Raw genomic sequence first — 144,179 nt, 5'->3', positions numbered from 1 at the left:
TCTAGGATCAATATTAACAGACGAAAATCATATTTACGAAGAAAATAAATGCCGACTAAAAACAGGGAATTCGTGTTATTATTCAGTTCAAAACCTCTTGTCGTAGCGAATTCTGTCGAGGGATTTTAAGCTTAAAATGTATAAAACGATAATCATACCTGTTGTTCTGTATGGTTTCGAAACATGGTCGCTTACTTAGTGCAGAGCATAGACTGAAAGTATTTGATAACAAGATCCCGAGAGAAATATTCGGACCAAGAGGAACGGGAATGGGGAATGGTGGAAACTTCATAACGACGAACTACGTAAATTATACGGCTAACCAAACATTGTTAAGGTCATCAAGTCTAGGAGGCTTAAGTGGGCAGGACATGTAGCCAGGATGGAAGAAAGTAGGAACGCTTTCAAAGTGTTAGCGGTAAGACCAATCGGAAAACGACTATTAAGAAGACCTAGGCGCAGATGGGAAGACAATATTAAGATGGATCTCGGAGAGATAGGAATACAAAGTAGAAACTGGATTCAGTTCGCTAAGAATAGAAGTCAGTGGAGAGCTTTTGTGAACGCGGCATTGAACCTCCGGGTTCCATAGGCTGTAGAGTTAGTTAGCTTACGAAGCATGAGTAGATGTCTAGGCTGATACTACAAATAGATTAAATGCGCATTTACTGAAATGATGGGTTCTACTGACATTGGATAGTCTATATACTCTTCGTGTGCTAGGGCCTAGGGGAGAGGAGGAGATAAGATTTCATATCAGGTTACGTCACGCACAGTCGCACACCTTCATTTTCATTAAAAATGGAAAAGCCAAGAGAAACAAATTTCATCTCACTTTCCTTTGTGGCAGTCGGACACAACTCATCACAGTTATCTGCAAAAAGCACTTTTCAAATCGGATTATTGGGAGAGCCTCCAATTCCAATGTTGGGGGGGACATGTCTCCCCATTTCCCCGGAATTTGTGCCCGTACCTACAGCTGAGACAACTTTCCAGCATGAGGAGAGGGGCATATCCTCCTCTGGCATTTATTGCAATTTGTGCCCAAATAGCGGAAGTGGAATTAATACATATTGATGAGACTACTAAACTCACTACAGCACGAAGTTCAGTTTGAAATACTACAGAATACGATTCTTTTTTTAAAAAAAAAATGGAAAAGCCAAGAGAAATCAATTTCATCTTACATTCCTTTGGGGCAGTCGGACACAAATCATGACACTTATCCGAAAAAGCACTTTTTAAATCAGATTATTGGGGGGACAGTCCCCCTCAGGTCCAAGATTGGGGGGACATGTCCCCCTCATCCCCCCCGGGATTTGCGCCAGTGACGAGGAACTACATAATTTATACCGTTTATCCAACATTGTTAGGGTCATCAAATCTAGAAGGTTCACGTGGACAGGTCATGTAGCCAGGATGGAAGAAAGAATGAACTCTTTCAAAATCTTAACTGGGAGACCAGCCGGAAAAAGACATTAGGAAGACCTTGGCGCAGATGGGAGAACAATATTAAGATGGATTTTGCACAAATAAGAATACAAAGTAGAAACTGGATATAATTGGCTAAGGATAGAAGTCAGTGGAGAGCTTTTGTGGATGCGGCATTGAACCTCCGGAATCCATAGACCATAGAGTTAGTTAGTTTATGTATTTGCTTATTACATACTGTATGCAAGAAGAAAAAAAACACTGATCATACATGAATTAAAAACTCCAACGGGAGTAGGCTCAAATCTTGCAAACGGTGCGAGATATTGAAAAACTAATGGAAAAAAGTCTCCCCTTTGCGGTATCTCTTGGCTATTATTATCAAGACGTCTTTCGCTTGTGTCTGCAAAGGGACATGTGCAGATGTGAGAAATAACAAGGAGATACATGCTCATATGTGAATGATGCGCTGTGTAGAGAGCACAGGTTCAGCTAGTTCTATTTAAAAAGTTTCAAAAGTTTCATAGTTGTAACTTACGAGCAATGGCACAATTTGTAACAAAACTTAAAACCGTATATTTCCATACATAAAAAATAATAATTACAAAAATACAAAAAACACCTTTATTTTTTAACCATACCATGTATACCCAGGCACAAAAGTAATTTCCCCTAAGCGCTCTAAATCCATTACTTGAGATCCAGGTCATTTGCGGTTGTGAGAACGCGTAGACAGATGCAACCCAACTTACACGTAACTTTTCTCGTCATTGACAGAAGTTGATAGCCCTGATCCAGGTGTTTATGCGGGTAAAATTGTAAAGTAGGTGACTAAGCAAACTGTTCTCCATTCTAAGACAAATCTCTCTGGTTTAGAGCGTGTTGTCCAATGAACATCATATGTTAATCTCAATATTGCTGTGTATGTAATGAATGTTTTCATTATGTGCTGTATAATCAAAGATATAAAAACACTGATCACATATGAATCAGAAAATGCTTGAAAGTAGCTGAAAATATCAAATCTAGAACAACTGCTGGAAATAACTTTGTAAATGATTGCCTCCATTGAGAGACCTTCTCCAATTCTCCTCAGTCCAACATCTTCTTCTTTCTGGAGGAGAGAATATCTTGCTTATCACACTGAGTATGCATTGAAATTGAAATTGAAACAAAAAAACCTTGAAAAAGCTTCAGTCTGCTCGGGACTCGAATCCGGATCCACCAAATAGAAGTTCAATGAGCTAACCACTCACTCACCGCGCCATTTAAACTTCCACCCAAACTAATACCTAGTTAAAATCGTTTCATGGAAAAATGTAAACAAGATACTCAAATATAACAAAAATAAACAAATATAAACAAAATATAAATAAAAATATAAATAAGAAAACATAAGCAACTTGTGTGAGTGTCCTAATGACTTACTCGAGATTTCCTTGTTTAACTCAAAAACAAGTTATATACAAGTTGCTCAATGAAGAAAGTATCACGAAGTGTTCTTTAAGGTGAGGCTACCCCTTTGGCAGAGCCATATCTTGTGGGGGCAAAGGGCAACTGCCCCTCTCCAGAGAAGCTCCCCGCCGTTCGAGGGGGCCCATTTTCAGACAAAATTTTCTTGCTCCATATACGATATGAACTTGAAATTAGAAATGAAGCATCAAAAAGGGTCGCTACATTACCTAAACAAAACAGCACATAAAAGGTAAATAGAACAAAAATGAGTCCTGGACCAATTTGAATAATTTATATTTGTACGGCTTTGAGATTTATCAATATTGTCCCCTTAATAATTTTGCCGTGTATAGAATGGGCCCAGGGAGTAACTAACGGAACCGCAGACCTTGCCGTGCGGAAGGGCCCACAGGCTCCGGTGGCCCATAAAGATTAAGAGAAAGTTGGAGTGAGGGGACCCAATAAGTAGAAATCAACTTTTTCTAGGGGCCCAAATAAGCTTATTAATGCTTCTCCCCCCAGAAAAGAGTTGAGCTGATTTTGAGTTTAACAACCCGTTCACCAGCGAGGCTATATGATACGTGGACCTACTGATTAACGTGGAATCCTAACCACATGACCTCCCGCCGGAAATTGAACCCATGCTCCACGCCAAAGGCCCCCCAGAAAAGATCCTAAATTACGGCGTTGGTCATCAGTTGCAGGGATGGTCCCAATTTACATTACATTTCGTCTTTAATATAACTTCTAATTTCCAAAGAAGAAAAGACGACAGAAATTATTTTCACATTCTTTAAGTTATATCAACACGTGTAGAAATGTTCCATAACTACTAGTTTATTTTCTTATATTCATATGAGGAGTTTGTGGCAAATTCAGGCCGCATAATCACGAGGCGCAATCCACTAGGGGTTGGAATTCCTCTGAAGAGCAAGGTAGGAATTTTAAATGTCCTCAGTATTTCTGTGTTCGTGTTCCTCTAGTGTTCGAACGGATTCTCCTGCAAGCGTCTGTTGCGTTGGTTGCTTGCGATTTCTGTGTGTAGCCAACAAAAAGTTGTGTTACACGGAGAACCGTATTTAAACAACTTTCTCAGTTGGTTATTCAGCCAAATCGCAAGCAACGAACGCAACGGATTCCTGCATGAAAATCTACCTTTTTGGATTAAGTTGAAAAAAATGTGAAAGCAGGAAACTCTCATTGCAGCTACTTGGGTTCAAATCCCGTCGTGGTAATTAGTATTTTTCTGAATGGGAAGATAATGTTTATGTAATTGGTATTGTAATTATGTTATCCCTTTATTATTATTATTATTATTATTATTATTATTATTATTATTATTATTATTATTATTATTATTATTATTATTATTATTATTATTATTATTACCGCAATTGAAAGAAAGAGTAACATAGTCGAAGGTATTCATAGGAACAGAAAAGATATAGAGTATGTCAAATGTTTCTTAGGTTTACACATGAACGCAATAAAATTATTAGGTTTACGGATTTACAGATATAATTATTATTTTATGACAAGAAATGGAATATAAAGATTTGTTAGCTGATAACAGTAATGCATTTTGATTCGCCCTTCTTCTAAGTAGAAAGGTGAGGTGACATCTTAAATAGGATCATTCTCGTGACTAGCGATCCCTATTGTAAGTTCGATCACTATTAGCAATTTGTGCACAGCTACGAACAATTCCTTGGAACGCATTTTTGGCCTATACTACAGCAGTAAGGACGTGTTTAGCCCTTATGTGTTCGTCAATTCTTGTGCAAACACGTTACTTGCCGAACAGTTACGAAGGTTGATACAGATGACGTAAATTTGTGTTATTGGCGTTTCACCTGTAAAGGAAGTTGTCTCAACTCTTAGACCCAGAGAAATTGAATATTTTTCATGTTACCATACATCAGAAGTATCAGTTATTTAGATTGTAAAAATTTACTGAATTGCCACACCCGGAATTTCACTCGCGTCCGCAACATTACGAAACTAACGCTTAAGCCACTACTCGAAGACATCACTATTCTGGGAGAAGGAAAAAATGGAGCTGTAGTGAATTCAGTAATTACATACTTTTACGATTCCAGTGTAAAAATGTTGAAACTTTCTGATTTCAGTCATGATAAAATAGTAAAGTTTTATGCAGAAAGAATAGTCCAGAGAAGTTAACCTTAAATTGACAACTCATATGTACGGATGCGCTGCCATATGCTCTCGCCTCGGGCCCTGATTTTTCACGGCACGGCATTGGACAGATACTTATATTGATTGGAATCTTGTGTTTCAGGGCACTGGATTATTTTCTTTAAAGTTAATTAATTTAACGAACCTTCGTCAGTACCTTGTTTCCTATTTTTACGCGTTTTACTCACTTTTACAGTTTTTCCACTAACTCTTTAAAAAGACACAAACACAGAAACAATGAGGAGAGTAAAAATCACAAACACTTTTTCCGCGTTCTTCCCTTGCCTGAAGTAAAACAATAAAATATGATGAACATTCAAATATTGGTCTTCCATTTTAAATGTGTTGTGAAATCCAGAGTTGGAGTGGGTCAGTGGGTCGTGGGTCAACAGCATGCGACCCACTGAGACCCATCATCCACAGTGACCCACTGCGACGCACCATCCACCGTGATCCACCATTCACTATGACGCACTCTGACCCACCGACACTCTCTGCTCACTGCATTGTAGACAGCATCTTCTGACGCTACAAAACGCCAATGAACCACAAAATTACTCCCCCAAGATATGTTAAATCGCCTATATGTGTGATATGATTACATTAAGATGAGTCTAAAAAGCACTAAAAAATTACCAGAAAAGTACCCCGGAGGATGCTCGAACCACCAACCTTATGATTACTGGGTGGGTGTTCTTCCGACTTCGCCACGGAGGCGATGAATGAGGCGTCGCTTGTAAAGAGATAAATCGTTAAGATCGTTTTAATTTGGTCAATCAGAGTGCTCTTTAACCATATATATGAGACGATAACAGTTTGGGATAAGATAAAATGCGATCGCCATGTAATTTTATAACAAAATGACGCGTTGAAAGAAAACGTAAAAAAAAGTAGTAGTAAACGAAGAAAAAATATGTAAAGTGCAATGTACTGGAGAGGAGTCGCTAAAATTAATTCTCTTTAACGAGGACGATTACGAAACATCACCTACTGATTGAAATCCTGATTATTTTCCAATAAAGTAAATTCCAATAAACTTTCTTGTTATTGTTCGTCCCTCAATGCATACTCATCTCATTGTTAATTATCCCATATCGGACTCCCGAAGAAAACTCATCGAAACAACTTATTGACCGTGCCAATAGCGACTACTCTCAGTCATGCCTCCGTTTTCTTTCATTCAGAAATAGAAAAGAAAAAGAAGAAAGTAGAAGGGTAAAAGGAGGAGGTAGAAAAAGAAGAAAGAAAAAGAAATAGGGTATTTTAATAAGAAACAGATTACTGGATAATTCCGGAAATATAGTAAAAGGTCGGAAAAGTCGTTGAGAGATGAATCATTCTAAATGTTATTAACGACTAATCAATTTTGGAATGCTTCGGAATAGACACATGTTCCCTCATACCACCCAGACCTAGCTCCAGGCACCACGACCGTGGGATTGCCCAGACCTAGACCTGGAAACGAGAAAGGTGAAATCATGCTTTGTACTGTTATTCCAACCGGTGATTGATAACCATCCAGCATCTGAACTCGGTTCTCTAGGATCGACCACACATATGAATTAGCCAAGAAAGAAAGAAAAAAAAATCAAACTTATAAACTCAATATAAATTTATGTATCGTATCAATAAGAATTTCAACTTCCTGGAAGAAAGATGTCGTATTTAGGCTCATCCTGCTATTTTTGTTTCACTCCTAGAGCCGATTTAAACCATTAGTAGCGGTCCTTCATGACCTAGGTTATTTACCTTAACACATCTATTAAAACATGTCACATATATTACAGATGTTAATATGACAAAGGATATCACTAAAATGACTTAAATTAAATCTATCATGCATTCACACGCTCACTCACTCAGGACAGTGTATATATGTTTAAAGGAAAATCAACTAGCTACACGGGTACAAATAGTTTATTACATTCATAGTGAAAAGAAAAGACAAAACAAATAATTATGAAGAAAATATTAAAAGCACAAGTTCTTGGTTATATATTAATAGAGTACATAGTGTTATATTTTAGTAAAATTTTATATATTCAATCATATTGACAAATGGAAAGAAAAAGAAAAAATAATTACATGTATCATATCTTAGGCATGCTAAAGCAAAATTATGATTTGCGACATACGCAAAGAAGACACTTATTTCACTTTAAAAAAATTTGGACAAAGAGGAAAGAAAAAAAACTTTTTAGGTGTATTAGAACTTATATGAGTCTCTACCTCACATTGATCAATAAAATATTAATAATTTTGAGCGTTCAAATCACAAATCACGCACTAGTCGTAGTGTCCAAAACGTTTCGCTCCATTTAACTTAGTTTGTGTTCATATATATATCTATATATATATAACTAGTGGTTTACAAAAACCATTTATCGACTATATTTGGTTTGTAACTCTTAACAGTTTATATCTGCAATCGCACACTGCTACGTTTATACCCATCTAGGGATTTCGAGAAAATCACTTACACCAGAGGATGTTTCTCCTCTTAGACGGTCTATTTCCAAACTTATTAATTGAATAATTTCAAGTTATTTATCCAACACTGGGACACGTCACGAGACCTTTCCTTTAGATCACTTTTATATATCTGTATACATGGTTCGGATTAAAAAAAAAAAAGAAAACAATCTTCCACAGGTGTACGGAGTATGATGGTTCAAATTGAGGATAGAAAAAAAACTGGTCAAGTCATAGGATACACATGCAGGTGAGAAGGATTCAAGGTGCACTTTCCACAATGATTTTAGGTTAGTTGTTCAGGGATAATATTCGTTATGATGTGGGTTACGTTTAGACCTGCCGTTACTTTTCAATACATGCCATTACATAATTACAGAGGTTATCATTTACATTGATTCAGAAGAAAAGGAAAATTACTTGAGTGCACGGCGGTATTCTTGACAAAATCTACATTCTTAAATTCGTCGGAAAACTCACTGGTAAACTATAGCAACCAATACACGTTTAGGGGGACAGACACGAGCGCTCTTACATATATTCATATAATACATTTAATATCATACTTTTACTATAAAATCATATTCACATACTAAATACATATACATTTCGACGTATTCATTTCTATATATATATATATATATATATATATATATATATATATATATATATATATATATATATATATATATATATATTTTTAATAAATGCGCACACATTTAAATTAATCACCCCAACAATAAATTTTTTGAAAAGGTTGCAACATTGTCCAAGAAAACAAATGACTTCCAACATTACATTTGAAAAGAATTGAATTTTTTATCTGATACCGCGCGTCTATAAATTTTAGCTTTTATATAATCAATTCGTGCTTAAATAATGAAAAAAAAACTTTGTGAGCCAGGCACGTAACACAGAACATTCCTAAAGATATAAATAGATAAATCAAAATACAATTTCTGGGCCCAGATCAACTACAAGGTAATCGAAAACCAAAACAGAAAGGAAAGTGACCAACGGATTAAAAAATAACTTAAGAGGACGACGGTGACAGAACGTAATGAAGTGTCGTCAAATATGGAGTCTTATTCATTTCGGCGATAGGTCAAAATGTGATGGAGGACCCAATCATTATCTACTTTATCCATGAATCGTGTCTTGCAACGTCTCAGCTGGTAATTTCAAATCAGAGTTGTACGTTAAATAAATCGTAAGCGACAAGTTCAAAATCGGGGGAGGGGGGAAGGTTGAAAATAAAAAAAAAATTCTAGAGAAGAAGTAGAAGTATAGGTAAAAGAGAAGAGACAGAATACTACAACTACGAAAGATAAGTGGTCGAATTTACGTATACAACATACTATAACCAAATATTCTCTTTTATGCCAAAAAGGGTTCGGCTTACCAAATAAATAGCCGAAAAAACTGTCTGCGAAGATGAGACAAGTCTATGTCCACGATGGGATTTTCGGAAAGACAAAGGCTTTAGGGAAATCCCACCACTCACCGTATCCGGTCAACACCCTTGTAGACCCCGAAATCCTCCGGAAGGTTAGAGACGGCGTTAATTTAGGATTTCAAAAGAAAAAAAAATATTCCGACCTCTTGGAAACTAGAAGATTCCAGAATAGTAATGAGATTAGAGTAATAACTAAGATATCCCTAATTGTGATTTGCCAAAATAAAAAAAAATTAAATAAACTGAATTTTGGATCGGTGATTTCTATTGCCAAACTTCACCGATAGCTCCCCTTCGCAGAATGCGCTAAATTCTGAGGCATCGATTAATTTCCATCACTATCTAGTTTGGAAACTAAGAAAAGAAAACGAAAATATTCAAGGGGGGAGAGGTCGATGCCCGGGTACGGTAAAATAAATTTCAATAACTAATTGTTTTGATTCTGTAACCCTGTCAGAGCTGTCGCCTCCATGAACATTGTAAGCTAGCCCGAGTAGGTGACGTGAAGAAAAAAAAATCTCACGGAGCAGGATATTCTATTTTTAAAACCGACCAGAAAATATAATTCACTACAGCCCTGTTGTATAACTACTACTGTCTTTTCATAATTTATTATTCGATATGTCTAGTCAGCGATTATATGATGCTACCCATTCTATCAGATGGTATTACTATGGTTGATTATTACTATAACCCATTAAACTACAAAGCATTACCATAGTCCGACTATATATCGCCCTCCGGTCCGCGTGATATTATGGTGCAGGGGTCAGAACCCGAGATGTTTGTAGCTACACGTATCTATTCAATATCTATATATCAACACGCGGCGAAGTATTCACTGGGCTACTATATATTTAACTATATGGGTGTCCTATCTTCTATATTCATTTACTACAATATTCATATACTTTCATATTCATATTCGTATTAATATTCATATTATATTCATATCATCATTCTTTTCATTCACTACGACGCTATATTTTACAAACACCCTGTCTCCTCTATCTACGCCCAGCCTATATACACATTTCATCATAACACTTTAAAATCTATAGTCACTACAAACATTTCCCATTCCGATAACCGCACGACAACCTCACTCGAACTCAAGACTCTTTCACCACACACACAATACTATGTAATACCTGGTAGCTTTATTAAGAACGAAAAAAAAAAACCCTACGTATGTTCACTGAAAATAGAATTATCTGCGATAATCTATATATATAAAAGAGAACGTACAAATCCTTTGTCCGCTCATCACGCTAATACGGCTGAACCAATTTCTTTTATTTTTGGGGGGTTATTAGGATTTGGACCCTAGATGGTTTTTATCATATCACTTTAATGTTCAATTACCAGTGTCTTGAGATAATTGACCATTCAGGTGTCCATTACGTACAAATCCTTTGTTAGTTCATCATAGGTATAAAAATAAACGTATGTATATGCAACCCGCATGACCGTGTCACTCGGCGGGTTAACATAAATGACAGGCGTTATAATGGTTTTTATCATATCACTTGAAAGCGAAAAAGTAAAAATTATCTAAGTAACAAAGTTTATTGCGTTCGGGGGTGACCGCAGCGAAGCGGGGCGGGTTAACATAAATGACAGGCGATATAATGTTAACATTTACTGCAATCTTCTATGGTTTTTATCATATCACTTGAAAGCGAAAAAGTAAAAATTATCTAAGTAACAAAGTTTATTGCGTTCCGGGGTGACCGCAGCGAAGCGGGGTGAACGCTGCTAGTATTTAATGTTTATGAAATTCTGCAGCAACAATGAAATTATTCTGCAGCCACAAAGAAAAATGAACATTCAATATAATTTCAAAGCGAAGAGCTAGCATCATATCGCCCGACTTCTGTTAAAAAATTACGTATAGTTTATTTACTTAAATATTTCGATTTCTAGACTAAGCAGAATGTTGAAATTTTCAGGATATATTAATTTTGGGTCACTTGACCTAACTGTACATCCATATAGGCTGTGAATTATACCTTCTAGGTTTTATTTCGAAAAGAAAGGTCAATTTCACGGAAACTAAATCACTAAGAATATCAACATGCGAATGGCGGTTAGTACTGACTTTTGACACTAGGGGCTAGCGACGATATAATCAACCCTTGAACAACTGAATGTGACCTTGTACGCGGAATTACTGTACTATATTACGTTCACTTTTAAATATTGTATATGAGTTCACTTAATGACGGAATAATAAACAATTTATCGCATAGTAAATACTACACTGTCCATATTTAATTATCTCACACACTCTTTCATCGCTTAACTACCACTACCACTGATACTACATTACAAATATACACATACTACTCAAACTACAAGACACATCATGCCAATACACACCAATCATCACTATCATTAATACATGTTATACTAATAAATATACACAGAAAACATTCATATTTTACCATTTTAAATCGGCTCGAAAGGAAAAGGAAAGAAAGGGACAGGGCCAACTGGCCCTTGTATTCACTGAATCACATTCTTAAGAGTTTAATCAATGCCCCCGAGGGGACGTATCGAAGTATTAGCTAACAATAGGACCCCTGCCCTGAAGGGGCAGGAACCCGGAACAAACTACATGTTCAACTCATCCCGCTGGAAGCCGTACTCCCAATTTGGGAGTCAGATAGGAGCCCTTACTGTAAATTTACACGTGCATTGTGATTACTATACTAACTACAACAAAATTAAATGCCGCCATGTATGTTAAAAAAAAGAATCACTCGCTACCTACATAAACAAATCTATAATGGACAGGTCTTGTAACCCTCAATTAGCAGAAAAATTGGAAGGTGAAAAATATCAGAGGAAAACACTGATCTTCAGAACCGGTTTTAGGAAAAGGAAAAACAGAAATCACACTACTTCGGAATCCTGTCCATAGCGATCGGTGGATGCAATCATGGCGTCACTATATTGCACTTACTATTTCAGCTTTTTAGTCCAGTTTTACTATGAAATTTAATAGTTCATGACTCCTCAAGACTTCCAGTGATTTTAGATGTTAATAAAATCCCAAATATTACCTTGTTTGCAGCTTTTTTAGCTCCTTTTCGACTTTTTTTAAGCTAGACGATCAGAATCTAGTGTCTTCAGTAACACTTCCCGGCATGGAATGGAAATAATTGCGCCCTAATACCATAGCGTGGGTTTATCATCCAATCAAAACAAAGCATTTTTGGCGGTGGGGCTTTGAAACGAATAAAATTTGGTAAAATCTGGATTAAACTAGTTTTTAGAAGGACCTAAGTATCTAAAAGAGAGGTGAAGGGTGGTCCTGAAAATTCTGTCGAATTTTAGATTGGTTATTTAATCTGAAAGTTCCGTCCAATAGTGGACCTATGTTTTCAAATAGCACTGACACCGTAAGAATTGTAATAATCCATTTACACATCCATATACAAGACTTATAACTGATTTAGATATAAATAAAGATATTGATTCCCAAAACTATAATTCCTAATGAAATTTTTTACAGTTTTTCCATGTTAATTTGAAATAGAATAACGAACAATATTACGAATTATATGAACAGCCAGAAGTTTTTTATTGAACGTCAAGTACAGTCGGTACAAAAAATTTCGGGCACCCTCCTATTAAAAACATAATCTCATTAGACTGTAATGGCATATTACAGCGTGTCTATTTACTTTATTTCATAGTTCTCCCATACTCACTTTCTAATGATCGACGACAATTGCCATCTAAATTCATACAATTATCGCACTCAAGATTTTTCACTTCATGATGTTGAGGCAGAGGTTATTCTTGACTCACTTTAGGAACAATTCGTCAGAAAAAAATAATATATAATAATAAACGCATGTACATGACTGGCGATAGTTCGTGTTGGTCCCTTCGCGATTCTCCGCGACGAATCGAAGGAGCGCGGACCAAAACGAAGTCTTCGCTGTGACGCGGTGGTAACTTCAACACCCCGACGCGAGATATCTGTTTCGACTCGACGAAACTCTGCCGGTAGTGGGACACTGGCGGTAATCCTTCGACTCGTCTCTATATTGACGATCGACGTTTACCCGCAAGTGGGTCACTAGGTGTTGGCGACGTTTACGGCATGGGGTAGGTCCATTTTTATATAGCCTCGCTGCTGAAAGGGACGTTAAACTCAAAATCAACTCAACAAAAAATACAGTACTTCGCATCATATATCCATATATGCTTACCATGCGCTTTATAATAATTGCTAAAACCTTGTTTATTATATGGAGCGCTTAGAGCGCAAGGCAATCAACCCATAAAGTTGTGAGAAAAATAGAGAAAAAATTTGTAATGTAAGCTACTGTATGTTGGTCTACGTGCCTCGATTTGGGAGTTTCAAATTTCATCCGCTTTTCCACTGAGAAGTATCGATAATTCAACAAGGAAATAATTAAACTATGATAATTGAATTGAAATTCAACATAAGTTTCCCATGACAAACACTTTACCATTTTATATCATAAAGGTCAGATCCATCATTATTGTACCAGAGCGGTGCTTGAGGGATTGACCGTAGAAATTCAAACTCCGATTAGTTACAGTTTGACAACCTGGTTTTATTACAAGTATAAACTCTTTAGTAGGTAGAAAAGAGAACGTCGATCATGTGTCAGAGTTGAGGACGATGTTTTTTGGTGGATCAGTGGTTCATGGTAGGTGGTGGGTCGGAGTGGGTCAGAGTGGGCAAGGTGGGTAGTGGATCATGGGTCCGAGTGGGTCGCGGACGGTGGTGGGTCAAGTTTTCATTGACCCACGCCATCTCTGATCAGGTGCAATGGGGCACATATGTATTCGAATTGCCCGCTTCGAGTTCCTAGTGATTCTAACAGTTATGCTAGAAAAGTAGCTCCTACAATTAGACATAGTGACCCTTCAGCATCTCTTATGCCTAAATTTGATAGCATGCCCGTTATCTCTTGCAACAGGAATAAAACATTAAATACAGTTTCGTGCCCATCTAATCCTAGTATGCCTACTTTTGACGGAAAAAATTTTCCGCAACTTTCAAATAATACAAATTTGTGTGTGATCTGAACAGTGTCAATTCTCGTTCTTCAGTAGTTCAAATAAATACATCTAGTGGTACTATTACTGAGAAGTCAGATAACTGTGATCATGATTCTCAGTTGCCGTTGTCTCCAGTACAACAGACACACATATCAGCTGATGTCCCTCCATCTCATTCTGCCAATGAAATGAAGAATGTACCTGATGAGCGAGAAATTTCTTCTGATAAGTTGAATTTTACAGAGAGTACCGGTAGTGGTCAGGTTTGAAACTTGCCTGGTTCCCAAGAGCAAGATAGCTTGTCTGATAAAATATAACTGATCACAGTATATATTCTCATTCTAGTGACATACACGTTGACTCTCCTATTACAGACTTAAATGAAATTGCCGAAGAAACTTGTACTCGTCGAAAACGTACCAAACGAAACGAAATAAGTCAAAAACTGTTCAAAAATCTGAAACTGACATAAATATGTCTAGTATGCCTACAAGAAGTGCTGTTAAGATGTGATTATTTATCTTGTACATTAATAAGAGAAATAAGTTAAGCTATAGTAGGTTTTAACTAGATTAGTTCCTGTTTTATTAATTAGGTCAGGTTTACTTTATGATACTTCTATGTTCTAAGTTTTCTCAAATTCATTTTTACGTTAACTACTAGGCTGTTTCTGCTATTTTCTTTGAAGAACTGTATTCCTCCTCAGTGGTTACTGTGTTTCCTTGTCAATGTGATGTTGCTTAAAATAGCTACAATTAACATTAACAATATACAAAGCCCCCTCAAGCAATTCGCACTCTGTGATTTTCTACGAAATAAAGGGATTGATGTTGCTCTTTTACAGGAAGTTGGTATCGCGGAACTAAATTTAAGTCCATCATACATAGTTGAAAATAATTTTGACTAGTGACACAGGTACAGCAATTGCTTTCAGGCCTTCAACACGTTTTTCTTCTCCTGTGTATCATCCGTCTGCTCGCATTTTAAGAGGCAAACTGGGGGATATCAATGTTGTCAACCTTTATGCACCGAATGCCTCGTAAGCTAGAATCCAACGAAATTCCTTTTTTTCACAGGATGCAGCTCTCACACTAGGACCCAATGTTGACAAATTAATTATGGCAGGTGATTATAATTGTGTTTTAAGACCTGAAGATCAAACTCCCGGCTTTAATTTCAGTCATGCTCTCCAGGAATTAGTAACTGAACTTCATTTACAAGATACATGGATATGTCTGAGGCCGCAGGCACGTGGTTATACTTACAGATCATATCAAAGTGCATCACGCCTTGATCATATATATGTCTCCCCACCATTGGTGCCTTATATTAAACAAGTTGAAATAGTTCCTACTTCCTTTTCTGATCACTCTGCTTATATTATAACTAGAGACCGGATGTTTAGGCATTAAAAACGTAGAAAATAGGCAGGCAAATAGGCACTTAAAATTTAAAAAATAGGCAGTAAAATAGGCACTAAAGTGTATCTCGAAATAACGAAATACTCAATACAATTAAAAAAATAAATTCAAGTCATAGATATTGTTCAAAGAATATAGAAACATACGTGTTTTTTAATATTTTTAATGTATATATAAAAACGAAGGTTGACATGTATTCCATGTGTATTTTATAAATACATTCTGTACAGCAGTTTATCACTACAATAACAGTCCAAATTCTATACATTTTAATCAGTACACACAGCAGTCCAAAGTTTTACAGCACTTTATTAGTACACATAGCAGTCCAAAGTTTTATTGCATCTTATTACTACAAACAGCACTTATTTCTCGAAGAAGCAGAATCCTTTCTTCAGATACTAAATTATATATTTTTACCAATAAAGCCTTATTTCGAAGAAAATGCATAGAATAAGCAACATTAGGCACTAAAGCAATTATTTAGGCAGGAAGGGGCCAAATAGGCAAAATAGGCAAAATAAAATTGGCTTAAATTGAAACTATAACAACCTATAAAAACTTTAAAACGTTATTTTTGACCATATCTTTAATATTAAAGAATAGGCATTTTGCCTAACATCCGGTCTCTAATTATAACTTTTTCTTTAACTTATCTGAATGTTGAACGAGGTAGGGGTTACTGGCAATTAAATACTTCGTTATTGGAAGATGAACATTTTTGTGGTGAGTTTCAATCGAAGTGGCAATACTGGATTAGGCAAAGGAAATATTTTCCTACTCTTAGTGAGTGGTGGCATAGTTACTTCAAACAACGGTTTACTAGTTTCTGCCGCTGGTACTCCTCTGAAAAATCCAGAGATCTTCGGAATTTGCTTTACTTTTATAACAGATGCTTAAGAGAGGCTCGATGTGCTGCTGTTTCTGACTTGTCCATGTTAACTCAGATCAAACGTTATCAAGCATTGCTTCTAAATTTGAATCGTCGACGTATAGCTGGAATCAAGATTAGAAGCAAGGCCCCTTTAGTAGATGCTGATGAAGAACCATCATTATATTATGTACTTCGTGAGAAGAAACGAGGCCAAGGCAAGTGAATCCATCACATCCGTGATGAAGAAGGACAACTTCATGAAGATATTGCATCCATTAAAAATGTATTTCTGTCGTATTACCACAACATGTATAGTTTTTCTAAAGTTCACAACATACTTGAGGAATCTTTTGCACCACCCTCTTGTGTTCTTGAAAATACAGCAAAACAATTTCTTGTGCGCCCATTCACTATTGATGTACGACAGGCAGTAATGACAGCACCTAAAAGAAAATCTCCAGGACTAGATGGAATACCTGGAGAATGATATGTTAATTTTTTTCCTCTCATCGGTGAAACACTAACACTTGCTTGCTCGTTGTTTGAACAATAGACTCCTACCATATATTGATATTCTTGCTGGACCATTTCAGTATGCACGAGGAGGTGAAAACAAAATTTACCATGTGCTACAAACTGTACGTGATGTTATTGCAAATTACCAGTCCCAAACTACTAGTCATGCTTTGCTAGCCTTAGATTTCAACCAGGCATTTGATCGTGTAAGTCACAGTTATTTGTTGCAACACATGGGAGTCGAAGATTTATTTATTCGTTGGATTCGAGTTTTGTATGATACAGCACAGTCGAAACTAAAAGTCAACGGGTTTCTGACAACTCCTCTTGCTGCAAAACGTAGTGTCAGGCAAGGCTGTCCATTAAGTATGACTCTATTTATAATTTCTATATGCCCTTTACTATACAACATCAATCAACGTATACAAGGTCTTCGTATCTGTACTGTTCCTATCAAAGTGCGTAGTTTTGCTGATGACGCAAATGTGTTTTTGAGAGGCTCACAGGATTTAGAACTTGTTGTAGACTGTGTTCAAAAATATTCTGAATATTCAGGTGCACTTCTTAATCGAGTAAAGACTAAACTCATGCCCTTAGGAAATGGTTCTACAAATTCATATGACCATTTTCAGAAAGTAGTGTCGGTTATGAAAATATTGGTCATTTATTTTTCCCGCAACTTGCATGACAGCATATCAAAACAATTTTGAAGATGTTTTTCTGTACTGCTAAAACTATAAAGTACTGCTAAAACTATAAAACCGAGTAAAACAATCACGAATAAAATATTCAGTTACTGAGGAACGTTCGGTAAGTCAGTTTTGTTTTAATATCTAATGCCTAGCGCGTTCGTTATTGGGTCTTATATTCGCGGGTTCAATTCCCGTTAAGGGCCCATTAAAATTTTACTTGAACTAGAATTTATTTGCATGAATTACCCGTCTTCTTTAGCCTAAAGGACTTAAACTTTGAGAAAAGTATATGGTAAAAATGAAATAAATAATAAGACAGTAATAATGCTATAAATGAAAAAAAAAGTCGTCTATCAGAACAAAAAGTGGCTTAACCGTTTGAAATGATTTATATTAGTTAACACTTTCACCTACCTCTGACTCATGGGCACCCGAAGGGGGCAGGGTGAGTCGCCCTCTGACTCACGCAATGTATACAAACAGAAATACCAAACATAATATATAGCAACCATGAAGATAGCCCCTCCTAGAACATTTTAGGTTGTCATGCGCGGACTGGCTTGTTGTCACGCCATTTTTATTAAGATGCGTACCATAACAGAGGACGGGAGTTAATATTTATGCCAAAAATAGAATATGTCACATTTGTGAGATGAAACTTGACCCCATGCCGTTAACGTCGCCAGTTGGTCTATTCATCGACTTATCCAAAGCTTTTGATACAATTGATCATGCTATTCTTTTAAGCAAGTTGTATGCTTATGGTATTAGAGGAGTAGCTCACAACTGGTTTCTCTCTTATTTATCCAGTAGGCAACAAGCGGTACAAATATCAAAATTAGCTGCAGATGGGTTTCAAACAACTTGTTCGTCTTTATCAGCTGTAATTAGAGGTGTTCCTCAAGGTTCCATTTTGGGTCCTATTCTCTTCCTGATATATATAAATGACTTGTTAGAATTTATGCACCCAGCAAAATGTATTCTATATGCTGATGACATCAGTATTATAATATCAGGAAGATCAATAGAAGAAGTTGAGAGGAAATCTGACATTTTTACGGACAAATTAGTAAAATGGTTAACAGCGAATAGGTTAATTATAAATCATGATAAGTCGATTCTCTTACATTTTCATTTTCCAGGAAAACCGCGTATATCACCTAGAATAAAAATATCTTCTAACTTACTCCAATATTCTTGCATAACAAAGCTTTTAGGTGTAATCATAAGTGATGATCTTTCATGGTCTGCTCATATCTCCACTTTAAACAAGAAACTAAGTAGCGTGTGTTTTGCCTTATACAAACTTCAAGGTACTGTATCGAGAGAAGCACTTCTCAGCTTTTACTACGCCAAGTTTAATTCATTAATTAACTTCGGCATAATACACTGGGGATCTGCTGAAAATAGTTTAAGCACTTTCCGATTGCAAAAGAAAGCGATTAGAATAATTTTTGGGTTAACCACAAAATCGACATGTAAAAAGGTTTTCAGAGAAGCAAAAATTTTAACACTCCCCAGCTTATACATCTATAAATCTATTCTTTTTACTGTGAAAAACAAGCATCTTTTTATCTTTAACAAAAATGTTCATAGCCATAATACAAGACAAGGTAGTGACATATTTGTGATGCATCAAAAATATGCTAATATAAGCAAAACCGTGTACATGAATTGTGTCAGATTGTATAATAAACTTCCTCTGTACTTGAAAAATATGACCAATGTTTCCATTCTTGGTAAGATTTTATATAATCTACTCACTGAAAAGTGCTATTATACAGTTAAAGAATATTTAAATGACTCATTAACTGAAGAGTTGGTAACAGATACTTACCCGTGAGTACATGCCTGGTGTGGTCCAAACATTTACCTAATTAGATGTAAATTGTCATGTTTTATACTTAGTGTATCCTATTTATGTGGTTTTATATTTTAGAAAGATGTATGATGTATACCTCTGGTACTTAACAATATTGTATGTTTTTTTTCTTTCTTTCTGACAACTGTAATGCTTACATGAGAATTTCTCATGCTTTGTAAGCTAATGAAACAGGCAAATAAATGAATGAATATCCAGTGGCCCACTTGCCGGTAAATGTCGATCGTCCATATAGCGACGCATCGAAAGGTTGCCGCTAGTGTCTACCTGGCGACAGGGTTTCATCGAGTCGAAACAGACATCTAGAGTAGGGGTGTTGCAGTTACCACCACGTAGTAGCGATGACTACTTTTCGGTCCGTCTTTCGACTCGACGCGGAGAATCGGCGAAGGTACCAAAACGACTTATCGCCAGTCATGTGCATGCGTTTATTATTATATATTTATTTTCCCTATGTAAATGAATCATGCATATATGCTATTTAACATATTTTGGTGGAGTAATTTTGTAATTCATTGGCATTTCGTCGCGCCTCTGCCACCGGCGGCCTAATGGTATAATTTCCAAAACGGAAGTGGGGCCACCGCGGATCTTTGCAGTGGGGCCATTAATTTTTGGCGAGGGGTCGCTAGTTACCCATCGATGGTCCACCGACGCTTACGGCACGGGGTAACTCTAAATTAAATTTAATTAGGAAATCACTATAGTTGCTATAAGAACTAGTCCTTGAACTTGAACTTTGTAATATTGGTCTTTTGAGGCAAACATGTCCTAAGTTCAACTTCGGGTATCTTCGGGAAACAGTAAACCAAAGATGATAGGTTCGAACCCACAATCCAACGTTCACAATCGAAAACATTCTGTAAATCTGTATTTTTCTCTTTTAAGTTTAATAAGATATGTTGATCCGTTATTAACTCTACTGTAGAAACAATTCATCATTGTAATACTTAAGGATAAAGTATTTCGAAATTATGTATACATGGGAGCACATGGTAGTTGCCTCAATCCAGCTATAATCAATGCCCTCAATTTCCTTCGTGCAGTTCAAACCGATTTTCCTGCAAGCTATTACACAACAATTAGTCTAATTGTCTACGAGTCGAACCGCTGAGACAAAAGACGAATCTCGGAGATGGACATGTAAATTTTTATTACTTGGAGAATTATACATTTCACCCATAATAAAATGAGCATTAAAACAGTTTGTGTTTCCGTGGAAAAGTAAGAATTTATTTCAAGTTAAACTTGTGAGCAGTGAAGCAAAACGAATTGGGCTCATGGTTGTCCGAATACCTGACGATTTGAATAAATCATACGACACGCCTTTAGTATGGAGTTAAAGAGGTTTGTGATACGTATAAAGAAATACCACTGACCTAAAATCCATTACGAAATAGGACCTACCAGAAGCTTCAACACCACGTCTGCGTCACTTCGGTGAACGCTGCATTGAAACTTCTTACATAAATTTCACTCACTTGACATCTAGTCAGTCGACCGTACTTGGTTTGTTAGCTAACTATATTGACGGGGTATAGACGAATATGTAAATTCCATTTTTCAGTTTTGTCAGGAAACGAAGAAAATGTGATGCCCTTATGTTTCAGAATTGTTGAACTTTTTGGAGGGGATATACTTCACTCATCCGCTGTAAATAGTGACTACTGATGTTAACCCTTCCTTTCTTTCATTTTTCAATTACACATCCTATCCTCTTTCAAGTTCGATTCCACATGCCATTCCATTTAGTTTCATATATTCTGTTCGATTAAATACGCATTCCTCAATCTCTTATATGTCCAAATTAACAACACGGTTCTCATGCTTTCTTTCTAATAATGATAATTTAGATTTCAAGAGAATTAATTTTAAATAAACTAACTAACTAACTAATTCTATGGCCTATGGAACCCGGAGGTTCAATGCCGCGTTCACAAAAGCTCTCCACTGATTTCTATTCTTGGCTAACTGCATCCAGTTTCTACTTTGTATTCCAATCTCCGCGAGATCCATCTTAACATTGTCTTCCCATCTGCGCCTAGGTCTCCCTAATGGTCGTTTTCCGATTGGTCTTCCAGTCAAGACTTTGAAAGCGTTTCTATTTTCTTCCATTCTAGCTACATGACCCGCCCACCTAAGCCTCCTAGACTTGACAACCCTAACAATGTTGGGTAGACCATATAAATTATATAGTTCCTCGTTATGAAGTTTCCGCCATTCCCCATTCCCGTTCCTCTTGGGTCCGAATATTCGTCTCAGGATCTTGTTCTCAAATAGTTTCAGTCTATGTCCTTCCCTCAGAGTAAGCGACCATGTTTCGCAACCATACAGAACAACAGGCATGACTATCGTTTTGTATATTTTAAGCTTCAGATTCCTCGATAGAATTCGCGACGACAAGAGATTTTGAACTGAATAATAACACGAATTCCCTGCTTTTAGTCGGCATTTAATTTCTTCGTGAATATGATTTTTTTCTGTTAATATTGATCCTAGATATTTGAAACTATCCACTTTATCAAAAGTATTATTTAATATTTTAACGCATCCATAATTTGCCGTATTCCGGTCCCGACGCACTTCCATGTATTTAATTTTTTCTGCATTTACTTCTAAACCCATGTCCCTGCAAGCGTTTAATAAGATCTCTGCATTTCTTTCTATTGTTCTCCTATCATCCCCTATTAAATTTACATCATCAGCATATGCCATAACCTGGTGAATACCGTTTAACTGTAGGCCCTGGTTGCTATCTGTGATTTTCCTTATAGCGTATTCCTGAACGAAGTTAAATAATAATGGCAACAACGCATCTCCTTGTTGTCGCCATTTTAAATAAACTTGCAACCAATTTGTTAATTACTACGAGCATTGAGTTCTTCCTCATTGCGTGTTAATATATATTCTTCAGTGTTTACATTCTAGTAACAATAAATATTGATGCCACAATTTGATATGATTGCAGTATACGAAGGTTAAGTGGGTAATAAAGCAGTTCAAGCCAATATCTTACTTCGATCTGTATCGTAGATTACAATTATCGTTAAAAGAAATTGAATATTCGCATCCAAAATTGATTTTATCTAAGTAGGATGGATAGGGATGCGCATGAGACAAGATTTGAGGCCGTCTCGTCTCGACAATATGCTGTAAAAGTGATGTCCCGACTCGACAAATGTATATTTTTCTATTGAAACAGCTGTGTCTCGACTCGAATTTTGTCAGGAAAATTCTGTCTCGACTCGACTCTGCGCATCCCTAAGGATGGACAGTTTGAAGAGCCCAGTATTCCAAAGCTGGCGGAGTAACCAATTACACCATTACGCAACATCTATTTCAGATAAAACCATTATTACACGCTTCATTTTCACAAGCCTCCTCTTATAATAACTATATCGATTTCCTACTTAAATTCAATTATAGATAACTGTTTCTTATGTAACAGCAATTATTCATGCTATACAGTACACAGTACTCATGCTACAAGTACACATTCAATGTAAATAAATACAAATGTAAGATATTACAGATTACTGGCATTGCGATTTAATCCTATTTTAAGCAGTACATATTTTCTAAATAATTGTTCAAATTGCTTTATAAGAATCCAGATTATGAGGTACCATAAGTTTTTGTAATGCAAAAAACTATATATATATATATATATATATATATATATATATATAGGTGTATTTTAGGGGACTTCCGGGCTTGATCCCCCGAAATTTTATGTTTATTCAATTAAAATATTGTAAAGTGAATGCAATATCTTGTAGAATGTTCACATTTCCAGGAATGAAGTTAGAAAAGCATCCCGAAATATATATATGAATAATTTTCATGTTGGACGTGTGGTTTCAGGTATTCAGCTATCTTCACATTTCTCATTTTAGCGTTTTTGTATATGAATTATGGACATGGCGGGCTAGTAAATGTGACAGGAATTTGAAAAGTGACAGTTCGTCGGATAATGTGTTTCCAATCACTTCACAGTAGAAATTTATATTTATAAAAAAGTTATCATATATTTTTAAAAAGGAATATAAACTTTAACTTTCCGCACGGAGGCTGGAACCGTCGCCCTTCATTTCAGAAATGTCAGTAGCAGTACTAAACCCGCTTGACCAGAGACACAACTTACAAGAGATTGTTATAATATTGATAATAGAATCGCTCCAAGCACAGGTTCTCCTTGGAGGTTTAAATATCCATTTTCTGTCCTTTTCAGCAATTTCTATTTAAGATAAATATTGATTTTGCATATTGGAACTATACATGAGGTGTGCAATCAATATTAATCTCAGAAATAAGTAGTTTGATTTTTACATTTTTACATCGCTCGGATGACAGTACGGCTTGCAGCTAGTGTCTATATAAAGAACGGCGGAAACATGCAATTCCCTGTGTATAAATCGGCGGGAATTGTGACGGATCTAGGTTCACTTTTTCGGACTAGTTTCTGAACGAGGTTCCAGCTTTTTGTGAACAGGTGTGTACATGGGGTCAGCGCACTGATATGTCACATAATGTAATCGTTAGTGATGAAGTAACGTTTCTTAGGTATTTAACAACGGCACGGTATGAAATTCAAACTGTAGTCCCAATTAATGATGCTCATTTAATAATCACTTACAGAGACATTGAAACTGAAAACGTGCCGCTAGCGATATCCAAAGTGATACTAGCCCCATTTATTACTTCGTGGGTTAAACTTAAACTGTACGAACTACTGACGGTTCTAGGACCAGACAGAGCAATTTGCAGTGACACCGGCAGTATCATGTTTTTACAGAAATAAGATGACAAACCTTTGTTACCGCTTGGAAACTATTTGGGTGATCTAACAGATCAAATTCCAGAAGGTTGGAATTTTACATTTGTGGGATTAGGGGCCAAGAACTACGCAATGAGGCTAATTAATGCCAAAGGGGATGTTCGGCATATACTCAAAATTACACTGGCTTACGCGGGCTTACACTGAATGATAAGACCTCTCAAAAATTAACTTTGAGAATTTCTATAAATTAGTGCCTGGACAATTAATGTCCACAATAATAGAAAATCTAAATAGTATCGTGCGTAGACCAGAGTTCGGCATTTTTAGCTGTACAGAGACAAAGACACATCTTGAGGTCAACAGAAAACGTAAACGTATTTACGAACATGACGTGACTGACGATAAACCCATACGGAAACGTGCAAGTGTACCTGACGAACGAGGCCAACGAACGAGTGAATATGAGTCATATGAATGTCTCTTTTCGTGCTGTGACCCATTTAGTTTATTTTTTATTTTTCCTAATTTATTCCTTACTTATTCTTAATTTATTTTTTATTATCTGCTTCTTGTAGAACCTTATAAGTACACTCTATGAGTGTGTGATTTTCTTAACTCGAAAGCTTTAATATTCTTATATCCCAGTGTTTTCATTTTTCTTTCTTCCTGTGTGTGGATGTGTGTATATAAAGAAAAAGCTCCATTGTATGCATTCATTTGAGTAGAAGATGTTAAAGTTTCAACATTCCTCTACTATTTTAATCGCCGGTCCGTCAAGGGCTGGGAAAACTTTTGTAAATCGATTACTTAATGAACGTGATCAAATGTTTAGCATAAAATTTAATGATATTGTATGGTATTATGAAGCAGTAATACCAAAATTAGATGCAAATGCAAAAATACGTTTTGTAAAATGAATACCGGATAAGGGTAATTTTGAAATTAAAGAAAATTCATTATTAATACTTGATAATTTAATGTCAGAAACCAACGGTGATGTTGCTAATTTATTTACAAAGTATGCACATCATAAGTAGTTAACTGTAATATTTATTATTCAAAATTTATTTCAAAAGGAAAACATAAACGTGACATTAGTTTAAATGCACATTATATTAGAGTATTTAAAAATCCTCGTAATAAATTACAAATATTTAGCTAGGCAAATAATGTCTCGATATACTAAGGAAATCGTGAATGTGTTCGAAGAAGTAACACGTGGGCCTCACACTTATTTATTATTTGACTTAACACAGAAAACAAACGCTGTATTGCGAATGCGTACAAATATTTTTCCTAATGAAATCATGCACGTGTACGGTAACGTAAAAGACATGCATACAGAAATTTTTGTTTAGTCTGAGTCAAGATTTTGAAGGTGGGATTTAGTAAGAACAATTTCCCAAGTATCTAAAAATACAATAAAAGGAAACATTCCTTTAAATTCTCGTCAGAAGCAACGTTTACGTAGACATAGAAAGATCTTACGTGTTTTATCTCAGCAGCGTACTGCATTAAAGAAGAAGAAACATACCATTAGTCTTGGGACCACTTCTTGCAACAGTAGACAGTAGTATTTTTGTCGGTAACCATGTCAGAATTACGTAAAATGATTTTAATTCCTGAAAATACTGTACATGAAATTCGATCTAATCTTAAATCCATAGATTAACATCAGTCACGTTTAGATGAAGAAATGAATATTTCAAAACGTCGTGATCTTTGTACAACAAAAGTGGAAATTATATCAACAAGCTTTCCATCGTTATTTACAGTATACTTCAACTTCACCACGGTTCGTATATATACTTCAACTTCACATAAACCTATTACATTACCTGTTATTCAGGAAGAAGAAGAAGAAAAGAAAAATCATCACCAACTTTCCAAGGCAACAATACTTTTATTTTACCATTTGTATCAGACATTTTACAATCAGTACCGAGAACACTATGTAGGAAAACAAATCTATTATTAAAACAGTTGACAAGTTTTGATAAAATTCAGTGGGATAAGTCTGGTATAGTACGTATCCGAGGAGAAACAATACCAGGTTCAAATATAGATTTAGTAAGTGATGTTCGTACAAGAAAATCAAGAAATCCTATAGGTATTCATGAATTTAAAAATTTATTAATCTTAATATTTCTAAAGATTATATTGACACACCTACTAGCGCACCAGCATGAAAAGTGAATTTTTTAAACGATCTTTCACTTTCTAATAATTTGTTTAGAACGGAAAATTTTCCGCAAAAATATAGAAGAAATCGGAGAATCGGAAAATTTCCATCACTGATCCTACCTAACAAGCACAACCAACAGTATCATCAAAACTGCGTATTAATTCTTCCTATAACTAAAAGAACCATATATTGGAATAGGCCTATAATCAACCTTAGGCTATTCTTTTCACAATCAAAACAGAACAAGACACAAAATATTTTACCAATAGCTAACCTAGATCTAGTAGCTATTTCACAACTAACTAGTAAGTAGGCCTGGCTACACCAAGTCACAAAACGTTACATACAAGTATATGTGATTTTCATTCAGACATATCGTCCATTGAATCACAATTATGGCACAAATAGAATTGGCTTCTGTCAATACATGCCTCGCGAGCTAAGTTCTTGCAACGTGAGCATTGATTCCATGATTGTTTGGTTTATTATTGGTAAAAATAACAGTTTGCAATCTGTACTGTTTGTAGTAGCATATTATAGGTTTAATAACGTAAACTAAAGAAAAATTGTTGTTTAAATATATTTACTTTCCCCCTACTCTTCATTGAGAATTTTTCACAAACAACAATACCTCCGCCTTCTATATTACAATGGAAAAATCATTTTATCGATCCTGGTTCCATCTTACCTTAAAAAAATACTCTTCCGGTTGGTATTTATTTCTTTCAAACTCTTCAGCTGATTTAGGAATGTAAGAAACATTGTCCTTCGTCTCAACGCTCAGAAATGCAAGACAAATATGCAGCAAACATCACTTTGAAGTTCCTCCAGCCCATTTGCTATCATAACGTGTTTAGCCAATGAAATAAAGTGGAGAAATTAATGCTCTCTTAGACAACAAGAGACCTGCTAAATCATAAGTATCAAGTTGGCCCCACCACTTTTGGACGGAGAAAATTAAATAATGCTATTCGTTTGTGCTACGCTAGTGCTGGTTAGTGCCCAAATATCAGCGTTTGTGCAATCAAAAGAACAAAGTTATGAACAATTTAAATTTCGGGGCCAACTTGATGTCAACTTGGCCCCACTTTTTTCCCTAATTGAGATAGAATGGATTTTCTAACGTCAAACGTTTGTGCTACATTAGTGCTGGTAAGTATCCAAATTTCGCCCTTAATACTGTTCAAATAACACCGTTATAACGAAATTAATAAGCGTCAAGTTGGCCCCGCCTTTTTCCCTAATTAAGATAGAATTGATTTTCTAATGTCAAACGTTAGTGGTGGTTAGTGCCCAAATTTCACCGTTAGTGCTCTTGAAATAACGCCGTTATAACGAAATTAATTAACGTTAAGTTGGCCCGTTATTTTCCTTATTTGAGGTGGAATTTTTATAATGCAAAGCGTTTGTGCTACGTTAGAACTTGGTCGTGCCTCCATTTGTTCTATAGTTGTGTTGAAATTTCACGTCAGTGAACATGGCCCCCACTTGCGGCATTAACAGTAAAATTAGTGTCATTCGTTGGTTCATCTTGTGCACAACCCCTAACGTTAGTTCTTCATTAGTGTACATGCTACAAGTAAAAGGAAACCTTCATGGCTCCAACTTCACGCTGGCCTCCACTTCAAGCACTAACTGAATAATTAGTCATTCGTTAGTGCGTCAGTGCTTGTAGAAAATACTAATCGTTTCGTTAATGTTTCAATATTAGTGTAGTTATGGGAATCACATTTCAGGAAACTTCCCTAAAGAAATGCATGAGTACTGTTTCATTGCGTCAAATTCCCGGTAAATTCAAAAGTACTTATGAACTATTCTAGTGCAATCGTTAGTACTTCTTAAGTGTACCAACCTCTAATGTTAGTTGTTCATTAGTGTAGGTTGTACAAGTAAAGCGCCTTTTGAGGGCTAGCGTGAACTTGACCCCATTTTAGGAACTAACGTAGAAATTAATGACATTCGTTAGTGCATCGTTAGTGCTTCTAGAAAACTGTGATATTTTCGTTAGTGCTCACTATTAGTGAGGATATGGCTAATTACATGTCACGAAACTTTCATAAGAAATACATGGGTACTTTCTGATTGTGTCAAACACCCGCCAAATTCGAGAGCACTAATTCTCTGTTCTAGTGCGATCATTAGTACATCATTGGTGCGTTCTGGTGCATAAACACCTAACGAAAATTGTTCATTAGTGTAGGTGCCCCAAGTAAAACATATTTGGGGGGCCAGTGTGAACTTAGCCCCCCATTTAAGCACTAACGAATAAATTATTGTCATTCGTTAGTGCATCGTTAGTGTTTCTTGAAATCTCTGATAGTTTCGTTAGTACTGCATTATTAGTGTAGTTATGGATAATTTCTGATTGCGACAAATTCCCGCCAAATTCAAGAGCGCTAATGATCTCTTTTTGTGCAATCGTTAGTGCTTCTTTATACAGCAACCTCTAACGTTAGTGCTTGTTAGTGTATGTATGTGCTACAAGTAAAAACCCTTTGGGGACCAAGTTGACACTGCCTCCACTTCAAGCACTAACGAAAAAATACTGCCGTTTTGTAGTGCATCGTTAGTGCTTATTAATGCACCAACCACTAAGGTAAGTGCTTATAAATGTAAGCTCTAGAGCCAAAACAACAGTAGGGATTAGTGGGGCCAAAACATTCTACCCTCACTTCTAGCACTAACAAAAAGGTAGTGCCACTCATTAGTGGATTGTTTCTGCTTTTTAGTGCACAAACTCCTAACGTTAGTGCTTCATTAGTAGAGGCTCTAAAGCCAAAACATGATAGTATATAATTGCACTCTGGTCGCCAGTTCAAATACTAACGAAAAAATTAGCGCCATTCGTTATTGCATCGTTGGTGCTTCTAGGAAACACTAATAGTTTCTCTAATACTTCACTAGTATGGCCAATTACATGTCACGAAACTCCCATAAGAAATACATTGGGAATTTTTCAGTGGCTCAAATTTTTGTCAAATTCAAAAGCACTGATGATCTCTTTTAGTGCAATTGTTATTGCTTCGTTAGTGCTTTTTAGAGCATCAACTCCCAACATTAGTGCTTCAATAGGTTCGACGCTAAAAGCAAAAAACCATAGCCCTTAACGATGAAACCTAGTGAAATCGATAGTGCATCGTTAGTATTTCTAGAAAAGTCTAATAGTTTCATTAGTGCTTCGCTATTACTGTAGATATGGTCAATTTTATGTCATGAAGCTCCCATAAGAAATACATGAGCAATTTTTCATTGTCTCAAACTTCCACCAAATGCACTCAAATGTACTAAAAATCTCTTCTAGTAAAATCGTTAGTGCTTCTTGGAGTATTAACTCACAACATTAATGGTTCAATAGTTTGAATGCCAGAAGGAAAAAAACTGCATGTTAGTTTCCGGAGAAAGCACTAACGATGAAACCCAGTGCATCGGTCGTGCTTCTAGAAAACATTAATAGTTTCGTTAGTACTTCACTAGTAGCTAGTGTAGATATGGAAAATTATATCATGAAACTCCCATAAAAAATACATCGGGAATTTTTCATTAAGTCAAATTATCACCAAATTCAAAAGTAGTAATGATCTCTTCTAGTGTAATCGTTTGTTTCCTAGTGCACCAATTCCGAACTCTAGTGGTTCTTGTCGTGAATGTTTTTGTGCGGAGGGGCTAGCCCTGGCGTGTAGTTAGCTTCCCCTAAGTTTCACCTTTTAGCATCCATATAATTGGAGCACTAATATTAGGAGTTCTGCAATAAAACCTCCAAATGTAATAGTTACCATTATACTATATATGTTCATTAGTGCTTTTAAATTTGGCGGGAATTTTACAAAATGGAAAATGCCACTTGTCTAAATTTAGATTCGCACGCATCTGAATTACTACCACAAAAGTTCACATGGTTAGTGCTTCGTTCACTAAACACTAACATTAGCGCTATGAGAGTTTAGGAGTTATTAGTGAATACCTCTCGTGGGACTAAATTGAAATTTATTGAATTCTACAATAATTGTCCTACAAAGGTGGGATAAACCAAAAGTTAGTGCATCGTTATTGCTTGCCGAAACATCAAGCACTAACGTTAGTGCTCTCATAGTTTAGGAGTTATAAGTGAATAACTCACTCGGGGCTAATTTAGTTTTATCGAATTTTACAATAATCGTCCCAAACAGGTGCAGTAAACGTCAAAGGTTAGTGCATCGTTAGTGCTCCATAAACATTACCGTTACTGACTGCTATCGTAGTTTCAAGTTATTACTGAATAACTCGGGCGGGGTTAACTTTAAATCTTTCAATTTTCATACAATTTTACGCTAATTGTAAGACAGAAATGAGACAAAACCCTAAACACTAACGTTAGTGCTATCTCAATTTAGGAGTTATTAATAAATAACTCGCGCGAGGCTAAATTTAAATTTATCGAATTTTACAATAATTTGTCAATCAAAAGGTAGTGTAATCGCTAAATATTAGTATTTTGTTAGTGCTCTAAAACATAGTAAGCACTGACGATAATGATGTCATAGTTTAGGAGTTATTAGTGAATAACTCGAACGAAACTAAATTAAAATTTATTGAAGTTTACACTAATTGTGTAAAAGTTGAAAAACCTGATTTTATCCCCGCCGAGTTATTTATTAATAGCTCTTAAACTGTGGTGACACTGATGTTAGTGATTAGTGTATTATGGAGCACCAACAGTGCACTAAGCTTCGGTGGTTACCCACCTTTGTGGAACAATTAGAGTAAAATTCAATGAATTTAAATTCAATCCTGCCTGAAGTATTCATGAAAATACAACGACAGTGCTTAGTGTTTTATAGAGCTCTAGCAATGCACTAAACGCTGGTATTAGTCCCACTTTTGTGGGACAATTAGTGTAAAATTTGTAAGTGAAAAATCTAATTTGAATCTAAATTAGTGTAAAATGAAAAGCTTCGCTTGAGTTCTTCATTAACAATCACTAAAATGAGATAATACAACGTTAGTACCTAGATTTTTGTTATTCTTTTTTGACTGCTAAGAATGCGCTAACCTTTAGTTTTTGTCCTACCTTTGTGAAACAATTAGAATAAAATTTGATAATTTTAAATTTTGTTATTCATTGGTAACTCCTAAACTATGATAACACTACCGTTAGTGCTTTGAGTTTTATGTAGCACTAACAATACACTAATGTTTAGAGTTTGTGCTATCTTTATGGGGAAATTAGTGTAAAATTCAGTAAGTTTCAATATTGTACCGTCCGTGTAATTTAATAATAACTCATAAATTATGACAACACTAACGTTAGTGCTTACTGTTTAACGGAGGTCCAACAATACACTGATTAATGGTGTTTATCTTGTTTCTATCTGACAATAAGTGTAAAATTCTACAAAAACTGAAAGATCTAAAGTTAGCCCCGCACGAGTTATTCATTAGTAACTCCCAAACTATGATAGCACTAACTTTAGAGCTTAAATAGCATTACCGTTAGAACTTTTTGGAATACTAACGATGCACAAAAATTTGACGTTTATTCTACCTTTGCGAGACAATTATTGTAAAATTCGATGAATTTAAATTTTATCCTGAGTGAGTCCTGAGTTATGCCCTTATAACTCCTAAATTATGCTAGCACTAACCTTAGGGCTTACTGTTTCATAGAGCTCTAACAATACAATAACCGCTGGTATTAGTTCCACTTTTGTGGCACAATTACTATAAAATTGTGCGAAAGTTGAAAAATCTAAACTTAGAACTGGCTGAGTTATTCATTAATAACTTTTAAAGTACCATGGTACTAAGATAAGTGTTCAGTGCACTAATGTGCACTAAAGAAGCTGTAAATATGTAAAAGATTTTAGTAGCATTTGAGAACCCTGCGGGGCTAACTTTACGGACCTAGCATTTTTTATTTTGTAAAATTAAGGCCAAATTTAAAAGCACTAATGGCCATGTGTATTGTAATGGTTACTACTTCGTTAATAGGTCTTATTGCAGAACTCCCAACATTAAAGCTTCAACACTATGGAAGCTATAAAATAAGATTTAGGGGATGCTAACTATATGCTAGCTCTTCCCTACAAAAACATTCACGATGAGAAGTTCTAATGTTCGGACTTGGTGCACTAGCAACCACTAACGATGCACTAACGATTGCACTGAAGAGATCATTACTGCTTTTGAACTTGGCGAGAATTTGAGCAGTAGAAAAATTAACTTGTTTTTCTTTTGGGAGATTCGTGACATAAATGGCAATATCTACAACAATAACGAAGTAGTAACGAAACTACTAGCGCTTTAAAAGCACTAACGATGCACTAAGAAATCCCACTATTTTTGTCGTTAGTGCTTAAAGTGGGGCTTATAGAGTAATTGCTCCCTATCATTGGTTTGGTTCTGGAGAATACACTAATGAAGCACTAACGTCATTGGTTCGCGCACTAAGAAGCAATAACGATGAACAAACGAAGGCACTGATTTTTAGTTACTGCTTGGAGTGGAGGCAGCATGAACTTAGCTCCCCAAAAGTTTTTTAGTTGTAGCATCTACATTGAAAAAGCACTAACGTTATTGGTTAGTTCACTAAGAAGCACTAACGATGCACTAACGATTACAATAAAAGATATCATTACTGCTTTTGAATTTGGCGGGAATTTGACGCAATGAGAAAATTCTCCATGCATTTTACATGGGAGTTCTGGAACTTATAATTTGCTATATCTACACTAATAGTGAAGCATTTACAAAACAATCAGTGTTTTCCAGAAGCACTAACGATGCACTGACGAAAAGCACTAATTTCTTCGTTAGTGCTTAAAGTAGAGATCAAGATCACGCTGACCACAAAGGTTTTTCACTTGTTCCATCAACACTGATGAAGAACAAACGTTAGGGGATGGTGCACTAAGAAGCACTAACGATTGCACTAGAAGTCATTAGTGCTTTTGAATTTGCCGGGAATTTCACGCAATAAAATATTTCCCATGTATTTCTTAAGGGAGTTTCGTGACATGTAATTGGCTATATCTACACAAATAGTAAAGCATTTACGAAACTATTAGTATTTTCTAAAAGCACTAACGATGAAAAACAAGTGGCACGATTTTTTCATTAGTGCGTAGAGTGGAGAGATCAGCGAGGATAATTGCTTTGGCTCGAAAACCTAGACTAATGAAACACTTACGTTAGTGATTACTACAGTAAGAAGCACTGAGGATGCAATAACGAATGGCACTATTATTTCGTTAGTCCTTAAAGTGGGGTCCAGCGCTACTTTGAAACCCTAAAGGTTTTTTTTTACTTGTAGCATATACACTAACGAAACACTAACGTTAGAGGTTGCTGCACTAAGCAGCACTAACGATGCAATAATAATTGACACTAATTTTGTCGTTAATGCGTTAAGTGGCGACGCAAACTTCATGGATTTCAACACCACTAACGTACAAATTGAACCACGACCAAGCAGCAACGATCAAGCACAAACTAATAGCATTAAATATAAAATTCTGCCTTAATTAAGAAAAATGCAGGGCCAACATGATACTAATTAATTTCGTTATAACGGCGTTATTTGAACAGCACTAACGCTCAAATTTGGGCACTATCCAGCACTAACGTAGCACAAACGTTTGGCTTTAGAAAATACATTCTATCTCAATTAGTGAAAAAGAGCAGGGCCAACTTGACGCTAATTAATTTCGTTCTAACGGTGTTATTTGAAGAGCACTAACAGCGAAATTTAGGCACTAACCAGCACTAACGTAGCACAAACGTTTAGCTTTAGAAAACCCATTCTATCTCAATTAGTGAAAAAAGCGGGATCAACTTGGCGCTAATTACATTCGTTATAACGGCGTTATTTGAAGAGCACTAACGGTGAAATTTAAGCACTAACAAGCACTAACGTAGCACTAACATTTGGTATTAGAAAATCTATTCTATCTTAAGAGAAAAAAGCAGGGCCAACTGGACGTTAATTAATTCGGTATAACGACGTAATTTGAACAGCACTAACGGTGAAATTTGGGCACTAACCAGCACTAACATTGCACTAACGTTTGGCAGTAGAAAAGCCATTCTATCTCAATTAGGGAAATAAGGTGGGGCCAACTTGACGCTAATTAATTCGTTATAACAGTGTTTTTTCAACAGCAATAACGGTGAAATTTGGGCACCAACCAGCACTAACGTTTGGGATTAGAAAGTCCATTCTATCTTAATTGGGAAAAAAGGGAGAGGCCAACTTGACGCTAATTAATTCGGTATAACGGTGTAATTTGAACAGCACTAACGGTGAAATTTGTGCATTAACCAGCACTAATGTACCACTAACGTTTGGGATTAGAAAATCCATTCTATCTCAATTAGGGGGGAAAAGCGGGGCCAACTTGACGCTAATTAATTTGTTATAACAGCGTTATTTGAAGAGCAGTAACACTCAAATGTAGGCACTAACGTTTGACGTTAGAAAATCCATTCTATTTCAATTAGGGAAAAAGACGTGGCCAACTTGACGCTAATTACTTTCGTTATAACGGCGTTGTTTGAAGAGCACTAACCGTGAAATTAGGGCACTAACCAGCACTAACGAAGCACTAACGTTTGGCATTAGAAAATCCATTCTATCTCAATTAGGGAAAAAAGGCGGGGTTAACTTGACGCTAATTAATTTGTTATAACGCCGTTAATTGAATAGCACTAACGCTCAAATTTGGGCACTAACCAGCACTAACGTTTGGCACTAGAAAATCAATACTATCTCAATTAAGGAAAAAAGGCGGGGCCAACTTGAGGCTCATTAATTTTAATATATCAGCGTTATTTGAATATCATTAACGGCGAAATTTGGGCACTAACCAGCACTAACGTAGCACAAACGTTTAGCTTTAGAAAATCCATTCTATCTCAATCAGGGAAAAAAGACGGGGTCAACTTAACGCTAATTAATTCGGTATAACGGCGTTATTTGAAGAGCAGTAACATTCAAATTTGGGCAGTAACTAGCACTAACGTAGCACAAATTTTTGACGTTAGAAAATCCATTCTATGTCAATTATGGAAAGAAGCGGGGCCAACTTGACGTACAGTTGGCCCCGAAATTTAAATTGTTCATAACTTTGTTGTTTTGATTGCAGAAGCGCTGAACTTTGGTCACTAACCAGCACTAGCGCAGCACAAACGAAAAGCATTATTTTTTTCCGTCGAAAAGTGCTGGGGCCAACTTGATACTAATTGCTAAATCGGAAGCGTTTGGGAAGGGGGTGAGTTTGGGTAGAGCGTAGGGAAGTGCTGGATGACTTAAAGTGAAGTTTCGATCAACAAACAACAGTACCAAACTGAAAGAAGGAAAGTTAAACTTTTGAAAATGAAACAATACCGATCATCATAAGAATTAACAAAATACAAAGTGCGGCACGTAAAACCGGCCCGTCGTAATATTCTGGTATATTGTGTTTTTGGCAACACTTAAATAATCTACCTTCCTACCAAGAGATGGCGTGTCGAGGTCGGGTCGACTTACGTGACCTGCAGCAGTCACGTGCAGCCGCAGCCATTGAAACTTGTCGAAACCAGTTGAGAAAAAGGCCTCGTTGTGTTAAGCCGGGTGAGTGTCAGTGTGTGATAATGCCGTATTCGATACCCGAGCGTGTTGCCATTGTTGAAGGGTTCATTCTCACTGGATCTTTTGTGAAAACAAAGAATTTGTTTCGGGAGAAATTTCCAGGACGTTCTGTGCCAGCAAAAAGCACCATTCAGGAATTGATTGAAAAATGGCGGCGTACAGGATCGGTTCAAAATGCTCCCAGGAACAGACGACCATCTGTCTGCACACCTGAATTAAAGATGCAGGTGGAGGAGATAATGACAAGAAGTCCTCGAAAGTCAACCAGGAGATTGAGTCAACAGGTTCATGCGAGTGAGAGAAGTTGCAGACGTGTTTTAAGGGGACTGAAGTTAAAACCGTACCGGATAAGTGTTGTGCAAGAACTGAAGGAGCCTGACCTGCAGAAGAGAGTGCATTTCTGTTCATGGCTGTTGAGCAATGTTGCCAGTGGTTTCTTGGATCCACTAATGCTCATCATGAGTGAAGAGGCGTGGTTCCACCTGTCTGGGTACGTAAATTCCCAAAACAACCGGTATTGGTCGACAGAAAATCCACACGCAATCCACCAGGTACCCTTGCATGATGAGAAGATTGGTGTTTGGTGTGCCATTTCCGCCACACGCGTTATTGGGCCCATATTCTTTGAGACGACAGTGAACAGTATATGGGAATCCTGGAGGAGTTTTATACACACTTGACCGAAAAGGAGCGTCAGTTATGTTACTTTCAGCAGAACGGTGCAACATGCCACACATCAGCTGCATCATTGTCCCTTGTGCATGAGATGTTTACACCAGAGAGGACAATCAGCAAAGGCTTGTGGCCTCCTCGGTCACCAGACTTGTCCACGTGTGACTTTTACTTATGGGGACTGTTAAAGGGAAGAGTATACGAAACAAATCCACACACAATTGAAGAACTCAAGACCAGGATCCAGGATGTTACCAATAGCATTACAACACAAGAACTGACAAGGGTATATATGAATCTCCTCAATCGTGCTCACATGTGTGTTGAAGTGGGCGGAGGACACTTTCAGCACCTGTTGTGAAGGTGAGTAGTCATATTCAATACATTACATTTCATTTATGTGTTGTAGTTAATCATATTCAATACATTACATTTCATTTTATGTGTTCACTTTACGGGCCGGTTTTACGTGCCGCACCCTGTACAATCAAAATATATTTCATCACCACACGGGGTTGGTTGACGTACGTGTCAATCTACTCCAAGCTTTTGTTTCGACCAGCCCCATTGCGCCATACCAGTTTATTTGTTTCCGCCAACAATGACTATGAATCATACGATGTTTACCTCAATGCCTATTGCAGGCGAAATAGTAATCTTCGAAATATGTCGTTCGTTGTTTCTTTACTAATAAATTAGTACCTCAAATCACATAAAAACTAATTTATAAAAATTTGCTTGCCCTCTCTAAAATACATTTGTTTCTTCTTAACTCTTGAAACGCTCTTCTATATCCATGAAACTGATGGCTGGTGATCCATGATGGATATGATCCATGAAACTTCTATATTAACTGACGGCTGGCATGGGGAATAATCAAAAAGAGCCCAAGCTCGTACTCCCAACCCTTGGTCTGCGTACCAAAGGGTGGGGGGAATAGGATTCTGTCTGGGTGGAAAAATAAATCAAGTTAAAACCTCAGAGCCAGATCGACCAATTCCATCTCAATCAGTGTTGGAAGATCTGAGTGACAAAGCATATATTTCCTTTATGGACTGCGTAGAACCCTTTCAAGTAAAAATAAGGAAACGTGATCAAAAGTATTTCGGATTCTTGCACCAAGGCATACCTTATGCTTTTGTTACACTCCCATTTGATACAAAACAAAGTCTCGTCTCATGCGTCCATGAACTTGACTCCATACCGGAATCGGAAATGTGTGAATTTTGTGGATGCTATGTCGATGATATAGTTTTAGGAAGTAAAACCTTTGAAGAACATTTAAAACAGATTGATAAAGTGCTAAAATTATCGCGGCTGGTGGTCTAACATTAAGACTAAAGAAGTGTAAGATTGCTAGACCGAAAGTAAATATCTTAAGATACGAACTTTCTAAAAATGGAATCGGGAAAGATGCAAAGAAGGTGGAAAAGGTAATGGAATTCAGAATTCCTAAAAACGTTAGAGTTAATTTCCTTTATTGGGTACTGTGAATATTACAGATGCAGTTTAATTTCGTATATATATTTATTTCGTATGTTTTCTTAATAATCAGAAATAAATGTGCATGTTTAACACTCGCCCAGCGAATATACTAGAAATAACGTATCCGACGAACAAAGGGTCATTTTTGACCCACGAATATTTTAATTGCTTTTTTAAGAAGAAGTAGTACTATTACTAGATTTCCAATTAATTTAAAGTTTGTTATTGGTGATGAGCATATTGGTCTTCAGTGGCGGATCTAGAAGGTAAAAAAGCCAGAACCCAGACTATGATAGCTTTAGCACTTTCTTTTTGCTGGGTCAATCCATTTGAAGTGATCCAGAGATGATTGCTCGACCATTTTTGAAAATTATGAAACCTACACAGTTGTTTGCTTCATGTTTTAAGACTTTAAAACTGTATTTACAATATGCCTATCTGAAGTGGTTTGCCAGTGGCGGCTATATTTGTTTCGTGGCGTGCGCCTACTTTCACGATTGTAAGGGTTCACAAAAACGTTCATTACGAAAACAGTACTTGGTCTAGAAGGATAAAACATAAATCATTTGATTGGTAATGGATTGAAGTAAAAACTAGGCCTATAGGTATTTACTTATGTTTCTCCTTTCTATGAGAAACTTACTAGTAAATGTAAACATCAATATCGGTGAACTTTCACTTTTTGGAATGTTTTTAAGTAGGAAGGAGCGGTATACACAGTTTGGTTTTGTTTGTGATATGAAGGGATATGTCAAGTTTTACCAGAAAAAAATATTGATTATGATATATTTACCCTTAAGTTTATATGGTTGTGTTAAAATCGCGGTTTTGTCGAAAAACCCGAAGTTTCTGTTCAAATAACTCTGATGGGGCTAGTGATAAAAAATCTCAAATTAGCATAGGATGTGGTGCTGTTGTATATGTTTATGGCAAATAAAGAACATTTTTGTGTATTTTGCTACTACAAAAGTTATAGCCTCTCTAAAATGAAACATACTTCGTTGTAGAGATACCGTTTTGGCACACTAAAGAAGGGCTATATAGGGGCTTACTTGTTTTCAGAGCACGTTGATAGCTTCACACGTATCAAACTACAGTTGCAATAAATTATACTTGAACATTTTCACGGCTAGACTACGTTATGACAGGCTTGGGGGCATTTACAGCTACAAGTGTTGATGCAACACATACAGTGTAGCTATGCTGTATGTGACCGATCAGTCTAACAGTAGTGAGTTATCTATTCACATCCATCTGTAGCAAATGGCACAGGTTTATGAAGGATTTCATAGTGTCATGCGAATTTATATTTTTAAAATCTGAATGTTTATGTTCTAGGTACTGTTTAATCAGGTAGGTAAACAGGCATTGTTGGACATGTTTAATATTTCCAACGAAACTGATGAGTTGCCCGATACAAGAACGTACAGAAAGCGGATAACAGCAGATAGGGCAGAAATGAACACAGATCTCAAGAGCAAAGTGGAGTTTTTTGAATCGTTAGCGGACAAATTGGAACGCTTGAAACCACATAATCTTGTGTCAAAGTCTCAAGCTCAGTTTCTCAAGAAGAAAAAAGCTGAACTTACTGCAGAAGAATGTTTTGTGTTAACAGATTTTGCAGAAAATTATTTATTCATAGTTCAGATTGAGATACAGAGTTTTCACTGGATCAATATCCAAGCCACGGTTCACTCTTTCGTGTTCTGTTTTAAGGAAAATGATAAACTAGAACACAAGACATTTTATTGCTTTCAAAAGATTTTCACAGAGTATATTAAAGAAGTACATCCGAACATTAAAAACCTTATTTATTTTACTGATGGAGCTTCAAGTCAATATAAAAACAAAAAGAACTTTGCTAATTAATGCTGTCACATACACGACTTCGATCTTGATGCTGAATGGCACTTTTTCGGATCATCCTATGGGAAAAACGCCTGCGATGGTGTGGGTGGAACTACAAAACGATAAGTAGCAATAACAAGTTTGCAAAGGCCAATAAATTATCAGATATTCAACGTAAATGACATGATTTGATTTTGTAATGAAAAGTTACAAAACATAAAATATTTTCTGGTCAAGTCAGATGAAGTAGCTAAGACCTCTGAAACTCTACAAAAACGTTTTGACCGCTGTACTAGATTTCTTGATACTAGAAGGTACCACAAATATGTTCCTATCTCAGAAGGCATTGTAAGATGTTACGTCACTTCAGAGTCAGAGGACTACGACGACCATCCTGTGTTAAGTATTCTATCATTTGCAGCAAATTACTTTGTTAGAATCAAACATAATGGAATGGATATTTTGCTAATACGCAGTTATGTTTTGTGTCTTTACAACAACAATACAATTTTGTTTTCAAAATAGTTTCTTTTTATTGCAATCTCAGTTACGCTAAACGCTTTGGTTAAGGTATACTCTCTCAAACAGTAATATGATATTAGTATTGTTTAATATCCGTATATTTAACTGCTGGGAATAGAAAAATATACAAAACATAATAATTGTTCCAATATTGAAACAATACACAACATATAGGACAAGTATACAGCATATGAACGTGTTCTGAAGACAAGTAACACCCTATATAGCCCTTCTTTAGTATGCCAAAACAGTATCTCTACAACGGAGTATGTTTCATTTTTGAGAGGCTATAACTTTTGTAATAGTAAAATACACAAAAATGTTTTTTATTTGCCATAAACACATACAACAGCACCACATCCTGTGCTAATTTGAGATTTTTATCACTAGCCTCATCAGGGTTATTTGAACCCAAACTTCGGGTTTTTCGACAAAACCGTGATTTTAACACAACCATATAAACATAAGGGTAAGTATATCACAATCAATATTTTTTCTGGTAAAACTATTGACATATCTCTTCATATCACAAACCAAATCAAACTGTGTATACCGCTCCTTCCTACTTACAAAACATTCCAAAAAGTGAAAGTCCACCGATATTGATGTTTACATTTACTAGTAAGTTTCTCATAGAAAGGAGAAACATAAGTAAATATCTATAGGCCTAGTTTTTACTTCAATCTATTACCAATCAAATGATTTTTGTTTTATCCTTCTAGACCAAGTACTGTTTTCGTAATGAACGTTTTTGTTAACCCTTATAATCGTGAAAGTAGGCGCACGCCACGAAACAAATATGGCCGCCACTGGCAAACCGCTTTAGATAGGCATATTATAAACACAGTTTTTAAAGTCTTAAAACATGAAGCAAACATCTATGTAGGCTTCATAATTTTCAAAAATGGTCGAGCAACCAATTTATTTATTTATTTATTTACTTTTTTTTGGATCATTTTAGATGGATTGACTCTGCTGTCTAATCAGTTCACGAAATATCTCATCTGAAGTATTCAAAAACTTTTACTCGGACATTATTACCGCACACAGAACAGACGCGTACAGTTTATTTACATTCTTCGTCTGTATGAGTGAAATTGGTCTAACATGTTTGGTATTTACTCTTACAGGCTGTGTTACTAGTTCATGAAGGGAAATTTTCCGTCTGTAGACATGAAATTTTCCAATAGGATTTAGTGTTTCCCGCAAATATATAACGCACACGAACACACTCAGATATGTATATTACCATGCGTTTTCATTGGTACATATTTTGAAGAAAATTATTTCATATCCTACATATTTGGAAGAAAATATACCGCATTCTAGCCATTGATATCAATTTTCCCTTTTGTGGGAATTTTTGCCACCTGGCAACACTCTTGACATGCTGAAGCATGCTAAGGGAATGAGGAAAGAGCAGGTGATCATGCAGAGTGAGTAAACTGGCAACAAATAGGACGGTGTGAGGTAGACAAGACAAATAAAATAGAATCACGTAAACAGCGAAGACCGGGTCATTCAAGACCCAGACAAAGATTTGTTTATTTGTGGTTGATAAATAAAGAATCCTAGAATGAAGAATGAAGAATGCTACTGCATGGTACGTAGGTTAAAAGAAACACACCTAGGCCGATGGCAGGAGAAAGGAAGAGGAAAAAAGTTAAAATAAAACATTTATGGGTCAAAACTGACCCGATCTACGTTGGGTGAGTGTTCACTGAATGCTTTTAGAAGAAGAATACTACCCACTAGGTAAAAAGTTCCTTGTGAAGATAAAAAATTTGGAAGATAATATATTTGCGTTATTGAAAAGACATTTCAATATTTTCAGGTTTCTCACAGCAGCAAGTCATATTATAGACCATGACAACATAAAACTACATGGGACAGGTACGTATGAAAATGCTCAAGTAGTCACTAACATCACTCTTTACCCGCAAAACCGTATATAGTACAGAAAGAAAACAAATTAGCTCATGAAAATGTTTATTTTTTACGGAAGGCTGAAGACGAGCGGAACGATTATTTTCGTATCCTAAAAGATAAAAAAAAATCTTGAATGGTACATAACAAGCAAGCACCAGCCATACTCTAACGAAGTCAAGTAAACAGCAGAGCACATGTCTCTTTTATGAATTCATTTTGGACAGATGGGAGAAAGTTTTTAGATGAACACATTATGAAATGATACATGAAGAATATACAGTCATTACAACTGCGTTTAGAAGAGAGAGCGGTAATGAGAACGTCGGTACTAACAATGAAATAAATATATCTGCATTAATCCTTGAGGAGATAGTATTTAGAATAATCGTTGTGAATTTTTTTCTGGAAGCAAACAATGGGCTATATCTTTACGATACACATATTTGCGAATTGGAAATAGATTTGCCAATTCAATTTTTTACAAAAAATAATCTAATTTTTATTACTGTTTATCATCCTGAATTTTTGTGATGGACAAATTATTTTGAATTCACTATAAACAGACCGCGCACAACAAGGTTTTGCATAACGTAATACTAATTCATGCGTTATGTAAGGTGTTCCTGTACTTCTGATTAAGTGATTCATTTTCTCTAACACAGTATTTTCAACCTTTCCCTTATGTTAACATTTATTTACTGGTTTTCGTCTACATATTAAACACTCCGGTATAAGAGACACCCTTCTCTATAGCACGTGAAATCCATTTTTAGGTACTCCTCATCACGCAGTTTCGTGTTCTTACAGCACTAAGAACGGAGACAGCTTGCTATCATAGAATATTATTTAAACAAAATTGTATAAATTAATTTCCTGATCATGCAGTTAATACACTGAACGAAAACAAGAATATTTTTTCATTTATTTAAAATTCTGAATTAATAACAAAAATCTCGAAACACTATGCCATCCAAGTTGGTACGCTCTGTTCTAATATTTAAAATTTATTTAGGATGGGTTTTGTATCTCTAAGCGGAAGAGATTTAAAAAGGGCGCTTTCTTACGAGAATCCTGTTAAAAAGTATGATCTTAAGAACATTTTAAAGTAACAAGATGCGAACTCTTAATATTAAGTCATCAAGCTTATGTTACAAGGAACAGTGAATTACCTGTTGATGCCCGTACTTTTAATAACATCAATTAAACTATATATGAATATGGCAGTCTCATTATTACATTTACTATTTACATGGCAGTACATTGCTAAGCATAATACTGACAACTTATAAAAAGAACTTCATTCTTTAAATTATGAACACATGGACACTCGGCAGGAACGACAGTAATAAGCCTGTGATGTTATCTGAATGCATCATGAATAATAACGTTCTTTTCCCCACGCTCTTCGAAGCACAGTTCAACAGTTGCAAACACTATGTATAGGCGACGGTCTAAGGCTTTTAAATGAGGCTTAGTTAATACTGGTGCTATGTGGCTGTAGCTCATTATCTTCTCCATGGATTCACTTAATACATCACCGGAAAATAACTGCAACCTTTTCCATGTAGAATCCCTTAATCTAAAATGAAAACAAAGAAAAAAACTTACTAAAAACTATAGCTATTGAATGAACAAATTAATTATAAGTGATTCCATAGGTTTGAATTATTAACAATGCTGATCAACGAACTGTAATTTGTACCTACAAACCTCGTCTTTGTATGGTATTATTATTAACAGTAGTAGTATCAGTAAGATATATTTAGAATACATTATAAGTTGATTACTACAGATAATGTCATTTACGTATTGCAGAAAAGTGATATTTTTATATTTGTTATTGGTATGCTGAAATACTTTGCCTAATTGTAACTGTACGTTTCATAAATGTGAAAGTTTATCGTTAACCTGCATTAGGGTATATCAGTCAGGAGTGGATCCAGGGGGGGGGGGTAATTGCCCCCCCTCCAGAAGAGGAAACTTCCTTATTTTATATACGTATAAATAAAGCCCATCTCAGAGTCTGGAGCTCTTAAAACTAGCTCTAAGTAGCAGTATTACAACCCTCCCCCCCAGAAATCCGTCCTGAATCCGCCCCTGATATCAGTAAGAACATCAGAAGTTTTGGAATTGTGTTTTGACTATACTGAATGGTTGGCAAAGATTAAACTCTGTGTGCAGCAAATTAGCACGGAGAGAGATATAATATAATAAACCATATGCAAATTTACCATCAAGACAAGTGTTCACGTCAACAGACGTTGTGCATTGCGAAGAATGCATGGTCAATATAATTGATCAACAGAACATTCGGTTTATTGTCTCGTTGAGAAATTTGAAAGAACAGGTTGTAACAAGCGAGTCAACATCTGTTACCGTCAAATCGTCGTTCAGCTCAGAATTCGGTTTCAGTAAGATTTTTGAGGACATGCATGGCAATCACATTACTATTAATGGCGAACGATACAGGCATATGGTAATGCACTCTGCCTGGCCTCATCTGGCAAATCATTACATAAACGTTTTTAACAAAGACGGTGCAACATACTTCACAGCTCTCCATACTCTGGACTTGTATTGCACGAGAATTACCTCGGACACGTTCTATCGAAAAATGATTACGTGAACTGACCACCCAGGTTATGTGATCTCTCCCTCTAGATAACATCTTATAAAGTTGCCTCAGGTGTAAGAGAAAAAGCCTCGAACAATACGTGATCTAAAAGAGAACACTGAACGTATTCCTGGCAATTTACGATGCAATATGTGAATGCAGTGGTGCTCACCCACCGAAGCAGAGGACATTAGAATAACATTATCTTCAAAACACAACGCCATTGCTTGCTTTTCACAATAATATATACATATATATCAGCGTTTTATTTAAGTGGTATCGCATGGCAGTTTGCGACACAGAATTTTATAAATGCGATGCAAACGAAATATTGTATCATAAACTGCGATGCAACTGTGACTTTTTTTTTTAACAGAAAACAGTATATCATTGTCTTTCCTTTACAACAGTGTAATGTACCATTACAGTCGTGTAATGAATTTTTTGTTTGGAGGAGCCCTATATTTTTTGAACCTACTGTACTGTGAGATTTTTCACAATATACTTTTCGGTCTATGTAGTATATTCATTAGTTCTTTATTTAAACCAAAATCGATAGGGAAGCTTTGGAATAACCCAGTAGGAATTATATTTCGGGGTATATTTTTATTCATACATAATGTTAATGTAAATCTTATACAGTATATGGGCATTTCAAATGGATAAGTATTGAAATTATACACCTTAATGCTATACGAAGACATAGGCCCGCAATTGGACAGAAATTCTTGAAATTATCCACCAATCTATTTGGCAGAATAATTTAGACCCCATTCGTCCCTCTGATGTGCCCATATCCTCCCAAAATCCGGTTTCATCCAGTTTTTACCTTTTTCTATTCGCTTTATATTCTCCGCCGCCAAAACCCCTTGTTCTGATTGGAACTATTTTCCGACGCTCTCGTATCAAGGCGCGATTCTTGTCATTCTCTACTTAGGACGAGCTTTAAGTCAGACCACGTTAATTCCACTCTCAAAATTTTTGGGTTTTGACAGGAAAACTAACCCGAAATCAGGTAAAATTAGTTTCATATAATGACTAAATAGCCAGTAAGCAGTTGAAAGTCCTAAAAATAGTGATTTTTCATTTTAAACCAGTCAACAAACAGTTAGATGTGGATTTCAAGTATCAGAAACGCCATGTTGGTAACCATTGACAATTGTGGACAGGAGTAGCATCAAAGTGCTTTGATTTTAGTGTTGTGCATCCTCAAGATTTAAGAATCAGTGATATAAAACGTTTACAATATTTCCTTTCGCCCCTTCCAAAGTTTAGTTTAGGGTTGCGGATGCCTGTCCGCTTATAGTTCTGTGTACGTAGCTTATGTGACTTTTTTTAAATGGCGGTATATGATTTTACTGTGGTTAGGATGATTCTTATTATGTCAATGTAAACGCTAACAGGGACTCTCATTTATTCCTGAGTTGATCACAGCTTCCAACAGAGATGAGTTGAACGATTTTTTGTTAGGGTTCTTTTCCCTCCTGGAAAGGGACCCTTACCTTAGTAGTTTTAATATATCCTTCCTGGGGCATTAAAAGTATTTGGAAAACCATGATCTAATTAGCAGTAGGGCCATTGTGCCCTAATTATTCCGTTTCTTTTTCCCAGTTTATAGAGCCGGTTTAGGATGGTGAAATTCAGTGACTGTTTGGTTTACGTATAGTTGAGTTGTGTGGTAATATGATTTAATATGTTTAGTGATATGTGTTAGCATGTGTAACTTCCTTAGTTGACGTTTGATATGTGTAATTTAGTACGCATTTACGTGTGTATGTGTGCATGTAAACTTAATCTATTTAAAGGCAGTGTATTGTTGCTTATTGATTATTCATCTCCTTTGTTCCCTTGTAGTAAGCACATTGATTCATAATGACCAGTCACAGTAATTCCGTACCTAACTACATAGTATATTGCTTATGGCTAACGATAACACAGTACAAAAGTGTATTTAACAGTTTTCATACTACCAACACCATCTCTCGCTCGGTTAGAAACTTTCGCTGCTAGTGTTTTGTCCCTCAGTAACATAAGGATCTGATCAACACGAAAATGACCCTTCTTTTGCGATTAATTATGAGTAAATATTAGTTCTGGCCAATACAAATAGGTACTTAGACGATTTACATTGTAAAATGAACGTTACTGAAAAGCACAATCATTTATATAGTCTAGTAATCAAATTATTAAGAATATTAAACTTCGCGTTTCCACTTAACTCAAAATTTGTCTATGTGGCATTATTTTTGTTGCCAGGCTGCAGTTACGAATTCTCTTTCCTTGCTTTCTGTGAACGATTTCATTGTTGACATTTTCAGAAATATAATTGCATGTAGTCAATAATATTGAATTCTCGTTGTATACAGAATAAATTCGAAGCCGTGAAGTTAAATATACAATAGCTTGTGAAAAAAAATTCATATTCAGTTCATATAAAATCGCGCGTGTTAGTTAATGTGCTATAATAATTTGTTATGTTAATATACAGGGTGTCTCAAAAGTCTGTTACCACCCCTATTAAAATCCAAATGGATATACTTTCAGCGAATTTGATGTGGTAGGTGAACTTGAGTTAGGGGGACACTTTCTGGCGTAGGTTACGCAGACGACCGCCATCTTGGTGCCGCCATCTTGAATTTAACTTTTTTATTACAAACGCTACGTGGGTGATGTGATACATGATCATAGGCTAGAATTTCACCAGAAAACCGAATCTGAAGTCAAAATGCATTTATCTTTATGTGGTAAGCAGTTATCTGCAAACGCAGGTGTGACTTTCGTATTACATAATGTGCTCAACATGTTGTCCGTGCTGCGCAATGCACGTGTTCAGACGCTTCGTCCAATTGCTATGGACACGTATTAAGGTTTCTGGGGATATTTGTTCACAGGCAGCCATGATACGTTCTTCCAGATGGCGAACATCACGAATTTTCACAGCATACACCATAGCCTTTACATGTCCCCACAGGTAGAAGTCAAGAGGAGTTAAGTCTGGTGATCGGAAGGCCATTCCACTGGTCCACGTCGACCAATCCACGTCCCAGGAAATTGTTCATCCAGGAACTGACGCATCTGGATGCCATAATGGGGAGGTGCACCATCTTGCTTGAAGAGCCTGGGGAAGATACCATCCTCGGACATCAGAGCCGGCATTATGTTTTCCTGCAACAACGCGAGGTATCGGTCTGCATTTAACGTTCCTGGAATGAAAAACGGACCGACGATCTTTGTTCCCCATATGCCTGCCCATACCATAGTTTTCCATGCACCGGTCATTTTCGAGGGATCTGTCCAAGCGGGGTTGTCGCGGGACCATTAGCGCATGTTTTGCCTATTGACCTCACCATTTACGTAGAAATAGGCTTTATTCAAAAAAAAAGTATCTGCATAGCGAACTGCGGATTTACCCTCAATTGCTCAATAGCCCACCCGCAAAACTGGACGCGACGATCGGGATCGTCCTCCGATAAATGTTGCTGCAATTGCATCTTATATGGATGCCACTTATACCTTTGGAGCACCCTGTGCACTGAACTGTGACTCACAGCACACTGCATTACTAAACGACGTGTGCTTCGCTGCAGCGACTTCGAGAAGGAGGCCAGCACGGCAGTAGCTGTTTCTTCGTCCGTGGCTGTCCTTGGCCGTCCACTACGGAGTCTATCCACAACTGTTCCCGTTTCCTCGAATTTGGTCAATAACCGTGCCACTGCAACATGCGATACAGGTGCTCGCTGTGGATGGCGCGCATTGAAATCGGCAGCCACTGCGCGGGCACTCCTCCCGCCCCATATTTTGATGATCTGGATGCGTTCGTCCCTCATTAACGGCATGATTCACAACCTGCAACACAAAAGAAACGCAATCAAATTCACAACTTCAATTGTGGATAACTGTTTACCACATAAAGATAAGTGCATTTTGACTTCAGATTCGGTTTTCTGGTGAAATTCTAGCTTATGATCATGTATCACATGACCCACGTAGCGTTTGTAATAAAAAAGTTAAATTCAAGATGGCGGCACCAAGATGGCGGTCATCTGCGTAACCTACGCCAGAAAGTGTCCCCCTAACCCTCAAGTTCACCTACCACATCAAATTCGCTGAAAGTATATCCATTTGGATTTTAATAGGTGTGGTAACAGACTTTTGAGACACCTTGTAGATAATAACACTGCTGTGAACAGTTTTGGGCGTATTGATATAGTATAGTGTCTAAAAATAAATCGACGTTATAGAGGAAAAAATAAAAATATAAATGAATAAGTGGGTAATGATAATATTAATTATATATATATATATATATATATATGGTAGAGTATGAATAAATAGGACACCCATGTATATATGTGCACAGTGGTAAAGTTTGCTACAAGGTATTGATTGTATGTATATAACGATAAATATATTAGCACATTATTACGTTAGAATTTTGTTTGAGACTAGTGTGTTACGTAAAATGATGGTTGGTATTTTCACTTCGTGGGTTGACATTCTATAGTAAACAAACCAGTTAACTGATCAACCGGCTTGACAATGCGAATAATAGTCATATAGCAAATGGTTCAGAATATTTTCCAGTTAATCGAAGAACAGAATAACCGTTTACCGAATTGATACAGTTTAAAATTACTCGTTCAGTTTACTTTTGTGATACTACTCTCCAACTTTGAAATTTCTTTTTTTTCTTTCCACGTCACCTGATTAAGCTAAGTTCATTACTGTCCGTAGAGGTGACGAAGTGGAAAGGATCGAATAATATAGAAAAGTTATTACAGTAGACTCACGTATTGCCGTACCAGGTCGTCGAAAATCCCCAATGTCCATGAATCCTCACTTCTTCTACTTCTAGTAGTGTTTTGAAATTAATTGACGCCTCAAGGTTAGCGCCCTTGAGGACTGGTAGCGACTAGCAAGATTTGGCAAACAACTTACTAGCACAAAATTTATTTTATTTATTTTTTTTAATTTGGCAAATCCCTGTTAGGATTTTTTTTCTAGTTATTGACTTTAGTCTAGTTTTCCATACTTTACTCGTAACTCTTCTCAGTTTCTGAGGGGTCGGATATTTTTTTTCAGAAATCCTAAATTAAGATATCACACTGACTTCCCGGTAGTGCCGGAGTCTCCAAGGTCTCAGGTGGACATAGCGCGAAGTGAGATTTCCATAAAGCCATTGTCTTGCTGGAAATCTCGCTCAGGACACGGACTAGCTGTGGGTTTGGAGATATTTATCTTAGGCCATGTATTTAGTAGGCCAAACCTTTTTCGGCATATTAAAGTATATTTGGCTGTGGATTGTTGTGTCTAAATAAGACCACTTATCTTTGTAGTTTTAGTGTCCTAGCTTATTTCTTTGGCGCCGCTTTTTCTTTCTGTTCTCTGCTGTTTTCATTTTTTAACCTTCCTCCCCAGTATTCCTGACGTATATCAACCTCTTAACATATCATTTGAATTTGACTCACCAGCTGAGATGTCGCGAGACACGATTTGTAGAGATATTCGTTGATGTGGAAGGTTAAGGGAACGTTTTCCATCAAATTTTCGACCCATTGCGGTAGTGGGCGGTGGTTCAGTACATGATACAATTTTTTTTCATTATTCGTTCAGAATTCCTTCGGATTATTAGTTATTTTTCTACTTTTGTTTCCATTAGCAACCGTAAACTTGAATGTTGTTATTGTAGTTGTTCTAGGCCCAAATATAGTGTTAACATTATAGAATCATATACTTATACATATTATATGCTTACATGGCTGCCATGATAAGTTAGATGTCCCCCACTTTAAATAAAATATTTGAGAATACTAATTTTATCATTATGCGCGTGTAATTAGTCGAATTGGTATATGTGCGATATGTCGGATTTCCTTATGTAAAGTGTTGCAACCTACGAATTCAATTTGTCGGGGTTATTATTGTGAAAAATTAAATAATTATTATATATATATATATATATATATATATATATATATATATATATATATATATATATATATATATATATATGTTGAGATATGAATGTGTGGAATATGAATATAATATTGAAGTAAAATGTATAATATTGAATTGAGTAGATAAATATGTGTGAAGGTCTTAGTACCTTACCCCGAACGGTTCCTGGTTGCCATAGTTACGAAATATCCGATAAATGTACAATGTAAATGTTAGAAAATACCGCCGCATGTTAGATATTCTCTTCGAACCGTGTAATGTTATTAAGTAATATACGTATCAACTAACATTGTATAATACTAACTGCATGTAGCATGGGATTTAGGCAGATCATCGTAACCCTAATGTGTGCTTCAATCAACCCTCAAATTAGTAAACTAAAATCCTTCTGTAGAAATACATTTCGATTTCCATCCCTCCCATACGAATCCTCAAACTTCACCAGTGTTTCCACCTTAGTAGCTGTGTTTACAATAAAAACGAAAGTCCTTCTGAACTTGGAAAATTCTCTTGCATACATATACTGTACATAGTACAAATCTAACGAAAAATGTGTGTAACTAGTAATACCAAGAGATATTTTTTTTTGAAAGATAGTGAGTATGACAGTAAGCAAATGACAGAATACGTAACATAGTCATCGTGATACGAGTGACGAGACTTTGATCTCTTAACCCCCGAAATGGGAGAAGTGTATTGATGAATACTTTTATAAACCGAATATATGTGGATTATGATTAACGTATATAATCCTCATGTGCGAATATAAGAAATGCAAAAAGTGAAACGTGTGGACACCAGAAAGGGTGCTTCGACAATATGCATATTATTATAGCTACTCTGAAAGTAGGAGAAAGGACTCGTTTTAATTACTTTCAAAATGCTCATAAATGAGATAAAGACTCATTACTAACCCTCATTTTAAGATTTTTTTTTTCTCTTTCCATTCATCATTTCGTATATTAAACTTATTCACGAATCTATATCATTTTTACCAAAAGTTAAATAAAATATTTTTTTCTTTTAAGCTATCTATTAAAATATATATATATATATATATATATATATATATATATATATATATATATATATATATATATATATATATATATATTGTGATGTGCCCTATATAACACGTATATAATATAGTATGTTCCTTCTACTATCTTATACTACGCTTTAACACCTGAAACTTAATTCGTGAGACACACACATAATATAAATAAATTTGCTTACTAATCGTCTAGGTAACTAGTAAACAATAAACTTAATATCAATACCCAAGGTTCAGGGAATTTTATATCAATCAGACTTTTCCAAGTAGACTAGTTTATTCAAAATTTCAAAAACAGAACAAAACAAAAAGAAGTTCTCTGTGATTAATATTCCTTAATGTAAATGATTTCTCTAATCAAAAAAAAAAATTTCATTCAGGTACACCTCTAGACCCAGAGGTCCCCACCTATTTAAAACCTTAAATAACAGTTCGCTCCAAACATGAAGCTTCCTTTAAAATTTGTCTAAAATTCCTTAAGAGAGGTTCTGAACATGCGTCCTCGTACAAGCCATCATGAACCTCACATACTCTAAAGACAGACCCAACATTCTGAGTACAGTCTGGCCTAAATCCCTAATTCAGGAATCGCCCTTTATTGGACAACCCTTAAGGAAATCAGCTAGCTAACAGACTTTAAAGGATAAAGGGAAATGGAAAATTCCTTCATTTAGGAATAAAGCACCTTCTCTCAGGCTCGGTAGTAGGAATAAAATTCAAAACAAACAACAGCCTACCATCCCCTTATGTGAGGAATCAGCTGTGAAAAATCTAATCGGCTAATCGGAAACAACTAGCCGAGGAAAAAAAAAGTATATATTACTCATCCAACTCGGTTGCCATAGCAACAGCCTTCCCTAAAATCAAGATAAAGAAAATTTCTGAAAACATACAGCGCTCGGAAGGAGCGATGTCACAATAAATCTAAAAATCCCTACTAAATTTCATTTCTTAAATATTCCTAACCGGGAATCGAACCTATCCTTAGACCTTACCCTTGGACATACAACCAGAACTCAAATATTCTGAATTGTATTCCGCTTAACAAGTCTAAAGGTTGACCTTATACACAGCCATCTCTATCGGCTGTACCCCTGCTCTGACTTAAAAAGAAAAGTCGCGAAGAAAAAAGAGACCCAAGGAGCACGAAAGCTCCTCCCGCTAAAAATTCCGTCTCGATTCTCTCAAAAGAATCCAAAATCTGCCTCCTCGCTGCCATTCCCTTCTTACTTATATACGATTTAACAGCTTTCCCCCTCTCCGCTACGACGAGAAGAAACTGTCACTGAGCTTAACAGTGTTTCCAAATGAGCTAGCTAGCTACTAAACTTTTGCCTTACTTGGAATTATTTTTTTTAAAAAAAAAACTGAAAGGATAACTTTTAAAGATTAACATATACATATATATACATACATTAAACAATACATAAATGCACACATGAATATATAAATTTATATAAGATTAATAGACAAAACAATTATTTACAACACACACACGCACAAAAAAAATCAGAATTGATAATTTGTCTCGAGGACTTATGGACGCCTCGAAAGTCTAAAGTCTCGTACAGTTCACGAATCTATTTGAACCAAATAACACTTTCCTGAAAAAAAAAAAAAAAAAAAAAAAAGAGAATTATTGACTTACAATCAATCCTTAAAGATCCAGCTTCCTCCTGATTTGGGATGCTTCTTCTTTTCTCTCCGGAAACCTGATGTTTTTCCCTGGAGTCCTTGGAATTCCCAGTCCTTCTCCATCCGTAAAAAGGTCTATGAAATCCTCGTCCTCGTGTTGCGTTCTTGAGGGACCCGGAGGATGCTCAAAAGAATGGTGCCCCTCCTCTTTTTTCGGCTCGCACTGCATGTTACGAATATCATTCAGTGTCATTTCGGCCACTTCCACTCGGCTTCTTTTTGAACTTGAAGTTTCATCTTGAGCAAACCTTGCTCTTCTTTTATTGTTTTTCGGTGCATCAACGTGACATAATAACTGAAGCTTTAACGGGTCTTCAGGGTTAGGTCTAGCACCTACGTATACTGACCTAGTCTGGCGAGACATGCTGTCTGAATGTACTTTAGAGAAACTAAGAATCTGAACTTTACGGTCTCGTCTCGTGACGTGAACTGCCCTCGAAGCGAACTCAGATTGAACTAGCTAAAATAAAAACATCTCTAAGGAAATTTGTTGTTTACAAAATCCAACTTCAAGAAAAAAATCAAACTACAGGGTCGGTGGGTAGTTTTACTCTCCCCCCATCTTTCCTCTTTATTTCGTTCGGGCTGATTTCCTTCGCGTACTCTGCTTGTAATTCGACGACGTGTTTAGCAAAGTCGGGAGCTTTAAAAACAGGTTTCATCATATCTGCATTGGTTTTTACTGTCCTCCCGGACCACTTGTTCCTTACCAAAAATGTGTTTGTGGCTACCTGACTCAGTATACACCATGGACCAGAATATCGATTCGCCAACGATGCGCTAATATTCTGAGTAGGCGAGGAAATCCTAATGACTCTCAGCCATATATCTTGTCCTACTTTAAAAGGGCTCGGTCGTCTTCCCTTATTATAAATCTTCCCATATGCTCTATGCTTTTCTTCTTGAATTTTGTTCGCCCGTTGGTAAGCTTTCTCCAACCTGTTCCTCAACTCGGCCACATATTTCGGGTGATCGACATTCAAATTTGTTTCCTTCTCTTTCTTGGTTTTTAAATCTAACCAAGGATGTCGAAGCTCCCTGCCAAAATGTAAATAAAAAGCAGAGTACCCAGTGCTCGAACATTTCTTTGAATTTAGAGCGAATTCAATTAATTTCAAATCCTGATTCCAGTTCTCGTGCTTTGCATTATATATGCCTAAAAGACATTTAACGTCCTTTATTGCCTTTTCAGCCTTGTTAGCACGCGCCCTATATGAACTGATAAAACTGTATCTAGCCCCTAAGCTCTCCATGGCCCTTTTCCAAATTTCACTATTGAAAATACTGTGATTATCCGTCACTAATCTTTTGTATGTTCCAAATTCTGAGAAAAAAGTCAGAATACATTCAACCATAATCTTAGCTGTAAGCTTTCGAAGAGGGAAAAGTTTCACTAACCTTGTGAAAGCATCTACTAATACTAAACAATATCGATACCCTCCTACTTTAGTTTTTGTGATAGGACCTAGATTGTCCGCATACAGGACTTCTCCGGGTGCTCTTACTAAGGAACTCTCCATATATCCGAACTTCGTATTTATATTTTCCTTAAAAATGCTACACGGAACGCAAGCCTTCGTGAAATCTTTAACATTCTTCTTCATTTCCTTCCAGAAAAAACGACTTCTGATTCTATCTAAAGTTTCTATGAAAGACGGATGCCCTGACTCTTTCTCAATATGGGCTGCTTTACAAACTGTGGCCCGCAGTTTATCTGGTACCCATATTACATCCCTTTCTTCCCCCTTAATTTTGACAGTCCTCATCAAAATATTCTCTTCATTAAAGAAGGTAACTCTATCGAGCTGTCGCAAAGTCTGTTTAAGTCGCCTGGAAAAATTTCTTTTCTCTCCGCATTTATAATCAATCAATTTACCAAGAAGCGTGTCAGCCCTTTGTAGTTGTCGCCATTTTTCGAAATCTTGTAAATCATAAGAATTTGGAAATTCCTCAACTTGTTCGTCCTTACTTACAGCCAAAATATTAAAAGGTAACTCAGACATGAACTCTAACTTCTCCCTGTCTGAAATGTAGCACGACCTATCACTCAGAGGAAATTCATCGTTTCGCTTCCTCTTAAGTTCCTTCTTCAGAGTTTTTATCTCCTTAGTCCTCTGAACATCTATGAAAAATAAATCATTTGAAGGAAGATCCTGAATATCTATCAACTTCTGGCCCTCTACTTCCACCTTCAGAAAGCCCTTGTCACTTTCTGATTCAAGAGGAAGTAAATCATTTGCTTCAGCGGAACCCTCAAATTCCGGTCCTTCTGTATAATTTCCTTCTAACCTAGAGAGCATATCTACTGGCTGTTTCTTTCCCGGCAAGAATTTCAAAACCACAGGAAATCGAGAAATTCTCGCAGCCCAGCGACTTAACATCGGAGAGATTTTACTCGACTTAAGAATAGTCAAAATCGGTTTGTGATCAGTGTAAACATACACGACAGGTGCATGCATCAAGAAAATTTCAAACTTTTCTAAAGCTAATACTATAGCCAAAAGTTCGAGATGTGTTGCGCTGTACTTCGCCTGTACCGGTGATAACTTCCTGGACCCATAGGCCACTACCCCCAGTTTCCCCTGGTCATCTTTTTGACACAGAGTATACCCCGACGCGATACTAGAGCCATCTACGAATATGTGGTATGGCTCCCCCATTTTAGGTGGAAGAACCATGGGGTCTTCTGCTAGAGCCTCTTTTAATTTATTCAACGCTTCCTCATGAACTTGAGTCCATATAAACGGTTTATCTTTCTTCAAAAGATCTGTTATTGGCGCTAAAATTTCAGCAATCCCCTTGATCCGAAAATGAAAAAAATTGAAAAAGCCTAAAAGCGCTTGGACTTGTTTTACATTTCTTGGTCTCTGAAACTGTTTGGCCATCTTGATTTTTTCTTCAGTACAAGAAATATACCCAGGCCTAATACGGTGGCCAAGAAATTCAATGTCTTGAGCGAAAAATACCGCCTTATCAGGATTTAGTGTTAACCCAGCCTCTTTAATTCTCTTTAATGTCTCATCTAAAATTTCGAGAAGTTCTTCTTTTGTTTCTCCGCCACATAGGATGTCATCATAGTATACTATAACTTTAGTGAAATAAAGTTCCTTAAGCACCAATTGCATGAGCTTAGCCAGACTATGCGGAAGATCCTTTATTCCGTAACACCCTTTTGTGAACCTAAATAAGCCCTTATGCGTAATAAAGGTAGTAAATTCCTTACTCTGCTCATCAAACTCAATTTGTGAGAAAGCAAATATAATATCCAGTGATATAAAATAACGCTTATTTCCTAAATAAGAAAGAGCTTCTGTCATACTAGGAAGACTGTATTTTTTACCCTCAGTCATAGAATTCAAAACTCTCGAGTCCATTATCAGCTTATAATCCCCATTTTTCTTTTGATGTAAAATAGGAGCACTGATATATTTAGAATGAAGTGTTTTTTCAATGATCCCATCTTTTTCCATTTGGTCAAGAACTTCTTCCATTATCTTTCTCTTCTCAAAAGAGAGCGGCCTCAATTTAGATGAAAATGGTTTTGGATTCCGAACATTTATGTTATGTTTTATTAGATGTGTAAGTCCCGGTTTATGGCTAAAAGCCTCTCTGTGTTTTTCCAAAATTTCTCTCAACCTCTCTTTTGTATCTTTATCAATAGCGACACGAGACAACATCTGTTCTATAACGGTGTTCTGTCTCTCTTGAATATACAAAGAGTCCTCCAAGTGCGACCTTTTTTCTTTCTTCTCAGAGTCAAAAACACAAACAGACTGTAAACCATCGTCAATATTCCAGCCATTCTGAGAAATATAAAGAACAATTTTACTTTTCTGGAGAAAATCCCTGCCCACAATCGCGTCTTTTATAAGTAGGGGGAGGAGATGGAACTTCTGTCTTATACGGATACCCCTAATAAAAACATCGACAATAGTGCTCTTATGAGAAATAGCTGTCCCCTGGGCTAGAGACAAAAACAAAGTGTCCTTTCTGAATTTGCAACCTTTGGCTTCCCACCTTTCTGCTTCCTTTTGCGACACATAGGAGAGGGAGCTCCCGCTATCCGCATAAAGATATGTTTCTCCCCCCAGAATAGTAGCCTTTATTAGTGGTTCCCTGGCCCCAGAGGTTTTGTCTTTGGCCGACGCAGTCGTAAAAAATGACCTGATCCGTTATTCCTTTTCTTTTCTTCCCAATCGGTCCTCAATTTCCTCTCTCTCTGTGGAGATTCTGCAACGCTACCAGACACCTTTTTCCCTCCTTCTTTCATTTCAGAAGAAAAGGCTGACCCCATGTCTTGTGCTCGCATATTTGCCCTAATATTGCACCTCCCTTTGTTAGTGTTATGTCTTTGTGGCTCAATAAAACCTGTTAGTTTCTCTTCATTCTGAAAACGCCAACCATTTTTACACATGTGTAATTCTATTTTGGCTTTCGTTAACAGATCATTTCCAACTATAACGGGAATGTTAGCCGACTCTAAAACATAAAATGGATGCGACAATTCCTTTTTCTTTATACAGAAAGTTGGAAAAACCAGCTTGTACGCGAAAACATGCCCTGAGGCCAACGAAATTTCCTGCTTTATTTTTTTACTTCGAGCGCCCTGTTCTACCCATCTCCTAGCAGTGTTTCCATCTGTGATAGATATTTGGCTTCCAGAATCCAAGAAAAGTTCGGTCAGCTGCCTATAGAAATATCCAAATATATATGGCGGTGCATTTTTACTTGTCGCTAATTTCCTAACAAAAGTGGCTGCAGATACGTTCTCTTTTCCTGCATTTTTCTTCCACTTTTTAAACTTTTCGCAGACTGATTTTTTATGCCCGTCAGATTTGCAGAAAAAGCATTTTATCGGCTGTTTTTCCTTAGTATTTTCGCCTACAACTTTATCTTGTCTCTTAAAAAGAGCTGGGTTTAGAGCTTCTGCTCTAATTTCCGGCGCACTGTCTAAAACCGTCCCCTTTGTAGCAACTACAGCTAAGTCTGCCCTTTTCTGTTCAACCTCATGAGACTACATAATTCAATTCCTCCAATAAATATGACTGTATTTTTAAAGCATACGCTTCTAGCTGTTTCAGTCCCGAAAATTCTTTTTCATGTAAATAGACCTTATACTTTGGGTGTACCTTGGTCAAAATTTTCTTTACTTGTTCTACTTCTCGTGGAGGGTCAGGCAATCTCTTAAACAAAAGTGACATCTCCCTAACAAAACGCGCAAGAGGTTCACTTGGTTTCTGAATCCTACTCACTAACTGCGATTCAATCTCTTCCTTATAATTAAAACTAAAATATTCTTTAAGGAAGCTGTCTTTGAATTCCGCAAAATTTGCGAAAGGCTTCTTAAACTGGAACCATTCCTTACTTTCTCGCTCTAAGACTTTTGGCACGACTCTTTCTAGAATAATCTCTAACGAGACTTGTTTATGCGCCGCAAAGTCTTCTAAACTAGACAAAAACTCAAATGGATCTTGCGACGGATCCCCAGAAAAATGTGAAAGCTGTAGTTTCACTTCCTCAAAATCCTGTCTACACGAGCAACTAGCATTTTCACTTCTCCGTGCATTTTGTGTATCTTTCAAATTCCTAATATAATCTAATAGAGACTCAGCGCTCAACTGTTCGGTTCCTTCCATGCCCAGAGCTTGTCTCAAAGCTTCTAATTCTATAGAATTGGACTCCATGTTTCTCAGTATCTTCCCTGATCTTAAACGCATATACTGCTTAAAAGAAAAGTCTAATATCTCGGACAGCAGCCCCCAAAATTATGTGATGTGCCCTATATAACACGTATATAATATAGTATGTTCCTTCTACTATCTTATACTACGCTTTAACACCTGAAACTTAATTCGTGAGACACACACATAATATAAATAAATTTGCTTACTAATCGTCTAGGTAACTAGTAAACAATAAACTTAATATCAATACCCAAGGTTCAGGGAATTTTATATCAATCAGACTTTTCCAAGTAGACTAGTTTATTCAAAATTTCAAAAACAGAACAAAACAAAAAGAAGTTCTCTGTGATTAATATTCCTTAATGTAAATGATTTCTCTAATCAAAAAAAAAAAAAAAAAATTTCGTTCAGGTACACCTCTAGACCCAGAGGTCCCCACCTATTTAAAACCTTAAATAACAGTTCGCTCCAAACATGAAGCTTCCTTTAAAATTTGTCTAAAATTCCTTAAGAGAGGTTCTGAACATGCGTCCTCGTACAAGCCATCATGAACCTCACATACTCTAAAGACAGACCCAACATTCTGAGTACAGTCTGGCCTAAATCCCTAATTCAGGAATCGCCCTTTATTGGACAACCCTTAAGGAAATCAGCTAGCTAACAGACTTTAAAGGATAAAGGGAAATGGAAAATTCCTTCATTTAGGAATAAAGCACCTTCTCTCAGGCTCGGTAGTAGGAATAAAATTCAAAACAAACAACAGCCTACCATCCCCTTATGTGAGGAATCAGCTGTGAAAAATCTAATCGGCTAATCGGAAACAACTAGCCGAGGAAAAAAAAAAGTATATATTACTCATCCGGCTCGGTTGCCATAGCAACAGCCTTCCCTAAAATCAAGATAAAGAAAATTTCTGAAAACATACAGCGCTCGGAAGGAGCGATGTCACAATAAATCTAAAAATCCCTACTAAATTTCATTTCTTAAATATTCCTAACCGGGAATCGAACCTATCCTTAGACCTTACCCTTGGACATACAACCAGAACTCAAATATTCTGAATTGTATTCCGCTTAACAAGTCTAAAGGTTGACCCTATACACAGCCATCTCTTTCGGCTGTACCCATGCTCTGACTTAAAAAGAAAAGTCGCGAAGAAAAAAGAGACCCAAGGAGCACGAAAGCTCCTCCCGCTAAAAATTCTGTCTCGATTCTCTCAAAAGAATCCAAAATCTGCCTCCTCGCTGCCATTCCCTTCTTACTTATATACGATTTAACAGCTTTCCCCCTCTCCGCTACGACGAGAAGAAACTGTCACTGAGCTTAACAGTGTTTCCAAATGAGCTAGCTAGCTACTAAACTTTTGCCTTACTTGGAATTATTTTTAAAAAAAAAAAAAAACTGAAAAGAATAACTTTTAAAGATTAACATATACATATATATACATACATTAAACAATACATAAATGCACACATGAATATATAAATTTATATAAGATTAATAGACAAAAATACCAAACTATAATAATTTTACCAGCGCTGGTTTTTTAACCTAATTATATATGTATTAATAAACAAGAAATAATATGAATATTAGATTTCCTTTAAATATATGCATATATGTACAAACTAGCAATGGGCCTGAAAGTGCTCATTGCAATATATATATATATATATATATATATATATATATATGTGTGTGTGTGTGTGTGTGTGTGTGTGTGTGTACATACTATTATATTACTAGTATTCAACTTCATGTATAAATTGATACGTTAATATGTACACTTATTGCATGTTTATAAAATTCTGTGTCAATTTCTCAGTAAATGTACTAAATGTTCACCAAATTATAGTTACATGGTTTCTCTTAAAACTATTATTGCTCATGTTAATACGCTGTCCTGTATGTATGTGAGTGTGTGTGAATGAATGGTAAATTTAGTCTTAAGCGGTAGCATTTAATATTGATTTACTGTGATAATGTTCATAATAAGTGTACAACAGCATGTTAAATTTATTAGTGTATGACGGAGGTCATGAAAGATAACCGACTCTAGAGTAGTTTAAATCGACTCTAGGAGAAAAGCCAAAATAACATGATGAGCCAGAATAACGACAGTCTTTTCAGAAATCGCAAAACATCTATTTGTGGAAAATATACACTTTGATTTTTTTTTCCTTGGCTGATTCAGAAGTGTGTTCGATCTCCTTTATAGAAGTTCAAATACTGGATACAGATTATTCAACATTTCGAAACAATAGACAAACATTAAATTAAAACTTCTCGTCACCTGGGCTGGATTAGGGCAACTCCTACTTGTGCAGTTGCCTAGATCCAGGTCGGGGTCGTATGTGGGAACATGTGTCTTTTCGGGATCAATTCAGAATTGATCCTCAAGTAATAACCTTCGAATATGAATCACCTTTTAATAACTATTCAAGTTTCTTTACCACATGTCCATAATTATCCAGTAATCATTTATCCCTAATTTCTCCTTTTCCTCTTTCTCTTTTCCTCCTTCCTTCTACCTCCTCTTCTTTCTCACTCTTTCTTTTCCTCTTTCTAATAAAACTGAAGAGGGGTCGTGACTAGGAGTTGTCACTATTGGCACGGTCATAAAATATTTTTTTCTCTTCAGAAGTCCGATATGAATTAATCCTAAAACATACATAAAGCATTTCCAAAATTCATTAATTTATTTTAATTTCATATTTTGACTAAATTATTAAATTACAAGATTACAGTTAAAGTATAGCGACTTCCCCATTCACGACTTAGTTTCTCTCTCTCTCTCTTCAACAGAACGGTTCTCTTTCGATCTTACATATAGTTAAATCCTCTCGGAAACCCAAACTTTTTGTTTAGGTATCTGTGAGGCTCTAAGAATACGAACTACTAATGACTACAAACCGAATTATTGGAAATTGGTCGCTGAATTGAAGACAGAAACCATATTCTCTTTGATACTTTATACGTACAGATAGCTGCTCAATGGACTCTCGAAATCCAAGACTCGAGTTTACATTGCGAAATTTAGAATATTATGTAAACTACGCGACCTTAGCAGTACTCTTTTTATCTATTTGTTTCATAGCATTGGCACAGAAATATATATGTTCGTTTTGCTATGGTCTGTTATTTTACATTGAAATGACGAAAGAAAATTAACGATTGGTTTAAAATGTTTAGAAAATGGAAAATCGAACTTGATTCGAGTAGCAATTGGGTACAATTAGGAAATGAATATTTGTGTAAAACTAAGTTTTGATTATATCATAAAAATGAAGGTTTACTTCGTGGACTGCGTAATTCCAAATTTTCCGTTTCTTTAAGTCATTACAGACCTAAAACTTAATAAATAAAAAAATTCAAATGAGCAAATCTAGAAACTGCTACAAACTTAAAAAATCTGTAGAATATCAAACTTAGAATATTTTTAAAATATAGTTCCTATTATTATTTTATTTTTTCCGTTGGTTTTCATTATCATACTTATTTGCAATACAAAAAAAAGAGGATTATTATTTCATGTAAAAAACAAAATACATAAATGAATAGTATTTTTCTTTGTTGGTTGTAAATTCCGATGCAAATTTGTTTCGCGTTTTGCTACGCAAAAGCCAAAATCGGAAAAAGACGCTGATATATATATATGAGGTGTGTCAATTAAATAACAAGACTGCCCACCTCCTGTCGCGCAGGATCGTGAGGGGGAGGTAGCTAATGATGTGTTATTGATCTTGAACCTTCATGAGCGGCCACTGTTTGTTTCATGATTCTGAAAGCTTTCCTTTTCTTTGCAGGCTTGCATGAAGAGGACAGTAGTGCCGGAATCATGGTGAACAGTAAAGTTGAGCAGCACATTAACATCATACTGCTGGTGAAATAAAATAAAATATAATAATAATAATAATAATAATAATAATAATAATAATAATAATAATAATAATAATAATAATAATAATAATAAAACACCGACGGAATGTTGTGCAATGTTGAAAAAGGTGTATGGTGACAATGCTATGTCGCGTGCGCGAGTTTACGAATGGCACAAACGATTTTCAGAAGGTAGGGAGGAGGTTGAAGATAATGAACGACCCGGCCGCCCTTTGAGTTTAAGAACGGACGAAAATGTTCAAAAAATTATAGAACTTCTGCGGAAAGACAGACGTATGTATGAGTATTCGGATGATCGCAGACATGACGAACATTAACAATGAGACAATAAGACAAATTTTGCATGACAATTTCAACATGACAAAAGTTTATGCAAATATGGTCCCGAAGAACCTCTCTCAGGAACAAAAACACATTCGAAAGACCATTTGCTGTGACATCATGGAACGACTCAAATCAGAACCAGACTTGCTAACACGTGTCATCACATGTCATGAAACATGGATTTTCCAGTATGACCCCGAGACTAAGCCTTAATCCATGCACTGAAGGACTTCCACATCGCCAAGAATGAAAATAGCACGAATGAGCAAGTCGAAAGTGAAGGCAATGCTCATCGTTTTTTTCGATATCAGGGGTATCATCATGACTGAATGGGCTCTCAAGGTCAAACGGTGAATCAGACCTACTACAAAGAAGTCCTAATCAAGCTGAGGGAAAGAAAAAGGAAAAAGACACCGGATTTGTGGAAGAACGATGCATGGATCCTCCACCAAGACAATGCGCCTGCCTATAATGCCCTTTCTGTGAAGCAGTTTTTAGCAGGCAAGCGCATTTCTGTGCTCGACCCTCCTCCGTATTCCCCAGACCTGGCTCCCTGTGACTTTTATCTATTCCCAAAAGTGAAAAGTGCATTGAAGGGAATACATTTTCAGACTGTGTAAAAGATGAAACAAAAACCGGCAGAGTTGTTGAACAGGGTGACGTCTGATGACCTACAGCATTGCTTTGAACGCACGGAGGGCACGTATACAGCGGTGTATAGATAGGGGACAGGAGTATATTGAAGGGAATAGCAGTCAATTGTAACTTTCTTTGCAATACATCACATTTATGACGCCAGTCTCGTTATTTAATTGCCGCACCTAGTATGTATGTATATATATATATATATATATATATATATATATATATATATATATATTTGTGGTTTTCATTCAATCTCATTACAAAGTTCTAACATTCTTATTGGAAACTTTATTGTAATGTTATTCTTACAAAATGACCATGGCCAATGTCTTGGTATATTCAGCCACGATTCTTGGATTGAATTATGTAATGGTACTGCAACAACTAAATGAAGGTGAAGCACTGCGACTATGCATTGCAGTACTTTGGTATTATTATTACCTAGAAATTGGTGTATAAGGTAATCAGTGCAATAACAATAATAAAGTGTGAAGTAAAATTATATTTTACACTTCGGTCACATTGGTTATGACATTCATCGACCTACAACAAGGATAGCATCCGAACACACGCAGACCACTAACTAACTAACTAATTCTATGGCCTATGGAACCCGAAGGTTCAATGCCGCGTTCACAAACGCTATCCACTGACTTCTATCCTTAGCCAACTGGATCCAGTTTCTACTTTGTACTGCGAGATCCATCTTAATATTGTCCTCTCATTTGCGCCTAAGTCTTCCTAATGGTCGTTTTCCGATTAGTCTTCCAGTTAAGACTTTGAAGGTGTTCCTACTTTCTTCCATCCTGGCTACATGACCTGCCCACCTGAGCCTCCTATATTTGATGACCCTAACAATGTTTGATAAATCGTATAAATTATGTAGTTTGTCGTTATGAAGTTTCCGCCATTCCCATTCCCGTTCCTCTTGGGTCCGAATATTCATCTTAGGATCATGTTCTCCAATACTTTCGATCTATGTTCTTCCCTCAGAGTAAGTGACCATGTTTCGGACCCATACAGAACAACAGGTATGATTATCGTTTTTATATAATTTAACCTTCAAATTCCTCGACAGAATTCGCGACAAGCATCTGAACACTGAATAATAATACAATTCCCTGCTTTTAGTCGACATTTAATTTCTTTGTGAATATGATTTTCCTCCGTTAATACTGATCCTAGATATTTGAAAGCATCCACTTTATCAAAAGTATTATTCGATATTTCCAATCACTCTTGATTGTAATAATAACGAATGCATATTGTTTCACCTATCAACACACACAATAATTTTATTCCATCCCCTCATGGTCGTTAGATAAAGTTTCACTGTTTCCTTATTTAATTGTATTCATTGTTTATAATTGAAAAATGCTGCAACCGAAATTTCTCGAAACTAACTTTTGCATAAATGAGATTACATTAAATTTTAATATTAAATGTAATTTCTAACTGCTAAATTATGGCTTCTATATTACTTCCCAATTCACGATGCATTGGAGTTTCTATTAGCAGAATTTACTTTCAATTAATGACTCAAAAATAATTTGACACATTATTAACATTTATTATTGTTTATAACAGATTTGCTACATGATAAATGCAAACAATGAGTGTTTTAAAAAGTAGTAATTAAAGCTAAGTTAATTCGAATGACAAGAAAACTTATTTCTAGTATTTTAGATAAATATAACCTCCTTAAGAACGTTCATAGCAATTTAAACAACAAGAATCAAAGGAAGAAGAACAACAAAAGAAGGTACTTAATAAAGTATAAACTATTGTTTGTAAATAGATGTTTGTACATAAATACATTTTCTAGCTCAAAGTGGTATTTTGGTATCAACATTTCGTATTCTATAGAATTTTCATAAAAGATCTGAAAGTTTATAAACGATGAGAATACAGTAAAAACGCAAAAGAAAGACGACTCACTTTTAGGTTCGAAGGGTTCTGATTTGACAAAGACAACAGCAGTTGTCAAACAGTTATCAGATTAACTTAATAATAAAGCTAACTTTATTATTTAATTGTATATGATAAATACATAAGCGCATTAAAATCAATTTTATTATTAAGTTAATAATAATATGCCAGGCTATGTCCTTATAATACAGGTTGTCTCAAAAGTCCCCTGACATAGCGTAACTCTGTTATTATCAGAGCTACAAGAAAATGTAAGAGGAGAAACTGTCTGCAAATATGACGTTTTCAATCTAAAATGAAGGATTTTTTTAAATCAGACGAGCCGTTTGGGCTGTACACTCTTTATGCACCCACTGTTACATGAGAATGAAACGTTGCCATTTACCTGAATCCACAACGTAAGTGAATGAAGTTACTAGTCTGTTATGCTAACGTGTCGATGGCCAACCCCCATTTCAAACATGCCCCCATTCATCATACTCTTACAAAATTTGTCCACCTTCCGTCCCGTCCTTCCCTTCTCCAGCCCAAAGTAAGTGGCAACGTTGCATTTTCATTTAACATTGGGCACATAAAGAGTGTACAGCCCAAATGGCTCGTTCGATTTAAAAAAATCCTTCACTTTAGATTGAAAATATTATATTTGGAGACGGTTTCCCCTCTTACACGTTATTGTAACTCTGATAATAACAGAGTTACTCTATGTCAGGCGACTTTTGAGACACCCTGTACTTTATTAGTTATTATGTTACAATTGAACGGATTAGATGAGTAAAACCTTTCCAATGTATTTACAAAGAGCTGATTTGCATTTTGTTAACGTTAATATTTTCATTAAAATATAGTAATCTTACATAATTCACTCAAGATTGTCAGATCAAATATTTTCTTACAAGTAGTTGTCTCAAAATAATATTAATATTTATCATATATTGCACAGAATTTACACAACGTGTGCGCTTACATAAAAATAATAAGAGTACCTTCAGCTTTTCTCATATTTTAAGTTATTTGAAACAAGTGTTCAAAACATTTTTTTTTTCTCTTGTGCCTTGCAATTACTTACGGTACTAAAGTATATAGACCAAATAAATGATTTGAAGTATATAAGAAATATAGTTTGAAACATCTCCTCCAGGCCACGATTACCAAATTTCATGAAGTGGAAAAGAAGACACCTGGCAAAAGAATTTATTTACAAATTGTGACCTAGTATTAGTACTCTTTTATTTTTTAAATGACATTTTCTTCACTGTTTTATACAACTTTGCAACGTATTTAATTAATTTTCGTTATAAGCGTCCAGCCATGTTATTGCTAAGCACAGGACTCATAGTGGTCTGGACTCTTGTAAATAGTTGAAAAGTGACCAAAAATACACGAAAAAGTGACCAAAAAGTGACCAAAAGCACAAGAAAAAGTGAACAAAAAGTGACCAAAATCTCATCATGCCCCTTTTTCCCTTTGTCAATTTCTCCATTACCTCTCTCTTTGTTTGTTGTTTTGTTTCTTCTTTACTTCTTTTTGAGCTTCCTCCTTTCTTAGGTTTTCTAAGTATGCTTTGTAGTTACGGTAAACAGACTTAGCAGATGTAAGAAGCTTCTGAGTAAGTGGAACCAGTTTCGGCCTATTTGCAAATTTCTTCATCCCAGACATTATACAGGGTGGCCCAAAAGTAGGTATACACCCCTGCATTGATCAAGTATAACATTCTAGTTTATAGGTTTATTTGCTTCGGCTATTCCGAGCTTAAGATATAAGTAAAAAGATATTAAGATCAAATCATAAAGAAACTATGGATAACAGTAAGAAATTATATAAAATGCACTAAGCTGATCAGTACGGGACTGTATACCTACTTTTGGGCCATCCTTATTTAACTTAGCATTGAGAGTTCTTAAAGCCGTGAAATATTCGAATTCATCACCTACTCTTAAGAAGAACATACAAGAAGCATAACACAAGACGAACATGATGAACCACACGAACACACACACACAACGTTGAGCAGCATTAACTATTACGAGAGAAAACTAAAAGATTATTATGATAGAAGAAAGAATAGACACAGAAGGGTTCTCAACCCTACCTTGAGAGCTTAAGCATCCACCAACCATCTACTGTGCTTTAGAAAGAATAAAAGCTGAAGTGAGAATAAAGCTGACTGTTTCACATGTGGCAGCAAGTACTGAAGCTTTCAGAAAAGCAATGTGTAACAACTTTCTGTTTTTTTTTTTTTTTTTTTTTTTTTTTTTTTTTTAAAGTGACTCGCTATGAGCCCTGTAAGAAAATCACAGCTCCCTTTCCTGCATAGTCATAGAAGACGAGTGTATTCCAAGCTGTGTTCGACCATTATACATTTCCTTTGGATAGATAGAATGTGTGTGTGTGTGTGTGTGTGTGTGTGTAGCAATCGAGATTTAAATCCTTAGAAAACCATAATTTCACTGTGGGATAAAGTCAGCCCGGACGCTTATTTTGCGCTTAAGAAAGAGGACATATCTGGGTAAAAGAGGAAGTTTGGTAGCCCTGCTCATGGATATGTGGTTTGTGTGTATGCCTTCTGTGCAGACCTGGGAGCTCGTGTAGTATGGATCCCACATTAAAGTGTAAGTCCACGTCTCATATAGCCTCAGTGTTGAAAAGCAAAGTAAAATTCTAAGAACCAATTAAAGATATGAAATTTATACTTACAGGCAGCACTGGTATAATGGAGCTAAAATATCTATATGATCTTCGTTAGGATTTCCAAAGCTGAAAGAAACAATATAAATATTTATAAATGGTTGGAACAAAAGAATCCCATCGTAGGCGTATGAAAATCATGAAAGACAGATATTTACATCGTAGTATAGAAAATAAACACATTGAAGGCACTCATAAAGTTCCTTAGAAAATAAAAAGGAAACTACCAAAGACGTTCGGTGGGTACCACTGTTAGCCAATCTGAGTGTTATGAAGAAAATATGTATAGCGGTCAATGCCGAAGCTGTTTCAAAAGGAGAAAAAAATCTTTGAATTTTACCTCCCACGATTATGGCGACCAGGCTAAAGGAGACGGTGATGATGAGAAATGAATGAAATGACGGAATAAGAAAGTGGGAGTAAACGAAAGAGCCCCGAGGAAACCCATCCACACGATGTTTGTTCACCATAAAATTCATTTGGAGCGACCTGGGATCGAACCAAGGACCCTATGCGTTAGAGGTGAACGCTCTACCACTAAACCACCGCGGCCCCAAAAAAGGGAGAAAAAACACGGATAAAGTATAATATGAAGCGAAAAATCACTGCAAAGAATCTGCAAACTAACTGCTGGAGCATGGCTTAATTAAATGAGTAAAATAAAACATGAAAAATATGGAGATTGAGGAATACACAGAAAAAGGTGGTATTTGGGGGAGGGGGAGAAAACAGAAACACTATGGATGGATTAAGTATATACCATAAAACTCAAAAATTTACGAAAAATAACAATAAAACTAGACATATATATATACACTAAAAGTAGCAATAGATAATACCAATATACAAAGGTATTATTATACTTACAAACTATGCTATAAGAAGGATAGTAATTTTAAAGAACGATTCTGGCCAGCTGGCTGTATGTTGTTGACAGGTGTCAAGAGCTAAACAGAGATAGCAAGAAATGGATTTGGGATGGATTTAGTAAGAACAGGTTCTATTTCCATCTCTATCCCTCTACTACTTCCGGTTTTAATTAGATTCCTATAATAAAGGTACCTATTCCAGATAGGACAATTTACCTCACGGGCAGAGTGAAATTTAGGCTCCGCATTTTCACAACCTCGGTACCTACAAAAAGTGATGTAATAAGCTTCAAGCTTTGGCTTCCGAAATAAATAAATAAATTGTAAAAAACTACTAATAACATATGTGCCACAAGATAGTTACTATAAATGAGCTTCCTAGAATAAATACACAGTGGATTTTCTCTTAAACGCCCATCTTCCAAGAAATAAGTAATTTTCGTTATCAGCCGTACTCGATGCTCTGCAACAATAATAAACATACACAAAACTATAATAGAATACAGTACTGTACTTCATTCAGTATTGCAGGCTTAATTGCATTTTTTCAGTTTTTTTCCCCCTTTAAACAATACACATACACCGTAAATAAGAGTATGGTTTGTACGATAGTGTAGTGTATTTTATCCAATATACACTATTTCGTTTAGTTGGGCAGCTTGTGGTCGAAACTTTTGATTCTAGCAAGTAAATTTATCAAATTATAACACTATAAGCCTCTTTTAACCATTATAAAAATACTATATAATTCAAAAGCTATGAAATAGTGATTTACGTTTTAACCGACTCTTTCGTTACCCCATCAGGGTTCAATCCCGTGGTGATTTGGTTAACGGAGAGTTTACTGTACTCCTTGTGCCTTTAGAAGTTGTATTTGAGAAGCAACATTATTTAGCTTCGTGCTAATGACTGTCATTTTTAGTACGGGCCCTGGCCATAGGTTCCATAGGAATGGCATGTCTGACAGCTGTTCTCTCCGGATTCGGTATCTACAATCAAAAACTATTTTAAAAAGGGGGGGGATAGGCATTCTGAATTCCGGGCAGTTTTTTCTATGACGTCATCAATATGGCCGCCAACGAATTTCGACTTACGAAATTTAAAATTTTGTAACTTCCTTACTATTCAAAATAAAAACTTCACTCTTCTTTCATTTATCAGAGAATATATTGAGCCTCTATCGTAATAATGAAAGTTTGCCTTCTATTGCCGCTATCTTTAAATATGGACGCTCAAATTAAGAAAATGATAATTTTCACACTATTTTTTTAAAATTTCATGGCAAATAACTTTGAAACTGCTATGTTTAAGGAAAAACATTCTGAAACAAAAGTTATGGAGTATTCCAATAGCTTTCAAACGCGAGCAGAATCATTAATATATCTCAATTAATAACAGAGATATTCAATTTTATGTTAGGTTAAGTGTAAAATTTTCTTCAGTAAGTTCGAAGAATTAAAATTGTATCCAAAGATTTCGGAGCCGTGAACTTTCGGTGCCAGAGCTGAAAATGCCAAGGAAGTAAGTTTGCAGAAAAAGAAATAGATTTGCCTTGAGATGGAGGAGTAAGGTTTGATAGGTTAGGTTGAGGTAGCTTTGAGGAGTCAGCTAAGCCGCAAAATTAAAAAATCAAAATTAGGTTGGTTTAGAGATGCTTAAAATACTAATCATTTCGAACTTTTTTAAATGCCTTTTCACTTTAGTTACCTTAGAATTTCAATTTAAGTCCCAAAAACACACCGGACTCCGAAACGTACCCATAACTTCTTCAGTAGTCTGACTTAACTATCATTATTTTCTGTAAAATTACACGATATTTAGCATAAACTAGTCACTTTAAATTCTATCAGATCTATATTAATATTATTGCTACTGGAGTTAGGAATTTCTTTCGATATTTACAAACTACTATTTCCACTTTCAGGATGAGCTAGTTTCTAGCTGAGCGGTTAGCGCACGTGCCTTTGTTGTGGGAGACCCGGGTTCGATACCCGGCAGGAGTTCATGTTCGGATTCTACGTTAATCAGTAGGTCCTGTCTCATAAAGCCCCACTGCTGAAAGGGACGTTAAACTCAAAATCAATTCAACTCAACTCCACTTTCAGGATGATGGTGTGAGGTGCAGTTTATGTTTAATATTATTTATTCAGCTAATATATATTCCATTAATTCTAATTATATTTTTCTTTGTTTCAGGCTATATGAAATATTGAACTTGTAATGATCAGAAACATCCTGTACCATGGCATCAATTTCTAATCTGGTCAGAAAAAATTAAGCTAGTTTTGTTTATTCTTCTAAGCTAAGTGTTGATCAGTTAGAAGCCATACGAAACACAAGTGTGCAAGAGATGCAGGAGTATTGATTCGTGAGTATATTTTAAATTGTGAATTTTGTTTGAACCATAGAATTGCTAATTCTGACAATTTTAAACAATCCTGGGCATCAATAATCTATGGTCTTGGATATATTTTCGCAAAGTTTATTACAGTTGTAAAATATGCAAAAAGAAAACTTCGAATGACATCGACACATGTTTGTAGTGCATTTTTGTTTGCAGTTACATGTGACAATAATATCTTTAGGAATTGGATTTAATTAAGGGTCTGATACCAATTGATTGTCCTAATCTAAAATCCATCCGTATTCTTCTGGTAATAGCGTGATACCTTGATGAAGCACTGAGGAACAAGTATATACCATAAGACTGCACGCTTGAGATGACCTGTATAAAGAACTTGGTGGTAGTAGGAGAAGGTTTGGTGCTTAGACTGAGTCATAATCTCTTCCTTGAGATCATTGAAATTTGATGAGTGACTACCGCACTTGAAAACGTGTACCCGATACTCTTCTGCCAGGCATCAGAGAGTCTAATGGCATTGAAAATAGCTACTTTGTAGACTAAATGAAACACAAAAGGAGACTTCGTAGACTAAATAAAGCAAAAAAGGAGACTTTGTAGACCAACCCGGCTTTGATAAGGAACTTCACAAATCAACTTTCAGTCATAAGTTAGAAAATGTAACATTTTTTATGGTGATTTACCCCTACCAAGGTGCCAGTTAAGACCAGAAATAAAACATATATTTATCTATTTGTCAAGCTTCACAAATGATTAAAGACATTTTTAATTTTCGAACATATATAAAGAAAGCCGAGGGACAACTTAGCTGTAAAGTCTTCAACAGAACAAAGGTTTTATTTCTGGTCCTTGATGGAGATAGGCTTTTTTCAAAGATACAATAACATCATTATGATTTTACATCTCAGGTGCATTATATATAATATATGAAAAACCTTTGCACTTGGATACATTTCAGTTCTTCTTTGACTGTGCATTAAAAACCGATGTAATTAGAGAAGTTCTCTTCTTTTCAGCACTCTTGTGAAGAGCTTGAATGTCCTTGTGCTCTTTGCATTCCTCTCCTTTCAATGACATGACACCTTCCAACATCCCTTGAGCATTTCTGCCTCTTTCAGATCCCATTTTTTAAGAGTCTTCCGAAGTCTATCTGTGGCTTCACAAAGCAGAGAATTTGCAGATTGTTTGGTTTCACTATACTTCCTTTTCCTTTCACTAAGCTGGCTTTCAATTTCTTCTATGATCTTCTTAGCACTTATTGCATTTTCCAGTTTTTGTTCTTTTTTTTTTTTTTTTTTTTTTTTCAGAAACTGTTGGTAATGCTTATGAGCATTTTGACCCGAGGTAATAATCTTTTTAGAAATTGGAACGAGACGAGGCTAGTTATCATACATCTTTAAGGCATCTTTCACAATCAAAATACTGTTTAAGGTTCTACAAGACATCTGAGTCTTTTCCTCTTCCAGAGCATTTTTGATTGCGCATTTCGTAAGATTAAAGTAATATATACATGTACAGTCAGGGACAAAAAAATCGGGCACTCAGTATAACTTACACGAAAAGTGTCCGACGTTTTCGTCCCTGACTGTACTCATATTTGACACTCGTGTTTCATTCTATAGTCACGGAGACTCAATAGATGTACTTCATTTGTTTACTCATGAAGACCGAAGATATGGATTTTATTTGCTCGTATACTTCAGTTAATTGAAACTTATGGAATACATCACCTTAAAGAGGAAATTCTCAAATCGAAGGCTACAATGAGACCATGCTCGAATTTACACTGCGACATAGCGAAAGGCATATCTAGTTCTTATATAACCTCAATTTATAACTAATTAGATAAGAATTTCCACTTATTTTGAAAGTACGAATTCCCTTACTTTTCCGGATCAGGATTTATAAATTTCGAATTCTACATATAATGTAAAACGGCATCTATATTTTTAATAACATTTTTTATTCCACTTAAAAAGATGTTGCAACCATTCTTCTTGCACTATTTTCTAATGGACGAAACACTAAAGTGGGCGTCATAAAGAGCCGCAACATAGCCTTCCCAAAACCGGCTTAGTTTGGGCGGCATTTTGGTCACAGAGCGGAAACCTACACACTTGGAAACAAATTTAACACAACACTCACAACAATGGTCCTATTTTGTGCGTTATTTTCGTCCGTGCGAAAAAACAACTCCGTTCCCAGGAAGTCACTGCACAACACTGCAGGACGCCACGAGCCAGGTCGGGTGAGTCCATTCTGCCCGGGAGGGGGAAGGAACGAAATCGGTCAAACGTAGGCTGAACAACCTCTGTATAAAAGCTCCACTGTTGACAAGTGCCACGAAGTATCTTAATGGAACTTTCTTTTGTATATATGTCATGAGAAATCTTACGACAAATCTTGCTTCCATCTAAAACTGACGTTATATATTTCTCTTTACAGCAGTGTATTTTGAACAGTGAAACATCCATTTGTGGCAAGCACAAAAATAAACTTATGTTATTTGCACTGAAAGTATTTCTAAGGCTTTACTTTAACTTTTACCTGTACACACTGAAAGTACTTTGACAATAGTCACAGAAATTAATTTTAAAACAATTAAAGCGCTGCCTCTCATAAACTCAATCTGCATGCAAAACTGTATGCTCTGAAAAGGTAGGGCATGCACAATGTTTAATATCCTTTACTTCTTACTTTTCTCTGTTATTTATTTTCAGTCGTTGCTGCTTTCGAAAATATATAACTGGCAAAACGTTTAGTTTTCTTTAAACATATTTATATAAGGCAAAATGTAAATACTACAGATGATCTATTACTAATCGTAAATTTATTTCCCGCACTCAATGATTTTCTAAATTCATGCATTTGTTCTTCAAATATGTCTCAGATTAAGTTGATACACCTATTCTCGTTTTGAATAAATCATTACATTTATCCACTTAGATGTAAGTAGGAATTAGTACAAGACATAATGTTAGAATAATGCACAAAGAGTGAAAAACTGTACACAAGAGTGAAAGAGAGTATGGCCGTTAAGGGTGCAGACTGGATAGTATAATATTCATACAAGTTTTCCGACAATCTCATTGTTAACCCACATTCTTGTAATAATAATTCGGATTATCAACATAGTTGTCTAGAAAGGATGCAGTATTCGTTTATCAGTGTATAATAAGTATTAAGATAGAACATTGACTATTAAAATTACTCACTATTAGTAATCATTTCATTCCTAGAGGGAACGAACCAGAGCCCTCTCAATTAGAAGCGACTGCTCTACCGCTGAGTTCCCGTGCCCTTGCATATTAGTTTTCACATACAATGCACTAATACTATCATAATTTTTCTTTAAATTAGAAATTGTACTTTGAAGTTATTTTTTATGATGTGACTATTGTTACAAATAAAATACAAATAAAAGCTTAAAGATTATTACATGATTAAAAGTAAATTTTAATTTAAAATCTAGAAGCACAAATATCATCTTGCAACAAAGAATGTTTTCTTCGAACTGTTTAATTGTTAGACACTGACATGAAGTTAGTTCAAAGTTAGATTGTCAAAAAGATTAGTTCTTACCTCTTTCCGTTGTCTAATAATAATACCATGGAGTTACTTATATTGTCGAACACTTCATAATGATGTCTATCTCCATTGTCTAATAAGAAGTCAAATATTGAAGCATCAATCAAATCAAGTAATCTCTGGCTACGTAAAGGATGATACAATTTTGTATTTTTAACTCGATCACAATACTTGCCTTCGCTTTCCCACCTATAAAATAATAATAATAATAATAATAATAATTTATAAACACAGCCAGCAGAAAATAAAGTATCTTAGAACTCATAGACAATCAAATAGAGATATTCCGCAATATAAGAAGTATAACGTACACTCGTGCTCAGAAAATCTTATACATATGCGATGAATGACATTTTTCGCAGTTATTATTTTTTCTCCTTTCTGTTTTTGGCTAAAGGTGAGTGATTGGAAAATGGAGACGATAGAAAGAATTACATTTATGAAAACGTCCTCAGAAATATTCTTAAAAAATAAAAATTAAAAGGAGGTAAAGGAATTGGGAAGTAAATGTAACTTACAAGAGAGTAACTGCAAGAAAAACTGGACCAGGATATTGTACTTCTTGATATATTCAAGTTACTGTCTACCAAACAAGCATTTGTTTCTATAATGAAGAATTAGCATACAAATATTGAAATAAATAAATTTAAAAAAAAAATCTTTTCCTCGAGATTTGAAGCGACGTGCTATGGCTGAATCTCAATACATGATAATATAAAACACCTTGTATTAGCCGAATTCCAGTGAATGAGTGAATAGAGTAACACTGAAGGAAAAACCAAACATTTTGACTCCCGAATCCTATTCAAACTTTTTCTTATCTTCTTCTTTATTATAAAATAAGAATATACGTACACTTTTCATATTAATAAGAACTGAAATTATAGGGTAGGGTAAAAATAATTAAAGTTTTTCCTTAAATGTGACAAACTGACTTATGAAAATATTGTGCTCATATATTTATCATTAATGTTAAATGTCATTTCGCCTTAACATAGCGTTCACATGTCAAATAAGAGGACTGAAGTTAAAGAGTTAAGTAATATTCTACATGACCAATGTTTTATGACGAGTAATACAGTTCACGCGAAAGAAACGTGAACATTACACAAAAGAAATACAAGCATTCGAATGTAAGTATTGAGAAAAATTACTCAAGAAAATTAAGAATTAATGAATAAATGCAAGAGAATGCTGAGGAAAAAATGGTAATAATAGAGATATTATCTTGAGAAAAAGTAACTGATTAAAGCATTACTTGAGAAAAACAGTATCCTAAGGAATGTGATAACAGATACGGTGGAATATAAAGCAAGGAACAGAAGACATTTGAAATTGATAAGCAATATTAAAGAGTGAGTTTGCTGCGTGAAAGTGAAGAAATTAGCTGCAAACTGTCACGCATGAAAGCTTTTAATTTTACCACAACACTGAAATACTTCTGATAATGAGATTTAGTTACAAAGATACAAACATAAACTTATTACAACTAACTAATTATCTCTATGGCCTACGGAACCCGGAGGTTCAATGCCGCATTCACTGAAACTCTCCACTGACTTCTAGCTTTAGCCAACTGGATCCAGTTTCAACTTTGCATTCCTATTTCTGCGAGATACATGTTAATATTGTCCTCCCATCTGCGCCTAGGTCATCCTAATGATCGTTCCCAATTAGATTTCCAGTTAAAACTTTGAAACCGTTTCTACTTTCTTTCATTCTGGTTACATGAGCTGCCCAGCTGAGCCTTCTAGATATGACGACTCTAACAATATTTGGTAAAGGTATAAATTATGTAGTTTGTCGTTGTGAAGTTTCCGTCATTCCCATTCCCGTTCCTCTTTAAGTTCGAATATTCGTCTCAGGACCTTGTTCTCAAATATTTTTAGTCTACGTTCTCCAATCAGAGTAAGCGACCATGTTTCGCACTCATACAGGACAACAGGCATGATATCGTTTTATACATTTTAAGCTTCAAATTCCTCGACAGAATTCGCAACGACAAAAGATTTTGAATTGAATAATAATACGAATTCCCTGCTTTAAGTCGACATTTAATTTCTTCATGAATATGGTTTTGTTTTGTTAATATTGATCCTACAGCTATTACAACAGCAAATAATAAATTAACAGTTATGCCGCAAGTTTTCTGTGAATGGGAAATAGACAAGAATTTGGAGGCAGTAATAATAACAATAAAATATTAGTAATAATACAATAGAAGCCCGTTATATCGCACTTCAAAACAGCTGAATCGATAATATCGCAGGTACGAACACTTCCCCCGACGGCTAGTGGAACTTCCAATTTCTTTTATGCGTAAAATTTAGTTCAAATTTCTAATACTTTTAGGATCGAAAATTGTTCTAGGTACGAATTAATAACTCATTTTTATCTTACGCCTAGAAACCAGTCGCTCTGCAGTTATTGAATTTTCTACTTAAGATTGTTGTTGCCTGGGGTATCAGCCAAGGTAACAATGGCTCCAAGCATACAATAGAAAAAATAAGCAATATAAAAAATAACTGAGCGAGCTAAGTAGGCCATCAAAAGCAAGTATATTTCGCGAATGTAGAATAGCACTAGATACAATACGAGACTGGATGAAAAATGAAGAAAAGGGGCGTACTTTGTGCAGTGACGGAATGGGGAATGATGGAAACTTCATAACGACGAACTACATTAATTTATACCTTTTACCAAATATTGTTAGAGTCATCAAATCTAGAGGGCTCAGTTGGGCAGGTTCAAAGCGATGTTGGACTGTACAGGAAAGAGGATTGTGAAGTTGATAACTGTCGTCAAAAACAAAGTTATGTTAAAATTATGATTTACTATCACATAATATTAATTTTAATTACATCGCAGTAAGGTTATAATGCGGGTGTAACGCATGTCCTTCAACACCCACAATGTAATAGATTTCTACTATAATAATAATAATATGCTACTGGGTGATTTTCTCCCCAAGGGAAGACACTTCAGATGAAAATTGAGGACAATTGATTAGCAACAATGAAATACGGATTTGCCCAGTACGCATACAAGAGAATGTAGAAGCTCATGTACATATTTTTTTATGGGAGTGATCCAGGTATGCAGTAAAGAAAATAAAGGTTCAGTTATGAGATGGGAATAAGCTGTTCTTCCTAAGAGAATGAGGGATCTCTGGCTAAGAGGTGCACAGGGCCGCAATATGTATGCATCCGCCGCTGCTTGTAGGCGAAATGGCAAATTTATAGCTAAGAATCTCCAAAATACAAACAATTGATCATGCACACAATTGCAAAACTCTCATTACTTCACCACTTTAAGAGATACGAAGTTCCTGCTGGGTTAAGATCACGATAATCTTCGTGTGTATACTCTATTAGAAGAGTGTATATTTTAAATTATATTGTGGCGCAGATATATTATATTGTATCTGCGACACACGACAGCCTTGTTCAAACCTGGTTTAAGTTTCCTACACTGTTCCTGTCTATACTTAAAAATATACATATTTACATTAGGCATACCTTTCAAACGATTCTTTTTATTTCTGGCGAAGTTTTTATTTATTACTATTTACAAGCACAGACATGCCGATGCTTATTTCCCATATTGTCAATCGCGTAACTTGTTCTTCCGAACTAAAAATGAAGCTAAAAATTACCTTTTCCGGCCTTGCAACTGCATTGGGCATAGTTTGGGAAGCGTATATATCAAGACAAATAAAAGAAATTTAGAATACAATAAATATTTTACCAACAAGGTGAGGTATAACAAAATAGCACTATATGGAATAAATTGAAGATTATTATTTAACACTGTCACTGTTGCAAAGAAGATATTAGAAGATATTTAAAAACTAAGAACACAAAATGAAAAGAACAGTTTATCCACCAAACCGAGGGCCAATCTGATATTCCTATTTATTATTGCTATTATTATAGAAGAACACACCAGATGATAAGGTTGGTTCCTTTATATAAAGGAATAAAATCTTTGTTAATATTACAAAATTTAATGAATGGCATGGGACAAATATACTCAAGTAACAGTTGGTAGAAAGTAGGGTTACTCTAACAGGACAAGAACAAGAAGTGTAATCCTACTAACTACATTTTCTTTTAGTTTACACATTACCAAGCAACATTTTAAGCCTGTAAAATAGAGAAATATTACCCCCTGGGGAGTTTTTCGAGAGACCAGATGATCCTCTGTTGCAAGCTAGCTGATCTCATAACACATTTGGAACTAAATATGTTGTATAGTACTAGGAAGATGTTACTGGAATCGACTATTTTTTAAATTACGATGCTTTGGAAGTTAATAAACAAACTTTTATTTAAAACAAAAATGTTTCCTTTTTTACAATAAATGTTATCACCAACTCATTTGTCTGAAAAAAAAAAAAAAAAAAAACTATTGAATTGGGCTTAGTTTTATTCTTAGTCAGCTGCAAAGTTCTTGATAAAATATGTTTAAGTAGCAACTGATGTATTCACAAGAAAAATCTATAGTTTCTTCATGATTTTCTCGGCGAAACCCCTGTGAGTGCCAAATTAGACGGGGTGCAGAAGCGCAAGTGATTTTGATCCCTCATGGAATTTCAAATTCAATGTGATAGTTTTCATTATGAAAGAGAAAAACACAGTAAACATCTTCATAATAACAAAAAAGGAAATTTACAAGGTAAATAAAAGTAATTAAAGAATCAAGTTTTTCTTAAATATGATTAATTTAATTCCTATCTTATATGAAGATCATGTATTTTAAATGCATTTCACCGTTATATGCAAATCACGTGTTTCTTACATTTCGGAGCAATTTGAACTACAATTTGGAATCCTTTTATATCTTATGAATAATAATAATAATAATAATAATAATAATAATAATAATAATAATAATAATAATAATAATAATAATAATAATAATAATAATAATAATGTATGAAATGTTTATTGGGAACAAATAGCGTTACAGCTCAAAGTGACCCAACAAAGAAAAGAAAAAAGTTTATACAAGTATAGGTCGCATGCAGATAGACATAACATACAACTAATCGTACAAATTAAGTAAAATGAAATAAAATATTGGTTCAAACATGCAATGCCTATTACGAAGTGAAAAAATATAATGAAAGTAATAATATATCTCGTATCAAGTAAAATACACTCATTCATAAGACTAATAATGATAACAAAATAAAATGAGTATACAAAAAAGTAAAAGAATAGCATATGACATATTAATAAAAACTCATATCCAAGATTTAAAATAAAAAGAGAGAGAAGTGTAGTATCCGAAGAAAAAAAGGACAAGGATAAAAGAGAAGAAAAGATGATAGGAAAATAACAGATAAGAAAGAAAAAAGCAACCTAAAAGACCTTTAAAAAATCGTTCAAATGGCACCTTACAAGTTAATTAGAAAACCATTATAAATCTTCTAGAATTTTAATTAATTGTGAACATATTTTAGCAAAGTTACTTTGAAAGATATCTAAAACATAGTACAGTGAAACCTGTCTATGTTGGCCACCATCGGTTCCATCGAAAAGTGGCCAACTTAGACAGGTAGCCAACTTACAGAAAATAAGTGTGATTTGTGTATTTTTAGAATAGGATTTCTAGTATTACTTGATTTAAAATTTTAATAAGCAGTGGCACCACAGCTACTTATAAATAATGTATATAGAGTAATCATAAAAATATACAGTACTAGAAAATATTACTATAGTATACAAGAGCGCCGATTTCTCTGTAAATTTGGGAGCGGGCATTCAGATGCAGAAGGGATATATATGAAGATTTTAAGTCAAATTGCACTCAAATTATACCAAATATTGTATACGCATAAATAAAATAGGGGCCACATGAGCTTTGGGGGGCTCGGGCCCCCTCGGCCCCCCAGGATCGGCGCTCTTGATAGTATGTTTAATATATATGCATACCTTTCTTTTCCTGAAAACTAGTCTGGTACATTGGATTATTCGGATTGAAAACACAATAACACAAACAACCATGAAATAAAAGTGTATGTACGCAGTTTATTAAAATTGATATTATAGCTCACTAAGTGATTTAGATTGAAAACAAGAAAAGCTGTTATAAACTGAGAAATTCATATGCAATTTATATGACTTCTTTTCAGTTGTTACTGAATGGTGGTTCATTCTAGACATATTTCCTTTATTCTTTTTGGCAGATATGCACATCCTAATATTGTAGTTAACTACCTCTTGTTAATGAGCTAGAAGTGTTTCCCTCGGAGCAAAAGATGTTTTGAGAAAATCTTGAGGGAATTCATATCTCAAAACCTCCGCTACCTTTTGACATGCAGTCAGGTACCAATAAATGACAATTGAGCTTTAACTTTGAGAATTTTCCGGAATTACTACCTCTTCCCACTGATGAAAGGAGCCGATATAGCTAATGGTTTTACCAAAACAGACAGGGTAAACAAATACGTACAACCATTTCCTGAATCCCTGTACGTGCTTTTTCTTATTCACATCTTCCTTCACCACCCTTTTATGAGGGTAGTGTTCTGGCCACTGACCTCCAAGAACAAATCGTGCGAATCTATGCTTCTTTGTGTCCAGTCACAAATACAGAACATCTGCCTCTCATATGGAAATTCGAAAGAGTTAAGAAAAATAACAAAACTGTATTTTTCGTGGCCAAGATACTCAGGTAAATTTATCATTATCATCATAGGGTAAACATTGCTTCAGTGTGGCCAGCTTCCAAGATAGACAGGTGGCCAACTTATATAAATAACGAATATCTTATGGAAAAATGCAGGTTCAAGACGAACTAGGCCAAGATAAGCAGGTGGCCAACTTAGAGAGGTGGCCAAGTTGACAGGTTTCACTGTAATACCTGTTGGCCGTATCTATAGTTTTATAGATTGAACATTTCAAGGTAGAAACATTCGAAACAAAAGGTACAAAATTTCTGACATTACGATAAGGAATTCTTATGGACCATAGACCACTAATAGAAAACACACTCTGAAGAATATTAAGAAAGAAACTCAAATCAAAAATATACCGCCTATCAGTTAGAGGTAACAGACGAAGCTCTTTAGATACGCAAGACAAACTCATATCTTTGAAATGTTTAAACTTCCATCGTAACCAGGCTAAAAAATTGTTTTGAACAGATTCTAATGCATTTAAAAAGTACTTAGCTTCACTATTCCAAACATCAGTGCCGTATTCCAAATGAGAACGCACGTTGCAAATGTATAAAGTTTTACAAGTGTTGATATTCGAAAAATTAGGGCAAAGCCATTTTAACATTGCTAAGTTTTTCCTAGCCTTAGAGGTTATTACCTGTAAATGTTTACAAAATAATAGCTTGTTATCTAAAATTATCCCTAAATCCTAGGTTCCAAAATCGATTTTCTGTTTACCGACTGTGTAATTATATAAAAGATCAGTTTTCCTTGAGAAAGTTATACCTTTAGTTTTGGTAATATTCAAAGGCCAAACAAAAAAACAAAAAAAAAAAAAAAAATTCTTTTCTGACCACTTGACAACTGATTCAATATTCTCTTGTAACGTAACGTGATCATGAAGGTTTTAATTTCCTTTAAAAATTTTGTGTCGTCGGCATATATCAAATATCTACAAGTTAACTTCTCAGGTAGGTCATTTACATACAGCGAAAACAAGGGACCGAGATTGGAACCTTGGGGTACACCAGATGTTATATTATGAATAGAAGAAATATAGCAATTATACCTTACTTTGAATTTCCTATTATTTAAGTACGAATCTAGCCACTATTATTTGGCTCGATAATTTGTACTTATACAACTTACTTATTAATAAGTGATGAAATAATTTGTCAAAAGTTTTGGCAAAATCGAAGTAATTCCGCAGTTTACCATAGAAAGGTCTTATGAGATAACTGTAGGCCACACTTCAGGATCGTTGCTTCGGGAGAAATCTGATTCATTCACTTCTATATGAAAGGAAGAGTAAGAATTATGTTTGGTTTCCAATTTGGTGCAAACCACTTCTTTCACATTGAGTTCCTTAACAATTCCTTCAACTTCTTCAATAGTAACTAACGAGTTAAATCTTGTTATAAACAGTACTTTTTTCTTGATTTAGATACCAGGTTTGAATTACCTGAGCCACAGCCAACAGTGAGTTTCCTTGGTTCTCTCTGAGAATCTGAAATCGGCAAGTTGTTAATTTTCCGAGCTTGAAATGGTTTGTTACATTTAGATATTACTTGAGACCAGAGTGAAGGTGTTAACTTAGAAGATATTCGTTCATCTTTTCCAGTTTCACTATTATCTGTTAAATTTGGGAAATAATTTTGATCATTGATGTTAGAAGTCGGTGTAAAGTCATGTTCTAAGTAGAGATAGAAGGGCTCGGAAAAAAACGGCTTTTTTGAAAAAAAAACTCGGATTTTTCTGCTTCGCTTTTTTAGTTGGGAAATTTTGGGCTTTTTTAAAAATTTTGCTTTTAACTGATAAAGCAGACTTTGTTTTGCTTCTCTACAAAAAAAAAAAAAAAAAAAAAAAAAAACCCTCATTTAATTAGTGGTTCATGCAGATAATAATATGAAACCTCGAAAATAAACCATGAATTTCAAAAATATTTTTTAAAATTCTTAACAAATTTACATTCCAAATGATTAATTCTAAAGGATTAACCAATATATGTAATAATATTTTAACCTCTTATATACAATAAGTACTTTAAAAAATGATACACAAATAACTAGCAAAATTGTATGTAGTATTTTTACTTCAAAATATCACACCCTCTTTTTGAAGCAAAGTAAAGAAAAACATGAGAGAAATCTGCTCATCAAGAGTCTCGTTTCGGGTGGTTCTGTACATTCTTGAAATTGTTCACTTAAGTTTTAACTTTCATATACATTGTATGAATATTTCGAACAAATTTTTCACTGATTGATCACATACGTAATAATCCGTTACCACCTATCAGATGCTTCGGATCTGCAAAATCGGTAAAGCTCCAAATTGTGTAATGCACTGACTGTTCCTTAAGCTTGTTCAGAATCGGGAAAGTTTCGAATTTTCTGTTCATGGATCATATACGTAATAGACGGTTCATCTGAGCGTATGGTTTCCTAAGCTGTAGAATATATAACCACTACCACGCTTTACCCAGTCCTGAAGGTTTCTGAATTTTTAACAAGAAAATTCAACATATCGTTACGAAACTTTTTTTTTTTTTTCAAAAAAGAAAAACTATGCAATATATTAAAAAAGAGTGGGAGAACCAATCACTGTTCCAATTCACAAGACGACAAAATTGATTGTAATAATTATCGATACATTTCTCGTAACATTCTATTAATAAGATTGGCCCCATACGCAGTTAAATTATTGGAGATAATCAGTGTGGATTTAGTCGAAATCGGGGCCGCGGTGGCTCTGTGGTAGAGCGGTCACCTCTGGTGCTTGGGGTCCCGGGTTCGATCCCAGCCCCCGCCAAGTGAACTTTGTGGTGGACAAACACCGTGTGCGTGGGTTTCCTCGGGGTTCTCCCGTTTCCTCCCACTTTATTCATTCCACCATTTCATTCATTACTCATCATCACCGTCTCCTTTAACCTAACCGGCATAACCGTGGGACGTAAAACTCAAAGATTTCATTTTTTCATTTCATTTAGTCAAAATCGACCAGATATTTACCATTCGACAAAAACTCGAAAAGAAATGGGAATATATTACCCAGTACATCAACTGTTAATTGATTTTAGAAATGCTTACAACTCGGTTAGAAGGGAAACATTGTACAACATTCTTACAGAATTTGGAATACCGAAAAAACTAGATTTATTAAGTGTTTAAAAGAATCCCAGAGTAAAGTCCGAGTAGAAAAATGCGAGCTTCCACGTCGAGATTGACCTGAAACAGGGATATGCGTTATCGCCGTTATTATTTAGCTTTGTTCCGGAGTACGCTATAAGAAAAATCAAAGATAGGAACTAGGGCCTAGAGTTGAATGGTATTCACCAGGTTATTGTGTATGCTGATGATGTAAATCTGATAGGAGAACAATCAAAAGAAATGCAGAGGCCTTATTAAACGCTTGCAGGGACATGAGTAAATGCAGAGAAATCTAAATACAAGGAAGTTCACAAGGATCGTAATACGGAAAAATATGAATGCGTTAAAATATCAATTAATACTTTCGACACAGTGGATACTCTCAAATATCTTGGATCAGTGTTACCAGACCAAAATCATATCCACAAAGAAATTAAATGTCGACTAAAATCAGGAAATTCTCGTTATTATTCAGTTCAAAATATTTTGTCGTCGCGAATTCTGTCAAGGAATTTAAAGCTTAAAATATATAAAATGATAATCATGCCTGTTATGCTTTATGGTTGTGAAATATGGTCGCTTATGCTGTGGGAAGAACGCAGACTGAAATTATTTGAGAATAAAATTCTGAGACGAATATTTGGACCCAAGAGGAACGGGAATGGGGAATGGCGGAAACTTCATACGGAGGAACTATATAATTTATACGGTTTACCAAACATCGTTAGAGTCATCAAGTCTAGGAGGCTCAGGTAGGCAGGTCATGTACCCAGAATGGAAGAAAGTAGGAACGCTTTCAAAGTTTTAACTGGTAATCCAATCGGGAAACGTCCATTAGAAACCTAGGCTCAGATGAGAGGACAATATTAAGATGGACCTAGCAGAAATAGGAATACAGAGTAGAAATGGATTGAATTGGATAAGGACAGAAGTCAATGGAGAGAAAGAGAGAGAAAGAGAATACATTTAAGTTAAGCACAACTGCACAACAAACAAGAGTGAGTGGTTAGCTTTCGCGCTTCTATCGTGAAGTCCGGGATTCAACCCCGTATTCAACCATTTTGACAAAAGTTTTTCTTTATTCCATCTGTGAATGTAGAGATAGTGCGTGAACTGTGAGTCCTGGCCAACTTTTTTTCTAATCGTTTTTAAATCTTTGTTATTACTAAATACCAGCAGTGATGGATTTGCGAAGAAGGTTAGGGATTGAAGCCTCTACCCCGAAATTTCTAAAACAAACTATTACTTTTGCCTTTACTCATAAACTTCAAGCTGTCCTCAAATAAAAAATTAGTAATTTTTAGAAAAACTAAGCATTAATAAGAAAAACCCCTCCCAAAATACTTTCCTAAATCCGCCAGAAGGTTGTATCTGGAAGATTATAACTGAATATACAAACGAAACGAAATATTTGTTATTCCTGTGCTCACAAACTTAAGCTCCTCTTAAATAAAAGTTAGGAATTTTTAGGAAAAAACAAACATTTTTCAGAAAAACCTCTCCCAAATACTTTTCTAAATTCGATACTGATTCATTTCTATCAAATGATATTCAAAGTTGTGTCCGGAAGATTACTGTTAAATCATTGGACAGCTACAGTAGAACGGAAATGTGGAAGTACGCTCTGACAGATATATTGAGAAACTTACGCTCTGATGGATGTATTGAAAAACATAAGTTTAATTATGTGCTAGAAGCTAGAGTACTAAGCCCTAAGAAATGAAACACGGATGACTAAAAAGAAATGATCTAGAGAAGAAAAACATGTCGATAATTCAAAAGTTAAATAACTTCTAAAATTGCCCTCAAGTACTACGTACTTTATGTTTACTTTAATTCATATTCCATGTGCTCCATCCATCATGATGGTGAATTCCAGAGCGAAATATGGCATTTAGGACATAGAATCTTATTTAACTTTAGAGTATACTGTAAGAAAGCTATTTAAACAGAAAAACCATGAAAATGAAAAAAGCCAAAATTTCCAAAATTCTCGTTTTTTTTTTCAAAAAAGCCGGCTTTTTATGTGCAAAAAAAATCGATTCAAAAAAGCCGGCTTTTTTGCATCTCTACTTCTAAGTCCTGGTTAGAAGTTAAAATCTTACGAGTGTACACTTGTTCTCCAATTAACAGACCTCTCAACAAAGAGTTTTCTTTCCTCAAATTTACAATTTCATTTTTAAGTTCAAGAAGTTCATGTAAAAAGTCACTCTTGATTTTGTTTACACTAAATTCAAGTAATTTTGATATAATTTCAATGTCCATAGAAGAATCCTTACAACAAGATAACTGGTCATCTTGTCTCTGTTCATTTTCAGAGACACGTAATTGCCTACCACTAGCTGAACTACCACAAAAAAGCTGAGTGACATTTTCTTTGACATGCATTACATTTAACAGTTTTTTGCTTTCCATATATACATTGATTACATTGTGGACAATCATCTACTAAGGATGCCATTTAATATAAACATAATAACACTAGTTAAAAAAAGACAATGGAAAACACACACACACACACACACATATATATATATATATATATATATATATATATATATATATATATATATATATAAAAGACTCCAAATGGCCAAAAAGGAATCTGCTCACAAATTAAAGAAAAGAAATCAGCTTCTCGACCTGCCAGAGAATCTAAAATTACTGAAGACCTTACGACCAAACCTATTATATTGTGAAGCTTAGGAATAGAGAAGTTGGATGGAAAGGTTCCTGCTTAGCCACCATAGAGCCCTGCTGCGAGATACTAACGCACCTCGACTTACTGCTCACGGTGTTTCCAGCCCCACCTCGTGGAGGAAGAGACAGTTGCTCATTGATGGTAATTGGCAATAATAATAATAATAATAATAATAATAATAATAATAATAATAATAATAATAATAATAATAATAATAATAATAATAATAATAATAATAATAATAATAATACTAATAATAATAATAATAATACTAATAATAATAATAATAATAATAATAATAATAATAATAATAATAATAATAATAATAATAATAATAATAATAATAATAATGTATGAAATGTTTATTGGAAACAAACAGCGTTACAGCCAAAGTGACCCAAAAAAGAAAAGAAAAAAGTTTATACAAGTATAGGGCGCATGCAGATAGACACAACACACAACTAATCGTACAAAATAAGTAAAATGAAATAAAATATTGGTTCAAACATGCAATGCCTATTACAAAGTGAAAATACAATGAAAGTAATATATATATATATATATATATATATATATATATATATATATATATATATATATATATATATATATAAGCGTAATTATTATCTCAAATAACACCTCAAGTAAAATACACTCATTCATAAGACTAATAATGATAAAATAAAATGAGTATACAAAAAAAGTAAAAGAATAGCATATGACATATTAATAAATACTCATGTCCAAGATTTAAAAAAAAGAGAGAGAAGTGTAGCATCCGAAGAAAAAAAGAACAAGGATAAAAGAGAAGAAAAGATGATAGGAAAATAAAAGATAAGAAAGAAAAAAAGCAACCTAAAAGACCTAAAAAGAATCGTTCAAATCGCATCTTACAAGTTAATTAGAAAAAACATTATAAATCTTTTAGAATTAAATGTGAATGGATTTTAGCAAAGTTATTTTGAAAGATATCTAAAACATAATAATAATAATAATAATAATAATAATAATAATAATAATAATAATAATAATAATAATAATAATAATAATAAAAATAATAATAATAATAATAATATATTAATTCCAATAACATTTATTCAAATCAATGAATAAGATCAGTCTATTCCTTCTTACGCAATGCACATATGTGAAATGGAAAACTATAACACCTGAAAAACACTATGCTTTTAATCACTGTTTATTGTATTTCTTACCTGTTTCAAAACGATTCTTCCATGACAAGTTTGCAGTTATAAATAATACGGAACTTACCATGTTTGTATACATAATTTGTCAAATTGCTTTCTTGTACTTACTAGTAATTTGGTATTCTCTGCAACAGTAACCAACCTTTTTTTAACTGTATTTGATTTTTTGTCGTGAATACGGTAAGGAGTAAACGAATCTTCTGCCATGAAACTAAGTAACGAAAAGGACACCCGTGAAGGAAAAGGAGTTTAATGGAAAAATTAAATTACACTTCCAATCTATACTAGTGTATAAAATATAAGAGCAGAGGATTTAAGTCATATCCTTCAGTTCTACATAAGTGTAACGTGCAACAATGTTTCAAAATATGCTAAAGGCTAATCACCGTTTGGTGAAGGAGGATTATCTAAATAAGTTTTGCAAAGCAAACCTCGAACAATGCTTCAGATTTCCCTAGTTATTTAATCATCTATATCGATTTTCGCTCTTGATCCTAAATGAGTTATTTTAAAGCTAAGACCACACTAAATCTCTTTACTGCATACGAAAACGGAAGATTCTCCCCATTTTTTCAAAAATCCATATAACTGCACTATTCCTTGATATCCCTTGATAGTCACCTTAATCAAAATCGGCACCTATGCTCGCTGTCCTCTTATGTACTGGCAAATTCCACTGTATACAATGCACTGCAAATCTTGAAGAATCTTAACATCAGTAATAGCAATACTGGTCTCCATATTTTTCCAATATTGTCTTCTGTATTTCTCGTCTACTATGAGCACATAATTTGTTTTAGTTATTGTATTGTTTTTAGTAGTTGCTATTCGTTTTGTTATAATTTTGCCATAATCGAATGGAAAAGAAATCTTTCACGGATATTTAAAAACAATACTCCTAATTTATTCTCCAACTTTTTATAGAACTTACTGCAGATAATGCAAACTGTAATAAAGTAGCTCTGGTTCATTCCCTATTATATTTGCACTAAAATGCTACAGGTTAGGTAAATATCAAACACAACGCCAACATATTTTTGAGCGACAGGGTACAATACATATATATACCCATCCATTTGATCAGACCGGCATTCCCATATGTTTATAGATTCTACACTGTATACTAACCAACCAAGTCTACAGCTTAAGAAACTTGAAAATTCATCGCCGCAGAAAACCCTCTAGAAAGTTTGCCACTAGATCTTGTCCTACGCCAAGTCAATCTATTTAATCACGATTGATGTTACACTTCTCAAAGCTTTTCCTTTACTCTCTCAGCTTCTTCGTGGTCTTCTACAAGATCTCTTCCCCATAGGCTTTCCGAATTACTACTCTAGATATTTCGCACGTGACTTGGTACTTGCATCATCTGTTCATCAAACGACGCGTCTCACCGAACTTAAAAGTCTCGAGCTTATTATCAGTATGATATTTGATAACTTTTAACTACTATAAAGTTTCGAACTGTGTACGTTCTGCAACGTTGTGACGTTGTTTCGGTGTCAACCGGAATTGTGGAATTATCGTTGCTTGAAAACCTTATTTTTCTAAAGTTTACCTTAAAAATTTTTCAACATACCTAGCGACGATGTCCTGTTTGTATGTTCTTTGCCATGGATTTCTGTATTTTTTCAATTTAAAGTGCGGCGGAAGCCAAAGAATAAGAGCTCCCTCCATAATGTCTTTTTTTGCACACACAGGGTCTTGAGCACTACAATAATAGCACACACCATAAAAGCAAGTGTCGTTACCTATAAGAGAAATATTAATTCACATCAGCCATATACCATGATGCTTTTCTATATCTATATCTATATCTATCTATCTATCTATCTATCTATCTATCTATATATATATATATATATATACAGGGTGGTTCAGTAATGTTGGACAGCCCTGAATAAATCGAAAACCAGAAGAGATATTAGCAAGAGTTTGGTGGATCCAGATACTTGTGGAAGGGGGACGTCTTTTGAGGTACCATACAATGTTACCAGGTCAACAGTTTTGCCAGCTCAGTACAAAGTTGTATTTTTTTAAATGGAACATATAGAAGTTTATGCCATCAAAAGAATTAGTACAGAATGTGAATACCAACAAGCGAAACCGCACCTGTCAGTGTTGCCAAATAAGAAAGTTATAAAGCTTCAAAGATCAAGAAATTAAAGTGTCCGTAGAGCAAAACTAGCAAAAAGGCAAGAAAAATAATACTACGGAATGAAAAGGAGTAACCGAAAGAGTAAACCAAAGAACGCACAGCATCCAGTGAGTAACAGGGTTGCCACAGTAAAGGGGGAAAAAATTGAAAATTTTGCCGTTGCTATAGGAGGAAAAGTCCCCATATGACATAATGCTGGAAACACCATAGAAAGTTCATGTAAGATTCAGGAATTCTAATAGCGTTTGTTCGAAATCAATATCTCTAACCGTTTCTGAGATACACCAAAGGTGTGCGGAGTTTGCAACACTGCATAATAATTCCCTCGCCCTCCAAACTACAGGAACGAGTAATGAAAATGATACGCCCAACAAAATGTAAGAACTACACGGGTCTAATCGTCAAATCAATTATGCAGTGTTGCAAACCCCGCACACCTTTGGTGTATCTCGAAAACGGTTAGAGATATCGCTTTCGAACAAACGCTATTAGGATTCCTGAATCTTACATAGACTTTCTATGGTGTTTCCAGCATTATGTCATATGGGCACTTTTCCTCCTATAGCAACTGCAAAATTTTCAATTTTTCCCCCTTTACTGTGGCAACCCTGTTACTCACTGGATGCTGTGCGTTCTTTGGTTTACTCTTTCGGTTACTCCTTTTCATTCCGTAGTATTATTTTTCTTACCTTTTTGCTAGTTTTGCTCTACGGACACTTTAATTTCTTGATCTTTGAAGCTTTATAACTTCCTTATTTGGCAACACTGATAGGTGCGGTTTCGCTTGTTGGTATTCACATTCTGTACTAATTCTTTTGATGGCATAAACTTCTATATGTTCCATTTAAAAAAATACAACTTTGTACTGAGCTGGCAACACTGTTCACCTGGTAACATTGTGTGGTACCTCAAAAGACGTCCCCCTTCCACAAGTATCTGGATCCACCACACTCTTGCTAATATCTCTTCTGGTTTTCGATTTATTCAGGGTTGTCCAACATTACTGAACCACCCTGTATATATATATATATATATATATATATATATATATAAAGAACTTGGATTGGTGCTTTTAAAATACCAATGCGAATTAAAATTATTAGTTCTTGAGTATTAAAATTGCGTAACAGTGCAGTTAATCATGGTTACTGCTCATCTCATACACCCAACTTTTTACAGAATGTTTAAGGAGTTAAAATATGGAACCTCTTCAAGACTACAGGGGTGTACAAAGTATCAACAGTCATGTTCATCTACTTGAAAACTATTCAAATACACTGCAACATTTAAAAGCAATTCTTTCCTGTTTCATCTAAAAATAATTATCAACTCTGAGTGAAACCGTGATCAAAGAACCTACTTAACTTATTTTCTTTCGTTAAAATTGCTAATGCTTTGTTGAGTTCTCTCCAAACATTTACCCTTACGAAAACGTCTAGGAAATATATTATCACTACGTAATCACTACGGTAACTACAACGGTTTAATATGCTATAATGTAGAAAAAACGAATGCAATGTACACAGAGAGAAAACAGATCAATATGCGTTAAATCAAATATGAAGGTTAATATAAGCCTACTAATTAGTTTTTAACGAAAATTTTGCTGCATAATACTACATTAATAATCCACGACAAACAAGTACTCTCTCGATGCTTTAATCGACAAGCGAATAAAATAACTAAACTTTCATCTTTTCCTGGTGAAAGTGGAAAAGTTTGAAAGGTATTTTACTATCACGAAAAGCATAATCAATGTTAAAATTCTAATAAGCAATAAGCTCTCGTACGAGAGAATGCATAGTTTGGACCGAGAAAAAGTTACTAATTATTGAATTTGTACGGAGAGAAGTTTGTTTTGCTAATATTCAAGAGACAAATGAGGCAGAAAAAATAGCTACTATCAGGCTCTCATCTCAGTAATGAGAGTGGCACTACGACTGGGAGCAAATATTTGTGAACCTCATAAATGTCAGGCATGTAAGAATCCAGTAGATGAATAGGGAGTCATGGACTCTCTTGCACAAAAAATGCGGGAAGATATCCCCGACACTCGAGTGTCAATAACACTATAATGAGAACACTCATTTGAGCAGGTATACCAGCAATAAGAGAGCCAAATAGATGTAGTAGAACAGATGGTAAAAGACCAGATGGGATGATCTTAATACTTTGGAAGAGAGGTAAGTCATTGATTTGGGATTTTACATGCACAGACACTTTCGCTACTTCCAATCTTCCTTTCTCCTCACTCCAAGCAGGCAATGTAGCCAGTCGAAAAGAAACAGTCGCACGAAGAAAATACAGTAACCTAACAGGGAAGTACCAATTTGTAACCATTGCCATTGAATTCAGTCAATTGTGGGACGAAGAAGGCCTCAACTTAATAAAGGAAATAGCTAAACGCATCACCCATTTATCCGGTGATGATAGAGCAAGCATCTTCCTAATCCAAAGAATAAGTATGGCAATACAAAGAGATAATGTAGCCTTCATATTGGGAACCATACCACCAGGCAAAGAGCTAGACGAGATTTTCCTGCTTAAAACACCTTCCATTGTTATCCTTTTTTTTTTTTTTTTATCTAGATGAAGAAGTTTGATTTGTGTCTGACATTTAGATTTTCTATATGTGTTATTTTATTTGTGTAAGAAAAATCACATATTGATAGTTTATATAAGTTTCTTTTCGATAATTGTTTCAAAAATTCCAAATGTTATATTGTCAAAAACATCAAAATTACCCTAGTCAAGATTGTTCCATTACGTAAAATGGATCATTATTTCTTGTTGCATGAGAGGAATAATATTTTCCAAGTTAAAAAAAAAAGTAATGTAGTGGATTTTTTTTTAAGAAATAAAATAATCATTTAGTTTTACACACACATACACACACACACACACACACACACATACATATATATATATATATATATATATATATATATATATATATATATATATATATATATATATATATATATATGATTATAAGATGCTTAAGAACGTACTGTAAGGGTATAAAGAAATCCTATTATTATTATTATTATTATTATTATTATTATTATTATTATTATACCAATACGAAATATGACAAAATGAAACCGATTATTTATAATAAGATAATAATAACAGACCATAATACTGGATTTGGTCAACGGTGTACTTCCATTTAGTTTTTATTTCAATAATACTGTATTTCTGGATTTGGCAAAAATAAATTTTAAACTTCTAAATGAGTATTAAGATCTGGAGGAGAATAAGCGGCTTTTTAGGGATAGATCTTGGAAAAAACTTTTTTTTTTAAAATTGTTGTTACCTTTTTATGATTCTCTTATTCAACTAATTCTTTTGTTTTCTTGTAGTGGATTCTATAATTAAGAAAAGGATCTTTCCAACACACACATTACTTGAGTCCCATGATCATTTCGGAGATGGCCATCTTGAATGATCTTCAAACCAGTACTCCTTTCATTATATCCATTACTGCCTAAATTTAAACTGTACGGCGCGAAAATGTTATCATATATATATATAAAGTACAAAACTATTCTTCTTTTGGTATAGAATTACACTTACATTTCGTTCTTCGTTCGGGAAAGACTTCACTGTACGCTTCACATATTCTATTAAAAATAAATGATTATCAGTTCAGTTTGCGAAATTAAAGCTACGAACATCCATTTTGGGGATATTGTTAGATTAACATGTAGTAAAAGTTCGTTATTCACGAATTTCTATCTTTATATTATATCTTCCTCCTTCTCGAATGTTAACCACCTCTATAAACACGGTGTGTGTGTATACAAAGTAGTATCAAAAAGTTTCGATTCTAGCCTCTGTTGGCAAGAAACTACTTTATTTGTCAGCATAATAATTATCTTTGATAATAGTGCATTGGGTTAATTAAGGCTCAAAGAAGGAAGAAAAAAAAACACTCACAATAAAACTTAGCAAGAGCTCCTTCGTGGCTAAGCTGTTACTGTACGTGCCTTTGGCGTGGGAGACCCGGGTTCGATTCTCAGCGGGAGCTCATGTGGTTAGGATTCCACGTTAATTAATAGGTCCCTCGCTGCTGAAAGGAACGTTAAATTCAAAAACTCAACTAAACTTAATTCAAAACTTTGCAAATATACATTACTTAACTAATTTTTACATGCATAGTAGACTGTAATAACCTTTACCTTTAAAGCATAGCATCTGACTATTCATTTAATCTATTTCATGCTGAAGTCACATTCCAGCTACAAAACTTTCTTATATATTCTCAATTAATAATACAGTATCTTTTCTAGTTACTTTAACCTGTCCCAAGCTATATCACTGCATTAGCGTCTCCATTTAATGGTATGTGTTTTAATTTTGTGACATTGTTTATTCATTGCAGATATTCCAAATATTTTTTTTTAAAAAAAAAAAGAATAATAAGTTTGAAATCTAACAATATAGAAATAACAAGACAGAAGAAACAAATCTATTTATCTCCATCCATTTTGACTCTGGAATTATTACTTAAATAATTAATATTTTTTTGACCAAAGTATGTACTTCTTTATTACAATTAAAATAAGTCGCAACAGTTTCAATAACGTAACGTTCTCTTCATCAGACATTAATATGAACATATACATGCCAATTAACGTCTGATGAAGACAATGTTACGTTATGAAACTGTTACGACTTACTTTAATTTTGGTAAATAAGTACAATACTCTGGTCAGAAAAATATTAATTAATTAAACAAATCTATAGTATCATTTTAACAAATATACAACAACTGAAAAGTCAAATGTTTGCAGTGGCGTAGCTAGGGGAGGGGGGAAAATTCATGGGGCGCCAAATTGATGTAACATCTAATTACCATTCCAATTAATTTCTGATTGGCATATAATCTGCTCTTAAACACATTACGTTCTTAAAAGCTGCTACTCTTGTATTGAAAATGTAACAAAATGATAACTCGAGGTTTGTTGTCAAGCCTCAATTCATATTTCTGAGCAACACAGTTGTTTCTCTCAACTTCCTATAAGAAATTATTGAGGATATTCTTCATAAGAACCGATGCATTGTTTGGGTGTGAAATGATGTTACTTCATGAGAAAAAGATTTCTGACCTGGCAATATCGAGATTTTTCCGTTCCAGGTCTCCTTCGTATTCATCCGTGATTGCTGAGGAGTGAGGAAAGGGTCGAAAGAACTATCACGAAAAAGGATTGTTAAGGCTGGTACTTCAAATGTAGAATTAATATTGTTAATTAAAAAAAAATGTTAATTAGCAAAAAAATAATTGGAAATTCCTCTGTTTTTTTAGTTCTATTGTTGGATGGAATATTAAAGGTAAGAATCAGTATAGTATCTCTTGTCACTTGTGTGTGAGAGAGGAAAGATCAATATTAAATAAATATGACAAAAAAATATGATTATTTTAGTACGATTCTAATTATAACTACATTCGTTTTTTCGGTTAAAATGAAATATGAGACAAGTCGGTTATTCGGAAAAGCCAAGTCTCTCCGATCAGCTGCTGAGCAACCGGGACACGCCGGTCAAGGTAATATTGCGTCGGTATTAAGTTTACACTGTGGGCGCATTATTGCTGCGAATGGCGTATTTTGACGTCTCAGTAGGTGTTGATAGTGACTTGCCAAAGCACCGACTAACAAATTTAAATTATTTCTCTACATGATATGATATTTAATATACACTACACGTAAACGGTAAACATGTATTTCCATTCTTGAAATGGTTTACTAGTAAGGTCTGTATAGTGTTTTAAAATTAGTTTTACGTATGCAGATTGTGTACTGTGTACAAGAGCGCAAGTTGTAAAAGATACGTAAGTACAAGGGTATAACTTAAGGTCCAACCCGAAAATGATTTTCCCTTCCCTTATGAAAAAGAAAAAAGCACTAGCTTTTATTCAAAACACAAATCTTTTTAACCCGGGCATCAATCAAGAATCACGATGTGCGTTTTTATTTTAAAATGTGTAAAGTTGCAATCAAAATTATACAAAGGCACACGCTTGCCTGTCATTAACGTAGTTAACGCTAAAAATGCGTTTAACCCAAAATGTCTAAAGTTGAAACCCGGGCTTTAACGGGTTTAAACCCATCCAAGTCATGTAATTAAAATGCAGAGCAGAGCCCAACAGTTACAGCACCCTAATAAGACACCTTCAGTTCAGTAATAGCGTTGCCAGTAATCATAGTAATCTAGCCCAGTCGATGATTTCAGGGGATGACTGATGAGCCGATGGAGAAGAAAATTCTCACCGGAGTAACGAAATTCACATTAACCCCAGCCCCTGGCTGTTTGAGATCTCAGCAGAAATTTCTGTAAAACATATTTTCGAACGTTTTTTCACACCTGTGCACTGAAATTCTCTCCGGGGAAAATGCTCGGAAATCATCACTGATCTAGCCGACTTTTAACAACGTCATAATTTTTTGTGCATGAAGGTCATCTGCAACACTCATTAATGACTTTTCAACCCCACGCTAATATACAATCAAAATAACCACCTAGTGTTTTATTGCAGATACTCGGCAAGACGTATTATTTTATCTCTACCATTTTTAGATCCTGCACCCTTGTACAGCTCTGAAAAATAAGCTCTATTCAATGTTGGTTTGCTTCCACCAGAGGGATAATTAATAATTTTTGGATCCGGTGAAGAGTGTTTGTCCTCTAATTTTTAAAGATTTTTTTCTCAATTATGTACAGAAATACGATATAACTGTCATTAAAACAATTATGTTACTGTCACGGATAATAATGAATAATTATCGTTGCCAGAAAATTTGAAAGGAGCTGAATAAGATTTTACAGAAAATCAGTCATATATAGATAGACTTCGTGTACATACGTTTAACTTAGAAATGTACAAAGGGATAACCGGAATTCGCAAGAGCGGAATCTTTTATGCATATTGTTTCATTTTTTGACAAGGTTAGCTGGATGGTCTACTCTGTGACCTGGATTATTAACTATTACTACAAGGTCAAAATCTAGGAAAATATTCAAATTTACTTGTTCGAGTAATTATTATATAAACAATAATGAAGTCTCAAATCTCGCTTTCGAATTTTATATGTATTCATTTTTTACAGATATTCAATAAAATGAAAGACGCACAACAGAAGAAACTAAGTGGAGCAGAAGGAAGGAAACGAAGGAAGCTCCAAGAACAAGAATGTGCGAAATCAAGCAAAATTCTAACTGCATTTTTGAAAAGAGAAGACTGTTGTCAATCATCAAAATCAACAGAGGATGTACCGATTCCCACATCACATAATTCTACTAAAGTATTGGAACAATAAAAATTAGAAGATAAATGCAGCAGAGATTTTGATTCAAGGGAGCCAGATTTAGATAACATGGAATACCAAAGTTCATCAAATTCTGAAGAGAATTTATTATCTGATCCAGTCCAGAAGACAAGCCAGTATGTACTAAAGGTGTATCTGAAGTAATCCTCTATCAAGGCTTCCGATATTTGAAATTTGACCAGACTTCGGGAAAAGCAATCATGCCAGATGCACTTCTCGTGGAAATTGTGGAGAAGGGGTCGATTTATTTTCAAAATAGTGCTGGACCTTTCGCGCAAAAAAAATAATAATAATAATAATAATAATAATAATAATAATAATAATAATAATAATAATAATAATAATAATAGATCAATGACTTCAGCATGGTTTAAGAAACAATTGGGAAAGGGAAATGGAAATACTGTCAATCGATCATGGTTGGTGTATTCCCCTGTGAAGGGTGCAGCCTTTTGTTTTTCGTATTTGTTTTTCACATCAAAGGATGCAATCAGCAAGTGTTCCTCTCTTGAAACTGAAAAGGGTTTTGAAAGTTGGAGAAAACAAGAAAAAATTACGACACATGAGAATTCGCAAAGACATCGTACTTCTTTCACAACGTGGAAAGAAATGGAAAAGAAGTTAACAAACAACGAAGGTTTAATTGATTTACAGTTTCAAAGTCAAATGGTTACGGAGAATGAGAAATGGCGGCGAGTGCTTAAGAGGGTGTTACGCTGCATAAAATATTTGGCCAAACAAAATTTGGCTCTAAGAACACACAGAGAAAGTATCACTGACAATGAAAAACAGGAGGAGAATCACAGAAATGCTGGGAATTTTATAGAACTTTCGAAGCTTGTCGCCGAGTTCGATCCAGTCATGAAAAGCCACCTATTGTATGTACAACAAAATCAAGGATCAACCTCCTACCTCTCACCAGAAATACAAAATGAGTTCATACAGCTTTTAGCTTCAACAGTTAAGTGAGAAACTTATACATGACATCCTAAAAGCCAAATATTTTGGAATAATGTTTGATACAACTCCTGACACCGCTCATCGAGACCAAATGTCGGAAACCATTCGATATGTAGACATAGATTTTGAGAAAAAAACTGTTGTGGTAAAGGAGTCTTTCTCAGGGTTCATTCAAACACACAAAAAGGATGCAGCAAGTGTTGCAGAAACAATCTTGCAACAACTGGAAAAGGATAGGATACCTTTCGAGGACTGCCGATCACAGTGTTATGACAATGCATCAGTAATGTCTGGTTACAAATCAGGAGTGCAAGAAAGGCTTGCAACAATTAACCCAAAAGCTAAATTTGTTAACTGTGATAACCACACTCTTAACCTAGTTGGGATTCATGCTGTTAGTCACGAAGTAGCAGGCGTAACGTTTTTTGTACTGTGCAAGCTATATATGTTTATTTTTCAAGGTCCACTCTTCGATGTGAGAGGCTGAAAAGTTATCTTGCAGTGAAGTCAGAGTCAGAAACTCGTTGGAGTACCAGCGTGGAAGCTGTTAAACCGATACATGATAAAGTAGAAGAATTGGTAGAGCTTCTGGAAAATATTGCAGAGGATCGGGACGAAAGTTTAGAAACACGAAGTGATGCAGCTCAGTTAATACATCGTATTTTAACATTTGAATTTTTGGTTCTTCTTCAGTTTTGGAATATTGTACTTCTCAAGATCGATCGAGTTCAGAAAAGGCTTCAAGATCACACCATGAATTTCCATAATGCTGCATAAGATCTTCAAACTTCACAAGAGTACTTTCTAGAAAACCGTGATGCTATATGCGAGGATTCTCTTGAAAGAGAAAAGGAAATCTGTAGTACTTTTGACTTCCACATTGAGAGACGGCAGAGGAAAAAAAAGAAATTTCCTGGAGAAGCAACAGAGAATGTAGGGCTTACAGCAGAGACTGAAATGGTGCGAGTGATGAATAGTATGATTGATAAAGTTCACACAGAAATGGGAAGCAGATTCACCAACTTGAGAAAATTGGACTCCAGTTATGGCTTTCTTTTAGATGTGAAGGACTAATGAAAATATGTTGAAAGAGAAATATATTTCCATGGGATGCTTTTATGATACAGACATTGACGGCTTGGAAATGTGCAATGAAATAGTGGATTGTCGAATGCTACTCAAAACAAGGGCTGATGTTCACATATCGACACCAGAAGATTTGCTTCGCTCCTTGTGCAGTATGAGGATGGTGTGTTTCCAAATCTAAGAGCAACATCAATTGCCAGTTGTGAAAGACCCTTTAGTAAGCTAAAGCTTATCTACTCCTACCTAAGATCCTCTATAGGACAGGGAAGATTGTCTTGGTTCTGCACTACATCAAACTATTTTTAGTTTCTGTTAAATTTCCGGTTTGTGTTCAAAGTATAATTAATGTTTATTTTTCTGTTCGCTGTTTAATGTAATGTTTATGTTCGCAATGTTGTTTGAGTAACATTTAACTATAATATAAATTAATGATAACATTTGTATTCTTCATTTATTCTTCTTTATTATTCAGTCATGCCTATGTATTAATATTCTTGCTAACCCTGTCCGTACCTTAAAATTCCAAGTGTTTATGTGCTAAAACTAAAAAATATGCATGAGAGCGTGACTAACAATAGCACACCTCATAGAAGTGGAAGTGAGGGACCCTAGTAACACTCAAGTCTGCATATGTATATATCCCATATACATTGCAGAAATGTATATGCAAACTTTTTTTAAAGGGGGGGTGCAAAATCTGTCTTTGTCCCCGGGCGCTGGAAACTGTCCTCACAAACATACTCATAAAGAGCATTGTATTTGGTTTAAAAAATGTTCATTCAATAAGAAAAGCCAAATTAAGTTTTGATTGTTACTTTCCATGTATGTAATAAAGTAATCTCAGATTACATTTCTTCTGCAATTTTAAATTAGCTCTTTCCCTTTTCCTTAAAATAACACACAAGAACATTTAGTTAGTGAGGGCTTGGGATTAGGCTCCATATTATGTCTCTGTGCACTTACACTTTCTTTGCCTATAAATAACGGACTCTCCGTTTAGTTCACCTATCAATCGATACTTTGTGCATCAACATGGCTCAAGCATGATTACATTCGTGCCAGACGCATCATTCTTACAGAATATATGGCTTTTACTATACTTTTATCTTCCTACAAGTATTTACCACTCGTACATCACAGAGGGAAAACAAAGTCAGCAAACAAAATAAATACACATTGACAACTAATCCTTGTCTGACAATTAATCCTTGTGAGGAAAGACAAAAATCATGATAGTTCTTTCATAGGTGCTTATAAAGGAGGAAAGAGAAAAAACATGGGCAACAACAAATAAACAAAACCAAGAAGAAACAAATAATAACAATACTAATATAGTGAAAATGCAATGAGGTATCAACACGGACAATGTAACATCTATCCGGCTATATACAACAGCAAAGTATAGAAAGTATGATTAAATAGCAGGATCGGCATCCTCACTACTCCTCCGCTTTAGGCACAATTAAGATATTTTTTTATTATTATTAATTACCTGGGTGGTAAACTACATAATCTTCACTATTCGCCTCAGAATCCCTTCCCCTTATAATCTGTTATGTGATTTGTGACGATGCAAGGTCGGCTTAACTGATGTTCATTTTCCTTCAAATCCTTTCAACAAATGAAATAAAAATTTCACTACTCGAACATTTTAAAAGAAATTATTCAGTATGGTTATATTATTTCATTATGGGCTCTACAAAGATTTGACTACAATTTCACAAAATAGCGAATCCATTCATTAACACTATCTTCAGATTGATATTATGTTCAGATTCATAAAGGTTAGCTGCACTTATTATTTTTATTTTCTTCAAATTTCTTCCTTCCTCATAGTTCAATCAACCACTGGAAACTGAAAACTATTTTCACCTGGGTTTGCAGCTTCCATCGTCGGTTGTTCCATGAATCAGGCTTTCTTCCAGTACCCATTTCAATATGGGTCCTGAAGTGACCGTCAGGTTTTCCACCAAATTAAGGTCATATATTTCTTTCCTCTACACACTGTGCTCTCCTCCTTCTGTTATGGTCAAAGCTATACAAATGTCAAAGCCATGAGTAATTTAGAAATTCCTAGTTTCATCTTAAGTATAAAGGAACCAAGAAAGTTCAGTCGCTTTTTGTGGAGGTCTGTGTTCCATTGGCCCTCACACCGTGAGTTGAATGTGAATGCAAATAAGGCGAAGGTCTGTTGTTGATATGGGTATATCCAACATACTACCTGGTTGTGACAGTTCAGTTACACCGTGAACCTGCGTAACGACAGAGTGAACATGTGACCTCCACAGAGCGTCATAAGGGGGTGTAAGCTGTACGAATTCAAAATGGGGTCAAACGTCGCTGCAGCGGGGCGGAAGATATGCCAGGCCATTGCTGAGGGTGTTGTGACTACGCGGACAGTGCATCGGTGGTTTAACAAGCTTAAGGACGGTGACGAAACACTCGACGACGCACCACGTGCCGGAAAACCAACATATGTACAAAATGAAGATCTTCACGCAGCCATTGAGGCGAACAGTGGCCAGACATGTGAGGAATTGGGACTACAATTCAGTGTGAGTGGAGAAACCACTCGGCAGCACTTCCTTCAACTTGGGAAGCACTACAAGTTGGGCCGATGGGTTCCACATGATTTGACTCCGGGTCAGAAGGCAACGCTCTGTTTCTTTGCTGTCTCGTCTAAGGAGCCATTTCTGAACAGGATGTTGACATGTGATGAGAAGTGGGTCCTGTACGAAGCTCCACGGCACCGTCATCATTGGTTAGCATCCCACGAACCGGTTCCAAAACAGCCGAAACCACCACTGCACCAAAAGAACATCCTCCTGTGTGTTTGGTGGACTGCTTGCGGCATCGTGCATAGGGAACTGCTACCAGCTGGTCAGACCATCAATGCAACTGTGTACTGTGAGCTGTTGGCCCGTGTTCAAGAAAAACTCAAAATTCTGGAGCCAGAACTTCTGAATCGCAATGGGGTCGTCCTGTTACAGGACAACGCTAAGCCGTACATGGCTAGGATGACTCGGAACACCATTCTACGCCTTGGATAAGAAACACTATTGCATCAGCCATACTCCCCGAACATTGCACCATCCAATTATCACCTGTTCCATTCCTTTGACAATCATCTTAGAAGATGGCAATTCAAATCCCTAGTAGAGGTGCAAAATGCACTTGATACCTTCATCGCTTCACCGCCCACCAAGTTCTACCGCAACGGAATCCATAGCCTACCAGAACGTTGGCAGAAGGTCGTTGATGCTGACGGGGACTATTTTTGACCTTCCAGGTATGTCTTAGGTGACATATTGATGTTCGAAAGTGGTGGGTGAAAAAGCGACAGAACTTTCTTGATTACCTTATAAATTGATTTAATATTTCGCAAGAAATAAAAGAGTTCATAGTTTTAATTAAAAGAAAAGATTGTTATTACTAATTTCAATATTTTCCTACTTAATTTGTATAAGGCTGTTCCCAACCTCGATAGTCACTTGTCCCAAGATAGCGGTTCTGCGCTTTAATAAGCAGCAGAGCATAACATTAGGTTAGAAGTAGTGTATTTATTTCGTTTATTTATTTTTAGTTCTAATGTAATTCTGAGCATTTATTATTAACAAAAACTATGTACATCATATTACAAATATAAAAAAATGTCCATACTCAGTTTTAAAACACAACATTTTACGTTCACATGTATATGACCACGGGTGCGATCATGTTTCTTTACATTCTGCAAGCAGTACGCATAGGCCGAATTGATTATAAACATTTTCTTTTCTATGCTTCCAAAACCGAATCATTAAATATTACACACCCCATAAGGTCTAGAACAAATTATAATCGTATTAATTAATACTTAATAGTGTTTTGATAGTGAAATATAATTATGCAAAGGAAGAAATGCGGCAAGGCATAATACACTGCCCGTAATCTTACCATACTACCGATCCATAAACGATCTCCGCAATGGTGTCAAAACCAGGATTGGTAAAAACCATGGTTCTTATTGAAAAAAACAGAAAACCCGGTATTTTAGTTCAAACCAGCTTTTTTTTTTTTTTTTTTTTTTTTTTTTTTTTTTTTTTTTTTTTTTTTTTAAATAATATTTGCTTCATGTATTTATATCACATATGGACAGAAACAAGCTTGTTTCGCCTTGGTGTTATTATGCAACAACCGAGTTATGCTGGAAGGGGTCACTTAAGCTTAAAGCGGAATCCAAACCGCTTTCTGCTTACATCCGAGAGAAATTGTCCTCCATATGAACTCGAAACCGGAACTAATTGGCCACAAATGCGATACGTCTGCCGACTCACTCATGAAGGACTCCTGATAAAAATACGTTGCACTAATATAATACATACTTGTTAATATAATTGTCAAAGAGTCATTTCATAAGGACAAAAAGATAAACAGTCGCACAAGTGAAACCATTATACAGAATTACATATGGTCAATTTCAAAATACTGCAGAGTACAGAAGAACTAATTAAGTTCAAATTAGTTCACTACGACTTTTATTAGTTCAAGTTAAAGAAATACAAAACTTAATTTGCATATCAACAAGAAAAGTGAATAAAGATACGAATTATTTGAGTCCACTTTGGCTCCGATCCATTTATACATAAATAGATACCAAAGATACTTCTAATTTCAATAAATGCCTCTCATGCGGTTTGAATAAATGCTTAAAAAAGTACGGCAAGTCGACGTATTTTATCAATAGTAAACATTATTAAAACGAAACAATATTTAGAATTTTCCTTTGATTGCAATTGCGTAAGATTAATAACTATAAAAAAATCACAAAAGAAACATTCATAAACTTATATACATACATACATACATATATATATATATATATATATATATATATATATATATATATATATATATATATATATATATATATATATATATATATATATATATACATAGATAGATAGATATAGATATATATTGATTTTGTAGTATAATCTCTTTGAGTAATGAATGGCGAATTTAGGTCTGAATATGATACGAATAATATACGGGAGTGAAAGGTGATAACCCACAAATGTGTGTTCATCAAGATTTTACGAACACTTATACCTTTACGATAGTTTTACGTTTTTGGTTTAAACCATTTGTTTTTTTGAAAAAAACAACTGGTTTAAACCACCTTGGTTTAAACCAGCCAACCCTGGTCAAAACGGTGACTTCTAAACTGGATTTTCAACCGCGGGAAGATTGGGAAGACCGCAGGAGCAAATCTGGAGAATGCCACGTGTGGAAGTGAGATTATGTTACGTTAAATCTTGGCATTAAAACTCGCTATTGATAGTCTGACCACTGGGGATGAATTCTCGTTGCATAATGCCACGAATGTCGAAAAACCGATAAGTATACACTTGGTTGAACTGTAGACCTGCCTCGCCTTTCTCGATTGTGAGATGATGCGCTCTTCCACTGAGAAGACTGTGGAACAGAATAACTAAATATTTTTTGTGTTATGGAAAAAAAAAAAACAGAATCAACTGATATTTCTTCCCTAAAATCGAAATGTTTTAACAAGCATAAAATCCCTCCCCCCCAAAAAAAATAAGGTGGAAGAAAACTTCAGTACTTTTCTTTCTTTTAAGAAAATCGAGCTCTTTGCATCTATTAAAAAAATATATATAATTATGCAAAGATTATTTTAAGATTACTAAAATTCTGGATGAGTTTCAAAGTAAGGAAACTCATATTGAAAAAGAACAGTCACCAGTGGTTCTTTGTATTACTGTCTGCAACATTGGTACGTTGATGGATGGTTCAGAGGAGTACTGTTCTTTTCCAGTAGTTAATATGTTTCCCGTAATTTCTTTGAGTAATAAAGAAAATTCATGTTTTATCAGATTTCGAATAAATACTGCTTTGTAAAAAAAAAATATATATATATATATATAAATAAATAAATAAAAGTCATAAAGAGTGAAACTGTACTCAAGTTGCTTCACTTTTATATGGAATAATGTTACAAAAACAAAAAAGAATCTGATCGATGGACTGACGGGAATTCGTATCCTGATTGCCAGACAATGGTCTATCGTGTGAGCTACGCTCAATATAATCAGCCTTGTATGTTTGCTACTTGTTTGTTATTTATTCTCCAAACTATTTAACCTTGAATTTTTTGGCTTCTGTTTCAACAGGTTCTCCACTTTTGCTTAAAATTTTATACTACTGCACATTTTAATTAAAGGATTCTTCGGAGATAAAAATTCACATCTTACAAACACAGTTCTTTCAGACATACATATTTATTCGGAACATTAGTGAAACCCAGTTACACACCCACGTAGTTCGCATCACTTGCTTACTTTATAGCAGGCGCTGGACTGCTTGTCCATCGTTTGCACGCAGCATGTCATACGACACAATAAATTACGAAATAATTTCCTCAAAGTTACAGGGTTCTTGCTATTAATTGAGTGCGTAATGTTTGCCTGAATAGTTTCTGCATTGTTATAGAACACATATTTTAAATAGATTCACAAGGAATAATCGAGTGGAAAGAGTTCGGGATAACAAAGGGGCATAAACCCCTCTCAATTATCTTAACACGAAAAAACTGTCAATGCACACAATTGTTGTTTCATGTGATGAATGACTTGTTTGCCAATAAGTTGATACCAATATAACTTTAGTTCTTTTCGAACACGAACGTAGTCTTTACACGATGTTTATGTAAACAGCACTAATGATATGGAAGAAAACGAGTCCAATAATCATGAACACCATATATCAATTTTCACTGAATGAAGTGACTTTTAATGGAAAGCATACAGGTTTACACTTGTCCATATTCTGCACTTCTGGCTGTTCACATACCGACATAGATGAAACCACATTTCATCAGAAAAGGACACTCTGTCAAGTTAATTTCGTGTTGTGAATGTCTTATGAAACCACCTGCAAAATAGTACTCTTACCAGTGTATCCAGTCTTTTAATTCTTGTATGACACGAACTTGGTGGAGACGTGTTGCTAACCAGCATACAATACAAATAACCAAATGAACTATACTGGCTTAAGAGACTAAAAATTGAGTTAGTTTCAATTATCTTTTTTTCTATAATGCACAGACATTCACGATACACTTTGCGGTGAAGTTTGGTGCACAGAGTGTTGGTAGCAGAACATAAATTTTCGGAAAACTACGTGTTCACGCTGACTTCATAGAAGTTATTTAACTGTCAACCTATATATTGTAAACACAACCAATCGACCTATACCGATATTTGAGCACTGCCATGTCTAAAACTACAAAAGAAGTTCTCATAGCATTGAATTTTGGATACATTTTCGGGTATAGAAAAAGTTTGCAACAATTTTCCTCTATACTTAAAGTCATTCTCACCCTCTTCACGTGCATGTTTACGTATGCAACGTATTTCAAAAATGAAATGAAATGAAATCTTTAAGTTTAACGTCCCACGGTTATGCCGGTTAGACTAAAGGAGACGGAGATAATGAGAAATGAGTGAAATGGTGGAATGAAGAAAGTGGAAGGAAACGGGAGAACCCCGAGAAAACCCACGAGCACGGTGTTTGTCCACCACAAAGTCCACACGGCGCGAGCTGGGATCGAACCAGGGACCCGAGCACCGGAGGTGAACGCTCTACCACTGAACCACCGCGTCTCTCAACGTATTTCACTTCCTCGAAGAAATATATTACAGAATTACGCTTTCTTGAGCGCAACTCACATTCGTATTACCCGTTACATTCCCGAGTTATAACAGTCCAACGTTCACGAGACATTAAGTAAATAAATAAATAAATAAATAAATAAATAAATAAAATAAAATAAAATAAACTTGCAAACATCCATAAACTACACTATAAAAGATTCCGAATCACCGCATAAAATAACTTTAGGTCTGTGAAAAAAGAAAGTTCAATACTTCTAGGTTTGGCTCACTTAATAATTCTTTACTTAACCTCATACAATGTCCGCGGGTAATATAATGCTATCTGTTGTAAACCATGGTAGCTGTATCTATAAGAAATATTCTTACACTGTTTTCAAAACATAACAATGAGGTATGTCATTCAAGTTTCTAAGTATTTTATAAGGATTCATCTAAAAAGTCAAAAAATAATAATAAACACACCACCAAACAACGAACTTGTATAATCCTCAAATGTTTATGGTTTAAATTCGTTTCATTTTATAAAAGTATATGCTAATATACAATCAAATAATAGTTTTTTTTTTTTTTTTTTTTTTTTCACACAGCACAGCACAGCAAAAGCCTTGCGATCGTAAAGTATAATGTTTAAATACTGGTTTCAATTCGTCGCAGCTTATACAAGTAGAAGCTAATCTGTAATCAGAAGATGATTTCAGTTCTTGTGTGTAACTTTAGGGTGAAAATCTTGCGTAGATGTATAATATGATGATTGATACTTTTTCTTTCTTGATTTCCTTTTACTATTAACTATAATTTAGACTTTTTCTTTAAAACGGACAGTTTTAAACCAGTCATATAAACATACAATCTTTTCACAACAGTTTACATACCTTCTTGATAAAATGTGTCCAGTAGCTCTGAATCTGCAACAGGCATTACTTCACGGCGTAAATTAACTTTTCTTCCAACAACGAGTGGAACCCGATGGAAGCCTAAGAGCAGACCTAAATGGAATGCTGCTACTTCAGCATTATGGCGATCCTTTCCCGCATAAACAGGACCCTGTATGATTTCATTTCGAGAGTACCTACGAACACCAAAATTAATCGCTACACAACAAACAAACACCGAATCCAGTTGCATAAACTTACTAAGTTTAACAACAAGTAGTCACGTATTCCAAAATGCTAATTTAAACTTTGATAATTATATTCGAGTATATATTCCATAAAGCTCATTAAAAACAAAACTGAAGTAACAATTAATGTGATTTAGATGAGTTTATAAGTATACAGTATCAAGGAGTTTTAATACTTGCACCTCTGCTTTGCATTTCCATTCTACATGTATATACTGCATTCCCATTATTAACAATAACATTGAATTAATAATGTGTCTGATGAAGGCAAAGTTAATTTGCCGAAACGTGCTATTATTTATTAGTTAATATATGCTTTGGTCAGAATTAGTTTTTTATTGTATACAAGAAGTTCCAAAGCTAAAATGAGTGGTATTTATATTTTGTTTAGTTTGTATCTCACTAACTTTTAGCCTAATAGAGACTGGATATCAGATTTGTAACTTCATCCAGATATTTTTACGATTTCGACTAGTATTTTACGTGTCGAGTCCTGAAAGGAAGCTGTATGAAGCATCTTAATTTGATTTCTCAATTTAAAAACTCGAACCAGATTTTAACGTTTCCTTGTGCTATCTTTCGCCGAAGAGAACACCCTATCCTGCACCTAGCCTTCTCCCCATTCTGTATCATTAGCCAAGTTAATACATCTCCGATTTCCTTTTATTTTATTTGTTTATTTATTTATTTATTTATTTATTGTTTGTTTGTTTCGTAACCTATGCTGGAAACAACCCTGGTCCTCTCATTCATAAAACATTCTACCCTATGAATGGATAAGAAACAATGCCGCTTCATTATCCCATCATCGTACAAATTCTGTCATTGCTGACAAGGCAGCTAAAGCGCAAGCTAAGAAAGCTTCATGTACCGCAATTTTTTCCTATCGACCTATTTGTTCTCATGTATGAAAACAATCTTTTTTAATACACTAATCAATTCACAACCTTTTTCTTTTCCATTCTAGGTTCTTCCATCATAATTTCTAGCACGTCCTTCAGAATATACATTTTTCTCAAACACTAACCTACCCAGTTTCTCTTCCTTTGTCATGATTATCTTTAATAGTATTTTCTCCTCTATTTTCCTATTTAAAGCTTTCTATTGCTCGTAGTATTTGTTTCCGTGCCGCTGGGTATGATACTCCACACGAAACATTTAACCAGCCTTTGTTTAAGATTCCTTATTCAAGGATCCACAAACAAATCTTTTCCTTCCTAAAGGCTTAATTCGCTGTTCCCATACTTACTTTTACTACTCGTTAGCGCTTCAAATCCTACAACATAGGTATCGAAAACTGGCCACCTGTTTGGTTTTCTTTCCTTCTACCTGTATTTCTATAGTTCACACAAACTGCTTCATTTCAATTGTCATTACTGTTAACTTTTTAAACACTTCTTTATAATCTATATTCGTCAAAACTTTTCCTCAAGTTTTCTAGCATCACGCTAAGTATCAGTTCAGACTCCGTAACAAGAGCCATATCTAGGGTCCCTACGGTTTCTGATGATAAAAAAAAAAAAGAGATTGACTGTCCATTTTGTGAAGTTGGCCTACTCCTCCCATAAAGTCGACCCTTCCTCACCAATTAGATAATTTCTCTTCAGCATACTTTTTTGTACTGACTGCTTTTATTTTCATATATATTGTCACTATTTATTTTTTTCGTTTTCTTTTTTAAAAAAACTCCACAATTGCCTACAAACAAAATCATATACATCTCTTCACATAAAATATCTACAAATATGACTAAACTTTCAAACAGAAAAGGAAATCGGCCGTTTATTCGAATTAAAGCGATTAAATTATAATTAAAACAGGATTAACGCAAAATCGTGACCAAACGCCACGCCAAGTAGTTACTGCAATTTACGTCGAGGGAGCGCTTTTCTTCTTGATCTTTTTAGTTTGGTATGACCTCTCCTTTACATCTGTTTATCGTTTCAGACGCATCTTCTCTTGTTCCAACTCGTTCAGTTGTGCATCCAACAGTCTCTTTCTTCTCACATTTCTTTTTGTTGTGCTCACTTATCTCTTCCTTCTGCTGGTTCAAGTACTCTTCGTGGCGACGCTGGAACATTTCATCATAATGTATCCTTAGGTGCATTTCATCTCAAATCAGGCAAAGGGGTGTCAGGTAAACATTAGCAATATCGTTAAAAAAAAAAATATATATATATATATATATATATATATATATATATATATATATATATATATATGTGTGTGTGTGTGTGTGTGTGTGTGTGTGTGAAAGGCCCGTGTGTGCAAGATATCCACAATCAAAGATGGCGCCGTGCACCGAAAATGACACCAATGAAAATGCAAGAAATCAGCCATAACTCAGGAACCGTTACTGATACAGCAATGATTCTTGCACTGTTGCAAAGGTAATTAAATCTACATCTACTTGCGATAAGCATGTTGCCCTACAGCGAAAGGCATTGTGGGAATTAAGAAAAATGGCGGGAAAAAATTGCAATTTTCAAAAATCAATAACTCAAAAACTCCACCCTCATTTTTTTTGAAACTTCGCAAAGATATTCAGGAAAGGGTACACTTTGAAATAAAAACGTAAAAAATGGCAGTATTTTGGTAGTATTTTTACAATGGGCCATAATGGAATATGATAGCGCACGGTCTGCAGCAAAACGGTACGCACGCAAACTACAACGTAGCGAAGTGTGCACATAATTGGGAACAAGGGAAGACCTCCAATGGAAGATAAAAATGTGTACTGTACTCATCAATGTAATTAAACTCCTTTCCAAATGCAGAATGCTGCCTCAACCTGCTGTAAGTCTGTTGGCTGAAAGGTATGCAACCGACCTGTGCTTGTGATAGGTAATATTCTTAAATTTAATTAATTTAACACAACCTCTATCGTTAAAAATTCACGTATATCATTATAAATAATAATTAAATAAGATGCCTGAACAGGGGGATGAGTCATTTTAAAAAGGACATTCTTCATAGACACTCGGCATCTGTCATCATGTTGTATCCATCGGAATCCACTTGCTGGACCATATGGATGCATGAAATTGACAGTAATATCATCATGCTCAAAATGTACACCAGTCACCATCCCAACTCATCAATTGTTATCGTAAACACAAGCAATAAATTCATTCTGAGAGAAGTCACCGACATGGAATGACTTTACTTGGGAACACACTGGGAAGAAAACAACTTGACCTATGTGATTCGCGTGTCTTGCCATAGTTACAATGCTGGGGCTTGCAACCAAAACGTGGTGGGATTGAATTCCATTAGCCGCTGGTACTTGCGTCTATTCATTCTGTTTTCTAGGTCTGAGTCCTACAAGTTCCTCAAGTGGCACATGTAGCAAAGTAATATTAGGCACATATTTACCGACTTCATCAATAAATGTTGTAGAATCTTGAATTAAACTGTCCTTACCTCGCAAGTTGTGTGTTGATGCAAAATGTTTCACCAGCCCACCAATGCCGTCACATGACCCTTTCCCATGTCCTGTTGCACTGAATAACCATTTACATTGCACCTCATTCATATTTGTTCCAAACTCAAATAGGTGATACCTGTTTTTAAAATGCAATGCCGCTCTATGTGAAATATAAGTGACAGTCTGGCATTCGATACCACCTTGACCTAGATGTTCCCGTACCTTGTGGATTGCAAGTAAAGCATGAGCACTGTCATATGAAGTATCTTCCGAAATCACAGCATAACTTTTGACTCGTTTCTATGTATAAACAACGCAGGTAAATACTGAAATTTGGACGTTGTGCCAATGAAATGATTGTATTTCATTAGGAAGGACAAGGGACCAATTTTCCGGAAAACCAAAGTAGAAAACAATATGTAATTTTGATGCAATCTGTTTCTCCTTTCCAATTACTTCTCCCTGTATTCTGTGCACATACTTATGGTAAACACCTTTTGTATTTCCTGTATATAATTATCAATGGGCCAAGTACTAAAACTGACTTCATCTTCTTTCAAATCTTCTAAGTATAATGATTCAACTGTTAGTCCCTCAGCACCTGGACAGGAACAACATTCTTGGAACCTGCATGTCTGTGTAGGTTCCTGATATATACACAATTTGTACAACTCATCCACGTGAACGGGACGCCTCAACAAATTTTGCAGGCTGGTGCTAGGAGATCCACATTACAACCGTATACGCAGCCACACACTTTCACGGCTAGGTTGAATCTTAACCCATTTCGGTCGAAGAGAATAAAATTTCGTGCGACCTACTTCCACCTCTGGATGCTGTTTCATCATGAAATATGCTTCCTTCACAGAACATGTCATGAACCGCTTCACTTTTTGTATTCGCACATTTTTCTCCGTAACAAATACATCACCTTTATTTGGACTCTGGTAGGTACATCCTTTGTCATCATCCAAATAATATGTCAGACAAGTATTGATGTCTCTTTCTGAAACTAGGTGATCACAATGTGGATCAGGTTCAACCCATATACCACTATCTTTTTTCAGGGTCCGTGAATTGTCTACCATCTTTTTCGTGACAGATGGTATTATTGACAACAGTTCCTGCTTGGTATATATATCTGGGACTAACGATAACAGTTGCAACTGAAGACCCCTGTTTTGCTGTTCTGTTTTTGCGTATGCAGTACTGATATGTTGTTCCCAGGATACACGTGATGTATATCTCTTTTCTTTCTTTCTTTTCCTTCTTTGGCGAAACAGCGTATACATCTGCAATTGCTTCACTAATCTGGTTTGTGGCATCATTAATTTGCTGCATTTTCCTCTTGGTATATGAATGTCGCCGGTGTTATAGCTGATGGATGTTTTAGTGGCGAAACGGTATTTGACATATTTAAGCTCGACACACTTCTGTTCAGATTAGATACATCTGTTTGCATTGGTTCATACTCACTATCTTCTTCATGTGGGTCATATTTATTAACAAGTGATGTATATCTCTTGTAGTTGTTGAGACATATAGAATCAGAAACACTAACTCTTAACAGCTGGAAATATTTTCTACAGGGTTGAAGATATATCACCTACTTTCTTGAATGTCTTTTCATCTTTCTTGTATGTTTTTGATTTGTAGCGGTTTTCATAGTCTTGCACTTTTGTACATGCTGGACAGTACACACAGTGCACAGCTCACCATCAGTAATCACAGGCAATAGTATTTCCGCAGGTAGATGTTGGTGTTTCCGACACTGGAACAAAAAGAAAAGTAATTAACGACCACTAATTCAATTGTCTTGGAATCTTATTATTGCTTTAAAATGTGTCTCCTGCCGTCCTTGCTGGATTCAGTGCTAGGAAACAGAATGATTAGACACAAGTACTATCAGCGGCTGGCACACAACAGACTTACAGCAGGTTGAGGCAGCATTCTGCATTTGGAAAGGAGTTTAATTACATTGGTGAGTACAGTACACATTTTTATCTTCCATTGGAGGTCTTCCCTTGTTCCCAAATATGTGCACACTTCGCTACGTTGTAGTTTGCGTGCGTACCGTTTTGCCGCAGACCATGCGCTATCATATTTCATTATGGCCCATAGAAAAAATACTACCATTTTTTACGTTTTTATTTCAAAGTGTATCCTTTCCTGGATATTTTTGCAGTATCAAAAAAAATTGAGGGTGAGGTTTTTGAGTTATTGATTTTTGAAAATTGCAATTTTTTCCCGCCATTTTTCTTAATTCCCACAATGCCTTTCGCTGTAGGGCAACATGCTTATCACAAGTATATGTAGATTTAATTACCTTTTATTACGGGATATGAAGTAAGGACAAGCTAGGTCATCTTTATTTCATGTGGAAATTCACCCAAGCATCAATGGAAGCCAAGCTACCTTCAAGAGTTCACTGCCTGATGTTATTAACACCGATATTCAGTTGTACGTCGCTAGCTGACTTTATATCGAAAGATAAATTAACTATTGCTTTGCTGTTATTGAGGAAGTCTTTGTACTTGTAATTTGTAATAAACAGTGGTAGCGACCTTCAGAACCTTCACCCTTTAACAGTCTCACACGCGACGCTTTTAATTTGCTTTGTTAGATCAATTGGTTCGACCTCATTGGCCCCTCATAGTCAGGCTACTACAAGACATTGTCCGTTTAGTTCGTTTACCCACGACACGATGTTACAACAAGGAAGTAATGATTACAGAAGTAAGTACTTTGACTCAGGTGAGTTTCATTTTGGTTCATTTACCTGTCAACGTTAGCAGTCTCAGGAGCAAGTTTGAGAACTTTGTGTTGAGTCGACGACATGTAGAAACATGGACTTGGTCAATGTCAGTTTTGGGTAATCGACCACGCTCAGGAAACTCTGTGGAGTCACCATCATCTCATTCTGACGTCAGAGGGACAGTCAGGTCAAAAGCAATTGAGAGAGCACGATCTGGGTCTTTTGGATCTCAAACACGACACGAGACACATGGAAGTCTCCCTGCCTTTGGTCCAAGTTTTCATCATGGACTTCAAGACAACCCAACCTGCAAGTCACTGGAACTTTGAGGACAGCGCCTAAAGATCACCTACGAGTAAAAAGGAGCAGAATGGAACGACTTCGAATTAGGGTGAGACTGTTCAAAATTAGTTGCTATTCCTTTGCTCTAATATATATTCCTTAACGCCCTTATTGCTACCAATTCTCAATGAAAAATGCATTGGTTATTTTCAAATTATTTTAACACTAAATTCATATTCGTTACCCTGTCTAATTTTGCTCATGGTTCTAGTCGCCTTAAGACTAGTGGTGGAGTCGCCCCATTTAGCATGTGCTTTATTGCTATGAATTTGGTATTGTTATCCCGCACCTTTTAGGTGCCTCTCGTTTCTATTCCGACAGTTAAGTTGTACCGGAACACTTTGCAACAGTGCAAGAATCATTGCTGTATCAGTAACGGTTCCTGAGTTATGGCTGATTTCTTGTATTTTCATTGGCCATCTTGGAATGTGGATATCACTGGCCCCATTGGGCATTTTTCTAAAATACCTTTGGAATGTTCATTGCACACATGGACCTTTCACATATATATATTTTTTAACGGTAATGCTAATGGTCACCTGACAACTTTTTCGTGATTTTGCCCGATTTGAGATGGAAAGACCCTTTAGATGATTTGCACGTGTTCAATATATCCTATTTCTTATACTTCTTTATGAATACACCTTACTGATACAATGATCTTTTCATTCATGTTTTCCATTAAAGAGTGATTTATTGACGGCCGTCACATCTCCATGCGAGAATGACAGTCCACATTTTTACTATCTTCCAAAATTTTTGTATTGTTCAGTGCCGGCAAGAAACTTCCTGTAAACGGTGTCAAGTCCTGATTCGTTTGAACTCTGAACAGACGAGGAATTTTAGGAAAATTAACCTAACGAATTAGAAGGAAGTTGAGACTTAACAAAATTGTTTATTAGCTCATACTGATGAAAATACTAAAAGTCCCCTACAATCCAACTTGTGCTTCGGCCACCATCTTGGAAAATGGCGACCAAATTTATGTTTTTTGGGAGTTACTTGAAAATCGTTACAGATATCAAAAAAATTCAAGAGACAAAAAATATTCTTCACAGAAAGCAAACATCTTTTGTATATAACATTTTTCTGTAGGATAAAAAAAGTTACACAAGATTGAAGCTTACCAATTTTGAATGTTATTGAGGATTATGCAAAGTTCAAATAGATTTTTTCTAGTAGAATTGTTATTATTATAAAATATATATATATATATATTTTACCAGGGTAATTTAGTCCTCAGAGGTATCAAATATTATTTCCAGTGATGAATTCTCACAATTTGTTCCCTGTCACTGTCCACATATCAGCGATGCAACTCGGCTAGTTGTCGCCCGGGGCAAAAACTCACCTTAGCGTCCCCCGACCAACCAAACTAAAACACTCCCCGGCTATACCTGATATTGGTGTTACACAGTAATTTTCTTATTCCAGTTTTCTTCAAGTGGTAAAGCTTGATTTCAAAATTGCAGTACATAATATAATTGTCAGTACAAAATAGAATACCAAACTAATTAGTATTTGATTGCCAAACAATCTAAGATTAGCATGCTTCACAAATTCTTATAGTCTTATCATAACAACTACAAATCACAATGTTTTAGGAATTATATCGGGATGTGCATATGTGCAGAATGAATCAATAGTCTGCTGCTTTAGAATAGAATATTTAATTATGACAAACAGTCAAGCTATTGTCTCGAGTATTATACTCGGCATTTAGCAAATCTCTCAAGACTAAAAGTCCGCATCGAATGTTGTAACGTTAAGTCCACATGGGATCAAATTCGACCCCACACTTAATTTCGCAGCAATTACGTTTGGTTATTTATTTATTTCACTGATTTAGAGTTAATTAAAATATTTTAAATAATAGTAAGGCATCCATGCGCATAACCCATATAATTATCAATATTTAATACAAAATAACAAGTTTCTATAGATACTAACTTAGAAACAGATTCTAAAAGTATTTTACTGTGAAATCTGAAATAATGTTCTATTAGAAAACATACTTTTCATCCTTTTATTTATAACCCCAGGAAAATAAAAGGTGTTTGCGTTTTTGAAAGTTTCGCGAAGTCCACTTGGGGTCTTTTGAGACTCCAACACACAGTTTTTCATAAATTTTGTATTTCTATTTCTAAGTTTATTGCTTTGTTTGAATAAAAATTATAAAATTATACACAGAAAACTCTCCAAAGCAAAGGCACAATAAAACAGAACAATAGAACTAAAAGTGTAAGAAATATAATAAAATATATCATGTTGGGATCAAAAAAGACCCCCAAGCGGACTTCTAGTGTTAAATCGATATAACTTAAATGAAAACACAAAAAGCTGGAACTAAAATTTAACTTTGCAGGTTCTGTCCTCAAAAGATAACTTTAAAGCTAATTTATGCTCTATGGATATGATCTAGAGTTGTGAATCTGGTTTGTGAATCGTTGTTGTTTTGTTAAGTTTCTGAGGTAATTTTTTTATGATCTTTAGTTTGCTAAAACTCCTTTCCTTGCCTCATAGTGAAAATAAATATTTGCCCAGTTCTGCGTCCTCCCCAATCCGGCGCCCGGGGCATAAGGCCCGTTTGCTCCCTTACTTACGTCACACATCGCTGAGTTCAACAACCCTGAGTGTACACACTTGCATCTTTTTGCACATCCTACTTTGCAGTTACAAGAAATGAGGTTGAGCAGTTCTAATGGAGCTGCTTCCTTTGTAGTACGGATAGGTCTGAAAGATCCTCTTATCATTTTCCAACTCCAATCGATCGGTTCCAAAAAGTTCCCAACCATTCCCGAACCTGTAAGTATACTCTGTAGAAATGTTGCTCTGCAGCTGCGCTGGTTGGAGAAAGCCACGTCAGTTGAAAAGATGTATCTAATTTCTCTTTTGCCATTGTACGATTGTACCTGAAGTATCGCAACCCGTCTAGTGTATTTGATTTCGATTCATAAAATTTTAATAAAAACGTTTCTCCAGCAGCTTTGATAGTTTCTTTTTTGGCATTCCCTTCGCTGAAAATTTTCATCGCTTTCCTTAATTCTTCATGCTTTTGAAGAAGTCTGAGTCCTCTAACTTTACCTTTATTATATATTGCTGATGTGTTGTATAGAGTCATGGCATGAGCAAACAGTGAAATTTCACAAGCCTCCCCAAGTTTCCTCTTCTGTATTGATATGTTAAAGATACTTGGTAAGCTGTTGGATTTTCCTGATTTGAGAAACCATAGCTCTTCAAAATCTTCAGAAGCTAAAGCAGTTAAAAGGATAAGTAAATCTGTGTCCTGTCCAACAACAACTGTTGTCTTTTTACTATGGACTTGGCTCAGAACAGTCCTAACAATAAGAGTATCTGCATCACTCTCTGCCTGTAGAACAGTGTAGCCTTTGGCTTTCAAAACATGCATCAGAAATCGAATGAGAGCTCGTTTGTTGTTTCTGTTCGTAAGAAAATCTGTCTGTGGTACAGTGGTTGCTGTATGTTAATCAAAATTTGTGATCTTCAATCTTGTGTAACGTTTTTTTATTTTTCATCCTACAGAAAAATGTTATATAAAAAATATTTGTTTGTTTATGAAGAATATTTTTTGTCTCTTGAAATTTTTTGATATTTGTAACGGTTTTCAAGTAATTTCAAAAAAAAAATGGCCGCCATTTTCCAAGATGGCGGCCGAAAAACAAGTTGGATTCTAGGGGACTTAGTATTTTCATTAGTATGAGCTAATAAAGAAATATACCAACTCTCTACCTCCTTCTAATTTGTTAGGTCGATTCGACTTTTTTGGCCTAAAAATTCTTGGACTAGAAAGACTTCTTGAAGTTGTGCTGAGTTTGGACTGAAGGAGATGTATTCTTTCCTAGAGTTTTCAGTAAGCACATCATCTATGATCTCAAACGTATTAAGTTCCTCTAGAATAAGAAAGGACCTTCTTTGACCTACATGGGGTAAATGCTGAATTACCTTACAGATCTTTAACTGTTTTGAACTCTAAAAACTGCTTTGTTAAAGTTTGGTAATCATAGAAGCGGTAGTAACGTAAAAATTCCAATTTCTGTTGTTTCTTGGTCTCTGTTCCTATTTGTGCTAGAAAACGTCAGGCAGTAAATTCAATGTCATATTTTTTCTCATAAAAATATTTTCAAATTCTATTACATCAACACTTAGGTAATTTGAGCAAGTCTGGATTTACACATCAAATCATGAGGTCTCTTAAAAATTTTCCTAAAGTATCGAAGATAAACAGAGATATCGGTCTCAAAATTTGAAACCTACGCAGGAAGGGCTGGTATTCAATGGCTACCATCTTTTAGAAAGCCAGTTTGCACTTTATAATCGCAAGTTGCCTTCTTCAGGGTAACTATAGGTCTCGCATTTGACAACTTCTGTTGTTGTAGAAATTAATCGTAGTCCTAATTCCCAATGCTCTCCGAAAACTGCATTTTCCAACCAGCGGACGCCGAACAACTCCACAGGAAATTCTGAGCAGTAAACTTTTTTCGACGAGCGGGAGTGTCACTAAGTAGTGCAAGTAGTGTAAGTAGTGCAAGTAATGTAGTAGGTTACACATATTGCTGTCCACCGATTTATCGCACCATCAATGATTCATAATAGTTCATGGTATAGATATTTCTGTATTTTTACGTGTTATCTATTTATCAAAACAGAAACGTCCAAAGATTTCAAATTTTCCTCTGATAGTCAATCAGTTTCTCTGGCATTCCTTGACCTTCTATAATTTCCCTGATTTTCAGTTTGTATGAAATCTGCATATCACTGTATTAGAGTTTCTACATCTTACGTTTTCCTGCAAGTTTTAAGTTTGTCTAGAACATTTCTATTTCCCACATAAAACGACTACTTCCACTTGCTTTATATACATAAGTAAAATAAATTATAGTCCTGGACCTCTTAAAATATTTTTATAAGTTAATAATACTTATTTTATTATTACTAAAGAGAAATTGATTTCTCACACTATTAACAACATAACTGAACTAGGTAGCTTAGTATTTATAGAGAAAATGTAACATGTTGCGTTTTCATCTCTCATCTGACTGCCTCGCCAATGTTATGCATAAAAATAGTTTGGTTTTAGCACCTTAGCATTCATCTGTCAACAAAGTCTTGATCATATTTCAGCTTCGAACGATTCTGATATACTGATGACAAGAACAGAAACTACTGTAAACTCTAGTCTGTGGATTTCATTACACAAAATTTTCATGAAAATACACTTCAAAAACAATGAAGATTTATGTAACATGGTTGGTTGAATTTGAGTTGAGCGTCCCTTCCAGCATCGAGACTATAAGAAGCAAGAACCTACAGCGTACAAAATTTCAGAGTTTTTCATCTATTAGTTCAAAAGTTACTGAGTGTTTCAAAATAAATGGTCCACCCTATATACATATAAATTAGTTCTATGTTCCTTACATTCTACAGAAGAATCATAGGAACTGACAGTAATAGTACTGTATTTTGCGTATTACTGAAACCCTACATATTTTTTTCAGTATGTGTCTGACCATGATTTCTTAGTACAGATGTTATCACTCATTCTACTTCGGCTTGTATTACTATTTACATGTCCAATCCGTAAGTAACATTAACTATTCTGCCGCCCTCCATACTAAAATGTAACATTCTATTAAATCACAGTCTCATTACCATGCTTATGCAGCACAAATTCACTTACGTCAAAGACAAGAAAAAACTTTGAATGCTTACTGTACACTAAGTTAATTTAAACATTGACAAATCTGAAGTTTTAACTTTGAGGAAATTTTCTTACCACTGTGGTTTGAAGATTGCCTTTTGATCTCCCTCTAAAGTAAGCATAATTTTTAACTGTGTTCCTCTTCCACCATTTTCAGCTTTCACGATTTTTGATGAACATAGAGTTTGAAGAAGACTTCCAAGAGTAGATGCTTGACTCGGAATTAATGAGCGTGGATTGACCCACTGTAAAATAATAATAATAATAATTAATAAATACAATTCCACAATTTATACTCATTATATGAAGAGTTTAAAGTTATACGTTTGTTGGATTGGAGTGTAGCGTCTCTTCAAGTACCAAGGCAATATAAAGCGAAGATCTATAGCTTAGAGTGGAATTATAGTTATATAAACTCCCACTGGAAATTGGATTCTCCTCCCGCGCTGAAGGCCGTACGCTAACTATATAGCCTCGAGGAAATCTCAAAGGCATACATAATATATATCTAAGTGTACATAATAAATAATCCTTTTAGTTTGAAATCTTTCATTTGAAAGTGTAGACTTCATACATTTCGGATAATTTCATATATAAAGTATATGTTATATTTTAAAAAATCCAACAATTATTTATCAAGCCTAAGTGAAATGCTATGATTTATAGCAAGATTTTTCAGATACATTTCAGAACATCAGAAGAACCAGCAATCCCCACGTTATGTTTCGTGTTGCCGCAGATGCTGTGTGCAATTACGTTAATAGCTCTCTCTCTTTTCTAGTTTTGAATCGTAACGTATATGTTTGTATTTTTTATGTATTTTGTACTGAAACTTCAACATTAATACACTTTATATGATATTGTTATCATAAGTTAATTACTGACATAAATAAATAGGTTCCTTGTGCAAATGAACGGTCTATAATTCATTACTTTTAAAACCGTAGCGTGTCATTCGGATACTTTTTTCCCAAGTACTATTCCAGAGACTAATATTCACATTTCACATCATCTTAGGCATACAGTGTAGTATCCAGCCAATGTTTCGTCCGTTTGTCTAGTGACAATGTTGCAACTCAATAACAACGGATTGAAGTAAAACGGGAAAATTGAGGGTGATTTTAAATTCACTTTGTCATTATTGGATAATCGGTACACCGTACCGTCTGAAAGCCTATTCTAAAATCTTTCGATTGAGGTATTATTTTCGTCGATACATCAACTACAGTGTGCGCAATAATTTCTTAATTGCAACTCAGCAAGTTCCGGGGCGCTAAAAGCGTAGTCCTTTCTATCTCGGAAACCAAGAAGGAATAAACTATATACTCATACATTCTTTTTCTTTCTTTTTTTTTCTTTCTTAGAATGACTTCCCCTATCACTTCCTAAAATATCTGCACTTCATCACCGTGCATTCTATATACATATATAGATAGATAAATATGAAAAACAAGTTCGGAAATGGAAATAATGAGTAAATTACCAGGAAATTGTGTAAATACAGCCACATATACACTATAAGCACATTTATTGATAAATACTTTATCATGCAGAAAAGGGAAGAAGCTGGTAGAAAAGAAGAAATAAAGATAAAAGAAGAAGTTGTAAAGTATTTAGCGGAGTTCAGCTTATATTGTACCTTCTCTACTGTAAGGGATTATGCTTTCACCATTCTCTTCCAAGTAATTCATTATAAATATACAAAGAATTCCCTAAGAGGAAATAAAAAATGAATTACTTGCCAGAAAATAATAGCATAATGACATTTTTTTTTTTTTAAGTTACACAATAAGCTCTTTTGCTAAACGTTCTACCAGACAACGAGGGAAAGTAATAGCAGCATAAGATTTAAAAAACAGAAAATTAGTTTTGAAGAGTCCATAACATTGAGCACACCTGGAAATTACACAATGTTCAGATATCTTTCTTACTAAGACTCTCCAATGTAATATGCGTAAAGACAATATGATATGTATAAAGATCTATTATAACAATTTTGCCTGGATTGCCTTACCACTGAACATAACGACGTTGTATAATAAGAAACAGCGATGACCCTTTAACTGAATCGCAATAATGTTAAGGTTTCTTACGTCAGAAAATTGGTAAATCAATCCCTTATAAACGAAATTTCAACATCAGTCCTGAGGAAATTTATTTTGTAGTATTCAGGTTTCTTGAATAATTAAGACGAACGGTTCCAGGTTGTTCAGTAAACAGTTTTCGGCTTTAACTCAATACCGACAGGGTTCCTACTCAATCTAAATAATAGAATTCATTAGTTTTTCGTGGTTTTCACGTTCCAATTTTTTTTCAATTTCACGGTCAAATATTTCACAAAACCTTTACCGAGTGCACAATAAAAACCGATGATGCGTCTTCTGGTATTCTTTTTCTTTCTGTTAACTTGAAAATGTCCTAGATTTTCACGGTTTCATAACGAATTTCACGGCTTATTCCTTTTTTTCTTTCACAGTATACGATATCCATGGCTTGTTCACGGTTTTCTTGGTTGGTTGGGCACCTTGACTGAGAAAAATTTGAGTAGTTGGATAAAAGATACCAAACTGCATTGTAGAAAAGCCGAAACACAACGATAGAAGCAGATGTGCTGACGTCACATCACCTGGACACCTGATATTGCAGTGTCGGGAATTAAAGTATTTGATTTATTAAATCATTTGAAATCTTACGAGTTGAAATTAAGAGACATGCTTTCATTCGATAGCGAAGCGTTAGCAAAACCTTAAGAAATGACTTTAGAAAACTTTTAGAACGCATTTTAGAAACTTTTTTCTTAAGATTTCCCTTCTACTGGCAAAGGCATACGCTTCGGTCCCATTTCATGTGAGCCTGTGGTGAACATGTAAGGTTTGTCAGAATTCTCCTGTTCACTTTATTATTTATTTATTTATTTATTTATTTTTTAATCTTTAATTTTTATTATCCATAGTAAATTAAAGGTATAATAAGTATACAATTACACTTAGAAAAAACCTCGGCGCTGAGTTGGTTGTTTGGTTGGTAGCTTAACTAATTAGAGCAAACGATTGCAAACGGGGAATCGGAGTTTCAAGTTCCCATCAGTTCAGCGTCCAGACTTTTCTCTGTAATTATAATCCCGTAAGAACTTATTATTTACTAACCCACTCATACAAATGTATAGGCAAACATCTAATAAATAAAACTAAATAAATTATATTTACCTTTTCTGCAACTGCCCAGAGTTTGGAACTCATGGGAACTGTGAGTCTTAAATCATTAATAATTTTCTCCACAATGGTTTTATAAGTTACTTTGATTCGGTGATATCCAGCAGATAAATCCTGTAGCTTATGCTGTATCTTCTTCGATGCAAGAATAGTAGCATTTCTATGGATTACTGGCTTTTGTAAAGGTAGAGATGAACTTGTCTTCCTTTTAGACGTTATATCAAATGACTGTCTACTTTGTTTTGCCTGAAACGATATGAAATCTTTGTTTTACATTTAATATTACTTACGCCCTGCAGAAGATGTAATATTATTTCTGGACATGGAAAAGAGAGAGAGAGAGAGAAATGAGATGCTAGAGTAGAAGGACATTAAAGATGCATTCATGAAATATAACGACAACTGTTAAGTCATTTTAGAGACAACCGTGGACGCAAATCTCACCTCTATTCTACCCTTCTTGAATTTTTGCAAGCAAAATAAATAAATACTAGAGCCCTTATGTTTCAAGCGTACCTCTGCTGGTACTGCTGTCGATGTGTGTTTTCGCTACCCGCCTCGAAAGAGGAGGGACAAGTTGCTGGTGGCCGAGACTTTTTAATAGTTTTATGCTTACAGGGTTGTCACATTGAATTATTTCACGGGATTAACTGTGTCCTGTCTTGTTAGCCATTCTAAGTACCGTACGATCTTCACTTGCCAAGACCAAGCAACTGAATGACAAATTGGCAACATAGTCGAGGTCATTCACTTCTTTGCCCAAAGCAGAGGGAGGGTGGCGATGCTGGAGCCGAAGTATGTTTCACATATTTTTCGAGGACACACTTGAAACAGAAAGACTCTATTTGTTGATAATTTGGGTTATACTTTGATATCTAAGAAACATGAACAAATTGGAAGCTTACACCATAATTTCTGGATCTTTCGGAAGGAGTGGATAATGATAAATAAAAGTATATTGCTGTCAAGTTTATTTATGGTTTCAACAATACCGTTAGAGCAATTTTCGAGACGTTTTAATTTATTTATTTTTCTTTTGTTCTTAAGTAAAATATCCTTTATTCGGTGCGTAGACAAACAGTAAAGGAAAGAAAGAAATGAACATTAAGGAATTCCCGAAAGCATTAACTTTAAGTTCGACTCCGATTCGCTAAATGAAATAGCAGAAACCTCAGTAGGTACGAACGAGCGAACGCACTTTCAAAAATAAGATTTTTAAAATATATATAAACTAAAATTAAAATTAAAGTAAAAAAGAAAACTCTTCAAAATGTGTTTATCAAAATGTTCGCTTTCATGTTCTTCTTCCATATTTTAGAACCCACAGAAACCTTTTTACACTTATCTGTCCACAATATGAGGACACTGCTATTTCTAGCACTATTAGAATATTAGGTTTAGTTCTCTATTCGGTAATGTAAGCTGAACATTATACTTACTACAGATCTGTGTATTGCAGTTGTCTGGACCGCTGGTGACTTATCTTCAATTATTACGTACACAAAATATACATTAGCCGTAAGAACGATCATAAGAAGTGATGTTAATGACAGCAGTGCACAGCGTCTCTTTAGCATTTCCTACAAATAAACAAACCGTTCTCAATACAGATGTTACCATTACCTTCGAACAAATGAAACTCTCTTTCACCAATTACATCGACTACAAAACTTCACGAAGAAAATTTTTAAAAAATCAGTGATAATACTACCGCTCCACAACTTCTAAAGACGACAGAAGAGTAAGGGAGCGAAACTTACGACTAACACCTGGAAATCCTAATTTCTTCTGCTAGGAAAGAGCCAGATTTAATTGGTTCAACTCAAAACTCAATCTCGAAACTTAATACATAACATCGATTAAGCGCCCGATTTAAAAGATTACATTATTTATAAAGAATTCTAAAGTCTATCTTAATTACACGAATGTTATTTCGAAAAACAGACGAAAAAATAAAAATAAAAACCTGAAGACATTTTCACTTCCTTCAATATGTAGGATTATAGATTTGTGCTGTGTTGCGTTTTATTTCATCTTCATTAATATGCAAATATTTTCCTGTAATGGATATGTAGTTAAATTTGTGGTACTGTAATCAAAACAACAACAACAACAACAACAACAACAACAACAACCACCACCATCACCACCACCACCACCTCCTCCTCCTCCTCCTCCTCCTCCTCCTACTACTACTACTACTACTACTACTACTACTACTACCACTACTACTACTATTATTATTATTATTATTATTATTATTATTATTATTATTATTATTATTATTATTATTATTATTATTATTATTATTATTATTATTATTCATTTCGCTGTATGATATATATTGTCAAGTACAATTTTATTAAATTTTCTACTATCACTTAAGACTCACAGTTCCCAAAAATTTTCCTTATGTTCATTGTTAAATGTGTGGGAATTTATTCCTTTTACAACATAGTAATGAAATGATATATTTCTGCACGGATTCAATCTTATATATCAATTCCATAGATATACTATTCCACATAACAGAACCAAATTCTAATCTTGATTTTACAAATATTAAATTGGTGCGAATTAAATGTCCACCCCAAGTTAATCATTTCCAAAAACCAAAAAAATAAACTATAATACCTAATTAATCAACACTTTTGCCATCGCTCCGCCAACGAATGGATTCCGTGACTAGAAAAATATGGAGTCTGCGATGCGAAGAAGTTATCAACCACACATTGATTGCGTGATCATAAAGGAAAATCTTCCCTCCCAAGAAGTGATCAAGATGTCGAAAGAAGTGGTATAAGGTAAGACAGGTATGAGGGAACCTGGTGGGTGAGAAAGGATTTCATACTACAATTCATGACGAGCATACACCGTTCTTTGCACAGGATTGTCGTGCAACATAAGGAGACTATGTTTATTGATTATTGCTGGATACTTATGAACAAGTTCACCTTATGCTTCATGTAGTTAAATATCGTATTCATGTTTCACCTTATCTGAGAAAGAGATGATGGATCACTTCCACTATATACTGCGGTATCAATAACACACTTTCTGTGGATGGAAAGATGGTTTAGGAAGCCGTCCTGGACGTTGATCACGATTCAATTGACCATTTATGATGAAATCAACAGATACATTTTTAATCTAAATCGATAATCCAATGCAGGGAACTTTCTGGCTTTCCTTCCACTCAGAGAATTGCATATCTTCAGACAATGATTCTTGTTGGCCCATGTCAACTCACGTCGCACTCATAAATCCAAATTTTTCACTTTATCGATTGGACGGAGTCGCCGAATGACAGTAGTATAGTGTATGCAGCTCGTCTGCAATAACACGAACGCTTTTCCGAGGAGGATTTTTTCCACGGTGTGGCTGAGAAGCTCATCCAAACATGATGCTGGTTGGTATTCGCAATGTTGTCATTGGAACGAAATCTGACAAATCAACGGCGAATCGCCACTTCTGGCCCCAATGTACTCTTAATGTTTCTTGCGGCTTGCTGTGCAAAATATCACAGTTTGAAGTTATATGGAAAAATCACTCGCAATTGTGTGTTCTCCGTGTACTTTCATACGATCCTGTTTAGCAACGCACTGAATCATACCGATCCGGGTAATCTAACCTACTCCCTACACGTGTACTGAGATTGTGACATTTGATGCGTGACCTTTGTTACTGAGGTGATTTGCATTCGCATCAACCCAATATATACAGAAGCTGTCGTTTTTACAATCACGCCATGTTTACGGAAGAAACCTACAGTCCCTTGTACTATAGAACTAATGTGATTACAAATTTCATGATGTTAATATCCTTCAGTTTTCTATACAGTTATGCCATTAATTACACATTTTCTAGTTTCACGGTGTATTAAATTGCTTTTGTATCATACAGTTGCAACATTAAAATATTTTAGAAGTAGAATGATAAATATCACATTCGATATTTACTATTCTAAATACTTCTTCACCATCAGCATAGAAATCATCAACAGAGACGTCTACTGACCTAGCTGTTAGCGGTGTTCTGGGCATGTACACTGGATTGTCAAAGCAGAACAGCTAGGTTGTGGTTCAACCGCATGGTCTGAGTGAAAGAGCACCGAAGAGTGAGAGAGTGTATGGCTGGCTATTCTGGGAGTGGACTGGGTGGCGTACCGCTTAACACATCGACATGGTACGCCGAATATCCCGGGTTCGAGTCTCAATCCAGCCATGCACTTTTTTACTCTTTATGTATTATTGAATTCGCAGAGGATTTGGTGTGTAAAAATATGTTTAAATCTGTTATTTTCTCCTTTTATTTATCTTAATTTCTTGTTCATTCAGAAGTCTTTATAGCTGGTCCATTATTATATGATTTCCTAGCTACAGTAATTTCTAATACATGACGTTCTTCCTATATGAAATACTTATGACAATTACCTGCTTCGGTGGGTAAAATAAGAAAATTAATACGTTCCGTTACTCAGTCAGTCATTTTTTACTATTACTGAAGCGCTCTCTGATGTTGGTCACTTTCGATCATTTTAATATTTCTCCTCTTCTCCTCCCCCAAGCTGCGGGACTGAATTTGGATTTAAACAGCATCGGAAGTGTCACTGTTCATATCAACGATCCCGAAAACTATGTATTCGACATTAATATCGGTCATTTTCGATCATTTTTATATATCTCCCCCTCCCATTCCCATAAGTTGCACCGTCAAAGTGAAATGATAAAAACCATACCAGGCCCGAACCTCATCTATGTTGAAAATTTGATCGAGATCGGTCGGGTAATTCAATTGTTATTAAGTCACAAACACAGTCACTTTCATTTTTAAATATATAGATCAGTTGCTTCATTATCTCCATTACTTCACGTATTTATTGTACTCATTTCTTTAATTGCATAATATATATATCTACAAAGTCGCTTCCTTAAAATCAATAATAATAATAAATAAACCAGGGTGTCTATTATAATTCCAAAATGAAATTTTGTGACTTTTTCTCTACTAAACAATAAAATTTCAAAACATTCTCAAGAGAAAATTTGGATGCGAATTAGGCCATATTTTCATGCATGTGATAGAAGCGTGCTTTGCTAGAGTCTGAAGCCGACCATACACATATCTGGTGGTGAATTTTGACGTTTTATAGAACAAAATATTTTCCAGTCTATACTTATGTTTGTACAGATAAAAAAAAAAAAAATCGTGACCCAAAAGCTAAATTTCTTGACTTTCATGGCAGTTTTCTGACTTCGTGACTTTTTCATGACTTTCGTGACTGATAGACACCCTGTAAACTATTTCAGGGACCGAAACGAGTACCGTAGTGGTTAATGCATCGGCGCGGTACGCCAGAGATCTCGGTCCAGTCGTGTACTTTTTCACTCCTTGCGTATCATTGAAGGCGCACCTGCACAGAAATTGGTGTGTTAAAAATCGCTTGTTTCTCCCATTCTTTATATAATGATAATATAACCGTCAGAGATGTTCCAAAGGTGGACACTGGATTGCCCAAGCACAACAGGGGGATTAAGTTGTGATACAAACCACATAGTCTGAGTGAAGGAACACCGACTTTACGAGTGAGAGGGCTTATGGCTGTTTAGGGAGCGGACTGGGTAGCGTAGTTGTTAACATATGAGCAAAATAAGCAGATGGTCCCGGGTTCGAGTCTCGGACCAGTTCTTTCTTTTTGTATTATTTTAGAAGGTTTTTTTCATTACTGTCACGTCCAGGATGAATATTAATTAGAAGTATTAGCCCTCTATTAACTATTATTATGGAAAATTTCGATTCTACTGCGGTAACCTTTTCCTACCAAAAAATACACTAGACATACAAGAAATACAAATAGATCATAGTCTCGGTACTACCCAGGGCTTAACTGAGAGAAGTATATTTGAAACACTCTACATAAAGTAAAAGAATCCTAAGGTAAATATGAAGAAGATAACTTGAACAAAGATGGGAATATTACGATGACGTATTTCATTAACAAATATCGAAGTTATTACAGAAAAAATATATAAATAAATTACCAGTAAGTAAAAGACACTTCTTAGGTCTAATGGAAATATGTAATTGTTTCTAAATATAGCAGTAATGATTCACAAATTACTTTTATGTACATGATTAGTATCAATTCGGTGAAAACGTCTCCCATACTACATATAACTTAAAAGGCATTCACTTTGTTCTTAGGATTTAGATTTCTGGGCTTTCGGCATCTAAGGCCATTTAGCCCTTCACGTTTTGAGGGATGACGTCCCTTGGTGAGCACACTATCCAGGGAAAGGGAAAGAAGAAAGGATTGGGGAAGGAAGGAAGCGGCCTGGGACTTATAAGTTAGGTGCCACCCCGGAATTTGCCTGGTGGGAATGAGGAAAACCCAGGAAAACCTCATTTAGAGTGGCTGGCCTGAAAAAGCGTTTTACACTTTTTCGACCGAGTGCACCCACCGGGAATCGAACCCTGGACCCCTCGCACCGAATGCGAGAGCGTTAGCGACTACGATACATGGGGCCACTCACTTTGTTCTTCTGTATCCTATGACGGAAAGATCACATAAAATGTGAAATTCTCGCTAGCTGCTACAGTATTGGCAAGACATACAGAGCAAGATAAAAATGGTTTACTGAGGATATGGTGAGTAAGAATCAATTTCACAGGTATATACACTCATATATTTACACTATTCTACACAAAGATCTTGAGGCTTCTAGTGAGTTTTCACGGTATACAAATTTTAAGTCATCGTGCTCCTTTCTTCTTTTTTGACTAGTGACGACGATAAAGGTGTCAATGATGTTACTTCAACCTTTCTCGCTCATGTCGGGATTTTATTCTGGTTCCTTTGTTCAAATGAGAAAAATCTCGTATGTATATCTTCCTATAAACAATGAAAAACTTTTTGATCATTTCCACTATATGAATGTTCTCCTTTGTATCTTTTAAGTGTTTTGTAAGACTTGATGTTGGAGAATCGTTGTATCTAGTATGTTCTTTCAGCCTATTGTGTGTTCTGTTTCGTCATGGCAGATTAGTGAAGAAACATATATATCCTGTTAAGTTTTTATCTATTTCCTTTTATTTTAACATAGTATTAGTGCCTCCAAAGAACATAAAAAACTGTGTTAAAATTAAGGAAATACTTAACAGGATACAAAAGTTCACGATTCGTATTTACTTATCCGCTGAATCTCGCATGTCTCGTACACGTGCCAGGACATTTATTTAGTAATGATGAAAAGAAACACATACACACTATATTGAAAGAACATATTCGCAGTCCCAATACAATGATGCTTCAACATCAGTTCTTCGTTCACAGAAAGACAGGAATACGAGATGTTTTCCATTTGAACGAAGAAATTAAAATTAAACTCCGATATGGACACTCTGAACAAAAATTGGATGATACTTTCACCGTCACTAAAGAAAAAGCACAATGAGTTAAGATTTGTACACTGTAAAAATTCACATTACCAGAAGCTTCACGATGTTGGTGTTTAGTAGTGTAATGTCTACAGATATGTCAGTATATATAATTATTAAATGTGTAGTTAATTCACATCCATCATATTCCCTAAATTCCTGTCTTCTTACATATGTCTTGACAAAGCTGATAGTTATCAGTGAAAATTCGACGTCTGATATTTCCTAAGCCAATCCATAATAGCATATAGCAGACTAAAGTGAGTACCTTTTGAGTTCATTCATAAGACTAATCTTGAAAAAACAAGAGGCTTACATCAACCACCATTTATACTAATTTACTTTTGTTTTAAAAAGCATCTTTAATTCATTGCCATTAAGTATCTAAGAAATTTTAATACTAATGGAATTAGCATTAGTGTTCACAAGAAACTTTGATAGCTACTCTTGCGAGCAAGGTATTTTTACAAATTATAAAAGCAAAAGGTCATCCTGAAATTAACGCCTCTACCCAACAACATTTCAGATTTTATCGGATAGCAATGAAATCCACTGTTAATCTCGGATCTTGGTTCTCTACCAACACACGTAATACGGTATATTACTAATTTTATTTGCAAATAACTAAATAACCAACCCAATAACACAGAAAAACAAAAAGTTGTAATCAAGTTGCAGATAGAGGCTATTAAGCTCCGGAGATCCATGGCGAGCTGCAAGAAGCATATGGAAAGACGCAATTGTCATTAAGAATATTAAAACTTGGATGAAGTTCCCAGACGGAGAAATCTTGGAGGCGAACTATTCAATGGAACAGAGAGCACATTCCACTGAACCATACTGGTTTGCAAAACAACGTCTCACTCAGTGCCCTCATGTCAATGGAAACGTCACAGACCACTGTATAAATGGGATGGTCAACAAAGGTCCTGATTTAGTCCCACCAACTTCCACGCGTTTGGTCCTATCTTCATAAACAGTACTTCCAGAATGTGGAAGACATTAAAACCTCTCTGAATGAATCAAAAAACAACCTTTGAAAATGTTTCCAGGTCGCATTTCAACAATGGGTTGAACATTGGCAGAAGTGTATCGAAAGCAAAGAACAATAATTTCAATAAACTTAATTCGTACCCTGCATAATCTATCTTTACGCACATTTTTCAATTCTTCCTCCTTACATAATTTTTATAGAGGAGCAGGCATTATTTTCGAGATGACTTTCGTAAATTACACATGGAGCAATAACCAGTGTTATTATTCTTATTATTACGGAAACAAAAATTTCAAGAGTAAGTGTCCGTTAAATATCTGTTTCAAACGCACTTTGATCCCTATCTCGTTGTTGTATAAAAATACTTATTACATTCTGAAGAATCTGCTGGTTCGTAGAAACATATTGACAGTGTGGTGAAAAATGATTCTTTTCCCTAGCTTTTCTACACGTTGTGTAAAACTTTATAAGGAGGTACTGTCCATACTGAATAATATAGTACTATTTGTAATTAGCATACTATTATATCTTTAAATGTTAGAACAAGAATGGAAATGTCAAAGGAGAGTGCAACTGGAAGGGAAGTTCGACAAGGATGCTATCTCTCGTCAATATTATTTAATATCTCTCTAGAAGAGATAGTGAAAAAGAGTCTACATAATCAAGACGGAATTTTGGTAGGAGGTAGAATGATTAGATGTATACCGTTTGCAGATGATATGGAGCTTATTTCGGAATCTGAAAAGAAAACCGGTCAAGATGTTACAGAACTTGAGAAAGAGCTGTGAAGAATATGGGATGAAAATAAATGTTAGAAGACAAAAGCTATGATGATTGAAACGAAACGCTCGGTGTCAAATATAGAAGTAGAAGGAGAGAAAATAAAAGAGTGACTAGTTTTAGATACCTCGGTTGTATTATTAGTGATGATATGAAGTTTGAAGCAAGAACAGGAATGCAAAAGAAGCCTTTAGGAGGAAGAAAAGTCTGTTTTGTGGGACCCTGAATAAAGAGCTGGGAAAAAATTCATAAAATGCTTCGTGTGAAGCAGAAATATGGACATTACGCAAAAGTGGTTAAAATCGACTGGAAGCTTTCCAAATGTGAGTGTGAAGAAGAATGGAGGGAATAGTTGGGTCGAGCGGAAAACGAATGACAGAGTAATAGAAATGGTGGGAGAGAAACGACTAATTTTCGATATTACTAAGAGAAAGATAAACTGGTTGGACATTGGTTAACAAGGAACTGTGTCATGAGTAGTGATGTGAGGCGGAAAATTTTCCATTTCGGAAAATTTTCAGGAAAATTTTCCGCTATATTTTTCCGGAAAATTTTCCGTTCTAAAAAAAATATCAGTAATCAAGTAACAATTCCTCAGCAATCATGAAATTGATTGAATTCATGTATAGAAATGTCAAAAACTGAAATATCGTTTAAAGAATCTGAAAATTTTCATGGCTCAGACAATTTTCAGTACTATGTAGGAACAAGTTAAACAATTTTTCATGAATCGAAATATTTTCTGCCTTATATGGAAAAATTGAAGAATATTTTATGACTCGGAAAGTTTTCATCATTTCGAAGGAAGAAGTAAAACAACGGTTTTCTGAATCGGAAAGTTTTATTGCTCTGTAGAAACAAGTGAGAGGAATTTTCATACATCGGAAAATTTTCATCACGATGTAGAAACATGTGGAAAACACTTTTCATAGGCCTGACAATTTTGGATATTATGAATAGTGATGTTAGGTGAAAAATTTTTCACTATATTTAACTGCACATAGAGGTACAAAATTGAATTTCAGTAGAGGAAAGTTAGTCAGCAACAAATTATAATTTTCCAATTAGCTTTCGGGAACCGGAAAATTTTGTATTTCAAGTTGGGAAATAAAATTTTACACAGTGTTTCTCTCTCTCTATAGAAGAAACTTTTTCACCTCACATCACGGTTAAACAACGATGTAGGAATAAGTGGACTATTCTTTTACGAATCGGAAAATTTTCCGTTTCAAAATTTTCCGGAAAATTTTAATCACTGTACACGACAGACAATTTTTCGATTCATGGAAAATTGTTCCACTAGTTCCTACATAGTACTGAAAATTATCTAAACCATGAAAATTTTCAGATTCTTTAAACGATCTTTCACTTTTTAACATTTCTATATATGAATTCAATCAATTTTATGAATACTGACGAATTGTTACTTGATCATTGATATTTGTTAAGAACGGAAAAATTTCCGGAAAAATATAGAAGAAATTTCTCCACCTCACATCACGACTAAACAACGATGTAGGAATAAGTGGAGTATATTTTTACGAATCGGAAAATTTTCCGTTTCAAAATTTCCCGGAAAATTTTTATCACTGTAGAGGACACAATTTTTCGATTCATGAAAAATTGTTCCACTTGCTCCTACATAATACTGAAAATTGTCTAAGCCATGAAAGTTTTCAGATTCTTTAAACGATCTTTCACTTTTTAACATTTCTATATATGAATTCAATCAATTTTATGAGTACTGACGAATTGTCACTTAATCACTGATATTTGTTAAGAACGGAAACATTTCCGGAAAAATATAGAAGAAAATTTTAAAAACTCACATCTCAACTAAACAACGATGTAGGAATAAGTGGAATATATTTTTATGAATCGGAAAATTTTCCGGAAAATTTTGATCACTGTACAGGACAGACAACTTTTCGATTAATGAAAAATTGTTCCACTAGTTCCTACATCGTACTGAAAATTGTCTGAGCCATGAAAATTTTCAGATTCTTTAAACGATCTTTCACTTTTTAACATTTCTATATATGAATTCAATCAATTTTATGAATACTGACGAATTGTTACTTAATCACTGATATTTGTTAAGAACGGAAAATTTTCCGGAAAAATATAGAAGAAAATTTTCCAACTCACATCTCGACTAAACAACGATGTAGGAATAAGTGGAGTATGTTTTTATGAATCGGAAAATTTTCCGGGAAAATTTTCCGGAAAATTTTCATCACTGGTCATGAGTAACATACTAGAGTGTATGGTGGCAGGAAAGAGAGGGAGGGGGCGATGGAGGCTACAATTGACGGACGATAACCTAACAGAAAAATCGTTCGTGAAGACGAAGAGGTTAGCGGAAGACCGTGGGGCATGGAAACTTCTCAGTTGCAGCAAGTGACCTGCCAATACTAGCAGAATACCTATAGTGATGATGATATGTAATTAACGTACTTCCATATGATTTTATTAAGGACTATAATTGAAATAAAATGTGAAAATGGGAAGTTTGGCTAGACATATAATTAATTATTACAGAATGGACGATTTATTTTGGTACATCCTTGTAACTTTTAAACCAACTGATCAAAAAACTGCAATATTGTATAATACGTTGCAAATTGTAACGTGAAAATTCTTGCACGTGAAAAGTGTTTGATACACTCCACAATACCACCAAATTAACAGTGTTGCTAACCCGACATAAAGTTATATGTTCTTAAAATTGGACTACGTCAAATTATTACATACTTCTAATTAGCGCATTAAATGGAAATTTATAATACTACATTTATTATTCAGTGTTACAAACTAAGAATGCTACAGTATCACAAGCATCAACAAAGAAAATTTTTAAGTTTTACGTCCCACGGTTATTCCGGTGAGGCTAAAGGAGACGGTGATAATGAGAGATGAGTGAAATGGTGGAATGAAGAAAGTGGAAGGAAACGGGAGAACCCCGAGAAAACCCACGAGCACGGTGTTTGTCCACCACAAAGTCCACATGGCGCGAGCTGGGGTCAAACCAGGGGCCCCAAGCATCGGAGGTGAACGCTCTACCACTGAGCCACCGCGCCCCCCTAAGCATCATCAAAGATTCAAACTGTGGAGGCCTCTACAATAATAATAACGAAAAAACACGAAAGGAACACTGTACATCCAAAGTACCTTACTGTGAAATACTACGATCATGATATTACGTACTTCGAATAAACAAACACAGTACAAACTACAAGGATTTGAAAATTCGATGTCTCACAAAAAGTTTTATTTCGAAAAAGTGCCTAGATAAGATTATATACAATCACATAGGTTTCCGATGAACGTATATATTATAATACAGTTTACAGTAATTTGATATCTGAAACCTTTCGGGAGACATAATCAACTTTACTAAAGTTTGCGACATTGCTTGAAATGAAGTTACTATGAGAAATTATTCTAATTTCAAGTACCAAAAACTGTTGTTGGAAACAAAAGAAAGAAACATACATTTCAAAAAGCTACCTCAAATACGTCATTTTAAGCAGTATTGCTACAAAGGTTGTTAACTTTGAAAAATAAAATCACTAGTACTCATTTATAATCCTCAAAGGAGATTTTTAAAAATTTAAAACTCAAACTTAAAAAATACTTGAGTATTTTAAACTTAAAAAATACTTGAGCTTGACAAAAATACCGGTCACCTGGCAACCCTAATTACAAGCTCTACCAATGTTTTTCTTATATCTAGAATAGATTTAGGGTTGGCAAAAACCATGGTTCTTATTGAAAAAACCAAAAAAACCGGTTTTTTGGTTTAAATCTGTTTTTTTTGGGGGGGGGGAGGGGGTTAAACCAGTTTTTTGGTATAAATGATTTGCTCTATGTATTTATATCACATATGGACAGAAATAAGTTTGTTTCGCCTTGGTGTTCTTATGCAACAACCGGGTTATGCTGAAAGGGCATAAGCTCAAAAGCGGAATCCAAACCGCTTCTGGCTTACATCCGAGAGAAACTGTCCTCCATTTGAACTCGAAACCGGGACTAATTGGCCACAAATTCGATACGTCTGCCGACTCACTCACGAAGGACGCCTGATAAAAATACGTTGCACTAATATAATACATACTTGTTAATATAATTGTCAAGAGTCATTTCATAAGGACAAAAAGATAAACAATTGCACAAGTGAAACCATTCATTATACAGCATTACATATGGACAATTTCAAAGTACTACGGAGTACAGAACAACTAATTTAGTCCAAGTTAAAGAAATACAAAACTTAATTTGCATATCAGTAAAAAAAAAGTAACCAAAGATACGAATTATTGAGTGCACTTTGGCTCCGACCCATTTATACATAAATAGATACCAAAGATACTTCTGATTTCAATAAATCCTTCTCGTGGGGTTTGTATGAACGTCCCCCAGAAAAGTACGGCATTTCGATGTATTTTATCAATAGTAAACATTATTAAAACGAAACAATATTTAGAATTTTCCTTTGATTGCAAATGCATAACAGTAATAAACTATAATAAAAAAAGAAACATTCATTAAAAAAAAACAGAAGTTGTTTTTGTAGTATAATCTCTTTGAGTAATAGATGGGGACTTTAGGTCTGAATATAATACGAATAATATACGGGAGTGGAACGTGATAACCCACAAATGTGTGTTCATCAAGAGTTTACGAACACTTACACTTTTACAAACATTTTTCGCTCTTTGGTTTAAACTTTTTTTTTTTTCAGTTGGTTTAAACCAAGGCTTAAACCAGCCAACCCTGATAGAAAGTCATATGAAATTGCCGTAAACTGCATTATGATATTTTAAAACTCACCTCCGTGATTAGAAGCAATACTTATCTAGGCAGTTTTTTAGAAACAAAGCTTTCCGAAAGAAAAGAAAGAAAAAAAAAAGTTCAATTCTTCGAAATATGTTATATTATGACCATAGGGGTCGTAGTGGTCCAGTGGTAGAACGTTCACGTCCGTTATCTCGAGTCTCTTGTTGTAGCTATCCCAGCCCCCGTTAAGGACATTTCTGAAAAATATATATATATTCTTTTTATACAGCTCAGTGGGTTCTATTGGATAACATTCAGTTTCATTTAATTTTACACTTATTTTTAAAGCTATATTTCTACTTAAAATATTATTTAAGTATTCGGATTCTATTATGTACATCAAACTGGGGCCGCGATAGCTCAGCTTTGTGCGGGTTCCTGGTTCGATCCCAGCTCCTGCCAAGTGGCCCTTGTAGTAGACAAATAGATATGCAAGGTTTTCTCGGCGTTCTCCTGTTTCCAACCACTTTGTTTACGCCAACATTATCTTTCATCTCATTATCACCGTCTCCCTTAGCTACAGTGCATAATCACGAGACACTGAGTTATACTTAAAAAATAATAATAAAAAAAAAAAAGAGTCGCACAAGGGAATTCGTGAAGGCCCATCTGCGTTTCGTGGGATACATTTTGCACCATTGACACTCCCTTATATTTCGATTTCTAGAAAGAGAGACGCAGATAATCTTGTAGAGTAATAAAGAGGAAGGTTGAGTTTTACATCCCACGCTTATGCCGGCTAGGCTAAAGGAGACGGTGATGATGAGAAATGAATGAAATAGTGGAATGAAGAAAGTGGAAGAAACGGGAGAACCTCGAGGAAACCCACGCACACGGTGTTTGTCCACCACAAAGTTCACTTGGCGGGAGCTTGATTGAACCCGGGACCCCAAGCACCAGAGGTGAACGCTCTACCACTGAACCATCGCGGCCCGCAACCTATATAATATACAATAGTAATAAAATTCCTCACTACGCTCAGGATTCAAATCTGTGAGCCAGCCTTTCTGATTCCTTTTGTTTCCCACAAAACACGCCGAGGAAATACGGGCACAATACGTCAGGTTTAGGAGCCAGAGATATATAAATAAAAGGCTTTGTTAAATGGATTTTTATTTTGTAATTTTTCCCGAAAAACTGAAAAGTTAAATTTTTTAAAAATTCTCATTTCCAGTTCCCAATTTGCTTTCTTACAACAGATTTTATGATTCAAGGTTCTTTGTAATATTGTCCTATACGTAACACATTTCACCAGATACACAAGAATAATTCGTGATCTGATTGCCATTAGTATTAAGAAAAATAGAAGTATATCATTAGGAACTTCAATTTTAGGTGAAGCGTTTTCAATTATAATTAACTGCGACTTGGAGAAAGACATTTTAGTATTCGTTTCAAGCTAAATCCAAGTATGTATTATAAAAACACAGAATGTAGTCGCATTGCCTTTTATTCCAGATTAGATGCCATGCCTGTCCTATGCACGGGAATAATTGGGCTTATGAAAAATATCTGAGCCTGATCTTCCACTTAGCATATGCATATCAATGAGAGTGTAATAATAAAAATTCCCCAAGAAATTTTATTTTTGGCATAAATGTTGAACCCCCTTCTCCCTGATGATACACACTGTAAGTAAAGTTACATGATAAAATCCTAGCTTGAGTTAGGTACTATGTTCAGAAACTCATTTCAATCTAATCAACCGCTTCCCGTGACGCGATCAAATACAATAGGTAACGTCGATCTAATGTGAAGAAACAAATTATAGAAAATGCCCTCCTTCGTCCCTCAAAACGGATTTTTTTTTTTTTTTTTTAAAAAAAGAGAGAACCATGTCCCTTTCATTTTTAATGACGAGTTTATATACTGAGTTTTTCCATCTTTTTCATTTTCCTAACATGACGCTGACGGCTTCGTCTATACTGTATTTTCTACATAAATTTGGAACTCCCGTAGGATGCATCCTTGAATCAAAGGGTTAAGTTCCAAAGTTGGTCATCAGTTTCAAGCCAAACTTGGAAACTTACTTGCAAGAAATTGATAATTTGCTCGTTTGGATACGTAAGGAAAACGAAAGTCGTGTTTATGTTCTTCATAAGCGGTTATAAACATGAAACTATTTGGTTGGATTACAGAAAAGTAACCAGCATTTGTATTATAAATATGGCCGCAGATGTACAGAGATGTTGCGCTGAATCTGTGTTAACAGTAATAGTTTTTGAAACAATACGGTTATAATGTAGAAAATCTTTTGAAACTCTGGGAAAGTTACGGATTAATAAGTCTAACAAGGAATTATGTGCAAAATTTGAAAAGATACACCTACTGTTTTACTAACGTCCTCGTTTACGTACATACTCACCATCGCTGACAAGTTTGCTCATTACGGACCCAGTAACTCGCTATCGCTCGGGCCCTGACTGTTGGATAGGGTTTGTGATATGTGCCTACCTAGCACATGTTAGTTTGTGTTTACACTTTAGCTCTTGTGCCATATTTCAGGAAGCAGTATTTACACGTAAAACGGTAAAGACCTATTTGCTTTGGGTTAAGTTCCAAAGTTGGGCGTCCGTTTTCAGCAAAATTTTTAAAATTTACAAGAAAGATATGGATAATTCGATCGTTTGTGTGCTTGATAATGTATAAGAGTCTCGAAAAATTTTGTTTATTTGTTATATATAAGCGGTTATAAACATGGGACTGTACGGCGAGCGGAGGGAACTACTTGGCGCAAGGTGACCGAACAGTTGCATTGTGGGTAAGAAACGAGCATTTATGTTATCAACATGGCGAATGTACAAGGGCAATGAACTAACAGTTTTAACATTTGTGAAGCAATACGTTGATAACGAGCAAAATCTTTTAAAAGTTTGTGAAGAGTACGGATTAATGAACCTAATAACAAATTGCAGAAAGTGTGGAAAGGAGATAACAGCGAAAGCGGACGCCCAACTTCGGAATAAATGCCTTTGCTTTTGGTAGAAAACTAAGTGGACGACCAATCCCCCTCCTATACCCCACCCCGCGAGGTAACGAACCGAAACAGGAAATCACTAAATTTAAAATAAAATTCGCTTATTTTTAAATTTGCTTAGCTTTTATTACGTTTCTAGTCTGAAACCAGGCGGGTGACCCACTTAGGAATAAATGCACAAAGTAACATGATAATTAGTAGCTACCTCAAAGATTACTAATTATGTTCAAAAATTCACTACGAACTGTCAACCGTTTCCCTGTGATACGATCGCAAATCATAAGTAACAATGTTTATTTGCACATTTGTCTTTCGGGTCCATGTTCCGTTAAGGGGGTCCAAAACTATACTGGACCCTCTTAAGCTAACCTAACCTAACCTGACCTAAGCTAACCTAACCTAACATAACGTTATATTATATAATCAAACGAAAACCAATAGAAAGAAGTGGTGTCAAAGATACTGGACCCCCTTAACAGAACATTGACCTTCGAAATATATATTTGGTCTGTAAGTTTTACAGATCAAGTCATATAAACTGGACCAGCACGATTCTTGAAAAATGAATTGAAATCTTTGAGTTTTACGTCCCACGGTTATGCCGGTTAGGCTAAAGGAGACGGTGATGATGAGTGATGAATGAAATGGTGGAATGAAGAAAGTGGGAGGAAACGGGAGAATCCCGAGAAAACGCACGCACACGGTGTTTCAGCACTGTCTAGACATCCTTATGCCCTCCTAAAGTAAATCTGAAGCAAAGATAGAAATGTTATATGTTAGCTCAGTTGTTTTAAAGGTGCTTCGCATTATTTAACCACTAACAAAGGTATTCTTCGTCTGCTTGCAAATATTTAACTGTTCTTTCATATTGGTCAACTAATCTATTTACCTAGCACCGTTAGGGTATGTTGATCTGTGCCATCCACTACATACCATACAATGATATCTACTTCTTTTTCTTCTTCTTCTTCAATAGCAAATTACTGTACAAAGTTCTTGTTTTGTCTTCTTCATCATTATTCGTGTTTTCTAGTTTTTCGCACCCCACGAAGGCTGTGATTGTGCTACAAATTTAGGAAAGAGTAAATGTAGTTAATATGAAATGTAATATTACTTCCTGTCTCTTGGAAGTAATATTTTATATTATAGGTTCTGATGTGTAGTTTTTCTCTCTTTGTGAATTCTCTTAATTCTTTCTATACGATCTTTAAGTTGTTATCTGTTTATAGTTATTTTATAATTAATTTTGATTGACATATTACTTCCTTGTATAATAAACTCTGAATAATAATAACTAATTATTATTTTTTGAAGTTATGTATATTTTTTATAACTTGAGTCCTGATTTTGATAAGAATTCTACCATTACTTTATTGGCTTTCCAGTTTTTTGATGCCAAAACATATTTGAAAGAGAATGGTTGCATGTCCCAGAATGGAATGTAATTAATGAAGTAAATTGGTTCTGTGTAGATCATATAGATCACATTCAAATATGAGATAATTTAAGGTACCAATTCCTTAAGGGTCTTCACTATAACGAAGTTTAACTACCACTAATTTTAGAGTTTTTCTGTAATATCTTGAAAACAAATAAAAATATCCGAAAAGCAGAAACGTAGTGAACTAGACAATACGATTTTGAATGTGATAGCTTTACCACAATTCACTTATCTGCTTTTGATATGCCGCTATTTACAGAACCCGCAAAAAATGCTAAATCTATCTACAGTTGCAAATCGAAAGCAGATAGAAGAGTTGTGATAACGGTATCACATGCAAAATCATAGTGTCTAGTTCACTACGTTCCTGCTTTTCCAATATTTTTATTTGCTTTGAAGATATTACAGAAAAACTCTAAAATTA

The 144,179-nt window shown here is 35.2% G+C and overlaps 1 protein-coding gene across 4 annotated transcripts; it reads right to left on the bottom strand.

The window, feature by feature from the left end:
- Window positions 1–26,107: 26,107 nt before the first annotated feature.
- Window positions 26,108–143,277, bottom strand: LOC145690555 (glycosaminoglycan xylosylkinase). 4 transcript variants are annotated; one of them, XR_014132241.1, is made up of 10 exons: window positions 143,248–143,269; window positions 126,727–126,867; window positions 125,282–125,533; window positions 122,151–122,320; window positions 109,585–109,781; window positions 91,081–91,252; window positions 75,774–75,968; window positions 68,970–69,029; window positions 61,931–62,138; window positions 43,915–44,051 (listed from the first exon to the last, which is right to left on the bottom strand). XR_014132241.1 is itself a non-coding variant. In XM_081765550.1 (9 exons), the coding sequence occupies exons 2-9, from the start codon at window positions 126,862–126,864 to the stop codon at window positions 43,832–43,834; spliced, it is 1,404 nt and encodes a 467-aa protein (XP_081621676.1). In that variant the 5' UTR covers window positions 126,865–126,867; window positions 143,204–143,277; the 3' UTR covers window positions 26,108–43,831. The 4 variants fall into 4 exon arrangements, 3 of the variants coding, with proteins under 3 accessions (XP_081621676.1, XP_081621673.1, XP_081621675.1); XM_081765550.1 differs by lacking the exon at window positions 61,931–62,138 and having other exon boundaries at window positions 26,108–44,051; window positions 143,204–143,277; XM_081765547.1 differs by lacking the exon at window positions 61,931–62,138 and having other exon boundaries at window positions 26,108–44,051.
- Between the last annotated feature and the right edge of the window lie 902 nt (window positions 143,278–144,179).

This window comes from Thermobia domestica, chromosome 7 (assembly GCF_964235325.1).
Source record: "Thermobia domestica chromosome 7, izTheDome1.hap1.1, whole genome shotgun sequence".
NCBI lineage: Eukaryota > Metazoa > Arthropoda > Insecta > Zygentoma > Lepismatidae > Thermobia > Thermobia domestica.
Note: the sequence above shows the minus strand (reverse complement) of the source record. Positions and strands in the feature narration are given on the sequence as shown.

Bases quoted from the DNA above. Each gene is read 5' to 3' on its own strand.
- LOC145690555 (XM_081765547.1), bottom strand. The intron at 91,253-109,584 runs GTATGTAAACTG...TTTCTCTTATAG, and splicing joins GGACACATTTTATCAAGAAG to GTAACGACACTTGCTTTTAT. The intron at 69,030-75,773 runs GTAAGAACTAAT...TGTTTCTTTCAG, and splicing joins TTATTAGACAACGGAAAGAG to CTTTGGAAATCCTAACGAAG.